Source organism: Mytilus trossulus, chromosome 9 (genome assembly GCF_036588685.1).
Source record: "Mytilus trossulus isolate FHL-02 chromosome 9, PNRI_Mtr1.1.1.hap1, whole genome shotgun sequence".
Lineage (NCBI taxonomy): Eukaryota > Metazoa > Mollusca > Bivalvia > Mytilida > Mytilidae > Mytilus > Mytilus trossulus.
Genome location: NC_086381.1, coordinates 73,734,753 through 73,878,931, shown reverse-complemented (window position 1 = coordinate 73,878,931; position 144,179 = coordinate 73,734,753). Strand labels below are relative to the sequence as shown.

The window sequence follows — 144,179 nt, the reverse complement described above, 5'->3', positions numbered from 1 at the left end:
TTTATCGAATTTCCTTCAATTTGAATTAAAGAAAAGTGAAATCTATCCATTATTTGTATAGAAGAAAGAGATCTTGTCCTGCTTTAACCGTTTTTAGAATTCATTTAAAAGTATGCCTGGTCTGTTAATGTTCATTATCTTTATACAAAAAGTCTGAACACTTTATATATCAAATCATACACTATGCTTAGTGTAGTTAACGCTAATTGTACGTAATATATTTGTTTCAATTAGGAATAAAGTAATTTCTAATCTTCTGGCATGAGAAAATAAGGAAAGGACATAATTTGATATTTCCGTGAACATTTAACCTTGGCAATACTTGTTGTCCTTTTCTTGATTTGTTTGCTCTTCAGATTTAGTACAAATTCATATTGACTTAAATGTTTCTTGCATCATGAACATTAATTTAACATATTGTTCATACTTTAGAAGTATCAATGACCTCGGAAATTAGTTCTATAACATCAAATTAGAAATGGACTTTTTTAACTGTATCACTGGTTGATGGATAAGTTAACATTAAACTTGCAGAAAAGATGATATACCACAACCATGAGGTGCAAAAAATATTGAACACCAGATCCGGATTTCGACAATGAATGTCTCTTCAGTGATGTAGGGATCGATACGATATTCGGAAGGCAATATAATTTACTTCAACTAAGGATAGACTCTTGAATGTATTGAGTCAAAATAAGATGGACAGATCATATAAACAGGATGGAAAATATGATACAAGCCCAAACGAAAAGTCTTAATTGAAAACTACGTTCAAACCTATGATTGCGTTGGATAAAAACCGCAATTTTTATACGTGTGAATGTGGAAAATTTCGTTGAAGAAGGATCCAAATACAGCACAAAAAACATTTTCCAAAAGACGAAAAAAGTGAAAAAGTATATTTGAACAAAACGCATTTGACTAACAGGTCGAAAAACTGATATTCTTAAAACCCTGTCATTGGCGGTTGCCAAATAAATGGACCACACGATATAACAAAAGGGATTTTAATAAGTTATTTATTAGTTAAAGTAAAATGCGAAAGTTTGTTTTTATGTCCTTAACATACAACTAACTCCTAATCAACTTTGGGTATCCGCAAAATGAATCAACCGGATCTAATAGCTTGTTTTGAGAAGAAAAAAAATTACACAACCTTTCATTTGAGTTTGGAGTTATTTGCTCAATTTTATCAATGCAGTAGAAGTCTCATTTCTTACAAATATTGGTCCAGAGTCGTCCCATGTCAATTATAATCAGCAATGTTATAGTTATTTGTGTTTTTCTTGATACTAGTATCAAATTGCAAACAAAAACATATATAAAAATACGACGTATAGACTAATCTACACCAAAACTTATACAAGACAAAGAGAAAGAACAGTTCCTAATGCAATTCAACATTATTGTACAGGGGATATATCCAGAGCGCATTATGTACGTTCTCTTTGAATATATTCCAGACTATAACATTTAATTAAATCATTCAGACATGTAGTGCTGTATTTTAATGGACATCATATATTTCATATTGTGCTGTCTTGAGTCTATTAAATTATTCATTTATTATATATTATAATGGGTTAAAAATATTTCGCTAAAATGTGCATTGACAATTTTAATTTACGCTAAAATGGGTTAAAAGTCAGGAACTAAAATGGGTTTTACTTTGACGCTATAACATCCGATTTTTTATCTCTCAAATGTCCTGCCAATGCGCTAAAATGTCCTCATTCGAAATGATATGACGGAATATCCCATGACATGAAATCGTTTTATCTAATGAATACTCGGATACGTGGGCTGTGACACTGTAATCTATAACTAATTTTCAGTGTGACAATGTCGTCTAATGTATAAAAAATGGTATTACAAGTCATTATTTTCATTTTTTTTTTAAATTGCCTTTTTAAGTTTGAAATCCAAATATAAATGATCAATTATGTCTTGCAGATAACCGCAAATTATGTCTTTATCATATTTCACCTTTATAATTCTGGTTAAAAAACATTTTACTAAAAGGTTTGACTAATTTGTCAATTACGCCATTTTGTATAAAACCTGGCAAGTCCCATCCCCGGCAATCATAACGGATTCAGATATCAAAGGTAAGCATTGCGTAAGATCGAAGATAAGCATTGCGTAAGAAAGTTTTTTCTATTTTCATAACGTTCTGGTACAAATAAGACGAGGATTCATTGATACAGAATGTCAGGAGGTTAATTTTTAATGATGCGTGCAGATTGTTAACAAATAAAAAAGGACAATCAATATATTTTTTTAATTTTCAATAAAATCTGTGCTGTTTTTAAAGGTATAAGATGAAATAATAATAATAGAACGTGTATACAAAAGCTGTTTTATTCCTGATTTTTAAAATAAAGAAATGAGACAAGATATGTGGTTTGTGTACTGTTTTTTGTGTTTTTTATCTTCGTTTCCTCTCATGGCGTTGACAATTTATTTTCAACTTATTTATGTATGTGCCTGTCCCAAGTCAGGAAAGGACGAGTACCCAGTATTTCAATGGCAACGCGTAATGCAGGATATATATATCATGTTTAATGTAAATTGAAAGATTCTATTGTTAGGTGTTTATTTACAATAGAATGGTTGTCATTGGTTTATGTGCTACATATTTGTTTTTTTTTCAGTTTTTTTTACATAAATAAGGCCGTTAGTTTTCTCGTTTGAATTGTTTTACATCGGGGTTTTTTATAGCTGACTATGCGGTATGGGTTTTGCTCATTGTTGGAGGCTGTACGGTGACCTTAGGTTGTTAATGTCTGTGTCATTTTGGTCTTTTGTGGATAGTTTTCTCATTGGCAATCATACCACATCTTCTTTTTTATATTATACATTTGGCTCTGTTTTTCTGTGTATTTAGCGTATTAGCTTCTTCACACAATCTCCTCAGATAAATAAATTTTTCTTAAGTTTCAAACAGTCGACTTTCTATCGTTTTTATGAACCTGAGTTTCCGCTTTGTAATTTCTTTCAATGATTCAATCGGTTCTAGTGGCTTGTTTAGAGAAAGAAAGATATACTACATTATATGCCATTCTAATTATTGTGTGCTCTGTGTTTCCCATTTACCAAATTCAACCTTTTTATTTCAATGTTTTAGTCTAGTGATGTGATCGTTGTTAATTAGGGTTTTATACATTGTCATTTCATGGTACGATTTTAAATTTCTCTCTCATACATATGTCATTAATATATTTTATAAAACTTTTGCCAGTTACTAGTATATTAAAAATTAAATAATTTTCATCAATTACCTGTCATTCTTAATTTTTATGTCTTTAATTTACGAAATTGTTTAAGTTTTTCGCTGTCTCGATATCTAAATCATTTTCACTTGAATTGCTTTACACTCTTTTAAAAGAGTATACACATAATGAAGATGTATTTTCTTTAACAGAAATTAACCGAAATATCAACTTAGAAAGTATGAAGTCGTTGATCGTACTGTGCTGCTTTGTGAGTGTAAGCTTGGCATTCCCAGGAATGTTCTCCGCACTCACCAGAAGAGATTCTACACCAAGCGTTGCAGAAGCTATCCAAAAAACTACATCTGTACGTACATTTTTAATAAAATAATGTTAAGTTTCTTTTTCAGGAGGTTGGTATGAATTTCCGTTAAGAAAGGTATGACAAACGTGCCAATTAAGCGGAATTTTCATAATTTATTTTTGAATAAAGTGAGCGTATCAACCTTACATAAAGACGCGTTGTTATGAAATACCTATAATTATTTTTTGGTATGTCAGACATCACGTTGAGGCTGCTATACATATTGTATCTAACCCAACGACATGTGTGCTAAATGGTTATTTTGAGTAAAAAATATATCAATGTTCATGTTTAAATACTTATATCTTTACATGCAATCTTAAGAATGCACATTACTCTTTTCATAGCAGCTTCAGGGAGATAACCTTGTAAACTAAGCTGAACGTTTTAATCACCCGATATTGTTCAGAAAATTTGAAGCTTCTCAATGATCAACATAAGTGTTTGCCAAACTTTTCTAGTATATATCAAACCAATTTATACCGATAATGTGTCTGGTTAAAGTTTTTAGATGTTTTGATAGTTTTGTCAAAATATCAAAGTAAATAGTTAGTCAAAAAAAATATGAAAATTAAAAGAACAGAATTTATTTTAGTCAAGGTGTTAAGTAACACCTTAAAACACGTTTATATATTTTAGAAAACGATAATTGATGTTTGCTTGGATTCAAACTTAGCTTATACTCAAACGACATTGACTTAGTAAGAATTTTCATGCATCACTGATTTATTAAATGCTCTATTAACTTTCACCCTTCTCTGTTCTGTTATATAGATGTTAATAAAAAAAAAATTCTATTGAAAAATTAGCGCATTTAAACCATGAATTTGATTCTAAATATGAATTTTAAGATTAATTTATATTGGAGAATGGAGGACATAATTTTAAAATGCCTTACGGTTTATACAGTTATCATATTTGTGTCTTAGATATAGGAAGATGTGGTTTGAGTGCCAATGAGACAACTCTCCATCCAAATAAAAATTTTGAAAATGTAAACCATTAAAAGTCAAAGTACGGTCTTCAACACGGAGCCTTGGCTCACACCGAACAACAAGGTATAAATAGCCCCAAAATTACTAGTGTTAAACCATTTAAACGGGAAAACCAATGGTCTAAGCTATATAAAAAAGCTAGAAACAAGAAACACGTATAAAATACATAAACAAAGGACAACTACTGTAGATCAGATTCCTGACTTAGCACAGGTGCCAACATTTGCAGCGGGATTAAACGTTTGGTACCAAACTTTCTCCTTTTTTTCTGAAACAATAGCATAACATCACAACATAGAAAAACATACGATAAAATATCAATTGGCAGGCTTAACTCAATCAAAATACGTATATTAATACACTATGAACGAATAAATTGGAACTGCGATATCTGAATGCAAATGCACAGTTAATAAAATATACGGAACAATCATTCTAGACCAAAAAGCAAAGAAACAAGTCCAAACAAAGCCAAAACAAGACACCACTGTGAAATATTAACCCTTTGAAATAATAACTTTTGAAAAAAACGGTGTTAATCTGTTTTCTATGGTTTTGCAGAATGTTTCTCTTGAACTGGTAATGGTTATTCAAATTATACATATTATGTTCAGTACAATATCACACATCTGAAACTGTTTCTATATTATATGGATTGTGTTTTATAGATGGTAGACAAAAGAACAATTGAAAAGAGAAGGTCCGATGGCGTTGGACTGGCTTTTCGTTGGATTGACTCTAATCATAATGGTCACATCAATGCCGACGAATTCTCTACTTTTTATGCAAATGCTAATATCCCTGGCTTGACATACAGCAAATCCGAGTGGACACAAATGTTCAACCAAGCCATGAATCTTATTGATACAAACGGAAATAACGAATTGGAAATGGGAGGTAAGTGTAAACAAGAGCCTATTAAAGGGGAGGTCATAACTGTTGTTTGAATGCTTGACAAGTATCCACACAATATATTTATTCACATAAGTCTAGCTTTTTAAGATTGCAAAACTGAAAAGGAAACGTAATACCTGTCGTGCGTGCAGAACGCTAGATTTAGCCAGGAACGCCATTACCCAAATCTTTGAAACCCAAGAGATAAAAAAAAATAAACACAAAAGTAAAAAAAAAAACACTGAAAGGAACAGAAAAGGCAAAGCTAAATTACAAGCTTACTGTAGGTTTAATCCACAATTGTCTACGTAAAAAATGACTTTTCCTAGTCTGGAATATGACAGTTGTTATCCATTCGATTGATGTGTTTGAATTTTTGATTTTGGTATTTGTTAGGGGACTTTTTCCCTCTGACTTAAGTGCTTTTGTGAATTTACAAATATTCATAAATGGTAAGTGTAATGCATCGAATTAAACAATTAGCATTATCATTCGTTGTGGTCTTCCTGAAAGACTAAGAACGTCATTGTGTTGTTAGAAGAGGGGACATGAAACCGGGTGAGGAGGGGTCATCCGAACACTATTAGTCGATAAAAAACCACAACATCATGATCGAAGACAACAGTTTACTATACAAATACAAAAACAAGAACGAACCCAATTTAAACTATTGGGGAACCTTCGTACACCCGAAAGGTTAGAATTTCATTTATCCATTGTATTATTCATGGCTAGTTAAAAGTAAAATCACAAAAATACTGAACTCAGAGGAAAATCAATTTGGAAAGTCCATAATCACATGGCAAAATCAAAAAACAAAACGCATCAAAAACGAATGGACAAGAACTGTCATATTCCTGACTTGGTACAGGCATTTTCAAATGTAGAAAATGGTGGATTAAACCTGGTTCTATAGCGCTAACCCTCTCACTTTAATAACAGTCTCATCAAATTCCGTTACATTTACATGAAACTTTGTTAATAAATCGTAATGGGAATACTATAATTAGAAAAAGATCACGGGACTGTAACGGCGACGGAGTAAAACATATATTATTTTTTTTATGTATTTTGCAATATTTGTTTTCACAATTTGATTTTGAAAAGATAAATAAATAGAATCATACATTATTTATTTTTTCAAACAGATTATTATCAATTGTTTTTATTTCAGAATTTCGTACACTAGCAAGTATGGGAATGGGAAAATAAGGAAAGTAATTCATTGACTGAGCACTGCTGTCAACTTTAACTATTACACCGTTTGCAGATTAGAAGAATAAAAGAATAATTATAAGCTTTATGTGTTTCTTTCTTCTTTTAGTTTTCAAAAAAAATATAAGATGATCTTTATCGGTAAAATGAAAGAAATCAAATACTATAGATCTATTGATTATAAAACGTATAAAACGTGCCTATCACCTGAGTTTTTTCTAACTCTGGAATTGCTAGGCTAAGCCAAATTTGGCAAGATATTTCAAATTTCCTCCATGTAAATACTGATTACGATCTTCAACATGTTTAAACGAGTGTCACAGAAGAGTCAGGACTTTGGAAACGCGCGACTGAGGTTCTTTTTTAATCAGCATGTTGGTTGTTTTTACAGCAACTGGGTTGATGCTAAAACAGGGAGACAGTTGTTTTTTTTTTATTTGGTCGGGTTGTTGTCTCTTTGACATATTCCCCATTTCCATTCTCAATTTTAAACATTAAAACTGCAACATAAACGATTTATTTCGTATTTGAATAAGTTCACACTTTAAATATAAAAAGATATGGTATGATTGCTAATGAAAAAACTCTCCACAAGATATCAATTGACACAGAGTTAAACAACTATAGTTCACCGTACGGCGTTCAAAAATGAGCAAATCCCATACTTTCTTCGAAAGAGAAAACCAACGGCTTAATTAATGAACAAAATCAAGAACGCTCATTTAAGAATCAAAGCATGTTGCAAAAATATAACAAAAAACGCCTCCGAAAGTGTTTTTTGGAAATATAGTTTATATCTATGTATTACAATTTTCTAAAAAAAATGATAAAATATTCATCTTTCAAGAGCAATAATTCCTGTTTAAACTGTAAAAAGAAGTAATCTGACTGATTTTAACTAAATGGACAAAATGTAGAGCCCAACATTCTTATAATTTTTAGCCTATCATTTTCTCTATATACCGGTTAAAATCATACCCATGGCCGTTGTTAGTCTTGTATGTTTATTAATTCTAGTGCATTTATAAGAATGCGCTAAAAAAAAACCAGGTCTAATCCACCATTTCTTGTCCATTCGTTTTTGGTGCGTTTTGTTATTTGATTTTTCCGTGTGATTCTGGAATTTCCGAATTGATTTTCCTCAGTTCAATATTTTTGTGATTTTACTTTTTTATATGGGTTGGTGTATGACACCCATTTTTACTGAACAAGTTCACATTTTCATTTAGAGACCAGCTGAGGCTCGGCTCCAGGGGATGTATTTCCTTACTGCGTTGATGACCATTAAGTGGTCTTCAGCAGTATTCTGCTCATTTGTTAGGATACTGTCTCCTTGATATACTCCCCATTTTTTTTTAATTTTCAACTGATTTTTATAGTTTATTCTTATGTTGCTCTACAAAACCACCGTATAAGGTTAACATGTTTAACCCTGCCACATTCATTATCTGTCCATCCCAAGTCAGAAGCCTCTAGTTTAATGGTTGTTATATGTTCATGCGCGTCATATTTGTTTTTGGTAAACTGTTTTGATAAAAATTTGACTGTTATTCTTCTCAAATGAATTGTTCTATTTTTTATGACAGGGTCTAGTATAGCCTATTACGACATGTGGTCTTCTCGTTGTTGAAGACTATGCAATTGCCTATAATTGCTTACATCGACATCATTTGAACTCTGATGGGTAGCTGTTTCACTGGCAGTCCATATGTCATATATATATATATAATTATTTTCTGTGACTGTATCTTACATTAATTTGTAGGATCCTTTACTATAGATAATTTAGCTGATCTGTAACAATAACATCTTCATGCCTTATATATCATATACTGTAGTACGCCGCTAGATTAAAACTGACGTGGAAAGGTAACATATGGCCACCGAAAGCTCTTTTTTTGAGAGCCCAGTTGGTCGTGTGGTCTAGCGGGACGGCTGCAGTGCAGGCGATTTGGTGTCACGATATCACAGTAGCATGGGTTCGAATCCCGGCGAGGGAAGAACCAAAAATTTGCGAAAGCAAATTTACAGATCCAACATTGTTGGGTTGATGTTTAGACGAGTTGTATATATATATATATATATATATAACTTGCATTTTACCACTATATTCTATTGTAAGCCATGTCACCCAAGTGATGCGAGGAGTTAATTTGTCCTTTTTTGATATGTGAGCTAAAAACTTTTTTTCAAGTAGTCTCAGAACCCTGAAATGAGGTCAAGAGCGACGTACATATGACAGACAGAAACTATATGTAAAGCATATATATCAAAGATATGAAGTCTTCAGGTCTTCTACTCTCTGAAATATAAAGCGTTATACAAATAGTTCACACTACTGCTGCAGGACTGTACTTCATCTGCTGGTATTGTCGTTGAATAGAAAACAACTTATTTAGTAAAGGTGAAAAAAATTATTTCTATACCTATAACATAATTATGTTTTGTGGCAAAAATCCTGGTACAATTATCAACATAACAAAGCACTATAAATAATAAAGAAATCATTAAATTCTAAATTGATTGGCATAAAAAAACCTTATAAAATATCATGAACAGTTTTAAATTATAGACTGTATGGAAGACCTCAATCTGACTATATAGTTTTGTTGTTGTATCTTTGTACATTCCCCTTTTCCATTCTTCATTTTATTTATATGAAAGGTTTGTATCAATCATTAAAGTATTGAAACACATTCCTCTTGTGTTCAGTTTTGTATGATTAGCCCTAAAAACACTTTCATCAGTTAAGTCTAAAAATGCAAACAAATGCCCCCTCCCACTCCCGTCCCCAGAAAAATATCGAATCTGTTTAAGGATTGTATGGGGGTCAATATCAAAAAAGATTTTGTCACGATAAAAAAAGTAGGTTTGAAATTCAGTGCAACTTACACAAACATGAAATTGTCGTCTTAAATCTAGTTTATGTGTTTACAGCTGAACATTTACCAATCATCTATCGGAATGTTAATTAAAACAAAGGATTGTGAAATATACATCTATATGAATGAGACAGCAATCAAACATACAAATAAATAAAAGAAATCTGAGTTATACCTACAGCTTTTAGCAATAGAAAGGTGTCTGAACAACATTCCAAGTCCATCATAGTGTCATACCTTTGTAAAACATGTGTTAAATTAGCAAAGTGACAGCAGCTATAGGTTGGTGATCATACCAACATGTGTGACAACAGCTGTAGGTTGGTGATCATACCAACATGTGTGACAACAGCTATAGGTTGGTGATTGTACCAACATGTGTGACAACAGCTGTAGGTTGGTGATCATACCAACATGTGTGACAACAGCTATATGTTGGTGATCGTACCAACATGTGTGACAGCAGCTATAGGTTGGTGATTGTACCAACATGTGTGACAACAGCTGTAGGTTGGTGATCATACCAACATGTGTGACAACAGCTATAGGTTGGTGACTGTACCAACATGTGTGACAACAGCTGTAGGTTGGTGATCATACCAACATGTGTGACAACAGCTATAGGTTTGTGATTGTACCAACATGTGTGACAGCAGCTATAGGTTGGTGATTGTACCAACATGTGTGACAACAGCTGTAGGTTGGTGATTGTACCAACATGTGTGACAACAGCTGTAGGTTGGTGATCATACCAACATGTGTGACAACAGCTGTAGGTTGGTGATCATACCAAAATGTGTGACAACAGCTATATGTTGGTGATCGTACCAACATGTGTATGGATGAATCATATTTGATTTAATCTATTAGAACTGTTTGTTTTTATTGTAAGGGGAAAGCGAGACAACCAAAATAGAAATACAGATTTTATTAAAAACAAGAATAACATTGACAAACATGATTTCGCAAACAGAGGCGGATTTAGGGGGAGGGTCCCCCCCTCTTTTGAGGGAAAAATTGGTTGCTTATATAGGGAATCACTGAAGCGTGAAGGTCAGTCAGTGGGCCCCCACTTATGAAAATTTATGGATCCGTCACTGGCAAATCTACATTGGATACTGGCTTACTAGTATATGACCATTGACATCTGAATAAGCTTTAAATACATTTTGATATATGCATTCCCCATTTCCATTCCCAATTTCCATTCTCAATTGTACTTTTTTTACAGAATTTATCTTTTATTCTGTCTTGTCCTCTGGTTTTGTGGTTTATTAAGCATCGAGATGCAATAGGTTGATGATTTTAGTGTCAGACTTCTTGAAGATGAGATACAAGTTATAAGAATTGTCTGTGGCGAAGTTTTATCTTTAATAAACCAATACTAGTACCACCATATATACTATGGCGTGTGTTGCTTATTTGCTTAATCCTGCTGCCCCTTGGTGGTGCATAGGCCACTAACATGTCATACATACTAAAGTCATAACTTTTTTTTCATTTGTTGCAAGTCCATGTATCACATAAATCTACAATACAAATTCCTCGCATCTTCGAAAATTCTACAGCAGAAATGATTGCACTAATAGTGATAATTCATTGCATCTATTGTTAAAATGAATCGCTTTCACAATGTCAAATGTACAAATCAACAAATTTACAAAACGGTCTATATGATTTCCTTTTTGTTTTGTTAAGAAAACCGCAAATTTTTATCATCTGGAATATGAAATTAGAAAATGACATTTCTATCATGATTTTCTTGATAGAGGGTTGCTGCTCACAAGAAAGCTATTAAATCAAGAGTTCAAAATGGTGAAGTTGAAATCATCACTTCGTAAACTTTACCGACACAATCACGAGTTGGTTGACTGTTATAGAATAACGGTTTCTGAAATTATATCGGATATGTTCTTTACGTCGTAACTACAATCCTCTTCCCTTTCACGAATGTGAGTGACCTACCGAATTGGATTAATTACCGGATTTGTTACCAGATAAGCAACACGACGGGTGCCACATTTGGAGCAGGATCTGTTTATCCTTCCAGAGCACCTGAGAGTTTTTAGTTGGGTTCGTGTTGTTTATTCTTCTGACATTTCTATGTTGTGTAATGTGTGCTATTGTTTGTCTGTTTGATTTCTTTCATTTTTAGACATGGCGTTGTCAGTTTGATATCTATTTATGAGTTTGGCTGTTCCTCTGGTACCTTTGTCCCTCTTTTGCACATGCTACAAGAATTGGTTTTATTTAATTAATGTCAAATCCGAATGCAGTACTAGTATTCTTTTACATGAAGTTCCTTTCTGCTGGAAGTTCAGCAGCCACCATATATATTAAAGGAATAATGAAAGTTAATTATGATGCTTTATTTGGACAGAAAGCACTGATGAATGTCAATGCGATATCAACTCCAGGTGATAAGAACACCAACTTACAAGTAACAGGCATATTCGAAAGGAGGAGGCAAAACTATCAAGTAATTAAATCAATATTCAATTATTTAAAACGCGGTATTCTATAACAACGGTTCGGTCAGAAAAAGTCAACTCCTCAGATGGTATCTTAAGTAATTATTTTTATTGCAAGAATTTCCTGCTTGAATTTGAAAACTTAACATAAGTTATTAACTAGTGGGTGAATTAACTTTTCATTACTAGGAATATTTCCTTAAAAAAATTAAAAACAACACGTTTACTAACTTCAATGCATCCGAAGTTTGTTAAATCTTGTCAGTATCGAAGTACTGACTACTAAGCTGATGATAATTTGACAACTTAATGTATTTCACCTTCTATATAATTGTTGTTATTTAACATTAAACTACTAGGTTTAGTTTATTGACATTCATGCATTTTTGTATAAAACCTTGAAAGTCCCATTTGTAGCACTCATCAGAGATTCAGATATCAAAGGTAAGCATTGGTTTGCATTTGATATTTTATACATCCGTAGAATATTTTCTATATTCTTTTTTTTGTTTGTTTAGACTTCAAATTGTTAATTTCCTTTTTGTTGTTGCTGCTTTACTCGTTTGGGTTTGTCCGATATGATATGGACCAAAATCAACAGAATGATTCATCAATGACCATGAAATGTACATTCTATAAAGTAAATTTAAGTAACTTTGTTTTATATGAATAATGCTTGTAATATTCGGGCATAATGATTGGTAACCAAGAGAATTTTTCAAGCTTAATTTATTTTAAAATCAAGTTTAATCTTTTGACATTTAAAATTCTTAATTTGATTTTCAACGATTTCGACCTTTTTGAAGTGAATATTTTGGTGGATTCGCAATTTTCCTATCACAGTGGAAAAAAATCATACATTTAATAATGTTATGTTGTCCGACACGTCATTCATTTGGGGTGACCATCTTTATTCCACGTGATAATTTGATATTTTCTTTTTCTCTGCATGTAAATACTAGAAAAACTTTTGATTTGATGTAAAGTTTTTTTAAAAGAAGTTGTGGATATTTAACAGGTATTTATTTTATACGGCAATCGTAAGTTGCAATATAGCAATGCAATTTATTTCCATATACAACAAAAAGACATTTATTGTCATATTTTATGGTAAAATTATTACTACCAAATTGAAAGATATTTGGTGTGATATAAAACATAAAATGGATATATAAAGGCTAAGTATTCCTTATTCTAAAAAGCAATAATGAAATGTATTTGAATACACAACCATTGTTAAGTATGATGTTAACACGTTCCGTTATTGCTTATTTTCTTTATCTTTTCTAAAAGTATGTAGTGTGATAACCCTTTTATTTAATTTTGGATGTAACCCTTCTTCTGATTGGCTGACGTTGCCATGTTTTATCAGCTCATAGACATAATTTTGTCATGTGACCTTGAAGTCATCAACGTTTCTCCATGATTTACTCAGGTTAAAAATGGAATTTAAAATTAAATTATAAGAAATGACTGTATATTTTTTCTGTCTATTCGAAATAACATTTCTGTCTATTCGAAATCACATATAAGTGCACACTTTAAAATGACCCACTACGCGGGTTCTTCAGTGTGCACTACATTTTTTATTCAATTTCTTCATAGACAGAAAAAAATATTCCAGTCATTTATTAAATATATACATCTGTATACATTCTCCACAAACTTGATTTTTAACTTTTACCATTTAATGTGAAATAATTGCGTTTCAACTACATACTCTTTGGGAATAATGGACTTCCTTTAGCTTCAAAATTAGCATCGAATTTCTAATATTTGTTTAATAATAGTTATCAAAGGTACCAGGATTCGATTTCACAAACAAACTTACGACTTAGATTGGTCATGAACAAATCAGTATACTTACGATAAATCTTAGTCGTAAGTTTTTTTTGTGAAATCGACTCCAGGATTATAATTTGATACGCAAGACGCCCGTTTCGTCTACATCAGACTCATCAGTGACGCTCAGATTAAAATAGTTATTAAGCCAAACATGTACAAAGTTGAAGAGCATTGAGGACCCAAAATTCCAAAAAGTTGTGCCAAATACGCCTATACCCGAATTTCTGCTGTACATTCACCATTTATCGAGGATTTATTCGGGTATATTAGATTGTCCAGAAGAATCTACATGATATGCGATTTGAATCATTGTCTGCTATGCATACTTCGCTTCTTACTTAATGCAAGGTGACAGGCAAGTCGATAAGGGATAATAAATAAAATAGTCTTACTGCGGAAGAAATATACAGCTTATCGTTTTCAAAAAGATAACGTTGCACCATTTTATAACAGTATATTGAGGAGTAGATTTTTTTTCTGTATTTGAAAAAAATTAATTCGGAATGTTTGGACCTAAATGCTCTTCAGCTTCACAGATGATTCTTTTATTATCGGAACGAGACAAATTCTTTAGGCTGGTATCCATGACGAATGAACGTTTCGCTGATATACATCTGATTTATTTACCCTATGACAGTCCTTCATAGGTCATGGAAGGAAATTTGACTAAACATGCGCAATCATATCTTTACAGGACTCCATATTTTAGATAATGAAACTAAAATTTATTTTTGTTTCTCAAAATTAAAAGCGAATAAGCTGTCCCAAGGTCGAAACTAAACGACAAATGACACGTGGCAGGTGGGTGGATCCATCAATTATTACTGCAAATGTCAGAAAATATAGTTGCGTTCATATAATAACAGCTAGCATAGCCGCAATGCCTAGATATATAATGAACGACATATCTATAATGAACGACATGTTACGTAGCTAGCTTCATTTTAAACAAAAGCATTTATTCATTTTATTTTATTTTGAATGGAAATACATATGTCTGATTTAACATCGTGGTTGGCGGCTGTTTAGATGTTTAAACCTGCTGCATTTGCTTGTCCCTGTCCTAAGTCATGCAACTGTTGTTCAGTGGCTGTCGTCTAGTGATGTGGTTCATAAGTGTTTTTAACGAATTGCTTTACACTAGTCACAAAAATACAGTACTCAGAGGCAAATACATAACGTGAGGTCCCCAACCAAACGGCTTAATCAAAAGCTCAAACACATCAAACTAATGGATTTTGTATCTTGTATTATTTTGTGTGCTATATCAATCTGTGTAGCTGATAGACTTACTTTACGTTCAGTAATTAAAAGCTCCGTAGTCGTCGTATAAGCTACGATATTGATCGCGCCTTAAGGAATATCGTCATGCAAGTAAGGTGTAAAAAAGTTTTGCCGCCTATTCGCTATTAAAAGTTTTGAACACGGTATGAAACCTCTACCAAAACTTGATAAAAGGGTTTTATACATTCCTTTTTCATTGCACGATATCAAATTTCTATCTCATAAAAGTATCATATTTACTAGTATTAAATTTTGCCAGTTATATCAAAATTAAATCATTTCCATCTATTAGATGTCTTTCTTGTTTTTCACATGGAGTGCTTCACACTCCTTTACAATATTCATTATGAAGAAGACTTTTTTTTTACAGAAATTAAGCCAGATTTCTATTTTTAATAAAATGAAGTTATTGATCGTTCTGTGTTCCGTTGTAAGTGTAAGCTTGGCCTTTCCAGGGATGTTCAACAGAAGAGAATCTCCACCAATCGTGACAGAAGTTCTTCCTACAAATTCTTCTGTACGTATACGTTAAATACTATCATTTTTATTCTGTTTCATTCTATGAGGTAGGTAGGTACTTGAAGTATGTTTAAAGAATCAAAAATAGCGGAATTTATATAAATGTATTTCATCTTTTAATCTAGTTTACTTAATGCAATATCTTTCCTGAACAAATCGACTTTGCGATGCAGTTGCTTTTACAGATATGTTTCGTAAAATAAAGCTTTATTTTAACACTGTTCCATAACTAAACGATATTTTTGTAATGGTAATTGTAAGTCAAACATATCAATGTTTATAACCTTATCACTTTGTTGCAATGTTAATGGTACAAAATGACTGTTGATGTAGCTTTTTCTGGTCGATTAAAGTCCCTACGATTGCCAGACAAATGGTTTTATCTATTAAATACGAGGACTGGTATATTTAATTTCAAACTCATATAACGACATATACTTGAACTAATCTTGATGAATCACAATTATTTTATTTTAGATTGTGAATAAGAGGAATTCAATTGAAAAGAGAATGGATGACGTACAAGGGGCTTTTGCTGCAATTGACGCTGACCGCAATGGTCACATCAGTAGCGAAGAATTTTCTACCTTTTTTGTGTATGTATATGCTGGTATGCCTGACCATGAACACAGCAAATCTGAGTGGTCAACTATTTTCAACAAAGTTCTGACTCTTGTTGACATAAACGAAAATAACAAATTGGAAATGGGAGGTATGTTTATTGTTCTGTAACCATAGGCTTTGTAAGATGGGGTTGGCAACTTCAATTCAGAAAATAATTCTTTTAAAATAACATAAAAATTAACGTATAGAAAAAGAAAGGGCATGATACTAAGCGATTCAATGAAAACTGTTAGACAAATAGACATACGACGACAAGATACGTGCCATGCGATAACAAACAAATAAACCAACATTAAAATCTATTGAGGAATCGTTGAACTCGGGCATGGTAAACAGTTCCTGCATTTTTCTTGTCGCTCGTTGTAATTATAACTTCATTGAAAAAAATCGTATTCCGGAATATCATATCCCCCCAAAAAAGGGGGACGATATCGTGGCGAAGAAGTTTAAAATAACAACAACACTTTATAAATGACATGCGTTCGAAGACTTTTCTGAATTAACTTCAATCCGGAACGCTTAGGGCCGTCTATTTGAAAGCCGAGTATGTTACAGAACATAAAGAATTGAAGAGCTATTTCACCAAAAAGAAATCTTATACTAATTCATAATATATATGCAACACTTTTTCAAAATGTTTTTTACCATGTAAATCAATTAAATCAAACATAGTTTTTTTTTATATTATTAGCAATAAAAGTTTCTATTCCAGAATTTCGAGAATTTTCAGTTATGGACATGCCAGAATTGTAAAGAGTTCTCATCGATTGAGCACTCACTGTCTTCCATTTTTAATATATGAAAAAAGGAAGTATTCATTAAATGTTTAAATTACATCTTTTCTGTCTCATTCATTTACAATATAGCGGTTATTTTCGCGGCGTAAAATTTCGCGATTTTCATTGAATAAGGTATACGTAATATTTTTGCGGTTCTTATTTTGGCGGATTCAAAACTTTTATCAATACCTCTAAACTTTTAAATTGGCGAAATTTATTTTGGCGATGTTGTTCTATCCGCTAAAATAAGCGAAAATTTACGCCCCGCGAAAATAAGCTGCTATACGGTTTACAATTATGACAAGATGACCTATTTTATTTCAATGAAAGATATCGAGTAATAAGTAAGTGCTTGAGAAATGATTCAGCAGACATGACGATTATAATTAAGTTTTTATTTGCTCTATATATATTTAATATACACTTAGCTCATATAAAACTGTTATTGTTTAACGAATGTCTAACATAAATTGATTTTAAAGTAATGCTGCGCTAAACGCTTTCGGTAATTGAATTTTATCAAATACATTTTTTCCTTTGCGTTAGAAAATGATTTTTATTTTTATGCGATCTTTTGTGTTGAGTCTTGGGAGAATAAAAGTGGTCACTTTTGGTCTTCTACATTATACAAACCCTTGTTAAGGGCCGTCGTTGTTTTTGGTCAATGCTCTTCAACTATGTATTTGTTTGGCTTTTTAACTATTTTGATCTGAGCGTCACTGATGAGTCTTATGTAGACGAAACGCGCGTCTGGCGTATAAAATTATAATCCTGGTAACTATTTACACCACTGAGTCGATGCCACTGCTGGTGGACGTTTCGTCCCCGAGGGTATCACCAGCCCAGTAGTCAGCACTTCGGTGTTGACATGAATATCAATTATATGGTCATTTTTATAAATTTTCTGTTTACAAAACTTTGAATTATTCGAAAAACTAAGGATTTTCTTACCCAAGGAGTAGATTACCTTAGCCGTATTTGGCACAACTTTTTGGAATTTTGGGTCCTCAATGCTCTTCAACTATGTATTTGTTTGGCTTTTTAACTATTTTGATCTGAGCGTCACTGATGAGTCTTATGTAGACGAAACGCGCGTCTGGCGTATAAAATTATAATCCTGGTACTTTTGATAACTATTTACACCACTGGGTCGATGACACTGCTGGTGGACGTTTCGTCCCCGAGGGTTTCACCAGCCCAGTAGTCAGCACTTCGGTGTTGACATGAATATCAATTATATGGTCATTTTTATAAATTTTCTGTTTACAAAACTTTGAATTATTCGAAAAACTAAGGATTTTCTTACCCCAGGAGTAGATTACCTTAGCCGTATTTGGCACAACTTTTTGGAATTTTGGGTCCTCAATGCTCTTCAACTATGTATTTGTTTGGCTTTTAACTATTTTGATCTGAGCGTCACTGATGAGTCTTATGTAGACGAAACGCGCGTCTGGCGTATAAAATTATAATCCTGGTACTTTTGATAACTATTTACACCACTGGGTCGATGCCACTGCTGGTGGACGTTTCGTCCCCGAGGGTATCACCAGCCCAGTAGTCAGCACTTCGGTATTGACATGAATATCAATTATATGGTCATTTTTATAAATTTTCTGTTTACAAAACTTTGAATTATTCGAAAAACTAAGGATTTTCTTACCCCAGGAGTAGATTACCTTAGCCGTATTTGGCACAACTTTTTGGAATTTTGGGTCCTCAATGCTCTTCAACTATGTATTTGTTTGGCTTTTTAACTATTTTGATCTGAGCGTCACTGATGAGTCTTATGTAGACGAAACGCGCGTCTGGCGTATAAAATTATAATCCTGGTACTTTTGATAACTATTTACACCACTGGGTCGATGCCACTGCTGGTGGACGTTTCGTCCCCGAGGGTATCACCAGCCCAGTAGTCAGCACTTCGGTATTGACATGAATATCAATTATATGGTCATTTTTATAAATTTTCTGTTTACAAAACTTTGAATTATTCGAAAAACTAAGGATTTTCTTACCCCAGGAGTAGATTACCTTAGCCGTATTTGGCACAACTTTTTGGAATTTTGGGTCCTCAATGCTCTTCAACTATGTATTTGTTTGGCTTTTTAACTATTTTTGCTGGATGCATAAATACGCAGCCATATCCTGTCAGAATTAAGTCTTAAGTTCGATATGTATATCGAATGTCATGTTGTGTAGAGTTGGTAAAGTCTACATACATTGTAGGTTTGGTAAAGTCTACATTATTTTGATCTGAGCGTCAATGATGAGTCTTGTGTAGACGAAACGCGCGTCTGGCGTATAAAATTATAATCCTGGTACTTTTGATAACTAACTACATTCATTGCTTTGGAAATTTTTTAATTCGTTGAACATTAGAATTCGTGATTCCACTTTATCTCTGAAATTTACTAAAATTTGTATACAACCAATATTAATGAATCCACATTATGCTGAGTTATTACAACAAAAAATTTTGAGTGTTAACACACATGTCTAACTGTATTACTGTATGTGCCATTCCTGGAGTCTCTGATTGTCGTTGGTTCATAGAAATATTATAACAGTAAAGGTTTTTCGAAAAATTGAAGACCATGGTGTTATCTGTAATTGCTTGAACACTAATGAATACTCCGTTTATTTTATTTTTTACTAATAAGATAATAAAAAAAAACAAAGTTCAGAAACATGCACATAAGCGTGATTTCCATCAATTCCTTAACCATTTACAAAAAGAGGGATAAGGCGAATAAAGTTTGCACTTCTGTAGCTATAGACAATGGAATTTCCCCTACGAACAAATTTTAACTAAGCTCAAACATAACACACGAATGGATAACAACTGTCAAATTCCTGACTTGGTACAGGTATTTTTTATGTAGAAAATGGGGGATTACACAATGTTTTAAAGCTAGCTGAACCTCGCACTTGTATGGCAGTCGTATCAAATTTCATTCAATAAACAACGATGTGTAAACAGAACAAACATAAATAATATGTTGTTATTTATGTATTATTGTCATTTTGTTTATTTTCTTTGGTTACATCTTCTGACATCAGACTCGGACTTCTCTTGAATTGAATTTTAAATGTGCGTATTGTTATAAATTTACTGTTCTACATTGGCTAGAGGTATAGGGGGAGGGTTGAGATATCATAAACATGTTTAACCCCGCCGCATTTTTGCGCCTGTCCCAAGTCAGGAGCCTCTGGCCTTTGTTAGTCTTGTATTTTTTTAATTTTAGTTTCTTGTGTACAATTTGGAAATAAGTATGGCGTTCATTATCACTGAACTAGTATGTATTTGTTTAGGGGCCAGCTGAAGGACGCCTCCGGATGTGGGAATTTCTCGCTACATTGAAGACCTGTTGGTGACCTTCTGCTGTTGTTTTTAATATGGTCGGGTTGTTGTCTCTTTGACACATTCCCCATTTCCATTCTCAATTTTATACATATTATATATTATGTCAAAATTATTGGTACAGCAGTCAACATTGTGTTACAATCTTCATCACTTTTTACAAAAACAAATATGTAACAAAGAAGATCAAATGGCAAACAGACCAAGCATATTATCAAAAATTGAAGACAAGAATACACAAATTTACTATAGTACAATAACCATGATAAGACAATGACGGGGTGTATACAGAGCCACGTCATATATGTATCAAAGAAACATAAAAAGGAAGAAAGTGCAACTACTACCAATTGTTAAAATAGAAAAATCCTTAAAATAAAACGTACATCTTATGGATCAACCAATTTGTGATTGTGTCAATAAAATTGACGGAGTGTCATTTTTATCTTTCCTCCTCATAACTCTGTTGGTGCATTTTTTGCGTAAGGAGCACACTCGTGTATATGAAGTCCGAATGGTGTGAACATGCACGAGCATAACGTATCAACTTAAATATGTAAGCTTCATACGAGGAGGCAGAGGGTGTGTTAATATTGAGACGTAGAATATTGATAATTTGGAAGTTGAAATCGTCCCGTTTGTCATTGATTTTAGTGGGAAATCGTCCATCTGTGTCAATATTGAGAAGAACATTTTATACTACAACTTATTTCAATTTCGGTTTTCCATAGAATTCAATTTCATATGTTTTATACTAGTATAATTCAAAAATTATGTCTCTACGAGACGAAACATAGTGATCATATTTGAGAACTAGTAGGTAAACAAAACAAAATGTCATTTATCTCCTTGAAAGAGGCGTAGTTGATGAAAGAGCTGTATTTATCAAATGCAACGTAAAAAGCGCATTTCTGCAATATTTTTCAACAATGCAATTTCCCATAGGAACTCCTTTTACGGCTTATATTATACCACTTTTACTATGAAGTTTTGAAAAAAACAATATATTCTAGAATCAAATGTTCAAATGCACAACTAGTTTTTCAAAGGCAAAATATCGGACTGTGCGGCATATTTTCAAAATTCATATGCCCCGATCTTTTCAGAATTTACACTTATACTAAAAATCTGTACTATCCCCTACCTTGACTTTAGGTCTTCCACCGATTTCAATTTGACCGCTATGCATGTATATTGATATTTATCTTGATAAAAATTTAATCTAATCGATCTTCATATTAGTAAATGGCATACATGTAGATGTAATTCAATGAGAAAACAACCGAACGACAAAGAAAACCACGTCAAGAGGGCATAAATCAGTCTTGTAAAGCCTATTGCTTTAATATTATTATATTTCAGACTCACATGTCCTAAGTCAGTAATCTGATGATCAGTAGTTGTCGTTTGTTGAAGTGGTTCATGAGTGTTTCGCGTTTTTCGTTTTTAAAATAGATTAGACCATTGACTTTCCCGTTTGAATGGTTTTACACGCGTCATTTTTTAGGACCTGGCTGTTTGGTGTGAGCTTATGCTCCGTTTTTGAAGACAGTGCATTTGACTTATAATTGTTTACTTTTAAATATTGTGACTTGAATAGAATGAGAGAGTTGTCTCATTGGCACTCTACTACATCTTCTTATATCTGTTCAAATCTGGAGTGAAACATATACATGTACTCAAGAAGTTGGCATTATGGTTTGTGTTGTGTTGGTACACCACGTTTCAGCGTAAGGGAATTGTTAAGTGCTCACAGACATTTTAACCCCAACACATTCTGTATGTTTCTGTTGTCCAGTGGTTGTCGTTGGTTTATATCAATCATATTTGGGTTTTTTTTTCTGAACTGTTTTGTTTTGAAAAAGACCGTAAGTTTTCATTTATGGACGACTTTTTGGTAAAGTTGAAAGCCGTATGGTTGTCTACTATTAGGCTATAATTGCTTACATTCACTTTATTTGATCTCTGGTGTACAGTATAAGTTGTCCATTGATTATCAAATCACTTCTCTCCATATATTCATCTCTAAAATCTAAAAGTTGATATCACAACCTGTAAACATACTAGAAGAGGGACGAAAGATACCAAAAGGCAGGTAAACTCTTAAATCGACAATAAACTGACAACGCCTGGCTAAAAATGAAAAGACAAACAGACAAACATTATAACACAACATAGAAAACTAAAGAATAAGCAAAACAAACCCCACCAAAAAACTTGGGGTGATCGTATGTGCTGCGGAAGGGTTAGCGACCCTCTCCACATGTAGCACCCGTCGTAGAAGGTGATAAATTAGAATTAAAATATTTTTGATAGATTTAATATGTCACTCATGATATGTTTAAAAGTCTTAAGGTTTCAGCTGATATCGGTTCAGTCCAATTTTGTGTTTTTTGTCCAAAACGGACGTCGTTTAGAGAAGATAAAAATTGGAAGTCGATTAGAGTAGCCAAAAATTAGACGTCAATAAGATAGTAAAAAAAATGGACGTTGATATAAGTTTTGTTTTCGTTTGTTACGTCAGATTTGGACGTCGATTTGAGGAAGTGAAGTCGATTAGAGACCGGTCGTCTATCTGAATATTACATTTTTTTTAATTGATAATTTAGTTGTCATATGAACTATACAAGTGTACGTCCCGTCATTAATCATTTATCAATATTAGACATATATTAGAGAAAACTATAATCTTTTTGGGTCATATATAACGTCACATTTGACATTAGAATATTGAATAATGGGACGTCGATTTGAAAACGTGACGTCAGACTTGACATTGATTTGAAGAACAGACGTCAATTAGAAGATCTGGGAGCCAGTACGTAAACAAAACTAAATACCAATGCATATAATATATCTCCCCTTTGTACAATAAATGTATTTACAAGTCGGTGTTAGGATTTGTTTTGCTGTATGTTGCACACCTATTGTAAAATAAATCCTAACCCCGGCCTTGTGTAGGTTTGTTAAAATTTTCGTGATACATAACCATTTATTAGCACACATTTGAACAATGCTGTGAATGTTTAAGAAATTTATGTTAATCAGGCTAATGTGCATGTTTCTGAACTTAATTAATTCGTTTATTCGTTATTTTATTATTTATGTATATTGTAGTCCTGTCATGTAATGTTGTCATTTTTATGTTACATCTAACATTGCAATAAAAGCGGGAGGTTTGACTAGCCACAAAACCAGGTTCAACCTACCAATTTTACTCTAAACTGTCCTGTGCCGAGTCAGAAAAATTGTTATTGTTATATTATAGTTCGTTTCTGTGTGTGTTCCATTTTAATGTTGTGTTTCGGTTGTGTTGTAGTTCTCCTCTTATACTTGATGTGTTTCCCTCAGTTTTAGTTTGTGACACGGAATTCTTTTTTTTTTTTCTCAATCGATTTGTGAGTTTCGAATAGCTTTTCTACTACTGTTGCCATTATTTACCTAATTGTTAATCCATATCAAGATGCATTTATCGTATGATTACTTGTGTTATTTGATGCATCAAGTAGTCTTACGAATTGAATTTGCTTTCACCTCCTTTTTCTTCTTTGATTGTTTTTTCGTTAAAAAATGTTATTGTAAGATACAGGAATGAAATCACTCTCAGAGTTGAAATGACGTGAATATAAGCAATTCTAGATCACCATACGGCCTTCACCAATGCAAACAATCTATATTGCATATTCATACGATAATCCCGCGCTTGTATTTCATATCATAATTTCCTTGATAGAAGGTTGCTGCTTACAAGTAAGCTATTAAAAAAGAGTTCCAAAAGGTGAAGTTGCAATCATTCCTTCGTAATATACGGACGCCACCACGAGTTGGTTGGACGTTATGGAATGACCGTTTCAAAGATGATATCGTATATGTTTCTTATGTCGTAACTACTATTCCCTTCCCTTTTCATGAATGTTATCTAACGACTATTTACCGGGTTTGTAATAAGATGATCAACACGACGAGTGCCACAAGTAGCGCAGGATCTGCTATCCCTTCCGGACCACCTGAGTTCACCCCCAGTTTTTGGAGGGGTTCGTGTTGCTCAGTCTTTAGTTTTCTGTGTTGTTTCTTTTGTAATTTTATTTTTCTGTTTGTCTTTATCATTTTTAGACATGGCTTTTTCAGTTTAGTTTCGATTTATGAGTTTGACTTGTTCCTCTGGTATCTTTCGTCCCTCTTTTAGCTATAACAGGAAAGCAAAGGAAAACAACCGTTGCGTACAACTAAGTTACCAAAGGAACATAGAGCATATGTACTTTTTTCGTGTTTACGTTATAACAATTAGCAGATTCATGGGACCTAAGTGTATTCACAATCCATACAAAACAATCAGTAAAGAGTAAAACGGAAAGTCATAAGCACATCTCAAACATAGAAAAAACTCTCATATTTTTGACTAGGGACATGCAATTTCATATGTCTAAAAAGGTACATTGAATCTGGTTGTATAGCTAGCTAAACCTCTCACGTGTACGATAATAGCATAGAATTCCATAACATTGACATCAATTTGTGCGCAAAACAAACAGACTTAATAATTTACTACGTGTTAAAGACAGTACTTTGAACTATAATATTTTACTTTTACAAATTCCGACTTGGATGGAGAGTTGTCCCATTGGCACTCATAACACATCTTCTTATATATAGATATGTGTATAAAGTAGACAAGTAAAACGAAAGACAAGATTTCAACATTGACCAAGCATACATTTGTAATATCACAATTACGAGATGTATAAGTACCGATCCACGTTATGAGTATATAATCAAAATAAGACAGTTAAGGTTAAAAATATACAAGGACAAACAAAAGGAACATTAGCACGTAAGTACTGTGGATTCATTATTATTCCTTGGATACCAATTTTCGTGGGTTTCGGAGAGGTGAACCACGAATTCAAATGTTCAACGAATAACATATTTGCAGTAGGCTTTGATACAGAGAAATCAAATATCCACGGAAATGCAATCCACGCAAAATGATACCCACGAATATAAATGAATCCACAGTAAATAAAGGCAACAGTAGTATACCGCTGTTCAAAACTCGTAAATCTATGGACAAAAAACAAAATTGGGGTAATAAACTAAAACTGAGGGAAACGCATTAAATATAAGAGGAGAACAACGACACAACATTAAAATGTAACACACACAGAAACGGACTAAGCATTAGATAAAATCCGATGAGAATAACAAATATTAGTATAACATCAAAACCAAATACATGAATTTGGGATAGAAAAGTACCGTGACACGTCTTATAGTAATGTGAATTCACACTCAAATATAAGATAATAAACGTCAATACCTATCATCTATATTTCTAATAATATATTATCAAAGACCATAATGTATTATTTGTAAAGTCGATATGGTCTTGGTATTTTTGGATGAACTTTTTTAGAACCATAAGATTTTCAGTGACAAAACTTGTTCCTCAACTTTCTGCTTAAACACAGAAACCTATTGATGATAGTAATATTTACTTAATTATTCATGTAAAGCATAAACGTATTATTTGGTCTCTTTCATTGAAATGAAATAGGCCAATTTTTCATTACTTTAAGATATGAAAAAGCCAAAAAGATGTTATCACTGATGTATTTATTTCCAAATCTGCAAAATTGAAGACCGATTTCAATCCTCTTCTTTATTTTTACAAACCACCAATCTCTGATAGAGTTCTAAATTCTGAAACAGAAACAACTGATGTTATTTATCTATTTGAAATAAGATATGTTTGATTGAATTAATTTACCTATTAAAAAACTTTTCAAAAGAAAACGTGGTTTATATATTTTGAATTAAGGTATGTTTTTGGTCCTAATTTGTAATATAGCTCTTCAACTCTTTCTGTTGTGATACATTCTGGGTTTTCCAGAAGTCCGCTTTTGGAGTTCCTGATTGAAGTTTATGCAGGTAAATCTTCGGACGCATTGAATTTTTAAAGTCTAGTTTTTATCCTAATCTTTTTTTTGGTACGATATTGTTCATTTTTCGAATATTTTATTCCCCAATACGATTTAATCAACGAAGTTATGTGTGTCACAAGCAACAAGTCAAATGCAGACACCTTTACTCAACCGAGTACCAAGGTTTCTAAATTGGTTTTAATGAGGGTATATTGTTTTTATGTCATTAAACGTTTCCTGTCATTGGATGTCTTTTGTACTAACATTTTATGTTTGACCCCTCGGTATCATGTGCTCATTTCTTTCGTTACGTCGTTTCTTTTTTTTTCTTAATTTAAAAGAACTAATTTTTCGTTTTTTAGGAAAGATGTCGAATCATGAATTAAGATATATCCAACAAAGCCTCTAGTTTACATGTAAATTAAAATACCTCCTATTTCCAACTGGTTATTTCCGTTAGTGTCAATAATTGTCATGGCTTGGTTGAACATAGTTAACCACGTAGATTTGCTGTGAAATTTGCCCTCTATTTTAATTGGAGCATAAAAAGTAGAAAATTCGTCGCCATTGATATGACCATTGCTGTCAGCGTCAATCCACTCAAAAGCCAATTCTACCCCATCCGTTCTCTTTTCAATTGTTCTCCTCTTATTCACCGTCTAAAATAGATAAATATGATTGACTAAAATTTATTCAAGTATATGTCGTTAAGGTTTTAATTCAAAGATATCAGTCCTCGTATTCAATGGATACAACCATATGTTTGGCAACCGTTGAGCTTTTTATCGCCCAGGAGAAAGCTACATCAACACTCATTTTGTGCCCTTAACATTGCAACAAATTGACAAAGTTATACAACCATAAACATTGATTTAATCTACTTACAATTACCATTATACAATTATAGCCGATGTGTGATGTCAATACAGGATATATCGACCCAAAGAAGAGTATCGACCTCTGACTTCGTCCTCAATCAATATATTTCTTTCAGGTCAATTTAACCTTGTATCGACCTCAAACAAACGCTATAGTTGTGTATAAAAATATCATGAATTCATTACATGACGTCACAAAGTAAATCGGTTTTTTAGATATTCTAAAAATAACCGTGCATTATGCTTTGTGCTGTGCAGTATGCTTTTTGCTCTCGGCCGTTTTCTATCTACCATCGAAAATATGGTTTTACATGTGACTTTCCCTGAACGACAAGTAATTAACATATCCGAATTAATAATATCAAAAAATATTATTTAGTTAAGATATGTGAAACAGTGTTAAAATGATGATTTTATTTACGAGAATATCTCCTAGAATGAAAACAATATTGTATTTAGTGTATACGTACAGAAATGGTTTTTTGAATGACTTCTGCAACGTTTGGTGTTGATTCTCTTCTGTTGAACATCCCTGGTAAGGCCCAGCTAACACTCACAACACAACACAAAACAATCAATAACTTCATTTTTTTAACGATAGGTACAATGTATCTTGATTTATTTCTGTAAACAGAGAAAAAAAATGTCTTCATATGAATATTGTAAAGAGTGAAATGCTCTTCAAGTAAAAAAAAAAATATCATCCAAATTACAATGTGTAAAAAAACATTGACAAGTCCATGAGTTTTGCAATTAAATTAATCAAGGAAGACATTTAATCGTTGGAAAAAGTAAAATCACAAAAATACTGAACTTCGAGGACAGTTAAATCGGAAAGTCTCTAATCACATGGCAAAATCAAATGACAAAACACTTCAAAAATGAATTGACAACAACTGTCATATTCATGACTTAGTACAGGCATTTGTGAAGTTGATACGGAATATTTATCAACCAGCTCTTTGTATATTCCGATGAACTGTTTTAGAAAAAGGACAAGACGTTCTTTGACATACCCCTGGTTCATCAACTTTCTGCTCAGACACTGATGACGTTTAACAATGTCTGATTAGGAGCTGCTAGCCCTTGAATATCGAATAAGTTACGGCATGTATATCTCATATACATGTGAAGTTGAAAATGATTTAATTTGTATAACTGGCAAAATTAAAAAAAAATGACTTCCGAACGATACAGACATATAAGAGGCCCCTCATGGGGGGGGGGGGGGGGGGTCCTAGTAATCACATAATCACCATTTTTTTGCCAATATAATCACATAATCATTAAATATTTGCTTATCTTTAGTAATCAAATAATCATAAACTAAAAATACAGTCCTAGGTAATCAAATAATCATAAACTAAAAATACAGTCCTAGGTAATCAAATAATCATGAAATATTTGGAATAATAATCAAATAATCATTAAAAAAACGGCCAAGTAATCACATAATCAAAAACCCCATGAGGGCCCTCATATAAAAGCGTTCCACGAAAAGCATTGTATAAAACTCTTATCAAACCCATTAAAACAATCGCTATAACATGGTTGATAAAGTTAAACATAAAATGACGAATTTGAAGTGTCACAATTCTGAATGTAAATTGAAATCTAATGAAGATTAAACCATTCTATCGGTATGCCTGAATATTCAGTAATTGTTTTTAAATACATAAACAAAATCACTTAAATTAAGGGCATATGTTACAGTTACATGGGAGGTAATGACGTTGCTCACGTTATATGTTATTTTCGTGACGTCAAACTGTAACATTTCGGAAAAAGATGCATTTTTCGACTGATTTCTATCATTCAAAATGATTTAAATTTTAAACGAGTTTATGTACCCCTGGTTTTTTTTAATAACATTAGGTCTGAATAAGTATGAAAACTTTCATGAAAGGTCATTATGTATTTTTGTTAATTTGATGAATATACAGCAAAAAATGAAGTTTTTCGACATACATGAACATTTGATAAGTTTTACTTATTTCTAAACAAATATTTCATAAATTTAAAGGATGCTAATAAAAAAGAACTTATAAATGATTTAATAAAAAACAACTTGTGTTTATCTTTTAAAACAAAAAAGTAATGCATTTCTGTTGGGAGGAAAAATATCTCCACAAATCCCAATTCTGAGCAAATATCTGAAATTTCGACTTCATTTTACTCAAAAAGAAATACACGAACTTCAAGGTAATTGTTTTTATTACAAATTTTGACTTGCGCATATACAAATAGCCTATATATCTTAAATTGAAAAAATTCTCACCGTCAGAAATAAACTGTAGGATATGCTCGTTAATGCAAAAAAGGAGCATGTTCACGAAGGGCCCAATTTGGCATTTAAAGTTTAGATGTTTTTAATCAGGCCAAAAATTTACAAATTTCACATAGAAATAGTTGTAAACAAAATAACTTTATTTTGGTATTTCAATTAGACAAAGACATTGATATTTCATTCTGGTTATTGTGTTATATATTGTATCAGACAAAACACAAACGAACTAAGCAGTAACAGTAGAAGCAAACTAAAAATGTATAAAAAAAAGAAAGAAAAGAATATAAGAAGCATTCTATGAATGTGTAAAATAACAATATAAGTACAAAATGCTTACCTTTGATTTCTGAATCCGTACTGAGTGCCACTGATGAAATGTTCCGGGTTTTATACAAAAAGGTATGAGTGTCAATTAATCAAACCTAGTAGTTAAATATTTAATGACTTAAATTATAAAAGGTGAAATATAATAAGTTCTGAAATTGCGGAAATATTCCAAATAACGAAAATGAATTAACTCGATAGTTAACAATTTATATATAGTTGTCAAATTTTAACAGCGGCCATTTCTAGCAATTAAAGTAATGACTGGTCATGCCATCTGTGATTTATGACAAAATTAGTCAGCATACATGTGTTGACCTTTTCTCACCTAGACCGAACCTTTGTTTTCGAAATTTTCATTACATGTCATGGGATATTTCTTTAAATATTTTGTGTAGTTCTGCCATCTCTCTCATGTAACAAGGTCAAAGAATAAGAAACAGGACTTGTTGAAAAAGTGTTCAAATCGCGTTGTTTTTATAAGGAGTTAAACTTTCAATAGTACTGATATCTTGTAAGTTAGTGTCCTGGGGTACAATTGCATTGATATAGTGGGGAAAATAGTGCTAGCTCTTGTTAACTTAATCAGGTCATTAGGTCCCTTTTTTTGGCATTTCGAATGCACAAAACTAACCCAGTGTTGTTTTCATTGATCAGCTCTTGGTCGTATTGTTATCAAAAGAACCAGGATTATAATTTTATACGCCAGACGCGCGTTTCGTCTACTTAAGACTCATCAGTGACGCTCAGATGCCACTGCTTTGTTTACTGGATTCCTAGTCCCTTGAAGGTATCATCAACTCAGTAGTTAGTGCTTATGTTCTAACAAGTTTTTTTTATAACAAGCGTGTCGTAAATGCTCTAATGATAAATAAAGAAATGATTAAGAAACTGAGGTTTGAACTCCTTAAGTAAAAGTTGACCTAAGACTTATAATTTGGCAATATATATTTTTTTATATATTTATATTTATTTATTGAAATCTGTATAAGTGTTGGTTTAAAACATCGAATACCGGTACCTTATTCCGGACTAGTTAACATTAGTAATGATATTCATGATATGACAGGAGTTAGTGGTTTTTACCGGTATAAAAATCATGTTGGAAATTCAAAGCTAGATGATAACAAATAAGACGTTTCAACATAAATGTGTAATATAACAAACAAAAAATTCAATTTCAAAATTGTATAAATATTTAGTTTGAGATTTTATGGAATAAAACAGAAATTTATAGTCTAGAGGAATTTAATTTCTTTTTTTCTGTTCTTCTCTCTTACCTCATCTTCGATATTTCCTTTAACAGTAATGAATTTTAAAATGATTTAAATATAATTAAAGTTTAATTACTGAGACAAACTCTCAAAAGTTATCACAGGTACCAGCATTATAATTTATACGCCAGACGCGCGTTTCGTCTGCATAAGACTCATCAGTGACGCTCATATCAAAATAGTTATAAAGCCAAACAAGTACAAAGTTGGAGAGCATTGATGATCTGATATACACTGCAAGTAAATTAAAACAAAAAGAAAAGGGTAATCATTTATGAATGAATTAAATAAATAAATATCAGGCAACACCAATGTAAAGAGGTGGGGAAAAAGAAATGAGATCAGACTCCCATATACCCATACACACAAATACATTACTTATTTATGTACATAATTATTGTTTATAAGTATATGTATCGAAGTACATAAATGAAAATTAATCGAAAAATTTGCTCAAAGTGCAATTTCATACTCTCTATTTTTCTAGAGGAATACTTTTTGATCACTGAGTTTTTCATGAGTAAAGGTCTTATTTATAATTCGCTTTCAGATTATTTGGTATGAGCGTTACTCTTAAGATAAATCCATAATCTTTTAGAAGCTTATTTTTTAGATAATAAACAGGGTCGAACATGCGTTTAAATGAATTTAGAAAAAATATAGTAGAAAAAAAGTCACAATTCACTTTAAAAATGCTTAGTACCTAATGTCTTCTTTTGTATAAATTCTGGAAAAATCTCTGAAAAAAAATCGAATTAATTGTTCTCTATTTGTTTTCTTATTTTGCTGCCATAAAGATATCATCTAGAAAAATTGTAACTTTTATATACCTTTTTTCTGAATATGTTTTAGAATAGCTCTATTTTTTTTATATGGACTTAGTATACACGAATGATTTAAAATCGCTGTAATTTGGAACAGAATTAACATTTTTGATAGATGCGTGAGAAATTCATTTTGATAAATTTCAAAGTATAATCAAAACTTATTCAAGGCTATTTCAAATATCATTCAACACATTATTTCGATTAAGTTATAATTTACCGAGTTGAAATCAAGGGCAATGTAGATTTGCTCAATCATTTTTGACAATGTTAACCTTGGTGTTTAATAAAATCTTAATGTCTACTTTGATAACCGCTCTTTCCCCAAAACAATACCAACAAACATAATCAATAAAAAGAATTATGTTTGCATCCTCTACAGTTAAAATCAATATTCGCTGTACTTATTGAACACATGCTTTAAAAGTGTTTCGACTTGGCACCTATATGGGCTTGGTAATACGTACTTTTTTCATTCATATACATGTTTGAGAGTGTGGAATGGCGGAGGTGTTTCATTTCTGTATTTTATTATTTTTTGCTCGTTATTCTGTATCTAAAAATAACTGTAATTACTTGATAACTGTATTCTGGACGTTGTTCTTTTTTTTTAATCGGTGATCCAGCAAATGGTGTAGCAAGTCAGACAGCTTTTCAATTTCCCATATTTTACTCGCTCATTGGTTTTTCTAAAATCTTACCTGAACATTTAACTTTATTTCAAAAATTTGGCAAACTTTTAATTCAGAAACAAATGTCAGTCTATTTTAAAGCGGTTTGTGTTTTTATTGGCCGTCAAAACAGCCAAAAATGTGGTGGTGGTATGCCGTAAATGCATTACAGTCATAAAGTCAACAATCTTATCATAACCACATCATGCACATCACAGTTTAATACCTCTTCTGCACATTTGAAGGTCTCTAATATGTCTAATATGTATTATTATACTTCACGGGAAAATGCCAGATTTTGACTTTTACCATGAAAACAATTCTGTCCTATGGCTGAGCGGGAGAACATTTTTTGAATGTCACTCTCTGGTGCAAACCAATCAATTTTCAACAATTTAAAGACAAGAAATTGAATTTACAACAGCGAATAAAGATAATTCTCAAATTCTACTGCTTAGAACATTTTATAGATCGCAAAATGAAAAAAGGCCACTTTGCTTCATTCTGTTGGTTTTTCAGATATCCGTAACGTTGTTATAGAAAGTTGAAAAAAAATCAGATTACAAATTCAACGTACATCACAATTATGATTGCACATCGAGCATAATAAATTAAATGACACATATCTGAGAGCGTGATAGAGCATATTGTAACCCCACGTTTCGACTCAGTTGATCATGATGTCTCGGGATACCAATCTGTTTTATCACCCCCTGAGCTGTGTGTTATCTATATATTAATTACCTAAACTACACAACAATCGGTAAATAAAGGCAACAGTAGTATACCGCTGTTCAAAACTCATAAATCCGACTAAAAACAAAATCGGGGTAACAAACTAAAACCGAGGGAAACGCATTATATCTTTTTATCTCGGTAACTAGTAACTGTTCTAAAACTAATCTTTCAGTGCTTTTAACTAGTCTCTTTGCTTCTGCCAAAGAACTAAACTGTTGTAATAAAACACATGATGATAGTAGAATTAACTATGTTTGAAGCGTATAAATGTTTTGGGATGTTTGAGATAAATTCCGTGCTTTTGATTGTACTTTTGATGCTATTGTTAGTTTTGACTCTTTACATTAATAACATTAACGGTACCAATTTTCCTGCACCAGATGCGCATTTCGACAATACATGTCTAATACCCTCTTATTAAGTAAAAGTTTTCCCTTTTTAATTAAATCGCTTCTTCTCTAATGAGAAAGGTAAATATACTAGAAATACTTACTGTAAATACATTAAAACAAATCATCAATAAATATGACTAAAATGACAAAAAATAAATATCTGTGTATCTAGACTATCTAAAAAGTAAAAACACAAAAATACCGAACTCCGAGGAAAATTCAAAAGTGAAAATCAAAAATCAAAAGGCAAAATCAAAAGTCCAAACACATCAAACGAATGGGTAACAACTGTCATATTCCTGACTTGGTACAGGCATTTTCTAATGTAGAAAATGGTGGATTGAAACTGGTACAAATTATCACCTATGTTAAACAAATTAAATGTTTCCATGAATGCGCGAACCAATAGGGCTATTGAGTTCTTTCCCTGAAAATATCTGAATAGGTACGCAGCTTGGTCTTTTCTTTATGGTTAGGGTTATTTTCAGAAACTAGTTTATAGACTGTGCGTTCATCATTATATGTCATTGTACCCAATATAGTATAGGTACAATACTAACTTACGTATCTCGATAGAGATGTTCAGCTTAAACTGTCAATTAACCGAGTTGGTTCTATTTCCAGTCGGTTCAATCTCGACTTAGCCTGTAATAGCCTGGAGTTGGTCGAATGCTGATGATGCTATTATTGGCGGGGACACACATCTTGTTGCACGACGTACCATATTTGCTTTACTTGGTTCTGGACTGAGTGCCAGAAAGGGAATGTCACCAATTGTCTCGGCAAGACTCTGGCAAACTCACGTTTGCAGATATTTTGTTTTAATTTTTTTTCTTCTTAATTTTCGTCATGTTTTTTATCTTACAGATGGTCAGGTCAATTGAATTACGCTAACCAGAAATCACTAAATATTAATTATATAACTGTAAACACTCTTACTCTAAAGTTAAAATTAAAAGTCTCATGCGAATTGTTAACCTTTCTCAGATCGAATGTAAAAATTGAGGCTCGGTGTATCTGCTTGTACAATCAAGACATGCCTTCTTCATGTGGTATTATTCAGCGTTTTCACCTCCCCTAATTAGAATATATGTGACAGTGCAACGATGTAAGGCAACTATGTATCCCATCTGATAGCGAAAGTAACATCTGTCATGACAGTACTATAAAATGGTTAAATAAGGAAAAACAATTTTAATCAAATTCTTAAAATCAATGCATGTATATCTCATTAACTAGTCTTAGCTTCCACAATTTCATCATTTTTTTACGCATCCAAATCGTATAACCGGAAAATATTTATTTCACTTGGTATGTTTTGATGTGAAAATATGGCTTCTTAATACTTATTGTATTTTGAAACAGAAGTTTGTCGATTGTCACCTTTGTTATCAATCAACAAAGAAGCTTGTACGACTTTGCCTCCAGCAGAGCTAAAGCAAAACAATACATTATCGAGTCTTACACAAACACTTTGTATGCCGTGTTAACAATGAGGCTTATACAAGTTTTTTTATGGAATTTTGGTTCCTCAATGCTCTTCAACTTTGTACTTGTTTGGCTTTATAACTATTTTGATATGAGCGTCTCTGATGAGTCTTATTTAGACGAAAAGCGCGTCTAGCGTACTAAATTATAATCCTGGTACCTTTGATAACTATTTACACCACTGGGTCGATGCCACTGCTGGTGGACGTTTTGTCCCCGAGGGTATCACCAGTAGTCAACACTTCGGTGTTGACATGAATATCAATAATGTGCTCATTTTTATAAATTTCCTGTTCACAAAACTTTGAATTTTTCGAAAAACTAAGGATTGTCTTATCCCAGGCATAGATTACCTTAGCCGTATTTGGCACCACTTTTTGGAATTTTGGTTCCTCAATGCTCTTCAACTTTGTACTTGTTTGGCTTTATAACTATTTTGATATGAGCGTCACTGATGAGTCTTATTTAGACGAAACGCGCATCTGGCGTACTAAATTATAATCCTGGTACCTTTGATAACTAATTAAAGTAGTTTAATTGAAATTTTGAACATTGACCTTCAATAAATGCCGCGTTTATTCTGAAAACACTCTGGAAAACTATTAATTAACTTTTGAATAATTTGAAACAATTTATTTGTTTTCATTTTAAATATGTAAACAATACGCCTTGTGTACACAATCCATGTTTCACATTGGAAGTGTGATCGCGGTCTTATATGATACACGGACTCTTATATGACCAGAATCACTTGTGGATGATCAGTGAGTTCATGGGCACTTTAAATTTAAGTTTTATTCAAGCTTTTTGTTTTACCGACACATTTCCTGTCTTTTAATTATGAGTTTTGAACAGCGGTATACTACTGTTGCCTTTATTTATTAAGATATTTACGTAAGCATCAATAACCATATAATTTTTTTTTTTAAACAGTAAATTAATATTTATATCAGTACACAAAGGGATTGACCCTTTAACTTCAAAAGGGGGTTAACGTTGTGGTTTTTCCTAAAACAAATATTATGATCCTCAATTATATGAAAAAAAATATATTGTTGGTAAGAAGATGAGTGTTCTGATTCCTGATTTTCCGAAAACCTTAAATAATATTGTTACCAGCCTGTTTCTGTTGTTACATTTTTATTGAATCTAATTAATGAAATTTAAGGTAAGCTTGTGTAAAACATGTACAATAAGATATAATTGATTTCGATGACACAGCGATGCATTTTCCGATCACCGGATGTTTACGATAGGGCTATAAACAGAAGATTAAAAATTTAGAGAATGAAGGGCGACATTTACAATGAATGGAGCAAGAAATTCAAACAACCCCCTTCCCGACCTTTGAGTTTTAGGTTTGCCGTATTGCAATCATGGGATAACTTTCCTGTTTATAGTGATTTTGTAAAAAAAAATAATAAGAAAATAGATATAGGAAGATGTGGTGTGAGTGCCAATGAGACAACTCTTTATCCAAATAACAATTTAAAAATTAAACCATTATAGGTTAAAGTACGGCCTTCAACACGGAGCCTTGGCTCACACCGAACAACAAGCTATAAAGGGCCCCAAAATTACTAGTGTAAAACCATTCAAACGGGAAAACCAACGGTCTTATCTATATAAACAAAACGAGAAACGAGAAACACGTATATATTACATAAACAAACGACAACTGATGTACATCAGATTCTTGACTTAGGACAGGTGCAAACATTTGCAGCGGGATTAAACGTTTTAATGGGCCCAAACCTTCTCCTTTTTTCTGAAACAATAGCATAACATCACAACATAGAGAAACATACGATAAAATATCAATTGGCAGACTTAACTCAATCAAAAAACGTATGATTACACAATGAACGAATAAATTTGATCTGCGATATCTGAATACAAATGCACAGTTAATTAAATATTAGAGACAAACATTCATGACCAAAAGACTAACAAACAAATTCAAACACACTGAGAAATATTTAACCAATCAATGTTCACTTTAGAAAAAAACCGTTTTTTTATAATCTTGAAGTTTATACAAATGTTGTAAGAATAAGTGAAAAATTGAAGATATTACAAATAATCAAAGCTGGTATACAGACAAGATCCATATAAATAAAAAATGACAAAAAAGCATTATAAACAGTATCAACAGGTCGAATTAACAAGAAAATACGATTTGAGAGTACTCGCAGTTACTGACAGCTAGTTAAAAGCCAAAATCAATTAATAGTAAAAAATCATGCATCAGAGACTAAAATCGACTAAAAAACATCACTGAAATGTTCATTTATATGTGATAATGTTAATTTAACACTAATTCAGTCAGGTTCTTTTTGTCCTTTTCTTTTATCTATTCATATTTATTTATTGATTTAATTTTTATATCCCTTCTGTGTTGATGTCTTTGCTGTCCATTGTTGGGGTTGGGTCTTGTATGATCTTAGTAGCAAAACTACTGTATCACTAGCCTATCAACACTGAGGTTGTCAGTCCTGCACTAGACATGTGCGCCCTACTAACAGGGTTGCCTGTGTTCCTACTGAATGTCATTGTTCTCTACAGGGTTGGCTATGTTCCTATTGAAGGTCATTGTTCGTTCCTACTGAATGTCATTGTTCTCTACAGGGTTGTTTGTGTTCCTACTGAAGGACCTTGTTCTCTACAGGGTTGTCCTTGTTCCTACTGAAAGTCACTGTTCTCTACAGGGTTGTCCTTGTTCCTACTGAAGGTCACTGTTCTCTACAGGGTTGTCCTTGTTCCTACTGAAAGTCATTGTTCTCTACAGGGTTGTCCTTGTTCCTACTGAAGGTCACTGTTCTCTACAGGGTTGTCCTTGTTCCTACTGAAAGTCATTGTTCTCTACAGGGTTGTCCTTGTTCCTACTGAAAGTCATTGTTCTCTACAGGGTTGTCCTTGTTCCTACTGAAGTTCATTGTTCTCTACAGGGTTGTCCGTGTTCCTACTGAAGGTCACTGTTCTCTACAGGGTTGTCTGTGTTCCTACTGAAGGACATTGTTCTCTACAGGGTTGTCTGTGTTCCTACTGAAGTGCATTGTTCTCTACAGGGTTGTCCTTGTTCCTACTGAAGTTCATTGTTCTCTACAGGGTTGTCCGTGTTCCTACTGAAGGTCACTGTTCTCTACAGGGTTGTCTGTGTTCCTACTGAAGGACATTGTTCTCTACAGGGTTGTATGTGTTCCTACTGAAGGACATTGTTCTCTACAGGGTTGTCTGTGTTCCTACTGAAGTGCATTGTTCTCTACAGGGTTGTCCTTGTTCCTACTGAAAGTCATTGTTCTCTACAGGGTTGTCCTTGTTCCTACTGAAAGTCATTGTTCTCTACAGGGTTGTCCTTGTTCCTACTGAAAGTCATTGTTCTCTACAGGGTTGTCCTTGTTCCTACTGAAGTTCATTGTTCTCTACAGGGTTGTCCGTGTTCCTACTGAAGGTCACTGTTCTCTACAGGGTTGTCCTTGTTCCTACTGAAGGTCACTGTTCTCTACAGGGTTGTCTGTGTTCCTACTGAAGGACATTGTTCTCTACAGGGTTGTCTGTGTTCCTACTGAAAGTCACTGTTCTCTACAGGGTTGTCCGTGTTCCTACTGAAGGTCACTGTTCTCTACAGGGTTGTCTGTGTTCCTACTGAAGGACATTGTTCTCTACAGGGTTGTCCTTGTTCCTACTGAAAGTCACTGTTCTCTACAGGGTTGTCCGTGTTCCTACTGAAGGTCACTGTTCTCTACAGGGTTGTCTGTGTTCCTACTGAAGGACATTGTTCTCTACAGGGTTGTCTGTGTTCCTACTGAAGGTCACTGTTCTCTACAGGGTTGTCCTTGTTCCTACTGAAGGACATTGTTCTCTACAGGGTTGTCTGTGTTCCTACTGAAGGTCACTGTTCTCTACAGGGTTGTCCTTGTTCCTACTGAAAGTCATTGTTCTCTACAGGGTTGTCCTTGTTCCTACTGAAAGTCATTGTTCTCTACAGGGTTGTCCTTGTTCCTACTGAAGTTCATTGTTCTCTACAGGGTTGTCCGTGTTCCTACTGAAGGTCACTGTTCTCTACAGGGTTGTCTGTGTTCCTACTGAAGGACATTGTTCTCTACAGGGTTGTCCGTGTTCCTACTGAAGTTCATTGTTCTCTACAGGGTTGTCTGTGTTCCTACTGAAGGTCACTGTTCTCTACAGGGTTGTCCTTGTTCCTACTGAAAGTCATTGTTCTCTACAGGGTTGTCCTTGTTCCTACTGAAAGTCATTGTTCTCTACAGGGTTGTCCTTGTTCCTACTGAAGTTCATTGTTCTCTACAGGGTTGTCCGTGTTCCTACTGAAGGTCACTGTTCTCTACAGGGTTGTCTGTGTTCCTACTGAAGGACATTGTTCTCTACAGGGTTGTCCGTGTTCCTACTGAAGTTCATTGTTCTCTACAGGGTTGTCCGTGTTCCTACTGAAGGTCACTGTTCTCTACAGGGTTGTCTGTGTTCCTACTGAAGGACATTGTTCTCTACAGGGTTGTCCGTGTTCCTACTGAAGGACATTGTTCTCTACAGGGTTGTCCTTGTTCCTACTGAAGGACATTGTTCTCTACAGGGTTGTCCTTGTTCCTACTGAAGGTCACTGTTCTCTACAGGGTTGTCCGTGTTCCTACTGAAGTGCATTGTTCTCTACAGGGTTGTATGTGTTCCTACTGAAGTTCATTGTTCTCTACAGGGTTGTATGTGTTCCTACTGAAGGTCATTGTTCTCTACAGGGTTGTCTGTGTTCCTACTGAAGTTCATTGTTCTCTACAGGGTTGTCTGTGTTTCTACTGAAGGTCATTGTTCTCTACAGGGTTGTCTGTGTTCCTACTTAATGTCATTGTTCTCTACATGGTTGTCTGTGTTCCTACTGAAGGTTACTGTTCTCTACAGGGTTGTCCTTGTTCCTACTGAAGGTCATTGTTCTCTACAGGGTTGTCTGTGTTCCTACTGAAGGTCATTGTTCTCTACAGGGTTATCTGTGTTCCTACTGAAGGTCATTGTTCTCATTTCCTTAACCAATATAAACTTACCAACATAAATTAGCATACTAGTTCTAAGTCTGATAAAAAGTTATGAACTAAATATAATTTTTTTGTACAAATTCAGAGCGAATTTCAACCATTTAATCTCAAAAAAACTGAAATTTCCCATGGTGACATGCTATAATGCAGTGTTATTTTTTTTTTCTTTATTCTCCTACTAAATGATGATTTTATTTCTTAATGATTAATTATACAACTCAAAGTATCTTTTTTGCATTTTCCTATATGTAAATGTTTTCGTTAAGGGACATGTTTTTGCTAAATTGACACATTATATGATCTGTTGATCATTCTATCTTAAACTGGAGTATCTTGTCCTCTAGTTGCCCGTTTTCAACATCAAAATGTTATGACGCAGAATTAGGGTCATAAATATCGAATTTAGCATATGCTCAAATCATTTTAGCACATGCTAAATTATAATTTACCTTATGCTATAATGATTTTAGCATAAGCTAAATTCATTTTAGCATAAGCTAAATTAATTTTAGCATAAGCTAAATTCATTTTAGCATAAGCTAAATTCATTTTAGCATAAGCTAAATTCATTTTAGCATAAGCTGAATTCATTTTTGTATAAGCTAAAATCAATTTAGCATATGCTGAATTGTTGAGCTTATTCATAAATGTTGGCGCGGAATCAAGGTTATAAATATTAACTTAAAATTGAATTCAGCTTATGCAAAAATGAATTTAGCTTATGCTAAAATAGATTTAGCTTATGCTAAATTATAATTTAGCATAAGCTAAATTTGATGTTTATGACCCTTATTCCGCGTCATAAAATGTTAAATCTGCACTTTCTTTTCAATCGAGACAATTTGTCAACCTAAATGTAACAGTATATTTCTAAATCAGTTTTTTTTTTTATTAAAAATGTAATAAATTTTGTTAGTAATGAAAGACGAACAAGTGAGTGAAAATGAACACTTTATTTTACAATGTCTTACAATCATTTAAAAACAACGTATGATTAATATCACGGATATTTGTTCCTGAAGTCTTCACTTGATATTTTCAGACAACTGAAATCCATTAATTTTAGAACCCACGAACAAGTACAATTGCTGCAAAAACAAAACCTGATACCCACGAATAAAAGTACTTGAATGTAAAATATTATGTTTTTCAATATGTTTCCAACCATTCGAATTTCTTTCTGTAATTGTATTTCAATTTGTTTGACTTTTTTTTGTGTTCATGTATTTTTCTTTCCATATAATTTGTTTAGCTATATCAATAGAAGATGAGTTTTTATACTTCTAAGTCTGATTGTTATATGGTTTCGAATACTTTCTGTTATATTTCATTTGAATTCATTTCACATATCGTCTATATTTTCTAACTAGTGTTTTTTTCATATTTTGCACGTTTCCTTCAAGTGTTTTCAAATATTTTCATAGTTTTCTCTATAATGAACAGTATATCATTGTTTCCTAGTGGAGGCTCTGTTTAACTCTACTTACAAGATCTGGATTTGTCATGAACAGTAGATCAAGTGTGTGGTCATTTCTTGTAGTAAAAAGAAAATTTGTCTATTCGTTGACAAAGGTTTTTTTTCTAAAAACGATCCAGTAACTTTTTTTATAACTGGTAGTTTAGATGCGGAATCATGTTTTCTTTGTCTAATTAAATCATTGTGTCTATGTTTGTTGGACGTGCATTCTTAAGACTCAACATTAAATCATTTGGTAGTTTATTTCAAAGTATACACTTATATATAAAAATTGTTTCATAGAACTTTGTATAAAGCCTTAACATAGCTTACAGATGATCTTATTAATTGAAGAGGGGGATGTAAAATTATGCATTTGTCTCTCTGACACAAACCCCACCCCAATCCCACCGATACCCCACACCCCATGGTCTGTCTAGGTTATTACACGTTTGTATCCTATTGTAATTTTTATTTATAAGTTAATATGTGTGTAAATGGAAATTCCCGGCCAAAAGTACTTATCAACCGAAACTGGATCCCAAGCATAAATATTGTTATTATTGCAGTCATTAAGTATCTCTTTGGATATGTACATGATGTATGTAACAATTTCAATTGTGTGTACTTGAATTTGTTTTCAAACACTTAAAGTGACGGTTCTCAGTTCAACGTTCAGAGAAGTGTTTTGACGGAAGTAGTTGTTCTTTGTAATTGAAACGTATCACTTTGATGTATTCAGAAATTATATAATTTGGTTCAAGAACGATTTCATTATTCTTTTCATAACCCTGTTTTCGTAGTTAAGAATATAAAATATAATATGAGCATATGCATGTATATGAAGTATTGACCTCGTCAAATTAATTAATAAATAGTATTTTTTACATACTAGCACTGGGTCAGCATCTTCGCTACATGTTTATTCTTAGTTGTCGATAGTATCAATAACCACATGGTAAGTGTGTTACGCCATAGACCTAATTTAAAAGAGACATACGTCTTTACCTTACTGTTGATGAATGGAGAGGTTAATAATACGTTTTGAATAAATAAAGGCAACAGTAGTATATCGCTGTTTGAAATTCATAAATGAGGGGGAGGGGGTCAGAGATCGATTGAGGAAAAAATCCGGGTTAAAAACTAAAACTGAGGGAAACATATCAAATCTAAGAGGAGAACTACGACACAACAGAAACACAACATTAAAATGTAACACACACAGAAACGAACTATAATATAACAATGATCATTTTCCTGACTTGGTACAGGACATTTGAATAAAAAAAAATGGTGGGTTGAACCTGGATATATATTTATAAATATCTTATATTCTCAACTACTAAACCAAGGTTTTTCTCAAAATAATGAAATGGTTCTTGGACCAAAATTATATAATTTCTAAATACATCAACGTCATACGTTTCAATTACAAATAACAAGTACTTCATTAATCATTATCGCTTTAATTAAAAAAAATTGTCATTATCATCTTCTAGTCTGTCATCCAAGAAAAGCGTTTTGGGTGCACCAAATCTGTAAAGTGTTGAAGACGTCAAACATACGTCATGGAAAGTGTCAATTTGTTTATACTATAATATCAATCTTCTAACCTTGACCGATTCCGGTTCTCTTCTTTCGAATCAAACGAGTTTTGTGACGAATAATATATATATCGTAGATATTCGACTGTTCTCGTCGTTGAAGCGAAATTGCACAAAGAATATGATTGGTTCTTGGCAGACTATTTACGTACTCCTTCGATGAAATGCACATTTAATTTGCTGCATTAGAGTTGATAAGCGGTTTGTTAAGAGAAAGGTAAGGTTTTTATAATAAAAGTATATAATTTAAACGGACGGTTCTTTTTTTTTTTAATGTTACCTGATATTTCATATATATACACGAAATATACTAAATGTTGAAAGTAGTTTCACCCATCAGTGCTTTGTTACTAACCATAACTTGCAAATAAGTCTTAACACGATTTCCTACAATTACTCATTCCTGATGTTAATTCTGTAAATGTGAACGCCTAACTTATGATCACCCCTAGTTTTTGGTGGGGTTCGTGTTGTTTATTCTTTAGTTTTCTATGTTGTGTCATGTGTACTATTGTTTGTCTGTTTGTCTTTTTCATTTTAGCCATGGCGTTGTCAGTTTATTTTAGATTTATGAGTTTGACTGTTTCTTTGGTTTCTTTAGTCTCTCTTTTATGAACTTCACACGAACTTTGCGGAAAGGGAAAAACAGGCATTGATTGATGGTAATATTGCACAAATTGATTACAAACAACATCAAAATTATTTCATACTTGCATTACTGTTCAATAATGAACAATATTAGTTCAAAAAACAATATTAGTCCAAAAATGACATTATTAGTCCAATAATGACATTATTAGTTCATAATGAACAATATTAGTTCAATAATGAACACTCTAATGATTTATATAGGCATCAAGTATCTTATTTGTTGTTGTTGAGAGAAGATGATCAACTCTAGCTCTGCTCGGTCTTTTTAGGTTAAGGAATAACAAAATTGAAAATAAAAAATAAAATGCCTGTTGTGACCGAAAAAATCTACAAGCAATAATTATTCCAGACATATTGATTGTTAAGAACAATATTTCTGATAATAGCTGTACTCAGTCTGCAGCACTAGAATAAACGTCTATTAAAACAAACGTAATCATTTCGAAATAAACGAAAAATTAATTTCTGAAATTTGCCGATTATTACCGAGGTATATCGAATTGTCTTGTTACATTCTTTAAATATCATTTTCTCTCACATAAATAGTTAACTGTGAGGTTGATCGCATTGTCATAGGTTCGATGCCCAGTTGTGTCTTAAAACTTGTGATTTGCTACTTCATGTCAATACTGAACACATCTATTCTGGTACAAAGCAGGGTGTATTTATATACATGTATCATTATATATCTTCGTGCTGTATATATTCATGTGAAATTTGCCACTGATCGCAATCATCAATCAATTAACATTATATGTGATCCTAGCAATCATTCGATCAAGCTATCACGACTTTTGTTTTACTAAAAGTGTAATTTGAACATGCAGGTCACTTGTGTATCAGATGGAAGCTACTCGATAGAAACACTTGTAAACTGTTTTCATATCAGAGGTTTTCGATGGAGTTTAAATTGAGCATTACAATAGGTTTTTTAAAGGCCCATCACATCTTATTTTTTTTTATCTTATTCTAATTTTCCATAAGACAAGATAATAATGTCCTTGGATTATTATGTTTAAAAATATTTGTTTTTCTTTAAATTTTCCAGCATCGATTAATTTTCCATCCGGAAGATGAAAACCTTGATAATGTTATGTTGCATTGTGGCAGCAAGTTTTGCTTTTCCTTTTAAATTCAAATTTAAGGATGGATCTGCCGTTTATGAAGCAGTTGCCAAAACAACATCGGTAAGTAGAATATAATTTGGAAATCACGTTTTAAGAGACATTTTTAAATTTTCCAAAAATTGGCAAAATGATTTATAATCTTTATGTATTTCAGATGCATAAAGAGTGGTAAATCATGTATGAATTTATTTTAAAAATTGAAAACAACACGTTTAATAATTTCTTTCGTCCGAAGCGCTTTACTGGATTTACATGCATTAGGAACTCTCAAATCCAAACAATGGAAATCCGAGAATGTATAAGTACCGAAACCGTTGAAGAGCTATATAACAAAAATACCTAAAATTGATAGCCAAATTCGTCTAAAGCCAACTTTGCCTGAGGGAGTTGAAACCTTAGTTCCTTAATCATTTCAAAAATTATAAACGGACAATTTTAGAGGTGAGAATTCAAGAACCATATAATATTGTTAACAATGTATGGGCATGTATTTGTATGTAGAAAGATGATTGCATTGTGTTTTTTTTTTATTGATTTGGTCTTTCTGTCAAAGAACTGTTTAATTTTTGGTGATTTTTAAAAAGCATGATCGATGTATAGCATAACATATCAGTCAATATGCTAGTTATCAATATATCTTTTTTTTACTTATTGAGGGGTACCTAACACTATAGGAAGATAACTCTGTATTTTAGCTAAACGTATAAATCACATTGTATAGTTTAGGGAATATCAAGCTTCTCAATGCAATGATCAAAACTATTATTTGTCAAACTGCCATATATTTAACCAATCCTGTATGAGAAAGTGATTTGTCCATGTTTTTTTGATATTTTGATATTTTTTTCAAAAGAATCAAGTAAACATTTTGTCAAAATCATATCAAAATTAAACGACCATAATTAATTTTAGTCAAGTTCTTGGGTACCACCTTAAATGTAATAGTTTCCGATATAAAACCATCACGTCATTTATTTTCTATTCACATATTCCTTAACTTTTGCTATTAAAACAATCAAATAGTAAATGATACAAAATTTCAATTTAGATGATACGAAAGAGAGACACTGCAAAGATAGATCCCATTGGTCGTGCCTTTAGATCGGTTGATTTAAATAATGACGGGCACATTACTGCTTATGAGTTTGCCTCACATTATTCCAAAACATTCAGACTTAGAGGGAACTACAGCTATGTTCAATGGAGACATGCGTTCTTCGCATCCATGCCTAAACTTGATACTAACGGGAATAACATGCTAGAAATTAGCGGTAGGTTTGATGGTTTCTTTATCTTAAAAAAGAGAATAGTAAACTTTAGTAGACCTATCATGGTTTACTTTTATCAATTGTTATTTGGATAAAGAGTTGTCTCATTTTCACTCATACCACATATTCCTATACATATTGCCTGATAAAATATTGAATAAATTCATAAAAAAAAACTAAACGTTATATATGCTATACGTCCAATGCGCTCAATCCGAGTTTTTCAAAGCCAATGATATACAATGTTTAAACTCGTTAAAGAGCTATAAACCACAAAGCATCCACAAATGGCAAAATCCATCTTATGCTAACTTATACAAATTAAAAGGTAACCAATGCCCTAATTATCAATTAATAGTTCGCCAAAAAATAATTTATCAGACAGCGACGAATGGCAGCCATTGGATAACAGGCTCCTAATTTTAGTTCGACACATTTTTTTTATTTATATAAGGCAGTTAGTTTTTCTCGTTTGAATTGTTTTACATTGTCATATCGGGGTTTATAGCTGACTATGCAGTATAAACCTTGCTTATTTTTGAAGGCTGTACGGTGACCTATAGTTGTTTATGTTAGTTTCATTTTGGTCTCTTGCGAACTGGTGTCTCATTGGCAATCACATCACATCTTCTTTTTTATATACCAACCAGGGATGTCAACGATTACTGACAACTGTAATCGACTATCAATCAATTACCTGACGGATTTTTGTGTATTATCGATTATTTATAGATTACTCAGATTTTTGTATGTAATCGATCGATTACAATCAATTACTTTTATTATCTATCGAAAGTAATTACATTACTTTTGGATCACTGTCAATTACATGCTTCAAAATTTCAACAACAATACAAAGTAAACAAAACACAATTATGTTGCTCAACGTTGCATAATAGAAATTAAGAACATATTCAATGCATTGATTTTAGTTATAAGTTGACAGTTTTTTTCTACATCAAATCTCTTACTGTGGATGCGGAATATTAAAATAATCTTGAAATTTCGACTTTCAACATGAATGAGCGCGTGCATGGCATTGTAACAATCACTTATTTATATCTAAATTTGTTTCTCAATAATTTTGCTTTCTTACTGACTTAAATTAGTTTTTTGGTTTTTTATCCTTAAAAAAAGTTATATTTTAGCGTAATTAATTATAATGTGTGAAGAAATGTAAAAAATGTAGAATAATTAATATAAAGTTCAGCTTTGTTTTAATGATATATATTTATAATGACACGCATGATTTAATCTTTTTGTTTGAATAGCTATCCGAATAACAAGTTGTAAAACTGCCAATGAATCACAATTATAACTTAGAGCTAAATAATATAAATCGCCTTCTTGATTAGACATGCAGTAACTGAAATAAAAACAAAGTATTTATGGTATGTATTGAGAAGACTTTGATCATCTGATTAGTAAAGACAGGAAATTAGCTCAAATATTTTGTATTCTCCGAGTTATATACAAAATAGATTCATATTATCAAAGTGATACATGTATCTATTTTCATGAAATCAACTGTTTATATATTCTAAGCTTTAATTCCAACTCTTATTGAACATGATGTTTTAATGTATTTTTTTATACAAATTAGCTTACTACTACAAATGTAGTAGAGGACCTAACTGAAGACACATTTCTTATTTTAGAACTATCTTATTTTTAAAATTTCAAATCTATTTTTTTTTTAATATCAAAGCTCTTGAAATATTGTCATGAACATACATCCATTTGTTTCAAACGCTAAATATAAAGTCAATATGGTAGGGGATCTGTTTTCTCAAAATGCAGCTTGAGACAATAGATAGAAAATAACACAGTTGATAAACTCTGATGTCTTATTAATACAATGTATTTTATCTGTACTAAAAAGTGATTATTGCAAACATAATTTCCTTATAAATAGGTTATATTTCATCAAACTATTTTACGAAAAGTAATCGATGATTACATCATATTTTTGCTGTAATCGATTAAATTACCTTTTTATGTAATCGAAAATGTCAACAATTTCAATTGATTTCAATACCAGATTACGATTATTCACTCTCTGACACACACACAGCGTATGGTGGGTCAACAAAATGCAAATTTCATAGGACATCAGTGTATTAACATTAAATCAATACATGTCATTTATATGATTGCTTACATTCTAGATTTGAACATCAAGTAAAGATCTTAAGATTCACTTTTTATAGAACAGTGGCATTGGAAGGAACTAGAAATAACTTAAGCAGCATTTTTGTCAAAAATATGTTATGGGCAAGGCATTTAGAGAATGTTGATCAAATTGAATTCAAAGGCAGATGCAGGATTTCAATTCGATAAATACTGCCGTCCGTAGCTAGGCAAAACGGTTTTGACAATAAAATGGTACGCCGTGCTTAAATCTGTCATTGAAGTCAGTTGCTTATTAACCAAACATAATGTATAATATTGCCCCCTTTTATAAAGTTATCTAAGCCTATTGAGAATTTTATGTTAATCTAAGATATGAGTTCATACCATATTGTGGGTAATTGATTGTACGTACCCCAAGTATAAAATAAATCGGTTCGTAAAACCATTCCTAATGACATTGTTTACCGATCACGATGCTTTGGTGAATTTTGAAAGAATAAAGTTAGTTAGTTGTTTAGACAAAAGTCAACTGAAGTTTACCAAACATTGTTATCATTGGAAATCATTGACACAATAAAGATACCGAGACAGCAATCGGAAACCAATTGCAAACGCCAAAAGATATGCCAATCAACTTGCCCCTCGTCCAAGTATGTATGTCAGTCTAAATTTCATCCAGTCAAAGTATGATTGTCAGTCTTAATTGTTCTCGAGCCTAACAAATATATCAGTCTAAAATATCCGTAGCCCAAAAGATATGTATGCCTAAATTACCCGCAGTCTAAAAACAATGTCAGTCGGAATCGCCCTTTCTTCGGCTGTATAAATACATGTAAGTTTAGTTGAGGTTCTGACTATTTGTGCTTACCAAATGTTTCTTTTTTATGATGAATAACATCTCAAAGCCATTATTAAGATTTTATGATCTGTATTAGGTTAGGAATATGGCAGTTGTTATTAAATAGTTATTTTCTAAGTATTTTGCATTGGCGTTTGTTTTGTTGCACTTTAGTGTTTCTGTTATTCCGTTGTTTTTACCTTATAGTAGATGTGTTCCGCTCGGTTTTAGTTTGTAACCAAGATTTGTTTTCTCTCAATCGATTTATGACTTTTGAACAGCGGTATTCTATAATTAAGAAATAATTCATGGGGGCTTGAATATATCGTTATTTTACCACGGGTTGGCCCTTATTGACAAATATTTTACCCTGAGCGATAGCGAGGGGTAAAATATCGGCATAAAGGGACAACCCGTGGTAAAATCTAGATATATTCAAGCCCACATGAATTATTTCGATTCTAATAGGACAAATATGGCATTTTTTTGGATCGACGCGCTCTAGGTAGAGGCCATTATTTGCCGTTCCCATAAATTAACGCACCTTTAGATTGGCGTAAAAGACCGGAGCAAACAGAATAAGTAACATGCTCAAACTATTCACAAAACTTATTAAGATAGATTTGGATGAATTTAAATGATAACTTCTTATATGTCTTCTATGTATATAAAAAAATGGGCTGATACCACATTTTAGCATCGTTTGTTTACGTTTCCTTGTTGTGATGATTTTCGGTATCAAAAGCGTGTATTTTCCCGTAAAATGCTTAAATTATAACGTCATCATTCTATGACGTCGAGCACTTCATTCATAAAACAACATATGACGTGGGAGTACGATCGGAACAGCCAATGCAATATATTCATATTTTACCACGGGTGTGTACTCAAAGCGTTTGAAGGACGTCATGTTAGAATGGCCTTTATACAATATTGATAAAAATAATGTAATAGAATGTAAGAATATGATATACTTAAAGTAAATTTAAATCTTTATCATCTTTGGTGAACCGTTGTCACGTTTTTTACAACAGTGTTTGGTTGGGTTTTTTTTTATTTTTAACATACTAATAATTACAAAACCAAACAAAAATCACTAGCTATAAAAATCAAAATCACAAAAATACTGAACTAAGAGGAAAACCATATCGGAAAGTCGATAATCACATGGCAAAATCAAAAATGACAAAACACATCAAAAACGAAAGGACAAAAACTATCATATTCCTGACTTGGTACAGGCATTTTGAAATGTATAATATGGTGTGTTAAACCTGGTTTTATAGCGCTAAGAGAGGGACGAAAGATACCAAAGGGACAGGCAAACTCATAAATCTAAAACAAACTAAAACAAATCCGGTAAATAGTCTAATTCGGTAGGTCACATACATGAAAGGGAAGGGGATTGCAGTTACGACGCAATGAACATATCCGATACCATTTGAGAAACGGATACTCCATAACGGTCAACCAACTCGTGATGGCGTCCGTAAAATTTACGAAGGGATGATTTCAACTTCACCATTTGAAACTCTTGGTTTAATAGCTTCCTTGTGAGCAGCAACCCGCTATCAAGAAAATCATGATAGGAAATGCAAGCACGGGAATATCGTATCCATTGGGAGATATATACCCTGTATGCAGGTGTTGCTGGAATGTTGCTACTTAGAAATGGAAAGTTCACAATATGGAAGCTGAAATCATCTCTTTTGTCGTAAAGTTTTGTATTCAACCGACCCTAAATCCCTCACTTTGCTTACAGTCTCATCAAATTCCGTTATATTTACAATGATGCGTGAACTAAACAGACATAATAAATGAAATAGTCAAAATAGTGTATGTGAGTGAAACCAATACGATAGCTTAGCGAATGTTAACTGTTTTTCCCTACTCTCTGTTTGAAATTGTAACTATCCAATATGCTTACGGCTTTAATTTACTCATTTGAATTTCTTTTGCAGAATTCCGTTCGATTCCATATTGTTGATTGAGATATAAAAGATGGTATTAGAAGCAAAATGTGACAACGTTGCATCCATTATAACAGTGACATTTACTACAAATTCGGATTCGGAATAGACTATTTACAGTTCTTACTTTAAAGAAAATTAGTGTGTTTTTTTAAAAAATGTTTAATATGTCATTTGTCCGTTTTAACGGAAACTTTCCAAATACAAAATCATTTTCAACAATTGTTTTACATATAGATTTGAAGTTTGGTTTTTATTTCCACAATTAGGAATCTGCAGCCTGCTTATCTTATCACATTGCTTAACATTTGCACTCTGGTGAATTGTTGCATCGCTGGCATTCATACAATTGTTATTCTTTATTTTTATACTTACAAAATTTAAAGAAAGTTAACTAAAATTTTGGTACTTATTTACGCTGCGTGTCTTTATGAAATACAGTAATAGCAAATTAAAGTTTTTAATTGTTCAGGAACCAATAAAATCATGACTCGTTTGCTTGTGTGTTATTTTCTTTTTTCATATATAAAAGGTATATATAAGAAGACTTGGTATCAGTGCCAAAGAGACAACTCTAAATCCAATCGCAAATTGTAATCTAAATCATTATATGTCAATGTACTGCCTTGTAGACGAAACGTGCGTCTGGCGTATATACTTAATTTAGTTCTGGTATCTATGATGACTTTATTTGAACACAAATCCGTGGCTCACAAAGAACAGCAAGCTATGAAAGGCTCCAAAAATTAATAGTTTTAAACCATTTAAACAAGAAAAAAACTGTATAATCTTTATGAAAAACGAAAAACGAAAAGCACTTATCAACCACATCAACTAACGACAACCATTTAACAAAAAAGGTTCTGACTTATGATAGGTGTTTAATTTTTTTAACAGGCATTGAACTTCAACTAAACCTGACACAATATTGTTAGATCACAACGCAGAAATCCGACTATACAATTATAACCCGAAGAAAAAGGCGATTATCTAAAATAGTCAACATGAGAAGGTTATTTCTCTTAGGGCGCGGCCCGAAATGAAATGATTTTTAAGGATTGACAATTTCGGACATTCACCGCTTCTAAAGGACCATAATTGTTTTTTTTAATACTGAAGCCACAGTATAAAGGACTTTTAAAGAATTGCAAAACGCTAACCTTACTTAATCAAACACAAGTTGACGTTCCCAAATAAATTTGTGTCTTAGAATTTCTCGTCTTTACAACAAAGGTAAAATCTTTTGGTAAAATAGTGATTGCCCTGTTACACAGAGTGCTGGTGACCTACTGGTTAATTGAAAATAAATGCAGAAAACACGTTAAAAGCTTAAAGTTGTAAATATGTCTTTACGGATAGACCAACTGATGTATATTCTTAATAAGGAAGCGTAAGGAAACTTTGACAGGTCACTAGTCTAAAAGATGGTCTATAAGATAAATTCGCTACTCAATGTGCCAGTGACAAAATACATAACCAAGGTATATATTTCTTCACTAACACATTGTGTCACTGTGTAACTAATAAATCGATATAAGAAGGTGTGGTATGAGTTCCAATAAGAAAACTCTCCATTCAAGTCACAATTTGTCAATCTCTAATCCCGTCAACATACACATCTAACAAGGACCGTAATCGAGTTACTTTAAGTGACCTTTTATAACTTAATATTTGATCCCAGAAGGAATTTATATCGACCAATAATTAGTACATAGACATATGACATAAATTCAATGTTGAATAAAAACTCAAACATTGTGATTTCATTTTATTTCAAAATAACGTTGAAATATTCATTTAGGAATTCCGGATTTATTATAATATTCCGTGTCAGATGATGAAAAACAAACAAAATCGGTCAGTCACTCTTCTCTGCGACTTTAAACAAAAATCGGCACCATTGGAAGATTCTGCGACAAGGCTATAATGAATGCACAATGTTTACTTTATCCGTATGTGGACATTCGGTCGGTCGGTCCATTTCACTCTCAAAATAATCTTAGTTGTTTTTATCTATCTCTCAACTAGGCATGTCTTGAAAAAAGGCAAAAGATAAATTTATAAAAAAAGGATAATGGGCAACATTTACGACGAATAGAGTAAAACGAAAGACAAGAATGTGTTGATATTGCACGGAAGCCCTACCCGCCTCGCTATTCTTTGTTCAGTGGGCCGTGAAATTAGGATATAGACTCTAATTCATCTTTTATATACGCTTTGGATTTCAAATATTTTGGCCACGAGCATCACTGAAGAGACATATATTGTCGAAATGCGCATCTGGTGCAACAAAATTGGTACCGTGGATTTTATTAGCGCATTCCAAACTAAAAGACAAATTGAAAGAGTTGGTATTGCTTTGTTTTATAAAAAAAAATCACCAACTAAGATACAAGGAAGGGATAAATCCTACTTTGTGAAGGATCACTCTGATTCAAAATACTCTATGAAACTGACATTATCAAGATGCTTGATTTCTTGATTGACAACATATTTGTTACGTTCGGAGGACGTGTTTTTCAATAGACTATCGGCATTCCAGTGGGAACGAATTGTGCCCGTTTTCTTGCCGACTTGTTCTTTTATTATTATGAGGCTGTATTCATACAGAAACTTCTTCGGAAGAAAAATAAGAAGTTAGCAATATCCTTTAACTCTCCTTTACCATATACTAAAACACTTTAACATCTACCGTTATATAGATGACGTTCTTTCACTAAATAATTCAAAATGTGTGACTATGTTGAACGTATCTATCCTATTGAACTAGAGATTCAGTTGAGTCGACCTCATATCTAGAATTACATCTAGAAATTGACAATGAGGGTCGATTGACAACAAAACTTTACGACAAAAGAGATGATTTCAGCTTTCCAATTGTGAACTTTCTATTTCTAAGTAGCAACATTCCAGCAGCACCTGCATACGGTGTATATATCTCTTAAATGATACGATATTCCCGTGCTTGCATTTCCTATCATGATTTTCTTGATAGAGGGTTGTTGCTCACAAGGAAGCTATTAAATCAAGACTTCCAAATGATGAAGTTGAAATCATCACTTCTTAAATTTTACGGACGCCATCACGAGTTGTTTGACCGTTATGCAATGACCGTTTCAGTAATGATATCAGATATGTTCCTTACGTCGTAACTACAATCCCCTTCCCTTTCCTGAATGTGACTTACCGAATTAGACTATTTACCGAATGTGTTGTCTTATAAGCCACACGACGCATGCCGCATGTGGAGCAGTATCTGCTTATCCGTCCTGAGCAACTGAGATTACCTTTAGTTTTTGGTGGGGTTTGTGTTCTGTATTCTTTAGCTTTCTTTTTTGTGTCATGTGTTCTATTGTTTGTCTGTTTGTCCTTTTCAATTTTAGCCATGGCTTGTCAGTTTATTTTCGATTTATGAATTTGACTGCCCCTCTAGTATCTTTCGTCCCTCTGTTAGCATTAAAATTAGAAAGCTCATAACATAGGGAGCCTGTGTACTAATTTTCATGTTGATTGGTTTTAAACTTCATCAAAAACTACCATGACCAAAAGCTTAAACCTATATCGGGCAGACGGACCGACAACCAAAAAACGAAGGGATGGAAAGACCAGAAATATAATGCCCCTTTACTATCGTAGGGGGAGGGCATAAAAAATGACACAAAATCATAGGATCTCTAATCCTTACTTTCAATCATTACGTCTGCTATATTACAATCATGAGATACTTTTCCTATTGATAGTGAGTTTCTTAAAAAAAAAACCATGAAGATAATATTTTATATGTATGTGCATATGCTATTTTTTTCTTTTAGCACTTTTCCGAATTGGTTATTTTAGTCCTATTGCCTTTCTATTTTCCTTCTCTGTTGATGTCTTTGTTGTCCATTGTTGGGGTGGGGGGTCGATAGACTAAGGGTCTTAGTAGCCGTTCTACTGTATCACAAGACTGTCAACACTGAGTTTGTCTGTTCGAATCACGTACTAGACAGGTGTACCCAACTCTATTATAAATAGACAAGGATTACCTGTGTTACTTTTGAAGGTCTTGGTTCTCTCCCAATATTCTGATTCCCTCAACCAATAAACACTGAAAAACACGAAGTTGCATAATTGTGATACATTCGGCGTTACATTTCAATCAGCCAATCATTCAATTAATTGCGGGTGTGTTGATGGACCTCTGGTAGTGATTTTTGTATTAGTCTAGGATTTAAAGTCTTTTAAAACAATTCGCTAAGATATGTGCTTTTCTAAGACAACTGCATGTATATAGTAAACCTTTTCTTCTAAGGGTGCAATACTAGTTTTTTTTTCATTGTTAATTGCCTTTAAATAATCTTATTCTAATAGATAACCTATTCAACACTATAATTAGATCATTGAATATTGTTTTTATTGGTATTAGATATTGATTTTTTTATCAATAAATCAAAAGCAAACTGAATATTATTGTTATATACATCTATATTCACATTCACGGCACTTCATTCTGTCGGTGCATGTGTCTTGGAATGTTTTTCTCTGCCAGTTTATGACGCATTTATACTAAATCCATTGGATATTAGATGTGACCTGATTGATAATTTCGTTTTATATAAATGATTTTTAAACAGTTGTTACTTGCTTTGAACAAGCTTTCAGTGACTGAGAGTACTCTCAGATCTGTCATTTGTTGTTGGGATATACAAGTACCCGTCCATGTCCACTCTATGTAGTATTTATATTTGTATCTATCTGATGAGTTAAGCATTTTTCCATTGATCTTTATAGATTGTTCTTATGTTGTAAGGTTTCACAACTGTCCCAGGTTAGGGGAAGGTTGGGATTTCGCTAACATGTTTAACCCCGTTACATTCGGCATGTATGTGCCTGTCCCTACTCAGGATCCTGTTATTCAGTGGTTGTCGTTTGTTGATGTGTTACTTATTTGTGTTTCGTTCATCTTTTTGTACTTAAATAAAGCCGTTAGTTTTCTCGTTTGAATTGGTTTACATTTGTATTTTCGTGGACTTTTATAGCTGATTGTGCAGTATCAACCTTGCTCATTGTTCAATGCCGTACGGTGACCTATAGTTTTTAATTTCTGTGTCATTGATTTTGTTTGTTTATTATGACGATTAACAGAATCTTGTACTTTGAAAGTACATTTATCCGTGGCGGTTACAATTTTCGTGATTTTCGTGAACGGTTTTACACAGGAATCTAAGTGTCCGAGAAAATATAGTAATTGTTATCAAATTCCAAAAATGTAGGTTTGACAACATGAGTACAGTACCTGACGCTTTATGAACTAATTATACATTTTTAGTTCAAATATAGACCGGATTTAAATAAATTAATCTGTGAATGTACGACTGTTCACCTTTTAGTTCTCATGAAAAATAAGTTCTAATCGACGAAAGTCAGATTCCGGTTGTGATATACTATAATGAAGTGTTCTTTTTTTTTCAAAATTCTAATACGAAAAAAATAATCATTTAATTAGAATGCTTGCTTTTTAATTTCTTATGATTATTTTTACAACTCCAAGTAGGTATAGAAAGATATGGTATGAGTTCCAATAAGACAACTCTCCATCCAAATAACAATTTATAAAAGTAAACATTATAGGTCAATGTACGGTCTTTAACACGGAGCCTTAGCTCACATCAAACAACAAGCTATAAAGGACCTCAAAATTAGTTTAAACCATTCAAACGGGAAAACCAACGTTTTAATATATATATATAAAAAACGAGAAATAAGAAACACGTATAAATTACATAAACAAACGACAACTACTGTACATCAGAATCCTGACTTAGGACAGGTACAAACATTTGCAGCGGGATTAAACGTTTTAATGGTACCAAACCTTCTTCCTTTTTCTGAAACAATAGTATAACATCACAACATAGACAAACACACGATAAAATATCTATTGGAAGGCTTAACTCAATCAAAAACGTAAATTAACACACTTTGAACGAATACTTTTGATCTGCGATACCTGAATGCAAATATATCGTTAATAAAATTATTAGGGACAAACATTCACGGCCAAAAGGCAAACAAACAAGTCTAAACATAGCCATGGCAAGACACCACCGCGAAATATTTAAGAACCCTTACAAAATAATCGCTTTTGAAAAAACCGGTTTCATAATATAAACAGTAAATGCAAAATAACTTTGTCGTTTTAGGTATACTTCTTCTGTGTATATAAAACCTCCCAAAATGGAATGCCAAGAATGTATATGTTTTGCATTTTCTTATATATAAACATTTCCGTTTAAGGACATGTTATGCCCAATTGATCTGTTCATCGTTCGATCTTAAGTGTGTTAACCTCTGATAATCCGTATGCAACATTTAGATGTTTTTTAATCTCAACTTTCTTTCAGTCGAAACATTTTGTCAACATATATGAATCAGCTTATTTCCAAAAGCAGTTTTTGTTTTATTAGAAATGTAATGAATTTTGTTAGTAATGAAAGACGAACAAGTGAATGAAAATGAACACTTTATTTGACAATGTCCCGTAAAAATTATAAAACAACATATGATTAATGGCACAAAGATTCGTTTCTGAATTCTTCAAATTCGTCACTTGAATTTTTAAGACAACTAAAATCCATTAATTAAAGAACCAACGAACATGTAACATTTGCAGCCACCAAGAAAATTAATACTCCCGAATAAAAAGTAAAATTACAATAATAATGAATTCAGAGGAAAATCTAATCGGAAAGTCCATAATCACATGGCAAAATCAAATGACAAAACACATAAAAAAGTAATGAACAAGAATGTACTTCAATGTCAACATATCATGTTTTCAATATGTTTCCAGAAGGCATTTTAAATTTCTTTCTTTAATTGTGTTTCAATTTGTGAGATTTTTGTGTGTGTCATCATGTATTTTTCTTTCCATATCACGTTTAGCTATATCGTTAGAAGATCAGTTTTGTTACTTCTTAGCCTGATTGGTATATGCGTTTGAATACTTACTGTTGTTTTTCATTTGAATTCATTTCACGTATTGTCTATATCTTCTAACTGGTTTTCTTTCATATATGTGTACCTTTCCTTTAAGTGTTTTCCATATTTTCCCCAGTCTTCTCTATAATGAACATTATTATAACTCAGTTATCATTTTCTATATAAAATAAGTACACAATATTTTCACTCTTTTGCAAATTACAAGCTTTGAACTATTGAACCGGTCAAAAATTTCCAACTATTGGACCTGGGTGAAACTATTTGACCGCAAGCCTCATTTTTCGCTGGATTTTAAATACAGCTACGCGATTGGAGGATTTTGATAATACCGCAGCAGTCAGTAACGACGTCGTGTTTTACCTATTGTGTCTAGTACAGGGTTGATGTCAGTGCAAGGCGTAGCCTGATAATTTGGACATATCTATGAAGTTATCGTTATGGTTTGGTTTCTCCTTTGATATATTACGATAGTTGATTTATCACCGCCAGTTATTGTCTGTTGTCTTTTTCGATATAACAAAACACTTACTGTCTGAATATTCGTGTAATAGTAAGTTTATTGTCCCTCTGATAGAGCTATTGCCCTCGGCTACGCCTCAGGACAATAGTTGTTCCTCGGGACAATAAACTTACTATTCCACGCATATCCAGTCAAGAAGTATACATTGTATCATGGTGTCCTAGTGGTGATTCTGTTTTAATCTAAAGCTGGATTTGTCATGAACAGTAGATCAAATGTGAGATCTTTTCTTGTAGTAACAAGAAAGTTTGTATATTCATTGACAGATGTTTTTTTATTCTAAAAATGATCCAATCATTTTTGTTATAAATGGTAGATTGACAAATGAATACGGAATAATTTTGTGTCTATGTTATTGTGCTGATAAAATTGAGAATGGAAATGGGGAATGTGTCAAAGGGACAACAACCTTATCATAGAACAGACAACAGCAGAAGGTCACCAACAGGTCTTCAATGCAGCCAGTTGATGAGTATTCTAAGGACTCTAAATTAAATCAACAGGTAGTTTATTTCAAAGTATTAAGAACTTACATGTAAATAATTTTTCTATAGAAGTTTGTATAAAGCCTTAACACAGTTTACAGAAGATCTTACATTCTTTCTCTACACATTTATATATTTTTTAATTGAAATAGGGGATGTAAAATTACGCAATTGCCTCTTATGGTCTGCCTATGTTATAACACAATGAATACTATTGTCATTTTTATTTATAAGTACAAGTTTGTAAATGGAAATTCCCGACCGAAAGTACAAATCAATTGAAACTGGATCCAAATGCAAAAACATTGTAACAATTGCGGTCATGAAGTATCTCATCGAGTATGAAACAATTTCAATTGTGTATACTTGATTTTTTTTCCAACACTTAAAGTTACGGTTCCGAGTTACATGTTCAATGAAGTGTTTTGACGGTAATTCTTGTTCTTTGTAAATGAAAAGTATCATGTCGATGAATTTAAAAATTATTTTTCACTAAGGTTCCAATTTTGTTTAACAAAATTTCCATTACTCTTTGAAAAATCTTCCTTTTATTTGTTTTATTGTTTATCTCCTCAAATATTTACATTTTCTATTTTTTGGGGGTTCCTTGTCCAGCTTTAACTATACTAATTTGTACTTTCTTGTTTATAGCTTGTTATTTTATTGATTTGGATTTTCAAATAGTTTGGCCTCGAGCATCACTGAAGACACATTGATTGGCGAAATGCGCATCTAGTGTACAAATATTGGCACCGTTTGTGCTCCAACTACCACTGGGTCGATGCTTCTGCTTGTGGACTGATAGTCCCCGAGGCGAGCCGAGTAGCAAGTACGATAGTACTGGCATGAAAATACGGATTTAATAGTAATAGAATTTGCTGTAACAAAATTTGAGAAATAATTCAAAATTTGGGAAATATTTCAAAATTAAGGAATTTATCTCTCTCATGCATAGCTCTGATTCATAACCCAGCTTTGGCTAAACTTTTTGGTCCCTTCATGTTAATATCATATATCTTGGCCTCAGGCATCACTAAAGAGACATTAATGTCGAAATGCGCATATTTTGCCGTTTATTTTATTACCATTCTTGGTGAAGGCTGGTTTTGAAGGCTCTTTCCTCGAAAAAAGCGTATCTATCAGTTATGCATATGGTGTAGCTCATTGATTCTTCTTTTAAAGTTATTTATTACGATCGCGTATGTCATAGGTAATTACACAAACCTGAGGTCGTCTTACTATTTTTAAGTATATGGACGCTATTTATGTGTATATATTAGATTTAAATATCTTTAGATCATTCAGCTCCTTAATTAATTGTTCACCAACTGCTTTTCATTTTTATTAGGGGATCTTAACGGTGGTCATCTCAGAAAAACGTTTTGGATGTCCCAAATCTATAAAGTGTCAATTTAATTATATAAAGATATCATTCTTCTAACCTCGGCTGATTCCGCTTCTCTCCGTTCGAATCAAACGAGTTTTGTGACCAATGATGTAAATATAAATCGGAAATATTCGACTGTTCTCGGCGTTGAAACGATAATTGCTGAAGTAATATGATTGGTGCTTGGTCGATCATTTTACTAACTTCTTCATATAAATGTTTAATTTGCTGCATGAGACTTGAATAGATCAGCGGTTTATTCAGAGAAAGGTAAGGTCTTTATAACATGTATAACAAAAGTGTGTGTACTATATATATTAAAAGGAAATGTTGACAGCGCTTACTTATGAACCTGATATATAAATATATATATTGAAAAGATATAAACAAGTCTAAATTGAAAATAAATATAAATACGATATAGATATACGTGTAATCTTAATTGATAGTTTTTTGTCTTTGTCATCATTTTTCATTTGAAATATACCATTTTTTTTTAAAGTTTCACACATTAGTGCTTTGTTACTAACCTTTTCTTGCAAAGAAAACTTCACACAGTTTCCTACATATACTTAATTCTAAAATAAATTCAATCTGTAAATCTGAACGCTTAATTTACTAAATTTGCGGTAAAGGAAAAATACAAGGAAGCATGCATGGCAGAATTGCGCAAGCTGTTTACAAACAAGTCAATTTCCTTTTTACTTGCATATACTTAATTTAGTCCTGGTATCTATGATGAGTATATTTAGTCCGATAACGAAAATTATTATGATTTATATAGGCACAAGACATATAATATACTTATGATTTTTAGTTTTTTCTTTCCAGCATTTATTGATTGAACTTTCAGAAGATGAAGACCCTGATAGTGTTTTGTTGCCTTGTGGCTGCAATTTTTGCTTCTTCTTTTAAATTCAAATTTAAGGAAGGATCTGCCATTTATGATGCAATTGCCCATACTGCATCGGTAAGTAGAATATATATCGGATGTTTAAAATAACTGACAAGTTAGCAAAGGTTTGAACACATATAAGTTTTATAAACATATGGCTTTAACGACTAAAGAAGTAAATCGAATAAGTTTCATCATATCATTAAAGTACTGACTAACGAATAATTTGCAAAGGTTATTTTTTAGTGTTTTTGAGATCATGTTATTGTAGATAAATTTAAAATACATGAAATATCATGACTCGAAACAAACCGCTGATTTCGAAAATAATAAGGTTCAAAATTTGAATAATGTTTGCTTTATTTAATTTTATGACAATTTCAAGATTATCTTAAACTTATAATTTTATCATTAAAAAATCAATAAAATGTATTTAAAAAGTCTTATGTAGACGCCGATTGAATTATTCTGTCCATAATTTAGCCGGTAAGGAGTTTCGAATATAACAATTTCATGACATCAAAGAAAAAACTTTCAGCAACGAGTCATTAAATGTAAATGATCGTGTGTAGAAACATCTTCCCTGAAGCTAACCTTTAGAAACTAAGATCACAAGGTAAGCAAATATTAACACATTTGTCTTGTTAAAACATGTATCTTGAAATCACGGATAGAAAAATAAGTGAAAAATTTAACCAATTTTTAAAAATAGAAAATATTTATAAAACTACTAAAAATGTCGACCTAGATCAAAATGATATACTTAAGATGTAATTATATCTACTGGTCATATAGAAGTACCATTTCATTGTGTTATTGCTGTCGTCTAAAAACTAACGATGAATAATATTCTTTTGAACGAACAAATATCAACTTTAAGTGTATCACCAGCCAGTAGTCAACACTATAGGGCTGACATGAATATCAATAATGTGGTCATTATTTTGATAAATTTTCTGTTTACAAAACTTTGGTACAACTTTTTTCGGAACTTTGGATCCTCAATACTCTCCAGCTTTGTAATTGATTGGCTTTTTGAATATTTTGATATGAGCGTCACTGATGAGTCTTTTGTAACTGAAACGCACGTCTGGCGTACTAAATTATAATCCTTGTACCTTTGATAACATTTGTGTTGGAGAGGAGTATATACATATTCATGAGAACTTACTGGCAACACATAAATACATAAGTTAACAAATGTGTGTGACTACACAAATCATCCTCGCCATTTCACAAGAAATGACAGGTTTTTTTACACTCTCTGTAACGTAAAAATCAGAACTTGATCATTGGATTTGAATGACACAATTGAATCCATCGAAAAGCAGGTGCGTTATAATGATTTGCTGCTTCACATGACCAGACGATATTTTTTGGGCAAAGTTATTGTCCATATTTGAACTTTAAATCAAACTCCACGGGGACAAATTAAACCTTACCGAAAGTTGAAAGTGATTTTTTGGAAAATAACGGAATAAAATTATAAGTTTCCATGTTTTTAAAATTTCCAACAAATAAGCAAAGCGACTAATAATTTTTATGTTTTTCAAATGCACATTGAGAGCCTAATCATGTATGAAATTTGAAATTACTCAAAAGTGTCAACATCAGAACCAATTTAATTTCTTCTATACGCATTTATCGATAAAATACTAATATAATAAAGATAGTTTGGTTATATCATTACCGAAGAAACATTTTTAAAAAATAAGTTGACGGAAAAAAGCAACGAAATTTACCCCAATTTCCGAGTTATATATTAATTACATTTGCTAGTAACACGATCGTAAGTAATAAATGATACACATTTTCCAAACAGATGGTACACAAGAGAGACACTGTAAAGAGAGATGCCATTGCCATGGCCTTTAGATTGATTGATACCGATAAAGATGGCCACATTAATGGTAACGAAATTGCCGCATTTTATGCAAATGCACACATACCTGGACTGGTCCACAGCCAGAGTCGATTGAGACAACTATTCTACTTAGCCTTACCTCAAGTTGACACAAACGGGAATGAAGAGCTAGAAATTGGAGGTAAGTTTGATGGTATCCTTATATAAAATAGATAATAGAATAACACTTTGAAAGCACTAACATGACAAAATATGAAGAAGAAAAAAATAAAAGATAATCAAAGCCCTGATTATCAATTAAGCACTAAACGAAAAACAATTATAATAGACATCAACCAAGAACAGCTATTTGTTTACAGGCTTCTGATTTTGGTCATGCACATACTAAGATGGGCTAAGTTGCTTGTAAGCACAACAAAGAGGCGAAAAATGTCCAAATTTCTTGTTTTACACATGCACAATTTGATGTTTAGTACATTTAAATTAACATTTGTGAACTCACCTTTTTCTTGTACAATGGCATTTTGGTGTTTATTCAAAACGAAAAGTTCCCGGGTTATTTATTTCAATGTTCTTATGTTCTTACTCAGACTATAATTGGTTAATTGGTTATCATTGTTTTTATACCTATCACGGTGCTTTGCTTTAAGTTTTTGAAAACATAACTGTAAATCAAAAAGATTAAAATTAGTAAGTTGACACAAAAGACGACTAGAATCTACAGTGTTGTCATTTGTAAGCCAATATATCAAGAATGTAATCAGAAACTATAACTCGAAGTGAACAAAAGTACGTAAGCGGTTTAGGTATGGAAGTACTTCTTATCCTAAGTCGGTTTGACCGCCGCATTGTAACACACAGGTCAAAGGTTCCAGTTGGAGAAAACAACATGATTTTGAATGTAGAATCACGTTCTCCGGTTACAGAAGAAACGCCAAAATATATGACATTTTACATTGTCCCCAGTCTAAGAGAAGTATTAATTGGTACAGAAGACTCGTTGCGTTAACCAACATTATGCTTACAGCTTATATTTACTCGTTTTTTTGGTTTCTTGTAGAATTCCGGTCTATAGCAGAACGTGGAATGAGAGGAGACACATTGTGACAACGTTCTACCCGTTGTTCTCACAGCTATTACAGGAACATTGACCTAAAAGTCTGATTCAATATTAACCATTTTCAGTTCTGACTTTAAACAAAATTTGTGTCTGTTTTTCCTATTCATTTTTTGTCTGCTTTAATCGAAGCTGCTCTGCCCAAAATTAAAAATTAATTTAACAAATTTTTAATGTATCAATATGAAATATGTCTTTTTATTCACGCGATTTATAATCCAAAGCTAGCTTTTCAAGTTGCTTTTCATTTGCTCTGTGATAAATAGTTGCCTACTAGCATTCATACAACTTTAAATTTTGATTTTAATACTAACAATGTGAAAGAGGGTTTACTAAAACGTTGATACTTTTAACGGTGTTTGTATCTTTCAAATAAAGTACAAGCAAGTTATAGTTTTCAATTATTCAGGAACCAATAAATTATGAACTTTTTTCCTTGTCTGTTCACTTTTTTTTTGTAGTTGGTATAGTCAGATATAAGAAGATTTGGTATGCGTACCAATGACACAACACTCCATCCAAGTCACAATTTGGAAAATTAAACCATCACAGGTCAGTACGACCTTCAGTACGAAGACCTAGCTCACCGAACAACAAGCTATTAAGTGCCCCGAAATAACTAATGTAAGCATTTCAAACATGAAAATCAACAGTATTGCCTATATAAAAAATAGAAAACGAAAAACGAACAGCAATTTTGAACCACATCAACAAACGATAACCACTGAACAACATATTCCTGACTTAGGACAAACGCATGCAACGGGTTTATACGATTTAACAGTTTTCACAGGCGTTGACATTCAGCAAACCTAAAACAATAGGGTAACATCACAAAATTAAAAGACACACTATAAAATATCAATTTAAATAGCTTAACTAAATCAAAAGGTAGACTTACAATTTTCAGAAGTTAATGACTTAAAGCCACATATTCATACATATATCTTAAACTAGAACGTATGTATTTTAGAAAATAAACAGCTTATAAGAAATGAGGAGATGTGGTAAGATTGCAGAATTAGACAGCTGTCAATATACAGGCCAGTAGTCAAAATGTTATATGTTAAGATAGTCGGTAAAATAAATTAGCTACTCAAAGTGCTAGTGACCTGATAACATATATATATAAGGCCACTAACACACTGCGTCATGATCACTGTCTTAGTAATAATAAATTAATCTAAGAAGATGTGGTATGATAACCAATAAGACAATTCACCATCCAAGTCACAATGTGTAGAAGTAAACCATTATAGGATTGGTACAATGCAGATTTTCCTTTTCTATTCACTTTTGGTTACGATAAAGTAAATTTTCGTGAATGACAGTGAATAGTTTTACTTATTTGGTGTTTTTTAACCAATCACTTGTCCCAGCTTATCTTTTACTGAAGCACACAAAAAATTATTTTGGCTTTTTATTGCCAAACAAAGTACAAGTTACATGTTATTCATTTTCAAAGTTTTCACGTTACAAATTCCAATGCCTATGCTGTCTGTTACATCTTTTGTCGAAGTCGTATCTTTGAATTTGCAGAATCCATAAGTAAACTCAAATACATCATGTAAATAAAACAGGCATAAGTGCTGTCATTTATGCTCTTCAACTTCGTACTTTATTTGGCCTTTTTAACTTTTTTGGATTCGAGCGTCACTGGTGAGTCTTTTGTAGACGAAACGCGCGTCTGGCGTATATACAAAATTTAGTCCTGGTATCTATGATGAGTTTATTTACATGCCTTATGGTTTAGTCATTGTCAATAGAATGGATGCGACTGTCATACAAGTAAAAGGTTTAGCTACCTTTAAAACCAGGTTCAATCCACCATTTTGTTTTCATGAGAAAATGCCTTTACCAAGTAAGGAATATGACAGTAGTTATTTATTCGTTTGATGTGTTTGAGCTTTTGATTTAGCCATTTGAGTGGGGACTCTCCTTTTTATTTTTGTGATTAAACTTTTATCAGTTTTTGTGGACTACATCCTTTTTGACACTGTGTTGCATCATCACCAGATATAGATTCCCCAGAGAAGAAACAATAAAGGTAAAGGCTTCTATTATATTCTCCGTGCAGTTAAAATCGTTTGAGGTACAATTTAACCTCTTTATTTACATGAAAGTTGTTATCTCGAAATACAGTGCTGTCCAAGCTTGAATATCATGTAACTTAGTTACACAAAACCGTGAGAAGAATAGTTAAAGGATTTTTTCTTGAAAATTTTGAACTCGTAACAGGCTTTTTTAAACAGGCACCCATTGTTCATTTTTTTTGTTATTTGAAGAGAGAGATTAAGGTTCATAATTAGCCCTTAATTGTACCTATATCATTAAAAATCATAATCATAAAATGTCTCTTGCCAGCATCTTACTGGACTACATTTTTGGTGTATCCGGTGAGGATGGTACACAATGGTTGGAGTTCGGTAAAAAAAATCAATTTTTACACCCAAAATTAGTAAAATATTCACTTGATATTATGATGATTTCAAACTTTTTTTGGAAAAAGAGAGGTAAAAGATAGCCAAGGAATATTCTATGTAAAGCCAACGGAGTCAAAATTCTTAATTCGTAACTTGTCAATTTGTAACTTGTAACTGTGTGATTTGTCAATTTTTATATTGATCTTTTGTAATTGGCGATTCGTTAAATGTCGCCGATTTGTAAATTATCTATTTGTATATTGATGTTTTGTAACATGTCGATTCGTAAATTGTCAATTTGTATATTGATGTTTTGTAACTTAGTCTAGTCGATTCGTAAATTGTCAATTTGTAACTTGTAACTGTGTGATTTGTCAATTTTTATATTGATGTTTTGTAATTGGCGATTCGTTAAATGTCGCCGATTTGTAAATTATCTATTTGTATATTGATGTTTTGTAACATGTCGATTCGTAAATTGTCAATTTGTATATTGATGTTTTGTAACTTAGTCTAGTCGATTCGTAAATTGTCAATTCGTATATTGATGATTTGTAACTTGTCGATTCGTTGAATGTCAATGTGTGAAATGTCAATGTGTGAAATGTCATCGTTGTATTATGCTAACGATCATTATGACGACAGATGGCGCTCGGCCTCTTCTCATGTGTATAAGCCTCCTGTAAGTATGTGCACCGCCATATGGAATATGGACAAAAGTAATTTAAATTAATTCTGTACAACACATACATATAAAAGAAAACAAATAGATAATTAAATGAGTCACTTAGTTAATGTATACTATATATCAAAACTGTATTGAATATGCACTATTTTGTAATAAAATCTAAAGGAACCAGTAAACTAAACGAGGACCTAAAATGAGGGGCGCATTTTCGCTATCGTGATTCCTTTTTTCTACAGATTTTTGTTTTATATTTTCGTGATCCGTGATCATGGAAATTTATTTTCTGTGAATCGTGATCGACAAAAAATCAACTCGTGAATCGTGACGAGCCCCCCAGTACACATCTACAAACATCACTAAGCTTGAACGAATACAGAGACAACCTGCGAGATTTATATTTATAACAGGAGACAAATCCAGAGAAGTTGGTTGCGTCTCAAACACGCTCACCAAACTGAAACTACAAGACAACCAGACAAGACACTCAAGCCAGAAGCTAATATTTCTGTACGAGGTGGTCCAGGGGCTGCTTTCTCAGTGCTATAGAACCAGACAATTAAAACAAAAAGCTCGTTCAAAAAGATCACTGAATTGCTGCCAAGGGCCCGATTTAACAATTATCATAAAATTGAGAATGGAAATTGGGAATGTGTCAAAGAGACAACAACCCGACCATAGAGCAGAAAACACCCAAAGGCCATCAATATGGGTCTTCAATGCAGCGAGAAACTCCTGCACCCGGAGGAGTCCTTCAACTGGCCCCTAAACAAATATGTATACTAGTTCAGTGATAATGGACGTCACAATTAACTCCGAATTATACACTAGAAACTAGAATTAAAATCATACAGGACTTAAAAAGGCCAGTGGCTCCTGACTTGGGACAGGCTAAAAAATGCGGCGGGGTTAAATTTTTTTTTTTTATCTCAAATCTTTTATACACCCACTTTTAACAAAAGTGACGCTCTATCCCTTTGACTTGTCAGAGAAAAGATCTCGCCATTCGCGAGGCAATTATCTCCAATATGCTTACACTAATTTTATTTCTCCTTGAAAATATTTGCACATGATTTGGGGTTTGACCCAGGGGTATGTATTGGGTAATTTTTTAGAGTAAAATGGTAGCCAGGGATTCTGACTGACTGCTCGACAGAAGAGACAGGCGGAATTCAACATGTTAAAGTGAATTGGATATTATGATTATATTGTTAAGAATTCATTGCAAATGATTTTTTTAAATTTTATATGACATGCAAATTTCAAAACAAATAGCTTTATTGATTAACATCGTGAATCATTTCGGTTATTTAACGATCCGATCGACAAAATTTTAGATTCGGTAAGCTTGCCTGGCTATAAGGAGGTGTGGCACCGGGTGGGGTTCATATCGGGAGGACTGGGCGTTAAGCAGCTGTTGAAATCGAGGAACTCTTGATTTTTTTTGGTCTTTTTGGTTGTAAATTTTTATAGAAAGGAAATCTAGTAGCGGAAATTTTTAATCCTCTTGACCAGAACTATTCAGTAGACATGTATATAATAGAAATCGTTTATTACTAGTACCTGGTTTTTCCAGTAATGATGTAGCCTTTTATAGCCGACTATATGGTATTCTCATTGTTGAAGGCCGTAGATTGCCTATTCTTGCTTACATCGACTTTATTTGAACTTCGCTTTGGTGGATAGTTTTCTCATTGACAATCATACGGTTTATTACCACATCTCCTTATTGTATTTACCTGAAAAATCCAGTCGTTGTATTCCACTAACCAACGACTATTTCATTAACCTCGGCGTGATTAGGATAGATCGATAACGTCGAGGAACTGAACTAGTCGGAATGCATTTTTATATAGTTTAATCCGTTCTCGAACGAAAGTCCACGTCAGTAAACAAAACAAAACTGGGATCCTGTAAACATGCAATTTTTGTTTTAATTGTTTTCTTTTAGATGCATTTGCTGAAATTAATTGATTAAAACTACTTAGGTTTATATTTCATATGGAGGTGCTCCTTCTGACAGGAGGCTTATACACCGAAGAAAAAACCGAGCGCCATCTGTCGTCATAATGATCGTTAGCATAATACAAAGATGACATTTCACACATTGACATTTAACGAATCGACAAGTTACAAATCATCAATATACACATTGACAATTTACAAATCGGCAATTTCCAAAAATAAAAGGTCACGAAATACAAATGTAAACCAATTAAAACGAGATAACTAACGGCTTTATTTAAGTACAAAAAGATGAACGAAACACAAATAAGTAACACATCAACAAACGACAACCACTGAATTACAGGCTCCTGACTAGGGACAGGCACATACATGCCGAATGTGACGGGGTTAAACATGTTAGCGAAATCCAAACCTTCCCCTAACCTGGGACAGTTGTGAAACCGTACAACATAAGAACAATCTATGAAGATCAGTGGAAAATTGCTTAACTCATCAGATAGATACAAATATAAATACTACATAGAGTGGACATGGACGGGTACTTGTAAATCCCATCAACAAATGACAGATCTGAGAGTACTCGCAGTCACTGAAAGCTTGTTCAAAGCAAGTTACAACTGTTTAAAAATCATTTATATAAAACGAAATTATCAATCAAGTCACATCTTACATCCAATGGATTTAGTATAAATGCGTCATAAACTGGCAGAGAAAAACATTCCAAGACACATGCACCGACAGAATGTATGACAATGTTCATTTGGAACTTCAAACACACATGAAGACCTGGATATTTCTACAATTATCAAGCCGCTAGACAACTGGGAGAATTATTTTTCAAAACCTGAATTGTGTCTTTCCGACATTAGTTCATGGATGTCAAAAACTATGCTAAAACTTAATCAAGATAAAACCGAACTTATCATATTCACATCGAAACATCTGGAGGTGAGTGTACCAAATCTCTTACTCAAAGTCGGCAATACAGTTATAAGTATTGTATCCTATGTGAAAACCTAAGCGTATACTTTGATCAACACCTTACATTAACATTGGACGTATTCGCAGCTTTATAACAACATCCGCTTGCAAGCATTCGTGAACAGTCTAGTAACATCCAGACTAGATTATGGGAATATTTTTGCCGATTTACATTGGTTGCCAGTCCAATACAGACCACAATTCAAAATACTTACTAATGTGTACGGCGCTTTGAATGACATTGGTCCTGCTTACATTCGGGAAGTGGTCACTTTGCACGTACCAAACCGATCTCTGCATTCAAGCTCAACTAAATTACTTACCGTTCTAAAAGTGCGGACAAAGACGTACGGTGAAAGACAATTCGATTGGGCCGCGGCATCTCTTTGGAATAATCTCCCTAACAGTTTAAAACAATGCAAGTCCTTAACTAAAAGTTCAACACTCATTTTTATCGCATTGCTTTTTATCAGACGTTTTCCTTTCTCTTTTACGGGGTTTTACTAGGTCATGTAGTTTTGTAGAAACTTTTAATGCATTTTTTTTGTATACCTTTTTAGGATTTTTGTTTGTTTTGCATGATTTTTAACCTAGATTGCTATTTTTGTATCGACCTGTTACTAGTATATCATGGTAGGCATTTTTGTTATATATTTTATTTTAGTACGTGAATCTAACACAGTTTATGTTTTATGCCTTTGTCTTTGATTTGGTTTTAATTACCATGCTGTGTGTACAGCGCCTCAGAGTAATTTTTATTTTTTATATAGGGTGCTCTATAAATTTTTATTATTATTATTATAATTAATAATATATTGGACACCATAAACTGCATAAGTGCTCTTCCAGATAACATAACATTGGTTGGTCTTACAAGAGCTTCAAAATTATAAACATAAATTGTATATTAAGCAAATCAAAGACGGGTTTCAAAGTAATTGCGGTGGCGTGAATGAGATGTGGATACTTAAATTCTTATGAGCTCAGGTTTAAGTACACCCAGTGTAAGACTCCTTCAACTGGTAAAAGTATTCCACAATTCATGCCAAAAGACAAATTAAAGAAGTTGGTACTGCTTTATTACATATAAAGTAAGAATGACCAACGTTGATAAAAGTATCCTGGTCCAATGTAGGGACACATGGTACTGCAACAATCAACCTGAATCAAACAAAAATTTGTCTGAAACTGACATTATTGATCAGTATCAAGATCATTCCCACGGACCTGCATACGAAGTATATATCTACAAGTTGGTAGAATATCTTAGGGCTTGTATTTTTATCACGATTTCATTGGTAGAGGGTTGCTGTTCTCAAGGCAGCTTTTAGATCAAGAAAAATATTTCTGTTCAAGCAGAGAGAGAAAAATATTCTATATCCAGATTTCACCAATTACTGATAATGATAAATTTTGAACAAAATAATTTGATTGATAGCGTTGAAAAATGAAATAAAATTGTTCGAGCTCTGATCAAAAATAAAATTCTGACTCAAACATAAAATCCATAACCCCATTAGGTTAAACGGTTGGTCCCTAACACCAAGTTTTGAAATCGATCAAACTGTTCATAGGCATAATGCATCTTCTTTACGTTATTGTAAGGTATAACCTTGTAGAACCTGCTGGTATCCACAGATTCAGTTTTAAAAATCATAAACAAAGCTTACCAGTATGCAACGTGACTGTCCTCTTTCCAAAATGTTTTTATAACAATTGTAATATATGCCATTTACAATTTTATAGTTAAAACTAATAATGATTATTATGAAGAAGATTAGTCTAATTATTTACGGATTTGATAGTTATCAAAAGTAAAAGGATAATAATTTTATACGCCAGACGCGCGTTTCGTCTACATAACACTCATCAGTGACGCTCAGATCAAAAATAGTTAAAAAGCCAAATAAATACAAAGTTGAAGAGCATTGAGGACCCAAAATTCGAAAAAGTTTAAAAACGTTTAAACTATAAACAGCTATAATCATTGCTCAACAACTTCGAAATTGTCTTGGCTAAGATCTAATTATTTGATTGTCAAAATAAAAAATAGAACATTTTGTTTCACTGCTGTTTCTACCTTTCACATATGGCTTTTTCCTAGCTAATTGTTCCTTCTAATCAATATTAAAGTTTTGTGGTATCAAATATGATTTGGCCTGCATAATATACCACAAACGTCAATAATTGATTTCATTTCATGATTTGGCCTGTATAACATAACATACACGTCATTAATTGATTTGGTTTTATGATTTGGCCTATATTACATACCATAGACTTCATTGTTTGATTTGGTTTTATGATTTGGACTGCATAATATACAACATAGGTCATTGCTTGTTTTGGTTTTATGATTTGGACTGCATAAAATTTCAAAGACGTCATTGTTTTTTTTAATTAGTTGTGTTACCTATAGTCTCAAGGCTGCATATGAACCTAACATAGATACCAGGATAAATGGTTTTTCTAGCCAGCAGATCTGATTGACAGTTTTTTAAAATTGTTAATTAATAATTTATTCAATTTTTTGTTTATATAAGACCAAAATGACATAGAAGTTATCAATTAAAGGTCACCGTACGGCCATAACAATAAGCAAAGCCAATAACGCGTAGTTAGCTATATAAGTCATACTATACTTTAATTTTCCTGTTTACAATGAAAAAATCAACAAGGCCACAGTCAAATGTGTAAAAAGAACAAATACACAAGTATGGCGATAAGTTGAAATCCCTTCTAACTTGCAATAAAGGATCAATATCTATAGTTATGTCTGCATCATTTATCTTCTTATTGACAAACGACAACCATGAAGTATTTGAGGATTTGTTGAGATCAACACAACGAAAGAACAAAACATTTAAAAGAGATTATTGCAGCTAATTAATTGTTAATTGGTTCATTTCAATGAAGCAACATTCCAAAGTCACTAAATAGAGTATATTTCTCCAGTTGTGCAATATTAAAGAGCCTGCTTTTCCCATCATTTCATATTACTAGGCAGATTTTAAACCAAGTGTTTTTCGTGTTGAAATTGAAGTCATCTCTTTGAAATGTTACAGACGCAATCACCAGTTGTTGACAGTTATAGAATTTCCGTTTCACAGATGACGACGAACATTTACAATTTGTCGTCAATCCGATCCCGTCCACTTTCCTTTGCATATTACCTACCGAATCATTGAGCTGTACTTACATCAGCATCACGATGGGTGTCATATGTGGTGCCGAATCGAATTACCCTTGCACTTACGATCAACTTTTTTGGTGAGTTTATTTTGCTTAGTCATAAGTTTTGTATATTGTAACATTTAGACAGCTGTTTGTCTTTTGGTAGGATTTTTTTTAACCTTTTACAATGACAGTGTCAGTTATGTTTCGACTGACGAGCTCGAATATTCCTTAACTATCTGAATATTTTACTAATTTTTGGGGTAACTATTTTTTTACCGAACTCCAACCATTGTGTACCATCCTAACTGAATACACCAAAAAGTCCAGTAAGATCAATTTTTTCTATTACCTTTTACTGGCAAAAGACATTTTATGATTATTATTTTTAATGATATAGGTACAATTAAGGGCTAATAATGAACCTGAATCTTTCTCATCAAATAACAAATAAACAGCTGCGCCATGAGCGCATGATACGCCCGACGTCTTGTGGGGAAGTTTTATGCAATAATCATAAATAGCTTCTGAGAAATTTTTAAGCAATAACCATTTATTGTTTTTGAGACATGGCGGGACATGTGACCCCCAGCCCCCCCCCCCCCCCCCCCCCCCCCCCCCCAGCCTGTTTATTTTTTAACAAAAAAATAAATATCACTAAAATTAAATTTTGAGTCTTCACCAAAAAGTATACAGATCTTTAGATTAAAGTAACAAAGAAGTGTGTAAAATTTTAAGTAATAATCATTAATCGTTTTTGAGATACGGCACGACATGTAAAAAACCCTCCCCCTTTTTTCCAAAATACTCAATTACTCAAAAATGAAATTTTGAATCATCACCAAAAAGTATACAGATCTTAAGATTAATATAACAAAGAAGTGTGTTAAGTTTTAAGCAGTAATCATAAATGTTTTTTTTTTCTACCTAATAAGTAGAACTATTCACTGTCATTCACAAAAATTTACTTTAAACCAAAAGTGAATAGAAAAGGAAAATCTGCATTGTAACAATCCTATAACGGTTTACTTCTACACATTGTGACTTGGATGGAGAATTGTCTTATTGGTTATCATACCACATCTTCTTAAATTAATATATTACTAGAACACACCCGCGAAAAAGCGGGCTTTCATTGCGTAGTTTAAGAATGCAAAGTGTTGTTTGGAGAATTTTGTAAAATATTGAATGACTGGAGAATTTCAAATGTGTCATAAATTATTGGTTATTGGGGACAAGAATTTATTTTATTCTATCCCTCCTCCTTTGTTTCCAAAATTCCCAATTTTTGGTTTTCTGTCCATTTCGATATTATGTTATGAACATTAAAATAAGGAGCCTGTAATTCAGTGGTTGTCGTTTGTTTATGTGTTACATATTTGTTTTTCGTTCATTTTTTGTACATAAATAATGCCGCTAGTTTTCCCGTTTTAATTGGTTTACATCATCATTTTGGAGGCTTTTAAAGCTGAGTATGCGGTATGGGCTTTGCTTGTTGTTGAAGGCCGTACGGTTACCTATAGTTGTTAATATCTGTGTCATTTTGGTCTCTTGTGGAGAGTTGTCTCAACATGGCAATTATACCACACCTTCTTTTTTTGTAATCAATGAATTTTGTAAAAGATTTAATGGCTGGAGAATTTCAGAAAAGGTATCAAAAATTCACATGAGACATGTGCTTATCTGTATATAATGAACATTCATTTCTTTATGAATAAAGTGGATTTACTTTTAATTTTAAGTTTACTAACGATCCATGGTGGTCATTGATATAGTATACAGAACTTCTATTTAATAAACTCTGTGACCGCCGTGGGTAGTAAACTTGAAAATGATAGCAGATAGAATTAAAATATACTTTATTCGTAGTATATGTATGTACAAAGTATACAGTAAAACGCAAACCGGAAGTATCATCTGACTTAAAATTTCGTCCAATGACGGGACAATATCCGAATGCCTTTTTATAAATAACTCAACCTGAATAATCATATGAATGGATGACAAATGCAACTATGCACTGTACCTATAGGACACAGAAGCGTGTTGATTGATTTATTGTGGAAAAAAGAGAAGCGACACACCAAATGAGGTCTTCTCGTTAAATAGTATAGATTACTAAGGCAGTGATCATGACGCAGTATGTTAGAAGGTTTATATATGTTATAAGGTCACTAGCACTTTGAGTGGCTATTTTTTTTTACCGACTATCTTAACATATAAAATTTTGACTAATGACCTGTATATTGACAGCTGTCTAATCTGCAATCTTACTACATCTCCTTATTTCTTATAAGCTTTTTTTAAAAGACATACGTTCTAGTTTAAGATATATGTATGAATATGTGGCTTTAAGTCATTAACTTCTGAAATTGTCTACCTTTTGATTTAGTTACGCTATTTAAATTAATATTTTATAGTGTCTTTTAATGTTGTGTTGTTACCCTATTGTTTTAGGTTGCTGAATGTCAACGCCTGTGAAAAATGTTAAATCGTATAAACCCGTTGCATGCGTTTGTCCTAAGTCAGAAATATGTTGTTTAGTGGTTATTGTTTGTTGATGTGGTTCATAATTGTTATTCGTTTTCTATTTTTTTATATACATTATAGGTAATACTGTTGATTTTCATGTTTGAATTGCTTACACTAGTTATTTCGGGGCACTTTATAGGTTGTTGTTCGGTGAGCTAGGTCTTCGTACTGAAGGTCGTACATTGACCTATGATGGTTTACTTTTACAAATTGTGACTTGGATGGAGTGTTGTGTCATTTGCACGCACACCAAATCTTCTTATATCTGACTTTACAAACTACAAAAACAAAGTGAACAAACCAGGAAAAAAGTTCATTATTTTATTTGTTCCTGAATAATTGAAAACTATAACTTGCTTGTTCATTATTTGAAAGATATACACAGTTTTAAAAGTATCAAAGTTTTAGCAGACCCTCTTTCCAATTTTAGTATCAAAATCAATATTTAAAGTTGTATGAATGCAAGAAGGCAACTATTTGTCACAAAGCAAATGATAAGCAACATGAAAAGCCAGCTTTGGATTATAAATCGCGTAAATAAAAAGAAAAATTTCATATTGATACATTAAAAATGTGTTAAATTTGTTTGTAATTTGGGCAGAGCAGCTTCGGTTAAAGCAGACAAAAAATAAATAAGAAAAACAGACACAAATTTTGTTTAAAGTCAGAAAATGGTTTATATTGAATCAGACTTTTAGGTCAATGTTCCTGTAATAGCTGTGAAAACAACGGGTAAAACGTTGTCACAATGTGTTTTAATATCCCCTCATTCCATGCTCTGCTAAAGACCGGAATTCTACAAAAAACAAAAAAAACGAATAAATATAAGCTGTAAGCATAATGATGGTTAACGCAACGAGTCTTCTGTACCAATTAATACTTCTCTTAGACTGGGGACAATGTAGAATGTCATAGCTTATGGCGTTTCTTCTGTTACCGGAGAACGTGATTCTACTTTCAAAATCATGTTGTTTTCTCCAACTGGAACCCTTGACCTCTGTGTTACAATGCGGCGGTCAAAGCGACTAAGAATAATAAGTACTTCCCTACCTAAACCGCTTACGTACTTATGTTCTAAGGGAAGCAATCCCGTTTCATTTCGACTTATAGTTTCTGATTACATCCTTGATATATTGGCTCATAAATGACAACACTGTAGATTCTAGTCGTCTTTTGTGTCAACCTACTAATTTTAATCTTTTTAATTTCACAATGGTAACCAATTAACCAATTATAGTCTGAGTAAGAACATTGAAATAAATAACCCGGGATCTTTTCATTTTGAATAAACACAAACATACCAGTGTACAAGAAAAAGGCGAGTTCACAAATGTTAATTTAAATGTACTAAACATCAAATTGTGCATGTGTAAAACAAAATTTTGACATTTTTCGTCTCTTTGGTGTGCTTACAAGCAATTTAGCCCACCTTATTATGTGCATGACCAAAATCAGTAGCCTGTAAACAAATATCTGTTCTTGGTTGTTGTCTATTATAGTTATTTTCGTTTAGTGCTTAATTGATAATCAGGGCTTTGGATATCTTTTGTTTTCTTTTTCTTCGTATTTTGTCATGTTAGTGCTTTCAAGGTATTATACTATTATCTATTCTATATAAGGAAACCACAAAACTTACCTCCAATTTCTAGCTCTTCATTCCCGTTTGTGTCAATTTGAGGTATGGCTAAGTTGAAGATTTGTCTCCATCGACTCCGGCTGTAGTCCAGTCCAGGTATGTGTGCATTTGCATAAAATGCGGCAAATTCGTTACCATTAATGTGTCCATCTCTATCGGTATCAATCCATCTAAAGGCCATGGCCATGGCATCTCTCTTTACAGTGTCTCTCTTGTGTACCATCTGTTTGGAAAAAGTGTATTATTTATTACTTACGATCGTGTTACTAGCAAATGTAATGAATATATAAATAGGAAATTGGGGTAAATTTCGTTGCTTTTTTCCGTCAACTTATTTTTTTAAATGTTTCTTCGGTAATGATATAACCAAACTATCTTTATGATATTAGTATTTTATCGATAAATGCGTATAGAAGAAATTAAATTGGTTCTTATGTTGACACTTTTGAGTAATTTCAAATTTCATACATGATTCGGCTCTCATTGTGCATTTGAAAAACATAAAAATTATTAGTCACTTTGCTTATTTGTTGGAAATTTTATAAACATAAAAACTTATAATTTGATTCCGTTATTTTCCAAAAAAATGACTTTCAACTTTCGATAAAGTTTAATTTGTCCCCGCGGAGTTTGATTTGAAGTTCAAATATGGACAATAACTTTGCCCAAGAAATATCGTCTGGTCATATGAAGCAGCACATCATTATAACGCACCTGCTTTTCGATGGATTCAATTGTGTCATTCAAATCCAATGATCAAGTTCTGATTTTTACGTTACAGAGAGTGTAAAAAAAAACTGTAAATTCTTGTGAAATGGCGAGGATGATTTGTGTAGTCACACACATTTGTTAACTTATGTATTTATGTGTTGCAAGTAAGTTCTCATGAATATGTATATACTCCTCTCCAACACAAATGTTATCAAAGGTACAAGGATTATAATTTAGTACGCCAGACGCGCGTTTCAGCTACAAAAGACTCATCAGTGACGCTCATATCAAAATATTCAAAAAGCCAATAAATTACAAAGCTGGAGAGTATTGAGGATCCAAAGTTCCGAAAAAGTTGTACCAAATACGGAAAAGGTAACATATGCCTGGGATAAGAAAATCCGCAGTTTTTCGAAAAATTCAATGTTTTGTAAACAGAAAATTTATCAAAATTTTAATGACCACATTATTGATATTCATGTCAGCCCTGTAGTGTTGACTACTGGCTGGTGATACACTTATAGTTGATGTTTGTTCATTCAAAAGAATATTATTCATCATTAGTTTTTAGACGACAGCAATAACACAATGAAATGATACTTCTATATGATCAGTAGATATAATTACATCTTAAGTATATCATTTTGATCTAGGTCGACATTTTTAGTAGCTTTATAAATACTTTCTTTTTTAAAAGATTGGTTAAATTTTCCACTTATTTTTTTTTATCCGTGATATCAAGATACGTGTTTTAACAAGACAAATGTGAGAGCTTGATATTTGCTTACCCTGTGATATTCGTTTCTAAAGGGTAGTTTCAGGGGAATAATTCTACACGCGATCATTTACGTTTAATGGCTCGTTGCTGAAAGTTTTTTCCTTGATGTCATGAAATTCTTATATTTGAAACTCCTTTCCGACCAAATTCTGGACAGAATAATTAAATCGGCGTCTATATAAGACTTTTAAAATAAATTTTATTGATTTTTTTAATGATAAAATTACAAGTTTTGTCATAAAATTGAATAAAGCAAACATAATTCAAATTTTGAACCTAATTATTTTCGAAACCAGCAGGTTTTTTTTGTGTCATGATCTTTCAAGTATTTCAAATTTATCTAAAAAATATCCATTGAAAATTATTCGTTAGTCAGGACTTTAATGGTATGATGAAACTTATTCGATGTACTTTTTTAGTCGTTAAAGCCATATGTTTATAAATCTAAGATGTGTTCAAACCTTTGCTAACTTGGCAGTTATTTTCAACATCCGATATATACTAGTATTCTACTTACCGATGCAGTATGGGCAACTGCATCATAAATGGCAGATCCTTCCTTAAATTTGAATTTAAAAGGAGAAGCAAAAATTGCAACAACCAGGCAACAAAACACTATCAGGGTCTTCATCTTCTGAAAGTTCAATCAATAAATGCTGGAAAAGAAAAAAAATTAAAGATCATAAGTACATTATGTGTCTTGTGCCTATATAAATCATAATAATTTTCTTTATCGGATTAAATAAACTCATCAAAGATACCAAAACAAAATTAAGTATATGCAAGTATAAAGAAATTTGACTGTTGTTTGTAAACAGCTTGCGCAATTCTGCCCTGCATAGTTCCTTGTATTTTTCCTTTACCGCAAATTTAGTAAATTAAGCGTTCAGATTTACAGATTGAATTTATATTCGAATTGAACTGTGTGAAGTCTTCTTTGCAATTAAAGGTTATTAACAAAGCACTAATGTGTGCAATTACTTTAAAAAAAATGGTATATTTCATTAGAAATGAAAAATGATGACAAAGAAAACTATCAATTAAGATTACACGTATATCTATGTCTTATTTATATTTATTTTCAATTTAGACTTGTTCATATCTTTTCAATGTATATATATATATATATTAGTTTCATAAGTAAGCGCCGTCAACATTTCCTTTTAAAATATAGTACACCCACTTTTGTTTTACATGTTATAAAGACCTTACCTTTCTCTGAATAAACCGCTGATCTATTCAAGTCTAATGCAGCAAATTAAACATTTATACTAAGGAGTTAGTAAAATAGTCGAACAAGAACCAATCATATTATTTCAGCAATTATCGTTTCAACGCCGAGAACAGTCGAATATTTCCGATTTATATTTACATCATTGGTCACAAAACTCGTTTGATTCGAACGGAGAGAAGCGGAATCAGCCGAGGTTAGAAGATTTATATCTTTATATAATCAAATTGACACTTTATAGATTTGGGACATCCAAAACGTTTTTCTGGGATGACCACCGTTAAGATCTACTAATAAAAATGAAAAGCATTTGGTGAACAATTAATTAAGGAGCTGAATGATTTAAAGATATTAAAATTTAATATATACACACAAATAGCGCCCATATACTTAAAAATAGTAAGACGACCTCAGATTTGTGTAATTACCTTTGCCATACTTGATCTTAATAACTAACTTTAAAAGAAGAATCATTGAGCTACTACACCATATGCATAATTGATAGATACGCTTTTTTTTTAGGAAATGAGCCTTCAAACCCAGCCTTCACCAAGAATTGTAATAAAATAAACGGTGCCAATTTTCTACAAAATATTCGCATTTCGACAATTAATGTCTATTTAGTGATGCTCGAGGCCAAGATATAGGATAATCCAAATTTTAATTAAACAATATGAAGAGCTATACACAAAAAGTCCCAAAAAGTTTAGCCAAAGCCGGGTTATGAATCAGAGCTTTGCATGAGAGAGATACATTCCTTGTTTTTTTTTTAATTATTTCCCAAATTTTGTAACAGCAAATTCTATTATTAAAAAAATCCGTATGTTCATGCCAGTACTATTATACTTGCCATCTCGAGGACGTTCAGTCCACAAGCAGAAGCATCGACCCAGTGGTAATAGTAGCACAAAAGGTCCCAATGTTTCTATACTAGATGCGCATTTCGCCAATCAATGTGTCTTTAGTGATGCTCGAGGCCAAAATATTTTAAAATCCATATCTAATCAATAAAATAATAAGCTATAAACAAGAAAAGACAAATAAGTATAGTAAAAGCTGGACAAGGAACCCCCCCCCCAAAAATAGAAAATGTAAATTTTTGAGGAGATAAACATAAAAACAAATAAAAGGAAAAATTTTCAAAGAATAATGGGAATTTTGTTCAACAAAAAAAATTTGAACCTTAGTGAAAAATAATTTTTAAATTCATCCACATGATACGTTTCATTTACAAAGAACAAGTACTTCCCTCAAAACACTTCATTGAATCAGTAACTCAGAACCGTAACTTTAAGTGTTGTAAAACAAAATCAAGTATCCACAATTGAAATGGTTTCATACTCGATGAGATACTTCATGACCGCAATTGTAACAATGTTTCAATAGATTTGTACTTTCGGTCGGGAATTTCCATTTACAAACTTGTACTTCATTATCATTATGTAATAACATAGGCAGACCATAAGAGGCTATTGCATCGCCCGTTTCAATTAAAAAATATATAAATATGTAGAGAAAGAAGTGTTAAATCTTCTGTAAACTGTGTTAAGGCTTTATACAAACTTCTCTAGAAAAATTATTCTAATGCAATATTTTTAAAACAATCAGTTTCATTGGTCAATATCTATGTTTGCACCTGTCCTAAGTCAGGAATCTGATGTTCCCGTTTGAATGGTTTTACACTAGTAATTTTGGGGCCCTTTATAGCTTGTTGTTCGGTGTGAGCCAAGGCTCCGTGTTGAAGGCCGTACTTAAACCTATAATGGTTTAATTTTTAAATTGTTATTTGGATGGAGAGCTGTCTCATTGGCACTCACACCACATCTTCCTATATCTATTATGTAAATTTACGTTTACTAGGTCGCAACCGCATATCAAATTCATACGCGTCGCACTTGTTTTGTTTTGCATAAAATGACTGACCTAAATACCTCTAATTTTGACAACAATGACCCGAATGACGAGAATAACTCACAGAATGAACTATTTTTGTTAATGCATTTAGTGTTGCCAAACTTTAATTTAGAAACAAGTTTATTAGAAGGGTTAGAAGAGGACCAAACGGCAGATACGGCGGAAAACCCACCAGTCAACACAACAGCAGACGACGCCGACAGATTGCAATTGTCAACGGAGAATTGCACAGCTGATCAGTCTACTAGTATGAATTCAAATCCCATGGAAGTGGACTTGGTTACAGCTGATGTTTCTCGTAGGTGTCAAACAAATTCAAGCAGAATAAAACCTGCACAGCTTTCTCCATAACACTTTATCTCTTTTGTTATGCCCCCCTGCGAAAAAAAGGAGTGAGATACAAAAAATACTATTTTTAAACCTGAAATTCACCGTCCATATAAGAGATACATGTATTTATTGTATTTAAAGCTTGGTCTTCGTAAAATTGGGTGATACCGTATTGTATTGGATGATTTGCCAGTAGGTAAACCGGGGTTTTTACTATTGCAAATTGAGTTTACATGGCGACGCGGAGAGGAGACAGGTAAACAGATGTTTGCACCCCAGTTTACCCCGCTAGTCCCTATATACAATACAGTTATCTCCATTCTTGTGCAATTGTCTCTAAACTTCTACGAAGGCTTAAATTACAATAGTGTTATCTCTATTTTAATGCAGCATATCAAAACAGATACCATTTAACAAATATTTTGGGGTAAAATGACATAAATGAAAAAGTCCAGGGAAACTGTTGCATTGTCTTTCGCAACTTAACAATGTGACGTCATATGTATACTCATGATGCCAAACATAAATCAAAACTAGACATATTTATACCCTTTGAATGCTTTAGAATGCCTGAATTGCTTCAATGTTGACAAACAATGTGACTTTTAATGTTTATCTTGTGAGAAATGAAATACATTGTATCAAAAGAATGTTTGAAATCAAAATGTGTGCTTTCTATTAAGCATGATTAGTTTACATTTGTAGTAACGAACTGATAGAAAGTGGAATTTACCCATTCAAAGTATTTGTCAACTACCAAAGAAAATTATTGTTACAAAAAATCGCCTTAAAAAAATAAAAATAAAAAGCTTTATTACAACGTACTGTTGCAAATACGATAAAGCATGTACATGTATCATTGTTTATCTGTTGCAGTGGACCCCTTGATTGACCCTGAGAGTGATGTTGACTTGATAGAAGCTGTCAACATACTAGAATCACAGAAAGAAAACAATGCTGTTCTTCAAAGCCGCTTTGCGGAACTAGATGATGAGGAAATGGAGTTGATTTTAGATGATCCCAACAGCAAAGGAACCAAAAAAATGACAAAATATGGAGTCAAAATATTCAAACGTACGTTATCTGATGGACAAAACATTTTAAGAAAAAATATGTAAATTGTATATGAATTTCATTATAATGATAAATACCACTAGAGATTATAAATCATACACAAAAGTTTATATTGTCCTGCCATTGACCTATTGTTGTATATATATATATATATATAGTCAATATATGTAACCATGGCAACAGGCAATATCTTTGAATACTCTTATTTAGATTGATTTGACACATGTATCACAAGTACATCAACATTAATGTAGATCTTGTATCACAAAATTGTAAATCAGCTAGCTGCTATTATGAAGCAAGCACACATTATGAAAAAAAATCATACAGTTAACTACATGTACATTGTACATGTATAGGAGGAAGTTTATATCCAAAGTAGGAAAGCTTTTTCTGCACATTCAGTCTCCATTTTAATAACTCTCATTTACCAATAAAGCTCACTATATTCTGATCATTTATCCACCATTATTATTTGCACAATTGAAATCTTCACACTATTTTTCATTTTAATCTTTGAAAGGCGTGGTCATGAAAACCAATGTAAATTTTCAGAAAACACTTTTGCAAGATATTAGCGGTTTATTCTATATTCTTAACTCGGTCCAAATATCACCCATCTCCTTGTTTTCCCTGTCCTTTCAATCACAAAAGGTGATCTTGAGAAACTACAAAATTCAAATATGTTGTGTCTTGAAAACCAAAGATGTCTACAGAGCAAAGTTTGGTTTGACATGCATAATGCTAAGTTTTAGAAGGCACAGTCGTGAAAACCATCTTTAATTTTTTCAAGAACACTTTTCAATTTTAAAGATAGTTGCGTATATTCTATATCTTTAAATAGGCCGAAATGTCACCATCTCCTTGCTTTCACTGTTCATATGATTATGTTGTGGTTCAACATTAACTCTTTCGGCAAATAAGGCATGCAGAACCAAAATGCTCTCAGTAGCAGTGTCCAGCACTGTGTGGCCATACATATATGATCGTCACTTATTACTGAAATTGAACATATTACTACTGTATCATATATATATATAACTACTTTGATATGCAAGACGAGAACCATTATTGCTGTACAATGTTAAGTTAAAACAAATTAGGAGATAACTGTATGGTATTTTCAGCTTGGCCTTCGTAAAACCTATATTTTACTGTTGCAAATTCAATTTTCTTTGCGACACGTAGCAGAGCTAGGTAAACAGATAATTTGTGACAGTAAAATCAAGTTTTACGACGGCCAAGCTTAAAATAAAATACAGTTTACTCCATTCTAATGCAGCATATTAAAATAAATACCATTTAACTAATATATTGGCGTAAAATGTGATGAATGATTAAGTCTGCGAAACTATTGCATTGTCTTTAGCATAAACTCGTATACTCACGATGTCAAACATAAACTCTAAACATATTTATTGCCAACTACTCAAATGGCGACAGTAAGAAACCAGCGGTTTACTGTTGCGAATTCTCAAATACAATATATGGTTTTAATATGCAACCTAACAATAAATGTACGTCAAGCTAAAAATACACTTAGCATGTTAAAGTAACGCCACTCGAATCACATAAAAAAAGGTCATAATTTTTCCAGATCTTAAAGTTACATAAAAGCCGTAATACTTTACCAGTCCTTCAATTACATTAGAATAATAAACAGCTGAAAGGAACCTTTTTATCTCTATTTTTTAGACTGGCTTGCTGACAGAAACAAAGATGTCAACTTTGAAAACTTCAGCACAGAAATGCTCAACACTTCTTTACGTGAATTTTACACTAACGTCAGGTCAACTGATGGGAACTTCTACTCAAAAAGTACTTTTGTTGGAATCCGTGCTTCCATAAGCCGCCATTTAAGAAGCCCTCCCTATAACCGTCCCGAATCTCTTATTGAAGATAAATCGCTTTATACCTCAAACCAAATGTTTACTGCAATGTTAAAGAAGTTACAGCGGGAGGGACTTGACAGAACAAAACACCACTCTTTAATCGCAGAAGGCGATCTCGAATTGTATTTGAGGATTTGCGGGGGTAAACCGGGGGTTTAACTGTCGCAAATATCCGTTTACCTGTCTCCGCTCCACGTCGCCAAGTAATCTCAATTTGCGACAGTAAAACCCCCGGTTTAATCCCGCAAATCCTCAAATACAATACGGTTCTCTCCTAATTTACATATAAGTTCTTATATAAACTACCAATTGATTTAATTTAGAGTCTTAAGAAAACTCATCATGTCGCTGCATTGAAAACCTGTTGGTGACCTTCTGCTGTTGTCTGTTCTATGGTCGGGTTGTTGTCACTTTGACACATTCCTTTTTTTCAGTCTCAACTTTACCATTACTATAACATAGACACAAAAATATTCCGTATTCATTTGTCAATCTACCAATTATAACAAAAATGACTGGATCATTTTTAGAAAAAAAAACATCTGTCAATGAATATATACAAACTTTCTTGTTACTACAAGAAAAGAGATAATATTTTATCTACTGTTCATGACAAATCCAGCTTTGAATTAAAACATAACCACCACAAGGACACCATGATGCAATGTATACTTATTGACTGGATATTCGTGGAATAGTAAGCTTAAGTTTATTGTCCCGAGGAGCAAGTATATATCAAAGGTGAAACCAAACCATAATGTTTACTTCATAGATATTTGCAATACTCAGGCTACGCCTTGTACTGACGCCAACCCTGTACTAGATACAATAGGTAAACCACGACGTCGTTATTGACACCTGCATTATTTTCAAAATCCTCCAATCGCGTAGCTGCATTTAAAATTCCGCGAATTATAATGATGCCTGTGGTCAAATAGTTTCAAACAGGTCCAATAGTAAGAAATGTTTGACCGGTCCAATAGTTCAAAGCTTGTAATTTGTGAAATAGTGAAAATATTGTGTACTTATTTTATATAGAAAATGATAACTGAGTTATAATAATGTTCACTATAGAGAGAGAAGACTGAAAAACTTATGGAAAACACATGAAGGAAAGGTACACGCATATGAAAGAACGCCAGTAAGAAGATATAGACAATATGTGAAATGAATTCAAACGAAAAACAACAGTAAGTATTCAAACGCATATACCAATCAGGCTAGGAAGTATCAAAACTGATCTTCTAACGATATAGCTAAACGTGATATGGAAAAAAATACATGATGACACACACAACAAATCTCACAAATTGAAACACAATTAAAGAAAGAAATTTGAAATGCCTTCTGGAACCATATTGAAAACATGATATTTGGCATTCAAGTACTTGTTTGTCCATTCCTTTTTTATGTGTTATGTCATTTGATTTTGCCATGTGATTATGGACTATCCGATTAGATTTTCCTCTGAGTTCAGTATTATTGTGATTTTACTTTTTATTCGTGAGAACTAATTTTCTTGGTGGCGGCAAATGTTACATGTTTGTGGGTTCTTAAATAATAGATAAGTTGTCTTAAAAAATCGAGTGACGAATTTTTAAGACTTCAGAAACGAATATTCCTGCTTTTAATTATATGTTGTTTTATTATTTTTACGGGACATTGTCAAATAAAGTGTTCATTTTCACTCACTTGTTCGTCTTTCATTACTATCAAAATTCATCACATTTCTAATAAAAAAAAAATGCTTATGGAAATAAGCTGATTCATATATGTTGACAAAATGTTTGAATTGAAAGAAAGTTCACATTAAACATCTAAATGTTGCATACAGGTTATCAGAGGTTTTAAAAACACTTGAGATCGAACGATGAACAGATCAATTGGGAATAACATGTCACTTAACTGAAACGTTTATATATAAGAAAATGAAAAACATATACTTTCTTGGTATTCCTTATTGGAAGGTTTTATATACACAGAAGTAGTATACCTTAAACGACAAAGTTATTTTTCATTTATCTGTATATATTATGAAACCTTGATTTTAAATAGATTATTTCGCGGTGGTGTCTTGCTATGGTTTGGTTTAGACTTTTTTTTTGCTTTTTGGCCGTACTTGTTTGTCCCTAATAATTTTATTAACTATGTATTTGCATTCAGGTATCGCAGATCAAAAGTATTCGTTCATAGTGTGGTAATTAGGGAGAAGGTTTTACCATTAAAACGTGTAATCCGCTGCAAATGTTTGCACCTGTCCTAAGTCAGGAATCTGATGTACAGTAATTGTCGTAGATTATGTAATTTATACGTGGTTCTCGTTTCTTTTTTTTTTTTTTTTTTTTATAGATTACCCCGTTGGTTTTCCCGTTTGAATCATGTGAATGGTTCAACACTTGTAATTTGGGGGCCCTTATAACTTGTTCTTTAGTGTGAGCCAAGGCTACGTGTTGAAGGCCGTACATTGACCTATAATGGTTTTCTTTTATAAATTGTAATTTAGATGGAGAGTTGTCTCATTGGCACTCATACCACAACTTCCTATACCTATTTTGAGTTTTAAAAATAATCGTAAGAAATTAAAAAGCAAGCATCCTAATGATATCATTATTTTTTTCGTATTAGAATTATGAAAAAATTAACACTTCATTATAGTATATCACCACCGGAATCTGCCTTTCATCGATAATAACTTATTTCTCATGAGAACTAAAAGGTGAACAGTCGTACATTTACAGATTAAATAATTAAAATCCGGTCTGTATTTGTACAAAAAAATGTATAATTAGTTCACAAAGCGTTGGGTGCTGTACTCATGTTGTCAAATCTACATTTCTGCAATTTGATAACAATTACTATATTTCCTTGGACACTTAAATTCCTAAGTAAAACTGTTCACGAAAATCACGAAAATTGTAACCGCCACGAATAGATGTAATTTCAAAGTACAAGAATCTGTTAATCGTAATCAATAAACAAACAAAATTAATGACACAGAAATTAACAACTATAGGTCACCGTACGGCATTGAACAATGAGCAAGGTTGATACTGCACAATCAGCTATTAAAGGCCACGAAAATACAAATCAAACCAAATCAAACGAGAAAACTAACGGCTTTATTTAAGTACAAACAAATGAACGAGACACAAATAAGTAACACATCAACAAACGACAACCACTGAATTACAGGCTCCTGACTAGGGACAGGCACATACATACCGAATGTAACGGGCTTAGACATGTTAGCGGAATCCCAACCTTCCCCCAACCTGGGAGAGTTGTGAAACCTTACATCACAAGAACAATCTTTAAAGATCATTGGAAAAACTCATCAGTTAGATGCAAATATGAATACTACACAAAGTGGACATGGACGGGTACATATGTATCCCAACTACAAATGACAGATCTGGGAGTACTCGCAGTCACTAAAAGATTTTTCAAAACAAGTTACAACTTATAAAAAATCATTCATATAAAGCGAAATTATTAATTAGTACACATCTATCATCCAATGGATTTAGTATGAATGCGTCTTAAACTGGCAGAGAAAAACATTCCAAGACACATGCACCGATAGAATGAAGTTTCATGAATGTGTAAACAGATGTATATAACAATAATGTTAATTTTTCTTTTGATTTATTGATAACAAAATCAATATTTAACACCAATAAAAACAATATTCAGTGTTGAATATGTTATCTATCAGAATTAGTTTGTTTAAAGGCCATTAACAATAAAAAAAAAAAAACAGCTTTGCACCCTTAGAAGAGAATGTTTACTTTATAGATGCAGATGCCTTAGAATAGCAAATATCTTATCGATTTTTTGTATCAGACTTTAAATCCTAGACTTATACAAAAACAACTAACAAAGGTCCATCAACACTCCCGCAATTAATTGATTGATTGGCTGATTGATATGTAACGACAAATATAGGACTAATATGCCATTTTGGTTTTTGTTTATTGTGTGAGGAAATCAGAATATTGGGAGAGAACCAAGACCTTCAAAAGTAACACAGGTAATCCTTGACTATTTATAATAGAGTTGGGCACACCTGTCTAGTACTTGATTCGAACAGACAAACTCAGTGTTGACAGTCTAGTGATACAGTAGAACGGCTACTAAGACCCTTTGTTTATCGATCCCCCACCCCAACAATGGACAACAAACACATCAACAGAGAAGGAATATGTAAATCAATTAACTAAATGTGAATAAAAAAGGCAATAGGACTAGAATAATCAACATGGAATAGTGCTAAAAGAAAATAATAGCACATGCACATACATATAAAATATTATCTTCAATTGTTTGTACAATCTCACTAAAAACAGGAAAAGTGTCTCATGATTGTAATATAGCAGACGTAAAGATTGAAGGTCAGGATTAGAGATCCTATGATTTTGTGTTCTTTTTTATTCCCCGCCTACGATAGTAGAGGGTCATTATGTTTTCTGGTCTTTGCATCCGTTTGTGTTTTGGTTGTCCGTCCGTTCGTCCCGATATAGATTAAACGTTTTGGTCAGGGTAGTTTTTGATGAAGTTGAAATCCAATCAACATGAAATTAAGAACACATGCTCCCTATGTTATAATCTTTCTTCTTCTAATGCTAAACGAGGGACGAAAGATACCAGAGGGACAGGCAAACTCATAAATTGAAAATAAACTGACAAAGCTATGGCTTAAAATGAAAAGGACAAACAGTGTTTGATTAAGTAATGGAAGCGTTTTGCAATTCTTTTAAAGTCCCTTATACTATGACTTCGGTATAAAAGAACCCAGTTATGGCCCCTTAGAAGCGATAAATGTTCGAAATTGTCAATCCTTAAAAATTATTTCATTTCGGGCCGCGCCTTAGTGAAATAGCCATCTCATGTTGACTATTTTAGATATACACCCTTTTCCTCGGGTTATAATTGTTAAGTCGGGTTTCTGTGTTGTGATCTAACACTATTGTTTCAGTTTGAGTTGAAGTTCAGTGCCTGTTAAAACATTTAAACAGTCTGCATTTGTGTCCAGCTATCATCAGTCAGAACCTTTTTTGTTAAATGGTTGTCGTTAGTTGATGTGGTTCATAAGTGCGTTTCGTTTTTCGTTTTTTTATATAGATTAGACAGTTTTTTTCTTGTTAAAATGGTTTTAAACCAGTTAATTTTGGAGCCTTTCGGTGTAAGCCAAGAATTTGTGTTTAAGGCAGTACCTTGACCTATAATGAAAAAATAAAATATCACACAAGCAAACAAGTTCATATTTTTATTGGTTCCTGAACAATTAAAAACTTTAATTTGCTATTACTGTATTTCATAAAGACACGGACCGTAAATTAGTACCAACATTTTAGTTAACTTACTTATATCAAATATATATGAATGACAGCGATGCAACAATTCATCAGAGTGCAAATGATAAGCAATTTGATAAAATAAGCAGGCTGTAGATTCATAAAGGCGGCAATAAAAAGACAAATTTCAAACTTATGAGTAAAACAATTATTGAAAATGATTTGTATTTGGTAAGTTTCCGTTAAAACAGACAAATGACATGTTAAACACTTTTTTAAAAACCACACTAATGATCCTTAAAGTCAGAACTGTAAATAGTATATTTTGAATCCTAATTTGTAGTAAATGTCACTGTTATAATGGATGGTACGTTGTCACATTTTGCTTCTAATACCATCTCTTATATCTCATTCAACAATATGGTATCGAACGGAATTCTGCAAAAGAAATACAAATGAGGAAATTAAAGCCGTAAGCATATTGGATGCTTTACAATGTCAAATAGAGAGTAAGGAGAAACATTTAATATTCGCTAAGCTATCGTATTGTTTTCACTCACATACAAGATGATGACTGCTGTACTATTTTATTTACTTTGTCTGTTTAGTTCACGCATCATTGTAAATATAATGGAATTTGATGAGACTGTCATCAAAGTGTGGGGTTTAGCGCTATAAAACAGGCTTAATCCACCATTTTCTAGTACTGTTTTCACTCACATAGCTAGTGATGATTTTGCTTTTGTAATTATTAGTCTTTTCAAAGCTAAAAGAAAAACCAAACACGTGACAACGATTTACCAAAGATGATAAGGATTTCAATTTGCTTAAAGTCTACCATATTCTTATCTTCTATTACATTATTTTATCAATATCATATAAAGGCAACAATAGAATACCGCTGTTCAAAAAGTCATAAATCGATTGAGAGAAAACAAATCTTGGTTACAAACTAAAACTGAACAGAACACATCAACTATAAGGTAAAAACAACGGAATAACAGAAGCACTAAAGTGCAACAAAACAAGCGCCAATGCAACATACTTAGAAAATAACTATTTAATAACAACTGCCATATTCCTGACTTAATACAGGACATAACATCTTAATAAAGGCTTTGAGATGTTATTCATCAGAAAAAAGAAACATTTGGTAAACACAAATAGTCAGAACCTCAACTGAGCATACATGTATTTATAAAGCCGAAGAAAGGACGATTCCGACTGACATTGTTTTTGAACTGCAAGTAATTTAGACATACATATCTTTTGGGCTACGGATATTATAGACTGATATATTTGTTAGGCTGGAGGACAATTTAAAATGACAATCATACATTGACTTGGTGAAATTTAGACTGACATACATACTTGGACGAGAGGGAAGTTGATTGACTTATCTTTTGGTGTATGGTTTCAAATTGCTGTCTCGTATCTTCGTTGTTTCAATGATTTACAAATGATAACAATGTTTGGTAAACTTCAGTTGACTTTTGTCTAAACAACTTATTAACTGTATTCTTTCAAAATTTTATGCATTTTACGTTAAACAATGTTATTAGTAATGGTTTTACAAACCGATTTAATTTATACTTATTTTGGTGTACGTACAATTAATTTCCTACACTATAGTATGATCTTATATCTTAGATTAACATCAAATTCTCAATAGGCTTAGATAACTTTTAAAAAATGGGCAATATAACACATATTGTTTGGTTAATTAGCAACTGATTTCAATGGCAAATTAAAGCAGGGCGTAACATTTTATTGTCCAACCCGTATGTGCCTAGCAAGGGATGGCAGTATTTATTTAATTGAAATCCTGCATCTACCCTTGGATCTGGAAAGATCAACATTCTCTTAATGTATAACCTATACAATATTTTTGACAAGAAGGCTGCTTAAGTTATTTCTTTCCAACGCAACTGTTCTATACATAACAAAATGAATCTAAAAATCTTTAATTGATGTTCAAATCTAGAATGTAACATGTAAGAATTCATATAAATGACATGTATTGATTCAATGTTAATACACTGATGTCCTATACAATTTGCACTTTTTCAACCCACAATACGCTGTGTATATGCCAGGGATGGGATAATCGTAATCTGTAATTGTAATCAATTGCATTTGATGACAATTTTTCCAGTTATCGACAGTAATCTGTAATCGAAGACATTTTTGATTGCATGTAATCGAAATTGAATCGATTACAGAAAAAAAATATATGATGTTATCATCGATTACTTTTCGATTAAATTTCGATTACTTTAGTAAAGTAGTTTGATTTAATTTTTCAAAGGAAATTATGTATGTAGTGATCACTTTTTAGTAAATATAAAATAGATTGTATTAATAAGACTTCAGAGTTTACCAACTGTGTTATCTCTATATATTGCATCAAGCTGCATTATGAGCAAACAGCCCCCCTACCATATTTACTTCATATCTAGCTTTTGAATCAAATGAATGTATGTGCTTGTCAATTTTTCAAGAGCTTTTGTAAAAAATGAAAACAGATTTGAAATAAATACAATATATTATCTAAAATAAGAAATGTGTCTTCAGTTAAAGTCATAAGAAACCTCAAATAAAAAAAAATAATGCATACTTTTTTTTTAACTCAATGAATATTTTTCATTAAAAAACTTATGTACATATGTTTTTTTCTGAAGAAAACTCTTTAATTTATTCATATTTAGAAGAAGTTTACTGTATTTTAATTGCTTCCTTCCTTCCAGGAAGCAATTCCCTCGACATATTTTCCGTATGCAAAGTGACCTCAGTGTGACCCATCTCGTAAAAATCCGTTGATCACAATACGCATAGATGTCCTTCAAATGAACTGTTATCTGAATTTACATGCTAAACACGTGCTCAATTTCCATGCTTTTTTGTTGATTTTTGACAAACAGGTGACAATCGTTAAACTTCGGCTTCAAAACACGAACTTTAATTACCTGCCATATTTTCACAACAACACTGACCGATTGAAAAAAAATTTGACCATTATACAAAATTTACAGGGGAAAAAATGATCAATTCGTGCACAGAAGACTAAGTTTATGATGTTTGTATGCATTGGTTAAAGAATTGGAAGAACATTATTTTTCACCGGTCACTAGTGACTAATAATTTTTATGTTTTCAAATGCACAATGAGAGCCGAATCATGTATGAAATTTGAAATTACTCAATTACATAAGAACCACTTTGATTTCTTCTATACGCACTTATCGATAAAATACTTATATAATAAAGATAGTTTGGTTATATCATTACCGAAGAAACATTTAAAAAAATAAGTTGACGGAAAAAAGCAACGAAATTTACCCCAATTTCCTATTTATATATTCATTACATTTGCTAGTAACGAGATCGTTAGTAATAAATAACACACTTTTTCCAAACAGATGGTACACAAGAGAGACACTGTAAAGAGAGATGCCATGACCATGGCCTTTAGATGGATTGATACCGATAGAGATGGACACATTAATGGTAACGAATTTGCTGCATTTTATGCAAATGCACACATACCTGGACTGGACTACAGCCGGAGTCGATGGAGACAGATATTCAACTTAGCCATACCTCAAATTGACACAAACGGGAATGAAGAGCTAGAAATTGGAGGTAAGTTTAATGGTTTCCTTATATAGAATAGATAATAGTATAACACCTTGAAAGCACTAACATGACAAAATACGAAGAAGAAGAAAACAAAAGATAACCAAAGCCCTGATTATCAATTAAGCACTAAACGAAAAATAACTACTGTAAATTCAGAAATTATTGCGAGGTTTTTATTATTGCGAAAATTGCGACAGAGTTGTAAACGCAATAATTTAAACTCGCATTTTAAGATATTTTATATGAATAAAGCAGGATTACTTCCCAAAATCGTAATAATTAAAATCGCATTGAAGTCTAAAATGACAAAATCGCAATAATAAATGCACGCAATAATTTCTGAATTTACAGTAAAATAGACAACAACCAAGAACAGATATTTGTTTACAGGCTACTGATTTTGGTCATAATAAGGTGGGCTAAATTGCTTGTAAGCACACCAAAGAGACGAAAAATGTCAAAATTTTGTTTTACACATGCACAATTTGATGTTTAGTACATTTAAATTAACATTTGTGAACTCACCTTTTTCTTGTACACTGGTATATTTGTGTTTATTCAAAATGAAAAGATCCCGGGTTATTTATTTCAATGTTTTTACTCAGACTATAATTGGTTAATTGGTAACCATTGTGAGTTGACACAAAAGACGACTAGAATCTACCATACAGTGTTGTCATTTATGAGCCAAAATATCAAGGATGTAATCAGAAACTATAAGTCGAAGTGAAACGGGATTGCTTCCCTTAGAACATAAGTACGTAAGCGGTTTAGGTAGGGAGGTACTTCTTATTCTTAGTCGCTTTGACCGCCGCATTGTAACACAGAGGTCAAGGGTTCCAGTTGGAGAAAACAACATGATTTTGAAAGTAGAATCACGTTCTCCGGTTACAGAAGAAACGCCATAAGATATGACATTCTACATTGTCCCCAGTCTAAGAGAAGTATTAATTGGTACAGAAGACTCGTTGCGTTAACCATCATTATGCTTACAGCTTATATTTATTCGGGTTTTTTTTTTGGTTTTTTTGTAGAATTCCGGTCTTTAGCAGAACATGGATTGAGAGGATATTAAAGACACATTGTGACAACGTTTTACCCGTTGTTCTCACAGCTATTACAGGAACATTGACCTAAAAGTCTGATTCAATATTAATCATTTTCAGTTCAGATTTTAAACAAAATTTGTGTCTGTTTTTCTTATCTATTTTTTGTCTGCTTTAACCGAAGCTGCTCTGCCCAAATTATAAACAAATTAAACACATTTTTAATGTATCAATATAAATTTTTTCTTTTTATTTACGCGATTTATAATCCAAAGCTGGCTTTTCATGTTGCTTATCATTTGCTCTATGACAAAAAGTTGCCTTCTTGCATTCATACAACTTTAAATATTGATTTTGATACTAAAATTTGAAAGAGGGTTTACTAAAACTTTGATACTTTTAACAGTGTTTGTATCTTTCAAATAATGAACAAGCAAATTAAAGTTTTCAATTATTCAGGAACAAATAAAATAATGAACATTTTTCCTTGTTTGTTCACTTTGTTTTTGTAGTTTATATAGTCAGATATAAGAAGATTTGGTATGCGTGCCAATAACACAACACTCTATCCAAGTCAAAATTTGTAAAAGTAAACCATCATAGGTCAATGTACGACCTTCAGTAGTACGAAGACCTAGCTCACCGAACAAGAACCTATAAAGTGCCCCGAAATAAATAGTGTAAGCAATTCAAACATTAAAATCAACAGTATTACCTATATAAAAAATAGAAAACGAAAAACGAGAAATAATTATGAACCACATCAACAAACAATAACCACTGAACAACATATTTCTGATTTAGGACAAACGCATGCAACGGGTTTATACGATTTAACATTTTTCACAGGCGTTGACATTCAGCAACCTAAAACAATAGGGTAACATCACAACATTAAAAGACACACTATAAAATATCAATTTAAATAGCTATAACTAAATCAAAAGGTAGACTTACAATTTTCAGATGTTAATGACTTAAAGCCACATATTCATACATATATCTTAAACTAGAACGTATGTATTTTAAAAAATAAACAGCTTATAAGAAATAAGGAGATGTGGTAAGATTGCAGATTAGACAGCTGTCAATATACAGACCAGTAGTCATGTTGCATGTTAAGATAGTCGGTAAAATAAATTAGCCACTCAAAGTGCTAGTGACCTAATAGCATATATAAATGAGGACACTAACACGCTGAGTCATGATCACTGTCTTAGTAATAATAAATTAATTGAAGAAGATGTGGTATGATAACCAATAAGACAATTCTCCATCCAAGTCACAATGTGTAGAGGTAAACCATTACAGGATTGTTACAATGCAGATTTTCCTTTTCTATTCACTTTTGGTTACGATAAAGTAAATGTTTGTGAATGACAGTGAATAGTTCTACTTATTTGGTGTTTTTTAACAGATCACTTGTCCCAGCTTATCTTTTACTGAAGCACACAAGCATTTTTTTTTTGCTTTTTATTGCCGAACAAAGTACAAGTTACATGCTATTCATTTACAAAGTTTTCACGTTACCAATTCCAATGCGTAAGCTGTCTGTAACATCTTTCGTAGAAGAAGCATCTTTGAATTTGCAGAATCCATAAGTAAACTCAACTAAATCATGTAAATAAAACAGGCATAAGTGCTGTCATTTATGCTCTTCAACTTCGTACTTTATTTGGCAATTTTAACATTTTTGGATTCGAGCGTCACTGATGAGTCTTTTGTAGACGAAACGCGCGTCTGGCGTATATACAAAATTTAGTCCTGGTATCTATGATGGGTTAATTTACATGCCTTATGGTTTAGTCGTTGTCAGTAGAATGGAATTTGATGCGACTGTCATACAAGTAAAAGGTTTAGTTACCTTTAAAACCAGGTTCAATCCACCATTTTGTTTTCATGAGAAAATGCCTTTACCAAGTCAGGAATATGACAGTAGTTATTTATCCGTGTGATGTGTTTGAGCTTTTGATTTAGCCATTTGATTTGGGACTCTCCTTTTTATTTTTGTGATTAAACTTTCATCAGTTTTAATGGACTACTTCCTTTTCGACACTGTGTTGCATCATCACCATATATAGATTCCCAAGAGAAGCAACAATAAACTAAGGTAAAGGCTTCTTTATATTCTCCATACAGTTCAAATCGTTTGAGGGACAATTTAACCTCTATATTTACATGAAAGTTGTCATCTCGAAATACAGTGCTGTCCAAGCTTGAATATCATGTAACTTAGTTAGAAGAATAGTTGAAGGATTTTTTCTTGAAAATTTTGAACTCGTAACAGGCTTCTTTAAACAGGCACCCAATGTCCATTTTTTTTTTTGTTATTTGAAGAGAGAGATTAAGGTTCATAATTAGCCCTTAATTTTTCCTATATCATTTAGAATTATAATCAAAAAATGTCTCTTACCAGGAAAAAGTAATAGAAAGAAATTGATCTTAATGGACTTCATTTTTGGTGTATTCGGTTTGGATGGTACGCAATGGTTGTAGTTCGGTTAAACAAATCAATTTTTACACCAAAACTTAGTAAAATATGCATAAATATTATAATGATTTCAAACTTTTATTGGAAAAGAGAGGAGCTGCAAGGGTTATTCGATTCGGCACCGCATATGCCACCAATCGTGATGCTGATATAAGTACAAATCAATGATTCGGTAGGTAAAATGCAAAGGAAAGTGGACGGGATAGGATTGACGACAAATTGAAACTGTAGGTCGTCATCTGTGAAACGGAAATTCTATAACTGTCAACACCTGGTGATTGCGTCTATAACATTTCAAAGAGATGACTTCAATTTCAACACGAAAAACACTTGGTTTAAAATCGTCCTTGTAATATGAAATGATGGGAAATGCAAGCTCTTTAATATTGCACAACTGGAGAAATATACTCTATTTAGTGACTTTGGAATGTTGCTTCATTGAAATGAATCAATTAACAATAAGTTAGCTGCAATAATCTCTTTTAAATGTATGTCTTTTGAATGTTTTGTTCTTTTGTTGTGTTGATCTCAACAAATTCTCAAATACTTCATGGTTGTCGTTTATCAATAAGAAGATAAATGTGGCAGACATAACTCTAGATATTGATCCCTTATTGCAAGTTAGAAGGGATTTCAACTTATCGCCATACTTGTATATTTGTTCTTTAACATTTGACTGTGGCCTTGTTGATTTTTTCATTGTAAACAGAAAAATTAAAGTATAGTATGACTTATATAGCTGACTACGCGTTATTGGCTTTGCTTATTGTTAAGGCCGTACGGTGACCTTTAATTGATAACTTCTATGTCATTTTGGTCTCTTGTGAAGTATTGTCTATTGACAATCATATCAAATCTTTTTTTATATATATAAACAAAAAAATTGAATAAATTATTAATTAACAATTTTAAAAAACTGTCAATCAGATCTGCTGGCTAGAAAAAAACATTTATCCTGGTATCTATGTTAGGTTCATATGCAGCCTTGAAACTATAGGTAACACAACTAATTAAAAAAAACAATGACGTCTTTGAAATTTTATGCAGTCCAAATCATAAAACCAAAACAAACAATGACGTATGTTGTATATTATGCAGTCCTAATCATGAAACCAAATCAATTAATGACGTGTATGGTATGTTATACAGGCCAACTAATGAAATGAAATCAATTATTGACGTTTGTGGTATATTATGCAGGCCAAATCATATTTGATACCACAAAACTTTAATATTGATTAGAAGGAACAATTAGCTAGGAAAAAGCCATATGTGAAAGGTAGAAACAGCAGTGAAACAAAATGTTCTATTTTTTTATTTTGACAATCAAATAATTAGATCTTAGCCAAGACAATTTCGAAGTTTTTGAGCAATGATAATAGCTGTTTATAGTTTAAACGTTTTTAAACTTTTTCGAATTTTGTGTCCTCAATGCTCTTCAACTTTGTATTTATTTGGCTTTTTAACTATTTTTGATCTGAGCGTCACTGATGAGTGTTATGTAGACGAAACGCGCGTCTGGCGTATAAAATTATTATCCTTTTACTTTTGATAACTATCAAATCCGTAAATAATTAGACTAATCTTCTTCATAATCATCATTATTAGTTTTAACTATAAACCTGTAAATGGCATATGTTACAATTGTTATAAAAACATTTTGGAAAGAGGACAGTCACGTTGCATACTGGTAAGCTTTGTTTATGATTTTTATAACTGAATCTGTGGATACCAGTAGGTTCTACAAGGTTATACCTTACAATAACGTAAAGAAGATGCATTATGCCTATGAACAGTTTGATCGATTTCAAAACTTGGTGTTAGGGACCAACCGTTTAACCTCATGGGGTTATGGATTTTATGTTTGAGTCAGAATTTTATTTTTGATCAGAGCTCGAACAATTTTAATTTTTTTTTCAACGCTATCAATCAAATTATTTTGTTCAAAATTTATCATTATAAGTAATTGGTGAAATCTGGATATAGAATTTTTTTCTCTCTCTGCTTGAACAGAAATATTTTTCTTGATCTAAAAGCTGCCTTGAGAACAGCAACCCTCTACCAATGAAATCGTGATAAAAATACAAGCCCTAAGATAGTATATCAACTTGTAGATATATACTTCGTATGCAGGTCCGTGGGAATGATCTTAATACTGATCGATAATGTCAGTTTCTGACAAATTTTTGTTTGATTCAGGTTGATTGTTTCAGTATCATGTATCCCTACATTGGACCAGGATACTTTTATCAACGTTGGTCATTCTTACTTTATATGTAATAAAGCAGTATCAACTTCTTTAATTTGTCTTTTAGCATGAATTGTGGAATACTTTTACCAGTTGAAGGAGTCTTACACTGGGTGTACTTAAACCTGAGCTCATAAGAATTTAAGTATCCACATCCCATTCACGCCACCGCATTTACTTTGAAACCCGTCTTTGATTTGCTTATACAATTTATGTTTATAATTTTGAAGGAAGCTCTTGTAAGACCAACCAATGTTATGTTATCTGGAAGAGCACTTATGCAGTTTATGGTGTCCAATATATTATTAATTATAATAATAATAATAAAAATTTATAGAGCACCCTACATAAAAAATAAAAATTACTCTGAGGCGCTGTACACACAGCATGGTAATTAAAACCAAATCAAAGACAAAGACATTAAACATAAACTGTGTTAGATTCAAGTACTAAAATAAAATATTTAACAAAAATGCCTATCGTAATATAACAGGTCGATACAAAAATAGCAATCTAGGTTAAAAATCATGCAAAACAAACAAAAATCCTAAAAAGGTATACAAACAAAATGCATTAAAAGTTTCTACAAAACTACATGACCTAGTAAAACCCCGTAAAAGAGAAAGGAAAACGTCTGATAAAAAGCAATGCGATAAAAATGAGTTTTTAACTTTTAGTTAAGGACTTGCATTGTTTTAAACTGTTAGGGAGATTATTCCAAAAAGATGCCGCGGCCCAATCGAATTGTCTTTCACCGTACGTCTTTTTCCGCACTTTTAGAACGGTAAGTAATTTAGTTGAGCTTGCATGCAGAGATCGGTTTGGTACGTGCAAATTGACCACTTCCCGAATGTAGGCAGGACCAATGTCATTCAAAGCGCAGTACACATTAGTAAGTATTTTGAATTGTGGTCTGTATTGGACTGGCAACCAATGTAAATCGGCAAAAATATTCCAATAATCTAGTCTGGATGTTACTAGACTGTTCACTAATGCTTGCAAGCGGATGTTGTTATAAAGCTGCGAATACGTCCAATGTTAATGTAAGGTGTTGATCAAAGTATACGCTTAGGTTTTCACACAGGATACAATACTTATAACTGTATTGCCGACTTTGAGAAAGAGATTTGGTACACTCACCTTCAGATGTTTCGGTGTGAATATGATAAGTTCGGTTTTATCTTGATTAAGTTTTAGCATCGTTTTTGACATCCATGAACTAATGTCGGAAAGACACAATTCAGGTTTTGAAAAATAATTCTCCCAGTTGCCTAGCGGCTTGATAATTGAAGAAATATCCAGGTCTTCATGTGTGTTTTAAGTGAACATTGTCAACACATAATTAATTTATAAAGCTATTCATGCAATGTGATTTATACACTAAAACGGCGTCGCGGAGAAAACAACATATATGTCATGGAAGTAAGATAAAAAGGTGTTTGGGCCTTTGAATTTCGATATCAAATTCATAGACCAATACAGTTTTCTAAATTCTGATTTGAACCAATAACCTCACAGACTTAATCCATTTAAAAATAATCGGAAATGATATTTACGTTTTCTTTCTCGCGTTTAACCCATTGCCTGACATAATAAATCAGTATTTTGAATATGTGTTTCCAATAGATTATGGTGGTGGATTAAGGCTCATATTATGTTTCGGGTAACACATTTCGCAAACTAGTTTAAATTGTCGCGATTATGTCAAAACTTGGATCTTCTCTGATATAGCTATATGTAAATATGGCATTAACCTGTCTTGCGATTTGTTTAGTATTAAACTGCTGGTTTATACATAAACGCATAAAGGTGTACAACATCATTAATAATAAAATAGAACTATTTTTTTTTTAAATATCCGACGTATTTAAATTTGAGTATATGTTTTTAAAAAAAAAACGCGGAAATCTCACATGCGTAGTTGCGTTCTAAAAGTCATGTACGTTCGTACAACAAAGTTTACATTAAAAAAAAAATCCCGAATAAACAGCTATCGTGGATGCAAAGAGCTATTGAAGAAACAATTATTTTAATAAAAAAATAAATCTTTGTAAGATCTTGTTCACATATTTATAGTTTTTCACTTGCTTTCCATCACATTATAATTAACGAGACGTTTTTTCAAACACAACCAAATCACCCACCATGACAGCATTTTGTCCAATCACAGAAAGTATTTTCGAGCATGCGTTTTCTGTTGCCATAGTTAATCATCCTTAAGTTCAAAGGCACAACCAGAACCATACCGACTTCGTCGAAAAAGGGAAATTATTTATAAATATTTCGGATAACGAATATCCTTCGTCAGTATGATATTGTTTTGTACAATTTAAGTCGTTTATATAAGTTATTTATTGCGTACATGCATCGTTACTCGAAACAATCACGCGCCACAGGTATTTGTCTCTGATATTTTTTTTATTATATTAAGGTATAAAGTATTTTTTCTGAGACAAGTGCCTGTGTCACGCGAAGAAAGATCGTTGACTGATATTCAGACGTTTAATAGTACTAGTATATAAAGTTAGGCAGTTTGAATGTCTGTAAATAACGTTTTGAACCAGAGGAAACACGTACGACCTAGTTATTATTGAAAACAATGAACAAAATGTCGGATAAAATATTGTACAAAAGGTAACATATGTAAGCATAGATAACTATGGATATTATAGTCTTGTAAAACAGCTTCTCCTATCTCAGAATACAAACTGATCGCCCTATAATTCTTTATATTGTACGATTTCAATCCAAAACAAAGATAATTTATTATTTAAAAATCCGTCTTCTAATTGTTTTCATTCTGTTTGCCATTTGTATTCTTCATATATTTCAGGTAATACAGAATGGTTACTACAAAGATGATAGCAATTTGTATTTTATTGACATGTTGTTTTGCGTTTCCTGGTGCGAAGAAGATGTCCGATTTGAATTCATCTGAGACCGTCAAACACGCCGTAAAGGTACCACCTTTGATACACTTGTCATGTCATGTGTTTTAATATGTTCAATAAGTCAGTTAGTCAATGCAACGACAAAAAATATTAAAAGCACATATTACTGAGGTTTATTAATGTTTCAAGCCATCTGTGTACAATATTTCCTGCTCTTAAACATCCCGATTTTATAAAAATGTTAATTAATAAAGAAACGAAATAAAAATGAAAATAACAAATTGGAAATTTTAGAAAAACTAAAGCTTTCTACCTAAGGAATAGATTACCTTAGCTGTATATGGCAAAACTTTTAGGAACTTTTGGTTCTCAATGTTATTCAACTTCGTACTTTATTTGGCCTTTTAAACATTTTTTAATTCGTGCGTCACTGATGAGTCTTTTGTAGTCAAAACGCGCGTCTAGCGTAAATATGGAATCTTAATTCTGGTATCTATGATGGGTTTATTTTCAACCACTGGTTGGATGCCACTGCTGGTGGAGATTTATTTCCCCGAGGGTATCACCAGCCCAGTAGTCAGCACTTCTGTGTTGACTTAAGTTATCATTGATATGTTCATAACTATAAATTAACTGTTAACCTAAGCTTTGTATTTTAAAAAAAACTAAAGCTTTTCTACCTCAGGAATAGATTACCTTAGCTGTATATGGCAAAACTTTTAGGAACTTTTGGTTCTCAATGTTATTCAACTTCGTACTTTATTTGGCCTTTTAAACATTTTTTGTTTCGAGCATCACTGATTAGTCTTTTGTAGACGAAACGCACGTCTAGCGTAAATATGGAATTTTAATCCTGTCATCAATGATGAGTTTATTTGCAACCACTGGGTCGATACCACTGCTAGAGAAGATTTATTTCACCGAGGGTATATGAAAGACAAGGATGTATAAGAACTGAAATAGTTAAAGAGCTATATTATACTAGTAACTAAAACGTTATCAACAATCTTTTATCGAAAAAAAAAATTCTCTATCAAGCCAAAAAAAATAAAATATATCACACTCACGAACCTAGGTTACATCTATAATAAATTAACTCCTCATTGTCCCTTAAATACGTATCATGGATTGAATTAAATTAACATTATACCATTATTACTTTAAGAATTTTTTTTATTCAAACGCATAAAATTAAGAAAGAGAATCTAAAGTCTCTAAAGAGTTTTTGGCTTTAGAGGTATCAAGCTAATAAGTTATTACGCTCTTAGTCGTATTTAAGTTTGAAATAAATTTAGCATAGATGTCTAGGAACTTGTCAAATTCAGATGTGACACAAGACAACAACAGACAAGGTCAAGGAACACGGAATAGAGACAGGCAAATGAATACGAGGTTATTGAAAGGGGTTTACAGAATTGAAAACCATGGGCTAATACTGAATAGACATACTTGTTTTGTACTTTGCAGGACATTACCAAAAGAGGAGAATACAAACGAGAAATGTCCGAACTTGAAGCAGAAATTCAGGCGTTCTACCTGACTGATGCTGATGGCAACGGATACATCACACCTCAAGAATGGGCTAATCTCTTTAGTCCAATGAAAGATGAACGTTTACCAAAATATAGTTATAATTTGTGGTTACGTTCATTTTATAATAAAATCACTGAGCCTGGGGTTGACAAAAATAACAACGGTCTAATTGAACTCGGAGGTAAGTTTAATACCAGTTCTATAGTGTTGCAAAATGCCAAAGTGTTGAAACTCCGGAAGTAAGTACTAAGTAGTTCATGTTCGACATGGAGCAAATATATATACATTACTTTATAGTAATATCAAAGTCTAGACTTCTTTTCTGGTTTTATTATATTTTGGTATACTGTGAGTCTCATTGGTGTATATGTGATCCAAACTTTGAACAAAAATTCCAATAGAACTAATATCAAAGGAAATATTTCCTGGAAGAACATTTTTAACAGATGATTTCTATATACAAATGTGTTCCATCTTTATAAAATAAGTTCCATTCTTTATCTGTGGAAATTAGTACCGGATTGAAATTTGTTCCTGAACTGCTGAAATAAGTTCCGAGTTTTTGAGATTTGTTCCTTACTTGGTGAAGTAAGTTCTTTTTGTGAGATTGTTCATAAGGCTTACCTGGTAAATTGATTTCCTTCTCTGTGAAATATCTCCCACTAGTTAAACAAGTTATCTCATATACCCAGCATTTGTCATCAGTGAGTTAAAATGTATCTTCCAAGTGCATTATAAAAATAAGTATATCAATTATTACAAAAAAGTAAAAAGTGCAGATCTTATGTTTGATGAACTACTCCGTAAAAAAAATCAAAAGGACACGTTTTAGTAAGAAAAGAGTAGAAAATGAAAAAATCATTTAGAAAAGGTAAAGATGAACATATAAACTTATTTGAAAAGGACAAAGTCACTGATCAGTTATATCATAAGACATGTAGAAACAAACGACACACTCTTTTGAAACTGTGCCTTGGCCTAAGCAAGGAATTGTATATTAAGATATACAATTCCGTGACCTAAGTACATATTTGACTAGAACAGGGGGCCATGAAAGTTAACAGATCTTATTTAAAACCATGGTAAAATGCCACAAAAGAGAAATACAAATTACGATACGTAACCTTTCATTTCTGATCATCATCCTATTGTTACATTCGTGCCTTCAATTGCAAACGTATTCCATGCAAGCACATCCAGTACAGCATTCAGCTTGCATTATAATTTAAATGTAACAAGAAAATGTCACGCGGTTGACAATGTTTTCTCGGGGTCCTACCATGCTTATCTTTTACTGATAATTTGAATTTAAAAGAATTGTCTATGGCGTCACGTACATAAAAACGTTACGGGTATAAGAAAAATTAACAAAAGTGAAACACTTATTTTTGGGGGTTATTTTTGACAGTCAAATAATAAAATCTTGGCCAAAACATAGAACTTGTGCATTCAATTTATTGTCCTATGAATTGTCGATGATTTTAAACTACACTCATCCCTTTGCATATTCAAGCAAATAATTTTTTTTTAGATTGTTCAAAATATTATTGTACTTCAATGAATTTGACTAACATTTATTTGTCCCGTTTATTCATTTCGCTCTGGTTTTCAAATGTTTAAGTGTGTGTTCCTGTTTAAACAAAATTCAGCAAATCGTCTCGCACGTACAGCATTTAAAAAGTGTTTTATTTTTTGTCAATTAAGACCGAATTTCTGTTATCCGTCAATGTTTTTCAAATATTTCTAGCTATATTGATCTTTAAATCCATGTTTATTTCGAGGACAGTTTGGTGTTAGTTGTGTAGTTTAGCTTGGGCTTTTAAACTTTGAATAACACATTCAATGGCATTCTATGTAACTTTTTTTTTAAATCTGGACTTTTGAGCATTTTTTATTATATAGATATAAGAAGGGGTGGTATGAGTGCCAATCAGACAACTATCCATCCAAGTCACCATTTAAACAAAGTAAACATTACAGGTCGAGGTATGGTCTTCAACACGGAGCCTTGGCCCACATCGAACAGCATGCGATACAACGCCGGAATGTATCATGTGCTTTGTGTATCGAAGTTATTCTATTTCTAAATTATGCTAATAAGAACTGCAAATTGGTAGTATGAAACAATCTTAATTCATGTTATGTAAAATACATTTACTACTTTCAGAATACCTGCTGTTATAATGTGAACAGAAAATTCACATAACCATAGATGTTGAAGAATTAGACAGACAGTTGAAATAAGTTTATGAAAGAAGTTTTTCCTTAAATATTTATTCATATTTTTGGTTTTATCTTATAATTTTTTATTCATTTTTTTTCGGGGGAGGGGGTATTTCATAAAAACAAATATGGTAAACTGCCTCACTAATCCCAAAACAAAAACGATAGACGAAGTTTACCTTAAGGCGAAGTGTACGTAATTAAACTTCACAATGGATTTTTTTTAAATTTCACATACGAATTCTGCTTGTAAAATTACAACAAAAAATGAAATAAAAAAAGGGGTAACCGTTTTCGTTTTTGAGATACGAGCCGTTGAAATTAACTACACGATACACCAAAATTACAAAGGATATATAGAAAAATCATCAAAATTAGCAGATATTTTTACATTATCAAGATAACTATTTTGTTGCACAATGGATTTTTTTCTAAAATTGTTATACGATTTAAAAATGAAAGACGAATCCATCGGTGCAAAGAAAGTCCTTAGCAACCGTATTAATTTTTACGCTACTCTCTGTTGAAGTTAAGTTTTTGGCCGGAGCATTGAAATTATCTGGCGACGTCATTGTCTGCAGTAACGTCCCCACAACTTCTACGTCGAAACTCTATTATACCGTACAATGCCTTAGCAATGGCGTTCGTGTGTATTACCCATCTTCCTATGTATTACAAATGATCTTACGCTATAATTTGATAAGGAAATAAACTAACTAATTTCAAAGAATATTTCTGTCGCAAAAGAAAATGCAAGTTTGTAAATAATTTTACCGCAAATGAAAGAAGTTTGCCGTAGACTCTAATTTCATCTTTTCTATATAAGAGTGATTTCCGAACCTTTTTCAATGCTGGCATGGATTGTTTAATTCTTTTATGAATCAAATATCGAGTTTGAATTTGTCCCGGTTAACACAGTGTTGTCAGAATGAATTGATCGGCTTTAATACTAAGATCGGGTATACACCTCGTTTTCAATCTTACTTCTGTATGTTTGTATTTAAAAAAGTAGACCTATTTTCTGCATATTTTCATGTTCGTCATTTCTGCATGTTGTTAATCTGAGGATTTGCACACAATATAGTCTTCATCATAAACCTATTTCATTAGTCATGTTTACACACATGCTAAAGACGCATCTCTGCCAAAACATATTTTATTTTACAAAATTTCCAATCTCGATCACTTTCCCTTTTCTTTAATTAAATGACAAAGAAGGATGTAATGTTTGCTGAATGAAGTTTCAGTAATTTAAGAAAATATTTGTTTGTTCCATGCATTATTTGTTAAAAATCCACATTTAAGAATTTAAATTGATTGATTGATTGTTGGTTGCTTAACGTCCAGTGGCAAATATGTCATGCATGTTCAGGACGAGAACAAGTTAATAATAAATACAATAGGAAGTTTTGTTCATAACAGAGGCCATCCGGAATTATGGTCTGGGAAATTTGGAGTGCCACTAGAAAATGAGAGTACATGTATTTTTGATAGGGGCAGAAATTTTTCGCGTGCAACAGTCCACATATTCAACCCGTAAATTATAGTTGTTGCAATGGTTTTTAACGGGCATAGAGTGTGGCACTCTCTTTACACGAGGCATCGGATTTAGCATTCCCATTCTGACCGGACGTGACTGCGAGCTTAATAAATCCTGCACAGCCAAACGGACGCTCCTCTTCGACAAATGTTTTACTGCCGGTCGGGAGAAGACCAAGCGACCATATTTCGTTTCCCCAGTCACCCTTGGGGTAACACGGATTTAAACAATAAGCATAATGCATACTATGGTTCTTCAACTATTTTAGTTCTCATACATCCGTGGCTTTAAAATGTTCTGCCTTTAGTGTCCCTTATCTAGATTAATCCAGAAAAGCGCTTCATTTCATTTTATCTTCAGAATGTTTTAGACCGCAATGAAGTTAAAAAGAAGGACTCGCTTATTTATACATTTAAAAAAAATTAGAAAAGATCGGCGTATTTGGTATAACTACCAGTCGCAGATATTTCATACATGTATATTCAAAATGAAAACCTTACACCTTATGTGATTCTTTTGAGATCGACGTACCTAGTCAGTGCAATAACGACTGTAACATACCCATGCAGTGTTATGAAAAAAAAATTGTGTAGGGGAATGCTTTAAATAGCGATGAATATAGAGTAAAATTGAGAATGGAAATGGGGAATGTGTCAAAGAGACAACAACCCGACCAAAATAAAAAAACACAACAGCAGAAGGTCACCAACAGGTCTTCAATGTAGCGAGAAATTCCCGCACCCGGAGGCGTCCTTCAGCTGGCCCCTAAACAAATATATACTAGTTCAGTGATAATGAACGCCATACTAATTTCCAAATTGTACACAAGAAACTAAAATTTAAATAATACAAGACTAACAAAGGCCAGAGGCTCCTGACTTGGGACAGGCGCAAAAATGCGGCGGGGTTAAACATGTTTGTGAGATCTCAACCCTCCCCCTATACCTCTAACCAGTGTAGAAAAGTAAAAAAACGCTTTAAATTAACTGGTGTAAAATTAATTATATAAGAATGTGACCTTATGAGAATTATCATGTTCGATGCTTTAAAAATTTACCTAATAAAATGTTACAAGAATGTACTCAGTGTAATGCACGGAGATTATTCATACTGTATTGCTACACGGATTTACCTAGCAAAGTGCCATACGAATAGCTTCTGCATAATGCAAATGCACGGCTTTCCTATTTATTTCATATGAAGCAATACGGAGATGTGGTATGACATCCAATGAGTCAACTACTCGCCACTGGTTAAATGAAGTCGATGTAAGCAATAACTATTAACAACCAAACTCTTTTCAACAATTAAAGGGACAAAAACATAATGTGTAGGCCACAAAAACCCTGATATGAAAAATGCAAAAAAATTCCAACGAGATAATCAACAGCCTTATTCATGAAAAAAATAGTTACGAAAAACAAATACCATGTTGTGAAGTAAAAGACTTGAACCAAAGTGAATAACTAGTCCAATAATACAAATCTTTGGAGTTTGAAATGATTTCTATTCAACGATTTTTATCGGATACATTTTTTTTTTGGGGGGGGGGGGTTGGTCAACGTTGAGAATAAGAAAAGTAATATCCTATAAAAAAATGTTGAATGTAAATGATATGAAACTCCAAATTCTTACATTATTGGACAAGTAATTGGCAGATCCTTACGGGAGTTGGACCCCCCTTTTTGGGCCGATCAATGCATTTGAATGGGGACATATAGTTGGACCCCCCCCCCCTTTGTCCTGGGTTGGGCCCCCTTTTTTAATGACTGGATCCGCCCCTGCTAGTACACCACGGGCTTCTCAATTCTTGTATTATGATCTATTATCATGAACTAAGTGAAAGCATAGAGCTGCATGACCGAGTGCGAGATCTCCCTGGATAATCATTGAGGTCGTTTATATGCATTCCTTGCAGTAGACTTCCGTTAAATTAAAAAAAAAAAGTTTAAAATGCTATCGAAATGGATAAAAAGTCTGAACTTATTTCACCTCTCATTCCACTAAACATTAAATTACAGTTACAAGTGCCACACAACTTTCCTGGCCTCTTTTCTTTAACCGTAATGATATTTTCTACTCATTTATAATCTTGAATTGAGACCTATTAGGAATAACACGTTACTCAGTCAAAATTACATTTTTTTGTCTAATTTGAAATGATGCACACATGAACAATTAAAGAAAACAAATTTTGCTATCTCTTCGAAATTGGAATTTGAACCAGATGCTCCGCAGGGCGTAGCTTTATACGACCGCAGAGGTTGAACCCTGAACGGTTGGGGCAAGTATGGACACAACATTCAAGCTGGATTCAGCTCTAAATTTGGATTATGATTAAATAGTTGACACAGCATAGGTTTCTGACACAGAATGAATGTGTTCTAATGAACTTAATTTTTATGTTTTCTCTTAGAGCAATTCACTATGCTGTTGAATAGTAATCCTCTCAAAAAAATGTTTGAAGAAATTTTCTTTTTATTTAAGAAATTTCAAATGAGAAAAATTGAACCCAATTTTTTTAATCACATCCCCCTTTCCATTATTCCATAACTTATCTCAATTAAAATATTCTAATGGAGTTTGCAAAAATAACTACTCATTTAAATACATCATAAAATATTAAGATGTAAAAAAACTGCTTGTTTTCACTGAATGGTAGATTATTTTAATTTATCAGTTGGTAGTAAAAAGTGAATATACATTGTATATTGTATATAACAAAGATTTAAGTTGATTCTGGACAAAGAAAGATAACTCCAATTAAAAAAAAATCTTGCTATTGCACAATATTTTGCAATAAGATATTTCTTGCTTACTATTCTGGACAAAGAAAGATAACTCTAATTAAAAAAAAAATTGCTATTTCACAATATTGTGCAATTAGATATTTCTTGCCATTGCGCAATACTGTGCAATTGAAAAGACTTGCTATTGCACAATACTTAATATAATAATTTTATATCCTGATTTGGACCAACTTGAAAACTGGGCCCATAATCAAAAATCTAAGTACATGTTTAGATTCAGCATATCAAAGAGGCCCAAGAATTCAATTTTTGGTAAAATCAAACTTAGTTTAATATTGGACCCTTTGGACTTAAATGTAGACCAATTTGAAAACAGGACCAAAAATGAAGAATCTACATACACAGTTAGATTTTGGCATATCAAAGAACCCCATTTATTCAATTTTTGATGAAACCAAACAAAGTTTAATTTTGGACCCCGATTTGGACCAACTTGAAAACTGGGCCAATAATCAAGAATCTAAGAAGTACATTTTTAGATTCAACATATCAAAGAACCCAACCGATTCTTTTTTTGTCAAAATCAAACTAAGTTTAATTTTGGACCCTTTGGACCTTAATGTAGACCAATTTGAAAACGGGACCAAAAGTTAAGAATCTACATACACAGTTAGATTCGGCATATCAAAGAACCCTAATTATTCAATTTTGATGAAATCAAACAAAGTTAAATTTTGGACCCTTTGGGCCCCTTATTCCTAAACTGTTGGGACCAAAACTCCCAAAAACAATACCAACCTTCCATTCATGGTCATAAACCTTGAGTTTAAATTTCATAGATTTCTTTTTACTTATACTAACGTTATGGTGCGAAAACCAAGATAAATGCTTATTTGGGTCCCTTTTTAGCCCCTAATTCCTAAACTGTTGGGACCTAAACTCCCAAAATCAATACAAACCTTCCTTTTGTGGTCATAAACATTGTGTTTAAATTTCATAGATTTCTATTAACTTAAACTAAAGTTATAGTGCGAAAACAAAGAAAATGCTTATTTGGGCCCTTTTTGGCCCCTAATTCCTAAAATGTTGAAACCAAAACTCCCATAATCAATACCAACCTTCCTTTTATGGTCATAAACCTTGTGTTAAAATTTCATAGATTTCTATTCACTTTTGCTAAAGTTAGAGTGCGAAAACTAAAAGTATTCGGACGACGAGGACGACGACGACGACGACGACGACGACGACGAAGCAGACGACGACGCCAACGTGATAGCAATATACGACGAAATTTTTTTCAAAATTTGCGGTCGTATAAAAAGAAGAAATGACGTGTTATATTTTTATCATACATGAATCATGTGTATTTGTACTTTCAATTTCAATTTGGTTCTAAATTTAGATTCAGTTTTCCAATAAATTTCGGACGGAATAGAAGACACCTGTTTATTTTCTGCACATGTATAAAAAGTTGAAAACTGGAAGTTGAATGACATAGTTTTTACTTATTCTAAGATAAATGTTTAGAGTTATCACTTTTTAGTTTACTATGAGTATATTTTTGGGGCCTAATTTGTTAACTTTCGTCTTTGTTCTTCCGACTTGTAAGTCTTGCCCTAGACTAGTCGTCAAATTATATTCTCTTGGTATCTTCTTATTTTCTAAAAACATGTCAACGATTTTTTAATCTAATAATTAATTTCACATGTCATTCATAAATTGTTCGGTAACCTAAAACAGTGTGTTCAGTACTGTGTGTTTTTGTTCAAAACTACGGCTTTTAAAACGATATTGTTGGGTCAATTCAGGTTTAATTTTTATAATTAAATAATTAATAATAGAAGTAGAATCGTCACATGTTTATTTATTTATAATTCTGTTGTGAGGCGTTTTTACAATCTGTTGATATCATAAGTTTTTACACGAAATGCCTTTCATGTCCCATGCGTCTGAAACAAAAAAAAATCAACTAGTATTAAAGTCAGGCTGCACGAAACAATAGAATGCTTTGATTTCTAAATGGAGTAATTCAGATAATTTCTCATGATTATGTTTTTTAAGACAGCACGGGCGTGCTTGTTGGATTTATGATAGACCGTACGAAGTATTTTCTCTTTCGTGTGTCCTTTCTTGGAGTAAGGGAGATAACTTGCGTAACTAACGTCGAACGTTATTAATCCCGTATTCCGCTAGGGGCGTGCAATTACGTACACTTCGCCTTAACTTACGGTGCGAGGATTCTCTCTATAGCTTTTTGAAAGAAACAACGGTGGCGCATTTAGGGCTCAACTTCACCAAAAGCTACAATTTGCACGGGGAATGTATGTATACTGCTAGATTTATCGTTCGTTTCGAATTTTCGAGACGTGTCTTCTTTTGCTCGGACGTTGTGATCGACACGTTCGCTCTAGCCGAGTATTACTAGTAAGTCATTATTCCAAGGGAGATTAAGTTGTCATATATATATTTGAAATATGCTGCATACTACTTAAACGATATAATGAAGTATATCCCTTGCTGGGGATTTAATAATCAATTGCCGTAATATTAAATTTTCTTTATAGACTTTCATACAATATTGTTGTGGTTTAGTTTTATAATACTATCACAGTCGAGTGGGGCAACATCTATAAGAATGCAGGAAGCAATACCTGCATTGAAACGATGCACAAATTTTACCTGTTCGTATCAAGCGAAGATTCTCTCTTGCTTTTTGAAAACACTAATGACAGTGTATTTAGTTTTCAACTTCATCAATGCTATACAGAGAATGGGAATGTACATTACTAGAGTTATCGTTCGTACCACAATTTGAAACACCAAAGATACGCGTGTACTTTGATTCGGATTTCGTAGACCACACGTACGTCAGAGGATCGACTTGGTCCATACTTCAATCGGCAGGGATTTTGAACGAAGATATAGCAAACATCGTGTATGAAAAATCAATTTACCTCAGAGTAACCAGATCCGATTTGTTTCAAAACAAATTCGTCTTGAGGAGAGACGACAATCTTAAAATATGTCGCCTGAATGACAACCACCTGTATTGCTTGCTTGCTGCACATTTGAAAAAAAACTATAGGAGAACATTGAATACACATGCAAAAATTGTTCGGTTGCAACCTATGTCGTAGCATTTATTCTTGATCTTAATCTTCGACGACATATGAAAAACAAGCATGCTCAGCAGCAGCAGCAGCAGCACTAACCACAACCACAAAAACAACCGCAACAGCAGCAGAAGAAACAACAACAAAAATAACATCAGAAACAGCAGCAGCAGCAACAACAGCAACAGCAACAACAACAACAAGAAAAGCAGCAGTAACAGCCGCAACAGGAACAGTACCTTTATGTGAAAGAACACTACAAAGTACCTTAGCAGCAACACTATCAAAGACAAGACTTTGTTTTTTAATTCTTTTTACAAACCAAAAATTAATTCAATTTATTGAAAAATATACAAATGTTGTAAACCAACCTTTTTTCCCCTTGAATAACCGCTTGCTCTGGTATCATGTTGATACAAAAAAGAAGATTAGTCCAGTCAAACTAAGATTTAACCTCAAACTAATTGCAACAGAAAATGTTTTAGTTCTAATCTATACTATTATGTCCTTTATATACACAGGAAAAACTCCCAAAAAAACTAACTTGAGGAAAACTCAAAATCAGCATTTTTGATTTCCTATGGAAATTAACATTGGAAGGGGAGATAACTCATGCAAAAATGAGTCTTTTTTGGGCAGTTTTTGGTTGTTTTTCTTAAAAATTATGTAAAGTATGATTCTTTAATGGGGTTGTAAGTTTGAATATGACTAAATTATATAAGCTTCTGCTCATGAAATGTACAAAACCGAAGTGCAATGGGTAGTTTTAATTTTTTCGTGCATTTTCATTAAAGAAATTGCAAATTTGAAGCTTTGTAACCATTTTGAAAAAATAATGTGAAAATTTGGTATTGTTTATATCTGTATATTATATTGTTTCAGCAACTTACTTATCTAAAGAAACTTTAAACCACAAAAAGAAGAATACATGCTCAATTAATTTTATTAAATTTGAGATTCTTTAAATGGACATGTTGAAAATCTGGATTTCTTAATTTATTAGTTGATCATTTATTGAATTTATATCTTGATAAAATATATGAAAACACCTTTAGAATTGTTTGTTATACTTTAAAGACAGCTAAAAACTCAAGAATCAATACATTCTGATGAATAGAAGCGGTAAAGTTATAATTTTGTATCAATTTTTATTGATAGTTTTGCCTTTTTTGCAAGAGTTATCTCCCTTTTCAATGCAAATCTCCATAGGAATTTTAAATGGTGATTTTTTTAGTCTTCCTCAAGTAAGATTTTATGGGACTTTTTTCTGTGTATATTTGGGGTATAATGCTAAAGATTAAAACTTAAAAATCTTCTGTTGCAATTACTTTCAGGTTAGGGTCAAATTTATGCTAGATTGACTGGACTAGATGTGGTTTGATTGCCAATGAGACTACTCTTTACAAGTGACCAAATGACACAGAAATTAATAACTATTTAGGTCACCGTATAGCCTTCAACATAGTAAAGCCCATATATATAGCGCATTGTCAGCTATAAAAGACTATGAAAAGAGAACTCAAACGAAAAAACTAACGGTATAATTTATATACAGAAAATGAACGAAAAACAAATATGTAACACATCAAAAAACGACATCCACTGAAATAGTAAAAAAATCACTTATGATTGTTATTATGATTTCGAATATTAATTGGAAAAATAGAAGCAGAAGATAGCCAATGGTCATTTAAACTCATAAGTCGAAATAAAAAATGACAATGCCTTTGTAAAAGGCAAAAAATCGACCTAAAGATAAAAAGTAGTCTGAAAAAAACACATAATAGAAACTTTAGGAGTAAGCCGATATAGCCAACAAAGCTTTGGGTGATCGCAGGTAATCCACATGGTTTCATATCCTACACAACATATGCCACCTATCGTGATCCTGATGTAAGTACAAATCATGTGTAGGTCTAATTCGTTCGTAAATATGCGGAATAAAGTGGACGTGATTGGGTTTACGACAGTTTGAAAATTCTGTCGTCATCATTTGGGAGACAGTTGTTCTATGACGGCAAACAAACTGGTGATTGCGTCCGTAAACTTTCGAAGAGATGTCTTCAACTTCAACACTTAAAACGCTTGGTATAAAATCTTCCGTCTTCATTTTCAACACTTAGAACGCTTGGTTTAAAATTTTCCGTCTTCAACTTCAACACTTAGAACTCTTTGTTCAAAATCTTCATTTTTTACAGCAAAATAAAAATGACAGGAAATGCATATCGTCAAAACTTGGAGATTTATACTTTGGTATTTTGCTTCATAGAACTGGATCAATTAATAAATATGTAGCTAAACTCATCTCTTTCGATGTGTTGTTCTCAACAAATCCTTATTGTCAACTTCTAGATCAAAGTTATAATGTTGCAGACATAACTATAGATGCTGTATCCTGTATTTCAAGTTAGATGCGTTAATCTAGTCCTTAGTCAGGAATCTGATGTACAGTAGTTGTCGTTTTTTATGTGATTTATACGAATTTCTCGTTTCTCTCTTTTTTTTATATAGATTAGAACGTTGGTTTTCCCATTTGAATGGTTTTACACTAGTGGTTTTAGGGCCCTTTATAGCTTGTTGTTCGGTGTGAGCCCAGGCTCCGTGTTGAAGGCCGTACATTGACCTAAAATGGTTGACTTTTTTAAGTTTTTATTTGGATGGAGAGTTGTCTCATTGTCACTCACACCACATCTTCCTATATCTACCAGCTACTTGCGCTTTAACATTTAACTGTGGCACTGTTAAACCCTTATATCTTCATTGTCAACATGAACAATAAAGTATAGTTATAATTTATATAGCTGACAATCCAGTATAGGCGTTTTGTCATTGTTGAAGGCCCTATGGTGACTATAGTTGTGGCATTTGGTCTCTTGTGACGTGCTGTATCATTGACAATCACATCTTCCTTCTTATATAAACCAAAATTTAAAATTTATTCAAAAATATACAAATGTTGTAAAAAGGAAAATCACAAAATTATTAAAAATACTGAACTTATTGGAAAGTCAATTTGGAAAGTCCATAATCTGTAAGATTATGAAGAAGATTCGATACGTCTGATAATTCACTAGTTTGAAAACGTTTATACTATTTTATCATTGCTCTACGACTTCGAAATTGTTTCTACCTTTCACACATGGCTATGTCACACTTCTTCGGATGCAGGTCTGGCACAATGACAATGTCAGTTTCAGAAACATTTTTGTAAATCAACTTTTCTTGAATAACCAGTTGCCCTAGTGTCTATTTTGTGTTTATATTCAGCCTAACAACTAGGAAACAAACTAATACAGCACAACTATGGTAATTTATTCAGGCAGAATCATATCTGATGCCACAAAGCTTTGATATTGATTTTAAGGAACAATTAGTGTGAAATAGCCATATGTGAAAGGTAGGAATGATAAAAGCTGTTAATAGTATAAACGTTTTCAAATTATTGAATAATCAGACAAATCTTCTTCATAATTATCAGTATTAGTTTTAAAAATAAAATTGTAAATGTCATATATTACAATTGTTATAAAAGAAATTGGAAAGAGGACACGTTGCGTACTGGTAAGTTCAGCCTCTTGCCTTTTTTAGTCTTGTCTTATTTTTTATTTTTGTTCATTTATATGTAAAAAGTATAAAAACACAAAAATACTGAACTCCGAGGAAAATTCAAAAAGGAAAATCCAAAATCAAAAGGCAAAATCAAAAGTCCAAACACATCAAACGAATGGATAACAACTGTCATATTCCTGACTTGGTACAGGCATTTTCTAATGTATAAGATGGTGGATTGAACCTGGTTTTATAGCTAGCTAAACCTCTCACTTGTATGACAGTTGCATCAAATTCCATTACATTGTCAACGATGTATGAACAAAACAAACATACTCAAAGAGTAAAAATGTCAAAAATAGGGGTACAGCAGTCAATATTGTGTTATCATCTTAATTTCACTATAAAAACAACAAATGTAACGAAGAATCACAAAAAGGCATACGTCAAAATTAACATATTCATTTTGCTTTTCTTGTACCACTTAATTTATGTAAGTAAAGTCTACACGTAAAGGAACGAAGGTTCTCATTGCAGGTGTAAAAATGCGCGTTTGAAATTCGTACAGGTAGACATAGAAATAATTTCGTCGTTCAAAGTATGAAAGGTTTTAGTATGACGTTAATTTTCACTTCACTAGTACACGTTTTTGAAAATGGGGCAGCTGAATCTTGCCTTCGTCGCGGGATTTGTCGCTCTGATGAAGACCCATGTTGGTCGTCGGTTGTGTTTGCTCTTTGTTCGAATTTAATTTATTACAGCAAGATCAAATGCTTTGAAGTTATACTTTACAATAACGAAACGTAGATGCATTATGCCTTTGTAACGATTTCAAAACTGAGTGTTAAGGAGCAACTATTTAACTCCAACGGGATTGTTAGGGAGCAACTCTTTAACTTCATCGGAATAATGTTTTTTTTTTATTGAGTCAGAACTTTATTTTCGTGCAAAGCGCTAACAATTTTACTTAGTTTTTTTTCTCAACGCTTTCAATAAAATTATTTTGTTCAGAATATATTTTTCTCTGCCTAAACATAAAATTCATTTTTGTTTTTGTTTGAAGGCTTCCTTGTGAATAGCAACCATCTTTTAATGGAATCGTAATAGGAAATACAAGCCTTTAAATATGTATCAACTGGAAGATATACAAAGACAATGTCAGTTTCAGAGACATTTTTGTTTGAATCAGATGATTGTTACAGTCTTATTTATCCTTACATGAAACAAAATACTAGTTCTTAAATTTTCATTGGCCATTCATTCTTTTTTATGTAACAAGACAGGACCAACTCCTTCGATTTGTCTTTTAGTACGAATTTTAGAATACTTTTAAAAGTTGAAAGAGTCTTACATTGTATGTACTCAAAACTGATTTCATAATAATTTTCGTATCCACATCTGATTCACGTCACCACATAGAATTTTATAGTTCGTTTGAAGCCCGGCTTTGATTTGCTCATAAAATTGGTATTTATAATTTTCAAGAAAGCACTAGGAAAACCCAGCAATATAACGTTATCTGTAAGGACACTTGTGAAGTTTATGGACATGTTTCGGAGGACTTGTTTCAACAGACTGTCGGCATTCCAATGGGAACCAATTGTGCCTTTCTACTTGCCGACTTCATTCTTTATTAATATGAGGTTGACTTCATACAGGATCTTCGTAGAAAGAAAGATAAGAAGTTAGCAACATCCCTTAACTCTTTTTTTCGCTATATAGATGACGTTTTTCACTAAATAACTTAAAATTTGGTGATTATGATGAACTCATCTATCCCATCGAATAGGAGATGAAGGATACAACATGAACAGTTAACTTCGTACTTTAATTTGCCCTTTTTTAATTTTTGGATTCGAGCGTCACTGATGAGTCTTTTGCAGACGAAACGCACGTCTTGCGTATACATAAAATTTAGTCCTGGTATCTATGATGAGTTTATTTAAGTGGGCCTCATATCTTGACTTACATCTAAAACTTGACAATGAGGGTCGGTTGAAAACAAAATTTTACGACAAAAAAGATAATTTCAGCTTTCCAATTGTGAACTTTCCATTTCTAAGTAGCAAAATTCCGGCAACACCTGCATACGGGATACATATCTCCCAATTGATACGATATTCCCGTGCTTGCATTTCCTATCACGATTTCCTAGATAGAGGGTTACTGCTCAAAGAAAGCTATAAGATCAAGAGTTCCAAATGGTGAAGTTAAAATCATCACTTCGTAAATTTTACGGGCGCCATGACGAGTTGGTTGACCGTTATAGAATAACCGTTTTACAAATGATATGGGATATGTTCCTAACGTCGTAACTACAATTATCTTCCCTTTCCTGAATGTGACTTACCTAATTAGACTACTTACCGGATGTGTTATAACATAACCAACACGACGGGTGCCACATGTGGAGCTGGATCTGCTTACCCATCCGGAGCACCTGAAATCATCACTAGTTTTTGGTGGAGTTTGTGTTGCTTATTCTTTAGTTTTCTATGTTGTGTCACATGTTGTACTGTTTGTCTGTTTGTCATTTTTCGTTTTTAGCCAGGCGATGTCAGTTTATTTTCGATGTATGAGTTTGACTTCCCTCTGGTATCTTTCGTCCCTCTTGTACGATGTCAATCATATTAAAGAAATATCAAAGTAATCATTTTGGTTGAAATTCCAAAGGAACATATAACAGATCTATTATTATCCAGGACTTCTTCTTGCATGTCTTGGTTAGTGTCGTGGGGGTATATGTTTAGTTTTCAAGTGAATATGCCACACCTTATTCATTTATCGAGCTGTAATGTGATTAACACACAAAAAGGACTTTTCGCAGAAAATATCAAACTTGTCATGTAGGTAGTTCAAAACGGCCTTGTGAATTTGATTTTAAATTCATATCTATTTATTCATTTTCATTTATTTTCATGGTTGTTTCAACAACACCAGCCTTGTTCCATTCCGATATAATCGGGAAAATATTTACATTTTCTTTCTCGCGTTTTACGCTTTGCCAGGCATAATCCATTAGTACTTTTAAGTTGTGTTTCCAATATACAAAATTGGCCAGTATAAATGTATGTAAACTACTTTTTTTGGCTAGGGGAAAACCGAACGCTATTCTTAGGCAGAGGATGATTTTTTTTAAACGAATAGCCTTGCCAGGTAATAACTGAAAGCTTATATCACCCAAGACAGGATTACAATGAAAAGAATGCCGAGTATATTATTTTTACAGGTTATATATGTTAGCCTAAGGATGTACTGAGGTGAGGTTAAGTAAAAAAAAAGAAATTAAGAAATCAAAATTGATACTTTTAGCTTGTAGAGCATCAATTAATGGTAAAGATAAGCTAAAAATATTGATAGGTCATGGACCTCCTTTTCGAGATATTTGAGATTCAAAATATGGCGGGAAAAGGCTGACTCGGACTTTTACCTTATATTTGCATTGGTATTATTTGGGTCTCAAAACCAAAGAAAGAAAATTAAGAATCTTCTAAAATTTTGGTAAATGAGCTTCCATGGGCTATAAAGACTTATATGGAAAAAAAATGGGTGTTATGGGGCAAAATACTTTACCTTACATTGAATGGAAAGTCTGAATATTTGACACGAATTTCAAAACCTCATCTAAGTACATCCTTAAATAACAATTGAAATATCGTCTTGTGAAAGTGTTTCTCCTTTCTTAGAATATCAAATGAATGCCATATAGATCTTGTATTGTATGATATCAATAAAAAAAAAACAATTTGTTAGGCAAAAATCTGTCATCTAATCGTTTTCATTCATTTTACCATTTTTATACTTATTATATTTCAGGTACTACAGGATGGTTACTATACCGTTGATATTAGTTTGTGTTTTATTGACATGTTGTTTTGCGTTTCCTGGTGTGGAGAAGATGTCCGATATGAATTTATCTGAAACAGTCAAACACGCCGTTTAAGGTACCACCTTAAATATTTTTATCATGTCAGGTGTTTTTATAAAGTCAGCAAGTCAACGGCAAAAGTATTCACAGCACATTTCAGTGAGGGAGACTTAATGTCTTCAACAACCGACACAACATGTCATAAAGTTAAATACTCTTTTAAGGGCAGTCACTCTTACAGCTATATCGTCAAAATTTGGCTTTTGTGTTGATATTGCCTTGCTAATCATTTGTTTGTTATTCAAAGTTTCTATTTATAAATTGAAATTGTCATTAAGGGCAATAGCTCCGATCAGGAGTGGTCAGACGATTTACTCTATTTTTATTAATTGTAGATCTTGTCTTGCTGATCATTTGTGTCTCTTTATGTTTCTATCTATCAAACAGGCCATGTCAATAAGTTTAAATTCTACTCTATATCACATGAGTGATAATCAACGAAGTGTGTTTTATAAAAAAAAAAATGTATCACGTGACACTCGTTACGGTTATTATGTCCAAGCTAAATTTATAGTATATCTATCTTATTTGACAACAATATGCAAATCAGTTCATTTCAACTTTCGATATAATTCAGAGAGGCGCATTAAAATTGGTCACTTAATTTGGATTAATTCATCAAAGTTCGTTATTACAGTATCATTAACACAAAATCTTTGTTAAAAATTCAGCTCTCTGATATTTGCAATACCAACATCGTATATTGACGATGTTGAAATATTGCTTTTTGTACATGTACATATTTTTCTTTTTTTCTTTACTTTTTCTTTTTCTGAAATTCATGAAGGGTCATTCGAATTATAATTGTCCATGCTATGTATCATGTTTTACAATGCAGTCCTATATTGTTATCCTTTTCTATTGTATTGTATTTGATAATGGGTAATGATATTGTATCGTACAGGATAACAATAGGACTGTTTTATCACAAGACTAGTTTGGGTTGTTTGAGAAAAACAGTTTACCGGTATTGTTTTTCCTTAAATGATATGCTGGCAGAATTAATAAAGATGATTTCAAGATTTAAACTTAGTATACGCAATTTATATAGAACTTGTAGTAATTTGATTGCTTTTTATATAGTGCTTTTATGTTTATTATTAATATGTGGTGACATTGAACCGAACCCGGGTCCTGAACGCACACACGAGTATTCCGAGAAAACATTGTCAATTTTCCATTGCAACATTAGAAGCCTTAGAAATAAACTGAACTATATTGCCGATATTATTGAGGATTATGATGTAGTATTTTTCACAGAAACACATTTAGACTCTAATATTACTGATTACGATATATCTATTATGGGGTTTGAGACACCAGTTAGAAAAGACAGAAATTCACATGGTGGTGGTATTATCATGTATTTTAAAAATTACGTTCACATAATCCGTCTACAAGATTTAGAGCATGATGAAATTGAGAGTATGTGGTTTGAGTTAAAGACCAAACTACGATCTATTTTGATTAATATAAATTATAGGTCTGAAAGGCAATCTACAGTTTATTTCTGGCAATACTTTGATCAAATGTTGAAAAACGCCCTTGATGAAAATAATTGTATAATTTGCTTAGGTGATCTGAATAAAAATTTTATGTCGGATCTACCGTCAAATATTAGAGATATTATTTTTATTAATGGCCTGATTAACATAATTGACAAAGCCACGCACTTTGACACACGAACAAGTAGCTCGTCACTACTTGACCCTATTTTAGTTACAGACTCTATACCAGTTTTAGATAAAGACACTATACCTATTGATAGAGGTGTAAGTGACCATGACGGAACATATGTCACAATTGATTGTGGTTTTAGTAAAAGTCGAACATATATTAGATCTATATGGGATTATAAAAGAGGGGATTATGACTTGATGAAACAAAAAGTACTTAACACTAATTGGGAAAATTTGATTTCTGATGCAAGTGATGTTCATGTTGCTGCTACGAATTTCACTAACACTTTTATTAATATAGCATCTGCGTGTATCCCTACAAGGGACGTAACTATAAGATGTGATGATAAAGTTTGGTTTGATTCAAATTTGAGACGGGAAACGAGAAAACGGGACAGATTTCGAAAACTTTTTATGCGTTCACATAGTACATCTGCTGAACATAAATATAAGCAACAAAGGAACAAAGTTAATAATTTAAAAAAGCAAGCTAAAAAGCATTTTTACGTGACTATAAACGAGAATTTGGATGAACTTAAAGTTGCAAACTGTAAACAGTATTGGAAGACCATCAATATGTTAATTAAAAGCGACAGACCAACTCATGATATTCCTCCGCTAAGAGACCCGGATCATAACTTTAACCTTGCGTATGAAGGAACAGAAAAGTCTGAGATTTTAAATAAATATTTTTGTTCTATTTCTAATATAGATGATGCTCAAAAAGATTTACCGGAATTTGATGATCGCTGTCATGAGTTTCTTTCGCAGATAATTGTTAGTGAACAAGATGTACTTGATATTATTTCTACGCTTGATCCAAATAAAGCGGTAGGACCAGATATTGTTAGCAACAGAATGTTACTTGCTGTTAGAAATGAAATTTCAAAACCATTATGTTTACTTTTTAATAAATCACTTCATGAGAGAGTATTTCCCGATCAATGGAAAATTGCATATGTTATTCCATTATTCAAAAGTGGTGACAAATCACTACCTTCTAACTACAGGCCTGTCTCCTTATTGTCATGTGTGAGTAAATTATTAGAAAAAATTGTTTTCAAAAATATTTTTAACCATTTACATAAAAATAAACTGTTGTATAAGTATCAATCTGGATTTATTCCAGGATATTCCACTACGCACCAATTAATTGAACTTTACAACAAAATTTTATTGGCGCTAAATGATAAGCTAGTTACTAGCATTACATTTGCTGATATAAGTAAAGCTTTTGATACGGTTTGGATTAAGGCTTTACTATACAAACTTGAAAAATATGGTATAAAAGGAGACTTGCTGTGTTGGTTAAAAAGCTACCTATGTAGCCGATCTCAGAAAGTTGTCTTAAAAGATTCACTTTCAAAATTTGGAAAATTAAACGCTGGTGTGCCTCAGGGTTCGGTATTAGGACCGTTATTGTTTTTGATATATATTAATGATATAGCTGATGGTTTTTCTGGATTTGGGAGGCTTTTTGCAGATGACACTTCAATAGGTCATACTGCTCCTAATGAATCCATTTTAAAAAATTTAATCAGTACAGATCTTGTTTACTTAAATGCGTGGTCAAACAGATGGCTAGTGAAGTTTAACCCAAATAAAACTGATATTGTGATATTCAGTATGAAATCTATACAAAGTAATTTTTCTTTTGATTTTGATGGCACTACATTAGAGCCAGTTCATACGCATAAACATCTTGGTGTCATATTTAGTAGTGATTGTAAATGGAGTAAGCATGTTGATAAGCTGATAGAAAAAACTTCCAAGCAGCTTAATGTTTTACGAAAATTAAAATTTAGACTTAAGAGGGAATATTTGGAAAAAATTTATATGACTTTTATTCGGCCAATTTTGGAGTATTCGTCAGAAGTATGGGATAACTGTGGACAAAAAAATTCTGATCGGTTGGAAAATATCCAACTCGAGGCTGCTCGAATAGTTACGGGATTAACAAGTTACGCTAGCCGGAACAGTATCTATTTAGAGACGGGTTGGGAAAAATTAAGCGTCAGACGGGAGGTTAAAAAATTATCTATGTTTTATAAGATTATAAATAACCAAGCGCCAGATTATTTACACGATTTGGTTCCGGATTTTGTATCAGATATTTGTAATTATAATTTGCGTAACAGTCAAAATATTACTATTCCCGTAAATCGTTTATCAGCTTATCAACAGTCTTATTTTCCGTCATCTATTGCACTGTGGAACTCTTTAGACTTAAGTATAAGACATATTCCTACATTTTCCTTTTTTAAATTAACCTTGCACAAACTATACTATAGAAATAATAAATGTCCGAGATTTGGTTCTTTAGGAGATCGTTTGTATTCTGTTTTACACACAAGGCTGCGTAACAGATGTAGCGCACTGCGTGCTGACTTGTTCAAAGCAAATTTGATACAAAATGCAAATTGTTCATGTGGTTTTATTAATGAAAATGTTGAACACTATCTATTATATTGTATTCATTTTTCAGCTCAGAGAAATCTGATGTTTAATGAAATTAATGTCTTTAGTGTTAATATTACTATCGATTTATTATTATTTGGCGATGATGCTTTACGTACTGAAGAAAATGATATTATTTGTTTATCTGTTCAAAGATATATAAAGAATACCAAACGTTTTTCTCTGCATTAACAACCTTAATTCTGTTAACACATGTGATTAAATATATTTCTATATACATGTAATGACAATAATCGAATGATCTTGATGACTATTTACTGTTAAGTTTTGTTATCAATAACGATTCAATGGATTTTAACGAAAGAATATAAGAATAAGTTTCAAATCTATACTTACCATTGTGCAGCTGACATCCTTTTCGAAACTTGGATAATATATTAAGATCCCACACTTTATTATGAGAAAACACACACACTTATTTAAGTTATGTCCACAAGAACAAAATTTGCGCATAGGTAATTCCACTAACTATTCGGTGTGTTTGTGTGGTATTTATACTGTAAAAGGATGCACTCGATTAAAATCCATTGATTCGCTTCAAAAAGTTTCCTTTTGTTTTCATGTCTTTATTCTTAAATTATTTGTTAGTTAGAAATAGTTCATATGTTCATTAATTAATGTGTATATTTTGTATTTGTTTTGGAGAAGACGTTTCTAAGTTGTAAAACTTGTGTCTGATCCTTTTGTCATTTTGAACAATAAAATATGTTTAAACTAACAGGCCAATTGTCATCAAGCGGCAATTACTCAATTGATTGACGCTTTCTATAGATTTGTCTTACTTGTAGATCGTGTCTTGCTGGTAACATCCTTTGTTTTATGTTAACATTGTCATCAAACGGCAATTACTTTAATGACTGACGCTTTTTGATCCTTTCTGTAGATTTGTCTTATTTGTAGATCTTATTTTGCTGGTAAAATCCTTTGTTTTATGTAACCATTGTCATCAAACGTCAATGACTTAAATATTTGACGCTTTCTAAAGAGTTGTCTTACTTGTAGATATTGTCTTGCTGGTAATATCCTTTGTTTTATTTTTCCAGTGTCATCAAACGGCAATAACCCTAATGACTGACGCTTTCTATAAAGTTGTCTTATTTGAAGATCTTGGCTTACTGCTAATATTCTTTGTTTTATGTCAACATTGTCCTCAAACGGCAATTACTCTAAAGACTGACGCTTTCTATAGAGTTGTCGTAATCGTAGATCGTGTCTTACTGGTAGGATCCTTTTGTCTCATGTAAACATTGTCCTCAAACGGCAATTATTCTTATGACTGACGCTTTCTATAGAGTTGTCTTATTTGAAGATCTTGTCTTGGTGGTAATATTCTTTGTTTTATGTCAACATTGTCTTCAAACGGCAATAACTCTATTGATTGACGTTTTCTATAGAGTTCTCTTATTTGTTGATTTTGTCTTGGTGGTAATATTCTTTGTTTTATGTAAACATTGTCATCAAACTGCAATTACTCTAATGACTGACGCTTTCTATAGAGTTGGTCTTACTTGAAGATCTTGTCCTGCTGAAAATATTCTTTGTTTCATATATAAACAGTCATTCTTTCTTAACAAAACATGTTTTTATATCTCTGATAAATAAAAAGTTTTCCTACACCATGTACACGTTTGTCCCTTTTTAATCATGTTTTGGGCCTAACATGTACCATTATAAAGTGGCAATTACCCTAATGACTGATGCTTTCTATAGAGTTGGTCTACTTGTAGATCTTGTCTTGGTGGTAATATCCTTTGTTTCATATATAAACAGTCATTCTTTCTTAACAAGACATGGTTTTATATCTCTTAAAAAATTAACCTTTTAAATCATTTTATTTTTGTTTTGGGCCATACATCAACCATTATAAATGTTTTCAACATTGAAATATTAACGTAGAATGTCTTTATATTTTTTTCTATTGTCCCAATTACACGTGTTCTTCACGCCACGCTCTATATCTTCACACTCTCTATAATACTTGCAGGTGCTTTTTTCATCATTGAAGCGAGACATATTTTCGCTTTGTTTATTTCACCCTTCCAGTAGCATAACCGAGATTTCACATATTATGTACCGTTTTTATTGCATATACATGTATAGTTTGTGCTGATTATTTATTGCAAATGGTCGTTTATAAGGACATATTACATGGTAGTTTAATTTAGTGTTATGTCAATGGGTTTTTAATCTCGTAATCGTATTTAAAATGGATTAAACATTATATATTATAAGGACATATTACATGGTAGTTTAATTTAGTGTTATGTCAATGGGTTTTTAATCTCGTAATCGTATTTAAAATGTATTAAACATTATATATTATAAGGACATATTACATGGTAGTTTAATTTAGTGTTATGTCAATGGGTTTTTAATCTCGTAATCGTATTTTAAATGTATTAAACATTAGATATCTAAGAAGAAGAAAGTTAGATCTGACACAAGAAAACAAGGTTATAGACTTGATACATGAAAATTGAATACGAGGTTATGAAAGTGTATACACAATTGAAAACAATAGGCTAATTCTAAATAGACACACTTGCTTTGTACTTTGCAGGACATTAACAAGAGAGGAGCATACAAACGAAAAATGTCTAAACTTGAAGCAGAAATTGAGGCGTTTTCCCGGACTGATGCTGATGGCAACGGTTCCATCTCATCTCAAGAATGGGCTAATTTCTACAGTACATTGGAAGATGAACGTTTACCAAAATTAAGTTATAATTTGTGGTTACGTTCATTTTATAATCAAATCACTGAGCCTGGTTTTGACAAAAATAACAACGGTCTAATGGAACTCGGTGGTAAGTTTAATAGCACTTTTATAGTGTTGAAAATGTCAAATTGTTTAAATTCCGAAAGTTAGTACTAACTGTTTCATGACCAACATGAATCAATTAATATGTACTAGTATATTATCTATAATTGTTATATTAACGTTTAGATTTATTTTCTGGTTTTATAAATATTTTTGTTTACAGCATGTCTCACTGGTGAATGCCCAATTTCCTTTGATTTATCAAAACAAAGTATAAAACATTAATATGCACTTGTCATTTTATTAGTCACAGATAATCACATGTTATCAAGATTTTGTTTTAAACACGTAGACTCGACTAGAGATTTGAAATTATTATGATTATTGAAAGCTACAGAAAGGAGAATTAAAACCATATATTTATAAATTGAAACTAGCGGTTTAAGACTTTTTGCTGCAGAAAGCTTTAAAAAGAGGGCACTTCTTATATATGTACATAGATATGAAGATTTCTATAACAATATGTTATAAATAAACTCATCATAGATACCAGTATTTAAATTGGTATTTACGCCAGACGCGCGTTTCGTCTACCAAAGACTCATCTGTGACGACCGAATCCCAAAAATTATCAAGGCCAAATAAAGTTATAAATTGAAGAGCATTGAGGACCAAAGTCCCTGAAAGTTTTGCCAAATACAGCTAAGGTAACCTATTCCTGAGGTAGATAGCCTTAGAATTAAAAAAAATCATAAGTTGTGTGAACAGTTAATTTATAAATATGACGATATCAATGGTAATTTATGTCAGCACAGAAGTGCTCACTACTGGGCTGGTGATACCCTCGTGAAATTATAACTCCAACAGCAGTGTCATCCACCTAATGGTTGTAGATAAACTCATCACAGATACAAGGGTTAAAATTTTCATTTACGTCAGACTTGGTTTCGTTTAACAAAGACTCATCTGTGACGGCCGATGGACTTAGTATACACGAATGATTTGAAATCGCTGTTATTTGGAAACAGAAATGACATTTTCGATAAATGCGTGAGACAATCATTTTGATAAATTTCAAAGTATAATCAAAACTAATTCAAGGCTATTTCAAAAGTTGACAGTCATTCAACACATTATTTCAATTAAGTTATAATTTACAGAGTTTAAATCAAGGGCAGTGTAGATTTGCTCAATCATTTTTGACAATGTTTACCTTGGTGTTTAATAAAGTCTTAATGTCTACTTTGATTACCGCTCTTTCCCCAAAACAGTACCAACAAATATAATCAATAGAGAGAATTATGTTTGCATCCTCTACAGTTAAAATCACTATTCGCTGTACTTATTGAACACATGCTTTACAAGTGTTTCGACTTGGCACTTATACGGGCTTGGTAATACGTACATTTTCATTCACATACATGTGTGAGTGTGTGGAATGGGGTGGTGTTTCATTTCTGTATTTTTTAATATTTTGCTCGTTATTCTGTATCTTTAAATACCTGTAATGACTTGATAACTGTATTCTGGACATCGTCCTTTTTTTTAATCGGTGATCCAGCAAATGATGTAGCAGGTCAGACAGCTTTTCAATTTCCGATATTTTACTCGCTCGTTGGTTTTTCTAAAATCTTACTTGAACATTTAACTTTATTTCAAAAATTTGGCAAATTTTTAAATCATAAACAAATTTCACTACTTTTAAAGCGGTTTGTGTTTTTATTGGTCGACAGAACAGCAAAAAATGTGTAGGTGGTATGCCGTAAATGCATTAAAGTCATGTGGGCAACAATCATACCATAATAACATCACTTTTTAATGCCTCTTCTGCACATTTGAAGGTCCCTAATATGTCTAATATGTACTATTATATACTTCACGGGAAAATGCCAGATTTTGACTTTTACCATGAAAACAATTCTGTCCTACGGCTGAGCGGGAGAACATTTTTCGAATGTCACTCTTTGGTGCAGACCAATCAATATTCAACAATTTAAAGACAATAAATTGAATTTACAACAGCGAATAAAGATAATTTAAAATTCTACTGCTTAGAACATTTTATAGATTGCAAAATGAAAAAGGCCACTTTGCTTCATTCTGTTGGTTTTTCAGATATCCGTAACTGTTGAAGAAAATTTAAAATACTTCAGATTTAAACATTCAATAATGATTGCACATGGAGCATAATAAATTGAATTACAAATATCAGCAAGCGTGATAGAGCAGATTGTACCCCACATTTCGCCTCAGTAGACAATGACGTCTCGGGATACCAATCTGCTCTATCACCCTCAGAGCTATATATTGGTAACATAAACTACAAAAAAATCCATAAAATATCTATTCATCTCGGAAATAGTAACTGTTCTACAATTATTTTTACTGTGCTTTTAACTAGTTCTTTTGCTTCGGTCAAAGAACTAAACTGTTGTAATAAAACACATGATAATAGTGGAATTAACTATTTTCGAATCGCATAATTTGTTTTTGATGTTTATGATAAATTGCGTGCTTGTTATTGTACTTTTGATTCTTTTGTTAGTTTTGACACTTTATATCAATAACATTAATGGTACCAATTTTCTTGCACCAAATGCGCATTTCGACAATACATGTCTCTTCAGTGTGGCTTCTATACATTCTTATTAAGTAAAAGTTTTCCCTTTTTAAATAAATCGCTTCTTCGCCAATGAGAAAGGTAAATATACTAGAAATACTTACTGTAAATACATTAAAACAAATCATCAATAAATATGACTGAAATGTCAAAAAATAAATATCTGTGTATCTAAACTATCTAAATGCTTCCATGAATGCGCGAACCAATAGGGCTATTGAGGTTTTTCCCTGAAAATATCCGAATATGTAGGGAACTTGGTCTTTTCGTTACGTTAGGGTTATTTTCAGAAACTAGTTTATAGATTGTACGTACATTGTTATATGTCATTGTACCCAATATAGGTACAATTCTTACTTACGTATTTCGATAGAGATGTTCAGCTTAAACTGTCAATTATCCGAGTTGGTTCTATTTCAATTCGGTTCAATTTCGACTTAGTCTGTAGTAGCCTGGAGTTGGTCGAATGCTGATGATGCTATTATTGTCGGAGACACACATCTTGTTGACACATTTCGCCAAGCTCCGTTTGGAGATTATTTTTTTCAATTATTTTTTCTTCTTAATTTTCGTCATGTTTTTTATCGTACAGATGTTCAATTAATAAAGCTAACCAGAAATCACTAAATGTTAATATAACTGTAAACACTCTTACTCTAAAGTTAGAATTAAATGTCCCATGCGAACTGTTAACTTTTCTCAGATCGAATGTAAAAATTTAGGCTCGGCGTATCTGCTTGTACAATTAAGACATGCCTTCTTCATGTGGTATAATTCAGCGTTTTTACCACCGCTATTTAGAATATAGGTGACAGTGCAACGCTGTAAAACAATCGTGTATCCCATTACAGTACTATTACCGTCTCTTCGTCACATTCTTATCATTCTAAAATATAGAATGGTATAATAAGGAAAAAACAATATTTAATCAAATTCTTAATTCTATGCATGTATATCTCATTAAAAGTCATAGCTTACATAATTTCATCATTCTTTTTCACGCATCCAAATCGTATAACCGTCAAATAATTATTTTATTGGGTATGTTTTGATGTGAAAATATGACTTCTTGATAATCATTTTATTTTGAAACATAAGTTTTTCGATTGTCACCTTTGTTAACAATCAACAAAGAAGCTTGTACGACTTTGCCTCTAGCAGAACTATAGCAACACAATACATTCACGTGTCTTATACAATCATTTTTATGCCGTGTTCACAATGAGGCTTATACAAGTTTTAAAGCAGTTTAATTAAAATTTTGAACATTGACTATAAATAAATGCAGCGTTTGTTCTGGAAACACTCTGGAAAACCTAGATGTAACAGTATTTTTCAGTTGTTTTTTTTAATTAAAAATGTAATAAAGTTTGGTAGTTATGAAGGACGAACAAGTGAGTGAAAATGAACACTTTATTTTACAATGTCTTACAAGTAATAATTGCTGCAAAAACAAAAATTGATACCCACGAATAAAAGTACTTGAATGTAAAATATGATGTTTTTAGTATGTTTTCAGCATTTCGAATTTCATTCTGTAACTGTGTTGCAATTTGTTTGACTTTATTCGTGTTCATGTATATAATTTGTTTAGCTATATCCATAGAAGATGAGTTTTGTTACTTCTAAGTCCGATTGGTATATGCGTTTCGAATACTTTCTGTTATATTTCATTTGAATTAGTTTCACATATCGTCTATATATTCGAACTAGTGTTTTTTTTTTTTATATATTTGCATGTTTCCTTTAAGTGTGTTCAAATGTTTTCATAGTCTTCTCTATAATAAACACTATATCATTAGTTCCTAGTGGTGGCTCTGTTTAATTCTACTTATAAGAACTGGAGTTATGAAGAACAGTAGATCAAGTGTGTGGTCATTTCTTGAAAATTTGTATATTCATTGACAAAGTTTTATTCTAAAAAAGTTCCAGTAATTTTTGTTATAGCTGGTAGTTTGACAAATGAATGCGGAATCATGTTTCCTCTTTCTAATCAAATTATTGTGTCTATGTGTGTGGGACGTGTATTCTTAAGACTTAAATATAAAGCATTTTGTAGTTTATTTCAAAGTATCAAGAACTTATATATAAATATTGTTTCATAGAAGTTTGTAGTAAGCCTTAATACAGCTTGCAGATGATCTTACATGTTTTTATTTATGTTTAATTTAAGTGGGGAATGAAAAACTACGAAATTTGCCTTCTCGGCCACAACCGTACCCCCCCCCCCCACCCCCCCCCCCCCCCCCCCATCCCAACCCAATGGTCCGCCTTTGTGATTACACGTATGTATCCTATTGTCAGTTTTATTTATAAGTCAATATGTTTGTAAATTGGAATTCCCGACCAAAAGTACATATCAACAGAAACTGGATCACATTGCATAAACATTGATATAAGTGTGGTCATTAAGTATCTCTTTAGATATGTAATAATTTCAATTGTGTATACTTGAATTTGTTTTCAAACACTTAAAGTGACGGTTCGCAGCTCAACGTTCAGAGAAGTGTTTTGACGGAAGTACTTGTTCTTTGTAATTGAAACTTATCACTTTGATGTATTTAGAAATTATATAAATTTATATTATATAACAGCCTTGTTTCCGTAGTTAAGAATATAAAATATAATATGAGCATATGCATGTATGAAGTATTGACCTCGTCAAATTAATTAATAAATAGTATTTTTTTACATATTAGCACTGGGTCAGCATCTTCGCTTACAGGTTTATTCTTAGTTATGGATAGTATCAACAACCACATAGTAAGTGTGTTACGCCATAGACCTGATTTGAAAGAGACATGTCTTTACCTTACCGTTGATGAATTGAATTGAGAGGTTAATAATACGTTTTGAATAAATAAAAGCCACAGTAGTATACAGCTGTTCAAAATTCATAAATCGATTGAGAAAAAAAACAAATCCGGGTTACAAACTTAAACTGAGGGAAACAGTTCAAAAATATGAGGAGAACTACGACACAACAGAAACACAACATAAAAATTTAACACACAGAGACACGAACTATAAAATAACAATGATCATTTTTCTGACTTGGTACAGGACATTTGAAAAAAGGGCAGGTTGAACCTGGATATATATGTAAATATTTTTTATGCTTAACAACGAAAACAAGGTTTATAAAAAAAAATAATGAAATGGTACTTGAACGGAAATTATATAACTTCTAAACATATCAAAATCATACGTTTCAATTACAAAAACAAGAACTTCATTTATTATTATCGCTTTAATTAAAAAAAATTGTCAGTATGATCTTCAAGTCGGTCATCCAAGAAAAGCGTTTTGGGTGCACCAAATACGTTCAGTGTCGAAGACGTCTAACATACGTCATTGAAAGTGTCAATTTGTTTATACAATAATATCAATCTTCTAACCTTGACCGATTCCGCTTCTCTTCTTTCGAATCAAATGAGTTGTTTGACGAATAATATATATATCGTAGACATTCGACTGTTCCCAGCGTTGTAGCGAAATTGACCAAAGAATATGATTGGTTCTTGGCCGACTATTTATGTACTCCTTCAATGAAATGCACATTTAATTTGCTGCATCAGAGTTGATCAGCGGTTTGTTAAGAGAAAGGTAAGGTATTTATAATAAAAGTATGAACTTCTTTCAAATGGAAGTTTATTCTTTAGTTTTCTGTATTGTGTCATGTATTCTATTGTTTGTCTGTTTGTCTCTTTCATTGTTAGCCATGGCGTTGTCAGTTTATTTTAGATTTATGAGTTTGACTGTCCCTTTTGTATTTTTAGTTCCTCTTTTATGAACTTCACACGAACTTTGCGGAAAGAAAAAAACACGAATTGATTGATGGCACAACTGCACAAATTGATTACAAACAACATTGAAATTATTTCATACTTGCATTGCTGTTCAATAATGAACAACAACAATATTAGTTCAAAAAATAATATTAGTCCAATAATAAACAATATTACTTCAATAATGAACACTCTAATGATTTATATAGACAACAAGTATCAAATCCACAAAACATCGTCAACAGTGTCACGTGATAAAAGCTACAATCCTTTTAAATTGTAATGTAATAAATTGTATTATTTTAATATCTTTTTTGTTGTTGTTGAGACTAGATGCTTAATTCTAGCTCTGCTCGGTCTTTTTAGGTTAAGGGATAACAGAATTGAAAATTAGAAATAAAATGTCTTTTGTGACCGAATACAGTCAATAATTGCTCGAGACATATTGATTGTTCACAACAATATTTCTAATAATAGCAGTACTCAGTCTGCAGCACTAGGATAAAAGTCTATTAAAACAAACGTAATCATTTCGAAATAAAAGAAAGATTAATTTCTGAAAGGAGTAGGTCCGGTAAGACCCCTTTTTGGCCCCAAAATATGGCAGTTTTACAAAATTGTTAAAATGTAAATTTTTAGATTCTTTTTGGACAGTTGAATGCTTCTGCTACATAAATATAGGCTGTTTTGACAATACAATGCACATATATCGGGTTGTAGCACCACTAAGTCATGCTAAATTACGGAAATCTTCAAAATTCTATCATTTTAGTTAAATTTTAGACGGTATCCGTGTAAAACGGAAGTGGCCGCATTCGTATTCATTCATAATATTGAAATGTAAGTTGTATTTTATAATATTACATAACATATATAAAGATTGTGGATGAACACGGATGCGGCCACTTTCATTTTTGACAAAAAACACCTGAAAAGTGACGTTTTGGGCATATTTGAGAGATTTTTCATATTTGAGCTTGAATCGGATCGTTTTTAATGACTAAATTAGTTAAAATCTTTCACAAAAACTAATTGAATCAAGTGAAATAGACACTTAAGTGTTTAAAAAGTGGTCCAAATCTTTTGTCAGATGAAACTGAAATTTGAGGCCAAAACGAGTCCTTACCGGACCTACTCCTTTGCCGATTATTACCGAGGTATACTGAATTTGTCTTGTTACATTCTTTAAATATCATTTTCTCTCACATAACTAGTTTACTTTGACGTTGATCGCATTGTCATAGGTTCGATGCCCAGTTGTGTCTTAAAACTTGTGATTTGCTACTTCATGCCAATACTGAACCCAACTATTCTGGTACAAAGCAGAGTGTATTTATATATCATGATATATGTTCGCGCTGAATATGCATATGAAATTTGCCGCTGATCTTAATCATCAATCAATGAATATTCTATGTCATTCTAGCAATCATTCGATCAAGCTATCACCACTTCTGTTTTACTAAAAGTTTAATTTGAACATGCAGGTCACTTGTGTATCAGATGGAGGCTACTCGATAGAAACACTTGTAAACTGTTTTCATATCAGAGGTTTTCGATGGAGTTTAAAAGGATCAATAGGTTCTTTAAAGCCGAACGTGTTTTGCCTCATTAGCAATCCCATCACATCTTATTTTTTATTTCTTATTCTGATTTTCCAAAAGACAAGATACTGATGTACTAGGATTGTTATGTTTAAAAATATTTGTTTTTCTTTAAATTTTCCAGCATTGATTAATTTTCCATTCGGAAGATGAAAACCTTGATAATGTTAAGTTGCATTGTGGCAGCAAGTTTTGCTTTTCCTTTTAAATTCAAATTTAAGGATGGATCTGCCGTTTATGAAGCAATTGCCAAAACAACATCGGTAAGTAGAATATAATTAGAAAATTACGTTATAAGAGGCATTTTTAAATTTTAAAAAAATTGGCAAAATGATTTATAATCTTTATGTATTTTAGATGCATAAAGAGTGGTAAATCATGTATGAATTTATTTTAAAAATTGAAAACAACACGTTTAATAATTTCGTCCGAAGCGCTTTACTGGATTTACATGCATTAGGAACGCCCAAATCCAAACATTTGAAATCCGAGGATGTATCAGTACCGAAACCGTTGAAGAGCTATATAACAAAAATACCTAAATAAAGGCAACAGTAGTATACCACTGTTTAAAACTCATAAATCCATGGACAAAAAACAAAATCGGGGTAACAAACTAAAACCGAGGGTAACGCATTGAATATAAGAGGAAATCAACGACACAACACTGAAATGTAACACACACAGAAACGGACCAAGCATCAGACAAAATCCCACGAGAATAACAAATATAACATCAAAACCAAATACATGAATTTGGGATAGACAAGTACCGTGTCACTTCTTATCGCAATGTGAATTAATTGATTGCCAAATTCATCTAAAGTCAACTTTGCCTGAGGGAGTTAAAACCTTAGTTCCTTAATTATTTCAAATTTTATAAACGGACAATTTTTGAGGTGAGAATTCAAAAACCATATGATATTGCTTATAATGTTTTGGCATGTATTTTGTATGTAGAAAGATGCTGACATTTGAATGTCGAAAAAATGCAACAAAATTTCCCTCAAAAAATAGATTTTTCTGCATTGTTTTTTTTCTATTATTGATCTTGTTTTTCAATTTTTGGTGATTTTTTTAAAAGCATAATTGATGTATAGCATATCATATCAGTCAATATGCTAGTTATTTATATATATCTTTTTTTTACTTATTAAGAGGTACCTACCACTATAGGGAGATAACTCTGTAGTTTAGGTAAACGTTGTAATCACATTGTAGAGTTAAGGAAATATCAAGCTTCTCAATGCAATGATCAAAACTAGTATTTGTCAAACTGCTATATATTCAACTCATTCTGTATGAGAAAGTGATTTGTTTTAAAAGTGTTTTTATATTTTGATATTTTTTTCAAAGGAATCAAGTAAACATTATGTCAAAATTTTATCAAAATTAAACGACCATAATTAATTTTAGTGAAGGTGTTGGGTACCACCTTAAATGTAATAGTTTCCGATCTTAAACCATCACGTCATTTATTTTCTATTCACATATTCCTTAAATTTTGCTATTAAAACAATCAAATAGTAAATGATACAAAATTTCAATGTAGATGATACGAAAGAGAGACACTGCAAAGATAGATCCCATTGGTCGTGCCTTTAGATCGGTTGATTCAAATAATGACGGGCACATTACTGCTTATGAGTTTGCCTCACATTATTCTAAAACATTCAGACTTAGAGGGTACTACAGCTATGCTCAATGGAGACATGCGTTCTTCGCATCCATGCCTAAACTTGATACTAACGGGAATAACATGCTAGAAATTGGCGGTAGGTTTGATGGTTTCTTTATCTTAAAATAGAGAATAGTAAACTTTAAAAGCCGTACCTTGACCTATCATAGTTTACTTTTATCAATTGATAATTGGATGGAGAGTTGTCTCATTTTCACTCATACCACATCCTCCTATATATATTGCCTGATAAAATATTGAAAAAAATTTAAAAAAAAACTAAACGTTATATGTGCCATGCGTCCATTGCGCTCTATCACAATTTTCGAAAGCCAATGATACACAATGTTTTAAATCGTGAAAGAGCTATAAACCACAAAGCATCCACAAATGGTGAAATCCATCTCATGCTAATTTATACAAGTTAAAAGGTAACCATTGCCCTAATTATCAATAAATAATTCGCAAAAAAACATTTATCAGACAGCGACCAACGGCAGCCATTGGATAACAGGCTCCTAATTTTATTTCGACACATTTTTTTTTTTAAATAAGGCCGTTAGTTTTATCGTTTGAATTGTTTTACATTGTCATATTGGGGTTTATTATAGCTGACTATGCTGTATAAACTTTACTTTTTGTCAGTAATCGTTGCAAAAATTGTTGAAGGCCGTACGTTGACTTATAGTTGTTTATGTCAGTGTCATTTTGGTCTGTTGTGGACAGTTGTCTCATTGGCAATCACACCACATCTTCTTTTTTATATACAAACCAGGGTTTGCAACGATTACTGACAACTGTAATCGATTATCAATCAATTACCTGGAGGACTTTTGTGAAATCGAATAATAAAAGATAACTCAGATTTTTGTATGTAATCGATCAATTGTACAATCGAATTACATTACTTTAGGATCACTGTCAATTACATGCTTCAAAATTTCAACAACAAAACAAAGTAAGCAAAACACAATAATGTTGCTCAACGTTGCATACTTAATTTCGCGAGCGATTAATGTTCGCGACTTTCGCGAGTAGAAATATAACGCGAATTTAAATCGTCGCGAATATTTATAACTTGGATCTTTCCTTATCAAAATCAATCAAGTAAATTAGAAAATCGCGAAATTAAATTGCCGCGAAGTGAACTAGCTGGGGATAAACGCGAAATAAAGTATCCACGAAAATAAGTCTTTTTCTTAGGATGCAGAATCTTTAAAAAAAATCTTTAAAATTTGACTTTCAACATGAATAAGCGATTGCATGGCATTGTAACAATCACTTATTTATATTTATATTTGTTTCTCAATAATTTTGCTTTCTTACTGACTTAAATTAGCTTTTTGGTTTTTATCCTTAAAAAAGTTATATTTTAGCGAAATTATTTATAACGTGTGAAGAAATGTAAAAAAGTAGAATAATTGATATTAAGTTCACCTTTGTTTTAATGATATACATTTATAATGACACGCATGATTTAAACTTTTTGTTTGAATAGCCATCCGAATAACAAGTTGTAAAACTGCCAATGAATCACAATTATAACTTAGAGCTAAATAATACAAATCTCCTTCTTGATTAGACATGCGGTAATTGAAATAAAAACAAAGTATGTATGGTATGTATTAGAAGACTTTGGTCATCTGATAAGAAAAGACAGGAAATTAGTTCAAATATTTTTGATTCATCAATCAAGTTATATACAAAAAATATTCATTATGTCAAAGGGATAAATGTATCTATTTCTAAAAAGAATTTCATTGCATTTGGTTTATTGTTAAAAGGATTTTTTGTACTTTTCATATGCATGTATATCATAACATTTTTATGAAATCAACTGTTTATATAATCTAAGCTTTAATTCTAACTCTTATTGAACATAATGTTTTTATGTATTTTTATACAAAAAGGCGTTCTACTTATATGTAGTAGAGAACTTCAGTCATAAGAAACGAGTGACCGGTTAAAAATAATGTTCTTCCAATTCTTCAACCAATGCATACAAACATCATAAACTTAGTCTTCTGTGAACGAATTGATAATTTTTTCCCCTGTAAATTTTGTATAATCGTCATTTTTTTTCAATCGGTCAGTGTTGTTTTGAAAATATGGCAGGTAGTTAAAGTTCATGTTTTGAAGCCGAAGTTTAACGATTGTCACCTGTTTGTCAAAAATCAACATAAAAGCATGTAAATTGGGCGCGTGTTTAGCATGTAAATTCAGATAATAGTTTATTTGAAGGACATCAATGCGTATTGTGATCAACGGATTTCAACGAGATTGGTCACACTGAGGTCACTTTGCCTACGGAAAATATGTCGAGGGAATTGCTTCCTGGAAGAAAGGAAGCAATTAGAATACAGTAAACTTCTTTTAAATATGAATAAATTAAAGAGTTTTCGTCAGAAAAAAACATATGTACATAAGTTTTTTAATGAAAACTATTCATTGAGTTAAAAAAAAAAACGTATGCATTATTTTTTTTGATTTGAGGTTTCTTATGACTTTAACTGAAGACACATTTTTTATTTTAGATAATATATTTTTTTTATTTCAAATATATTTTCATTTTTTACAAAAGCTCTTGAAAAATTGACAAACACATACATTCATTTGTTTCAAAAGCTAGATATGAAGTAAATATGGTAGGGGATCTGTTTGCTCATAATGCAACTTGAGACAATATATAGAGATAACACAGTTGGTAAACTCTGAAGTCTTATTAATACAATCTATTTTATATTTACTAAAAAGTTATCACTACATACATAATTTCCTTTGAAATAGGTTATATTTCATCAAACTATTTTACTAAAGTAATCGAAATGTAATCGAAAAGTAATCGATGGTTACATCATATATTTTTTGCTGTAATCGATTCAATTTCGATTACATGCAATCAAAAATGTATTCGATTACAGATTACTGTCTATACCAGGAAAAATTATCAACGATTGCAATTGATTACAATTACAGATTACGATTATCCCATCTCTGGCGCACACACAGCGTATGGTGGGTATAAAAAAGCAAATTTCATAGGACAGCAGTGTATTAACATTAAATGTCCTTTATATGATTTCTTACATGTTACATTCTAGATTTGAACACCAAGTAAAGATCTTAAGATTCACTTTTTATAGAACAGTGGCATTGGAAGGAACTAGAAATAACTTTAGCAGCATTTTTGTCAAAAATATTTATAGGCTATGCATTTAGAAAATGTTGATCAAATTGAATCCAAGGGCAGATGCAGGATTTTAAATAGATAAATACTGACGTCCGTAGTTAGGCAAAAACGGTTTTGACAATAAAATGGTACGCGTCATTGAAGTCAGTTGCTTATTAACCAAACATAATGTATAATATTGCCCCCTTTTATAAAGTTATCAAAGCCTATTGAGAATTTGATGTTAATCTAAGAAAAGAGTTCATACCATATTGTGGGTAATTAATTGTACGTACCCCAAACAAGTATAAAATAAGTCGGTTAATAAAACCATTCCTAATGACATTGTTTACCGATCACGATGCTTTGGTATATGATTTTGAAAATTTTACATAAAATTCATTAAATTTTGAAAGAATAAAGTTAGTTAGTTGTTTAGACAAAGGTCAACTGAAGTTTACCAAACATTTTTATCATTGGAAATCATTGAAACAACAAAGATACCGAGACAGCAATCGGAAACCAAACGCCAAAAGATATGTCAATCAACTTACCCCTCGTACAAGTATGTCAGTCTTAATTTCACCCAGTCAAAGTAAGATTGTCAGTCTGAATTGCCCTCGAGTCCAAAAAATATATCAGTCTAGAATATCCGTAGCCCAAAAGATATGCACGTCTAAATTACCTGCAGTCCAAAAACAATGTCAGTCGAAATCGCCCTTTCTTCGGCTGTATAAATATGTTCAGTTGAGGTTCTGAATCTTTGTGTTTACCAAATGTTTCTTTTTTTCTGATGAATAACATCTTTAAGCCATTACATAGATTATATGTCGTGCATTAGGTCAGGAATATGGCAGTTGTTATCAAATAGTTCTTTTCTAAGTATGTTGCATTGGCGTGTGTTTTGTTGCACTTCAGTGTTTCTGTTATTCCGTTGTTTTTACCTAATAGTTGATGTGTTTCGCTCGGTTTTAGTTTGTAACCAAGATTTTCTCTCAATCAATTTATGACTTTTAAACAGCGGTATTCTACTTTATATAATATTGATAAAATAATGTAACAGAATATAAGAATATGATAGACTTAAAGTAAATTGAAATTCTTATCATCTTTGGTAAACCGTTGTCACGTTTCTTTACAACAGTGTTTGGTTTTTCTTTTAATTTTTAACATACTGATAATTACAAAAGCAAAATCATCACTAGCTGTGTGAGTGAAAACAATACTAGAAAATGGTGGACTAAGCCTGTTTTTATAGCGCTAAAGTCCTCGTTTTGATGACAGTCTCATCAAATTCCATTATATTTACAATGATGCGTGAACTAAACAGACAAAGTAAATAAAATAGTACAGCAGTCATCATCTTGTATATGAGTGAAAACAATACGATAGCTTAGCGAATGTTAAATGTTTTTCCTTACTCTCTATTTGACAATGTAAAAAATCAAATACGCTTACGGCTTTAATTTACTCATTTGAATTTCTTTTGCAGAATTCCGTTCGATACCATATTGTTAAATGAGATATAAGAGATGGTAATAGAAGCAAAATGTGACAACGTTCCATCCATTATAACAGTGACATTTACTACAAATTCGGATTAGGAATTGACTATTTACAGTTCTTACTTTGAAAAAGAATTAGTGTGGTTTTTAAAAAAATGTATAACATGTCATGTGTCCGTTTTAACGGAAACTTACCAAATACAAAATCATTTTCAACAATTGTTTTTCACATAGATTTGAAGTTTGCTGTTTATTTACACATTTAGGAATCTGCAGCCTGCTTATCTTATCATATTGCTTACCATTTGCACTCTGGTGAATTGTTGCATCGCTGGCATTCATAAATATGTTATTCTTTATTCTGATACTAACAAAATTTAAAGAAAGCTAACTAAAATGTTGGTACTAATTTACGCTGCGTGTCTTTATGAAATACAGTAATAGCAAATTAAAGTTTTAACTTGTTCAGGAACCAATCAAATCATGAACTTGTTTGGTTGTGTGTTAGTTTCTTTTTTTCATCTATAAAAGGTATATATAAGAAGACAATTCTCAATCCAATCGCAATTTGTAATTATAACCATTATAGGTCAAGGTACTGCCTTGTAGACGAAACGCGCGTCTGGCGTATACACTAAATTTAGTCCTGGTATCTATAATGACTTTATTTGAACACAAATCCTTGGCTCACAAAGAACAGCAAGCTATGAAAGGCTCCAAAAAATTAAAAGTTTAAAACCATTT

At 32.4% G+C, this 144,179-nt stretch overlaps 8 protein-coding genes and 1 long non-coding RNA gene across 10 annotated transcripts; 7 read left to right on the top strand and 2 right to left on the bottom strand.

Moving 5' to 3' along the window:
* The first annotated feature begins 2,056 nt into the window (after positions 1-2,056).
* Positions 2,057-6,771, top strand: LOC134684199 (uncharacterized). The gene is made up of 4 exons (XM_063543473.1): positions 2,057-2,111; positions 3,428-3,582; positions 5,243-5,471; positions 6,643-6,771. Exons 2-4 carry the CDS (start codon positions 3,457-3,459, stop codon positions 6,678-6,680), a joined length of 393 nt encoding a protein of 130 aa, XP_063399543.1. The 5' UTR covers positions 2,057-2,111; positions 3,428-3,456; the 3' UTR covers positions 6,681-6,771.
* Positions 6,772-15,539: 8,768 nt separating this feature from the next.
* LOC134684198 (uncharacterized) lies at positions 15,540-17,116 on the top strand. Its single transcript, XM_063543472.1, has 3 exons — positions 15,540-15,682; positions 16,162-16,396; positions 17,021-17,116. Exons 1-3 carry the CDS (start codon positions 15,566-15,568, stop codon positions 17,059-17,061), a joined length of 393 nt encoding a protein of 130 aa, XP_063399542.1. The 5' UTR covers positions 15,540-15,565; the 3' UTR covers positions 17,062-17,116.
* Positions 17,117-26,042: 8,926 nt separating this feature from the next.
* LOC134684196 (uncharacterized) lies at positions 26,043-29,883 on the bottom strand. Its single transcript, XM_063543471.1, has 4 exons — positions 29,872-29,883; positions 27,718-27,871; positions 26,800-27,028; positions 26,043-26,148 (listed from the first exon to the last, which is right to left on the bottom strand). Exons 2-4 carry the CDS (start codon positions 27,832-27,834, stop codon positions 26,114-26,116), a joined length of 381 nt encoding a protein of 126 aa, XP_063399541.1. The 5' UTR covers positions 27,835-27,871; positions 29,872-29,883; the 3' UTR covers positions 26,043-26,113.
* A 13,531-nt stretch (positions 29,884-43,414) lies between these two features.
* On the top strand, positions 43,415-51,829 carry LOC134683395 (uncharacterized). The gene is made up of 4 exons (XM_063542677.1): positions 43,415-43,561; positions 45,044-45,182; positions 46,171-46,393; positions 51,323-51,829. The coding sequence occupies exons 2-4, from the start codon at positions 45,069-45,071 to the stop codon at positions 51,346-51,348; spliced, it is 363 nt and encodes a 120-aa protein (XP_063398747.1). The 5' UTR covers positions 43,415-43,561; positions 45,044-45,068; the 3' UTR covers positions 51,349-51,829.
* Positions 51,830-60,837: 9,008 nt separating this feature from the next.
* LOC134683391 (uncharacterized) lies at positions 60,838-96,370 on the top strand. Of its 2 annotated transcripts, none has more exons than XM_063542674.1 (4): positions 60,838-60,974; positions 61,536-61,674; positions 94,622-94,844; positions 95,876-96,370. In XM_063542674.1, exons 2-4 carry the CDS (start codon positions 61,561-61,563, stop codon positions 95,914-95,916), a joined length of 378 nt encoding a protein of 125 aa, XP_063398744.1. In that variant the 5' UTR covers positions 60,838-60,974; positions 61,536-61,560; the 3' UTR covers positions 95,917-96,370. The 2 variants fall into 2 exon arrangements, with proteins under 2 accessions (XP_063398744.1, XP_063398743.1); XM_063542673.1 differs by lacking the exons at positions 94,622-94,844; positions 95,876-96,370 and adding exons at positions 63,422-63,644; positions 64,524-65,012 and having other exon boundaries at positions 60,840-60,974.
* Positions 76,651-80,814, bottom strand: LOC134683390 (uncharacterized). Its single transcript, XM_063542672.1, has 4 exons — positions 80,681-80,814; positions 79,986-80,124; positions 77,980-78,202; positions 76,651-77,139 (listed from the first exon to the last, which is right to left on the bottom strand). The coding sequence occupies exons 2-4, from the start codon at positions 80,097-80,099 to the stop codon at positions 77,099-77,101; spliced, it is 378 nt and encodes a 125-aa protein (XP_063398742.1). The 5' UTR covers positions 80,100-80,124; positions 80,681-80,814; the 3' UTR covers positions 76,651-77,098.
* Positions 96,371-99,289: 2,919 nt separating the features above from the next.
* On the top strand, positions 99,290-105,200 carry LOC134684195 (uncharacterized). Its single transcript, XR_010101199.1, has 3 exons — positions 99,290-100,068; positions 103,460-103,586; positions 104,985-105,200. It is a non-coding gene; the product is annotated as an uncharacterized LOC134684195 (long non-coding RNA).
* Positions 105,201-123,457: 18,257 nt separating this feature from the next.
* Positions 123,458-129,356, top strand: LOC134684923 (uncharacterized). The gene is made up of 3 exons (XM_063544241.1): positions 123,458-124,864; positions 128,871-129,117; positions 129,295-129,356. The coding sequence occupies exons 1-3, from the start codon at positions 123,458-123,460 to the stop codon at positions 129,354-129,356; spliced, it is 1,716 nt and encodes a 571-aa protein (XP_063400311.1).
* Positions 129,357-135,155: 5,799 nt separating this feature from the next.
* Positions 135,156-143,931, top strand: LOC134683396 (uncharacterized). Its single transcript, XM_063542678.1, has 4 exons — positions 135,156-135,297; positions 137,208-137,346; positions 138,636-138,858; positions 143,423-143,931. The coding sequence occupies exons 2-4, from the start codon at positions 137,233-137,235 to the stop codon at positions 143,446-143,448; spliced, it is 363 nt and encodes a 120-aa protein (XP_063398748.1). The 5' UTR covers positions 135,156-135,297; positions 137,208-137,232; the 3' UTR covers positions 143,449-143,931.
* Positions 143,932-144,179: the final 248 nt, after the last annotated feature.

Excerpts from the sequence above, each read along its gene's own strand:
- LOC134684199 (XM_063543473.1), top strand. The coding sequence starts at position 3,457 with ATGAAGTCGTTGATCGTACTGTGCTGCTTTGTGAGTGTAAGCTTGGCA. Across the intron at positions 3,583-5,242 it reads CTATCCAAAAAACTACATCT|ATGGTAGACAAAAGAACAAT; the intron begins GTACGTACATTT and ends TGTGTTTTATAG. Across the intron at positions 5,472-6,642 it reads TAACGAATTGGAAATGGGAG|AATTTCGTACACTAGCAAGT; the intron begins GTAAGTGTAAAC and ends TTTTTATTTCAG.
- LOC134684198 (XM_063543472.1), top strand. The coding sequence starts at position 15,566 with ATGAAGTTATTGATCGTTCTGTGTTCCGTTGTAAGTGTAAGCTTGGCC. Across the intron at positions 15,683-16,161 it reads TTCTTCCTACAAATTCTTCT|ATTGTGAATAAGAGGAATTC; the intron begins GTACGTATACGT and ends ATTTTATTTTAG. Across the intron at positions 16,397-17,020 it reads TAACAAATTGGAAATGGGAG|AATTTCGAGAATTTTCAGTT; the intron begins GTATGTTTATTG and ends TTTCTATTCCAG.
- LOC134684196 (XM_063543471.1), bottom strand. The coding sequence starts at position 27,834 with ATGAAGTTATTGATTGTTTTGTGTTGTGTTGTGAGTGTTAGCTGGGCC. Across the intron at positions 27,029-27,717 it reads TCATTCAAAAAACCATTTCT|ACGGTGAATAAGAGGAGAAC; the intron begins GTACGTATACAC and ends TATCTATTTTAG. Across the intron at positions 26,149-26,799 it reads TAACCAGTTGGAAATAGGAG|AATTTAGAACTCTATCAGAG; the intron begins GTATTTTAATTT and ends TTTCTGTTTCAG.
- LOC134683395 (XM_063542677.1), top strand. The coding sequence starts at position 45,069 with ATGAAAACCTTGATAATGTTATGTTGCATTGTGGCAGCAAGTTTTGCT. Across the intron at positions 45,183-46,170 it reads CAGTTGCCAAAACAACATCG|ATGATACGAAAGAGAGACAC; the intron begins GTAAGTAGAATA and ends ATTTCAATTTAG. Across the intron at positions 46,394-51,322 it reads TAACATGCTAGAAATTAGCG|AATTCCGTTCGATTCCATAT; the intron begins GTAGGTTTGATG and ends TTTCTTTTGCAG.
- LOC134683391 (XM_063542673.1), top strand. The coding sequence starts at position 61,561 with ATGAAGACCCTGATAGTGTTTTGTTGCCTTGTGGCTGCAATTTTTGCT. Across the intron at positions 61,675-63,421 it reads CAATTGCCCATACTGCATCG|ATGGTACACAAGAGAGACAC; the intron begins GTAAGTAGAATA and ends TTTTCCAAACAG. Across the intron at positions 63,645-64,523 it reads TGAAGAGCTAGAAATTGGAG|AATTCCGGTCTATAGCAGAA; the intron begins GTAAGTTTGATG and ends GGTTTCTTGTAG.
- LOC134683390 (XM_063542672.1), bottom strand. The coding sequence starts at position 80,099 with ATGAAGACCCTGATAGTGTTTTGTTGCCTGGTTGTTGCAATTTTTGCT. Across the intron at positions 78,203-79,985 it reads CAGTTGCCCATACTGCATCG|ATGGTACACAAGAGAGACAC; the intron begins GTAAGTAGAATA and ends TTTTCCAAACAG. Across the intron at positions 77,140-77,979 it reads TGAAGAGCTAGAAATTGGAG|AATTCCGGTCTTTAGCAGAG; the intron begins GTAAGTTTTGTG and ends TGTTTTTTGTAG.
- LOC134684923 (XM_063544241.1), top strand. The coding sequence starts at position 123,458 with ATGGGGTTTGAGACACCAGTTAGAAAAGACAGAAATTCACATGGTGGT. Across the intron at positions 124,865-128,870 it reads CTGTCTCCTTATTGTCATGT|GACATTAACAAGAGAGGAGC; the intron begins GTGAGTAAATTA and ends TGTACTTTGCAG. Across the intron at positions 129,118-129,294 it reads CGGTCTAATGGAACTCGGTG|CATGTCTCACTGGTGAATGC; the intron begins GTAAGTTTAATA and ends TTTTGTTTACAG.
- LOC134683396 (XM_063542678.1), top strand. The coding sequence starts at position 137,233 with ATGAAAACCTTGATAATGTTAAGTTGCATTGTGGCAGCAAGTTTTGCT. Across the intron at positions 137,347-138,635 it reads CAATTGCCAAAACAACATCG|ATGATACGAAAGAGAGACAC; the intron begins GTAAGTAGAATA and ends ATTTCAATGTAG. Across the intron at positions 138,859-143,422 it reads TAACATGCTAGAAATTGGCG|AATTCCGTTCGATACCATAT; the intron begins GTAGGTTTGATG and ends TTTCTTTTGCAG.